Source organism: Sphaerodactylus townsendi, linkage group LG07, assembly GCF_021028975.2.
Source record: "Sphaerodactylus townsendi isolate TG3544 linkage group LG07, MPM_Stown_v2.3, whole genome shotgun sequence".
Taxonomy (NCBI): Eukaryota; Metazoa; Chordata; class Lepidosauria; order Squamata; family Sphaerodactylidae; genus Sphaerodactylus; species Sphaerodactylus townsendi.
This window is the reverse complement of record NC_059431.1, coordinates 49234168-49378346: the sequence shown is the minus strand read 5'-3', so window position 1 is coordinate 49378346 and position 144179 is coordinate 49234168. Positions and strand designations below refer to the sequence as shown.

Here is a 144179-nt window from a genome sequence, read left to right as displayed (position 1 = left end):
AATGGGTCAGGGATTTTTAAAACATATAAACTTTTATAATATTGTAGAAACATAAGGGATTGTCAGCCAAAATCTCTTCTTCAACATATATTTCTAGGATAAATTTTCCCACTAGTTTTCAGGCTATGCCAGAGTTCTGACCTATGCTAAGATTTCCATTTATTACCAGTAAGATGCCTCTTACCATTTGTTCCTGTTGCTGATGTGGGGCACCATATGCATGCAGAGTAGAGCAACAAAATTATTGGTGATGGGACGTAGGGCACCCAGTCCAAATATCTTTCTCCTAGATGTGGTTGTAAGAAGTCATAGATGGGCATATGAAATGTTGCAAGTAGCTTATAATAGTGTTGTGCTTTTGAATTAGGCCAATGTTTGCACAAGCCCCAACATAAAAAGAACACAGCAAATAGCAGCGGTACAGAAAAATGTAAATGTTCACATTGATTTACTAAGATTGTAAGTGCATCTAAAGGTCAAATAGATTGTGTGGTATGTGGAAATATAAGAAATAATGCACTACCAGCACTTCAGTGCCCTGGTACACTCAGGCTACACATTCATATATCCAAAGAAAACAGAGCAGCACTCTGTGAGTCATACATTACACTCCTTGTTTAAACAGCAGTGATTTCTGATAATTAAATCTAAAACTATTTAAGTTGTCAATGTTAGCTGGTAATGATAGTCATTAATCTGCTCAACTGAAGAAACCATTTACCTTGCATCTCTGTTTTTATAAGGCTGCGTTGTGGATAAATCCAGTCATTCACACATCTTGCTGTTGACTGTAATAAGACCAAGAAAACTCTGCTCCAGATGGAATAGGGCCACCCTTACCATTGGGACTTATATTTGCTAAAGTAATGGCTGCTTGTCAAAAAATAAGTGTTGAACAGTTACTTTTCCAAATGGTCACTGCTAGTTTAATCTTTTGGGCAGCCTCGTATTCTAAGCAAGAAGTTGCTGGCAGACCAACAAAACCCAGAAAAAAATTGCCTAATGTTTGTACATAGGGTTGTACAATTTGATCTACTGTTATGTCTTAGCTATTTGCCATTATACCATCACACCTATACAGATTTCTCCATCTTGGAGCATCTTGTGAATAAGCAGCAATGGTATTTATCAAAGGCTTTGTCAAAGTGTGCAAGGGACTGCAAAACACATAGAAGGAAGAACAGGACGAGGAAGAATCCATTCTACTTAGTAGATCTGAAAACATCTGGATTATAGAAATCTCTCTGGCAGATTCCGCACTGATGGGGGCAGCGGCGTTCCACCAGCATAGATGGTGCCGGTGGAGCCCTGGGGCTGTTCACACACTGAGGTGTGAGTGGCCCCAGAGCAGCCCCTGCAAACAGAGGTGCCTCCATTTCCTTTCCTGACACTCACCTTCTTTCGTTGCCAAGCTCCACAGGAGGGGGAGGCACACCCACGCTGCCATCCAACCCCCGGGGGTTGAAGGGCAGCGTGGGCATACCTTCCCGTCCCCGTGAAGCTCCGTGGGGAGAGAAGGTGAGCATAAGGAAAAACATTTGCATGGCGCCGGAAGGGAAACGTTGTTTTCAAAATGCCTTGCTCATTGAGCGAGGCAGGGAAACAATGATTCCGGGGAGAAAACATGGCACTGCCTCACAGCAGAGGTGGCAGTTGTGCGGATGCCCCTGAAATGATGTTTTCACCATTCGTTTTTCACTCGTGCGGAATCTGCTTCTGTGCCGAGTGATCTATTCAGAAGATTTCCAAAGTTAAGCTGACAGGGACCAGGTTCCAGTTTTCACCTAGATCTCCATGAACTAGGCAGTGTCCTACAAAACGAGGAGCAACTACAATTTTTTGTTAACCATTTAAAATAATTTAACAAATTTCAGTAATATGGGAAGCATTTATAAAACTTAGAATACTAGTTAAAGGGAATAAAGATTCAGCAGACACCCTGGAATCCTGCTTCTCTCTTGCTTGGGATTCTTTCACATTTCCCATTCTACCTTATTTTGAACTGTTGCTAGAAATAGGAGTAGGGAATGAAACCTGGTTCTCCAGATTAAAGTCCACCACTCTTAACCATTGCACCATGCTGGCTCTCTTTACATTAAACAATGAGTGATGCAATGTAAATCTTTAGTTTTATACTAGTGCAGATATTTCAGTGTTCCGCAAAATGTCTGTCTTCCCCTCTTCCCTTTGTGGCTTTGAAACTGCAAAAAAATTGAGATGTGTGTTCTGGTTAATCATTTTGATTACCTGATGATGACCTTGGGTGTTACAGGGACTCAAGAGAGTTCTTTCTGCCAACTGAGCAAGAACAAAGCAACTGTAAGGTACAAATATGCACATTGCAAATGTGGCTACTTGTTGTGGCTCTGTAGCATACAAAGCCAATCAAACTATATGCTTGCTGATGAGTTCACCAGAATATCAAGATGTGTATTGCAGTTGATTTGTTTTTAAAAAACTAACAGGAGGCAAGAAGATATCCCAATCCTAGTCTTGTTAGCATCCTGTGTAAAATGCTTAACTGGTTTTAAGATTTAAAATGATGCTGGCATTTGGTTATATCATTGACATATTGAGATCAACAAGTAAAAATATATTCCTCTAGTTGGAAACAACATCCCCCCACCCAGCAATAATTTAAATGTCTTTCTAATACCAGGCAAACTGCACAAATACACTGAAGACTGAGAGCAGAGGAATGCTGTTTGTATTTTTGTTTTGCAAAGGTTATAGCACCCCTACTTACAATAGCACCATTTGCTGCAGTGATAAGCTGACATACTGCAGTCAAAGGTCTGCTCACAATCTGAGTTTGATCCTGCTGGAAGTTGATTTTAGGTAGGCAGCTCCAGGTTGACTCAGCCTTTCATCCTTCTGAAGTTGATAAAATGAGTATTCAACTTGCTGGGCGTACAGTGTAGATGACTGAGGAAGTCAATGACAAACCATTCTGTAAAAATAGTCTGCCCAGTAAATGCTGTGATGTGATGTCACACCATTGGTCAGTAATGATCCAGTCATTACACAGGGCATTCCCATTACCTTTTAAATATGCTCTTAGAACACAAACAAAAATATTTACAAGAGAATATTCTTCCTACTTGTTTTCCACACTAAAAGTTTCACAAAAATCGACTGAACTGTTTTTGGGGTAAGAATGTGTGTGTTGCAGTGGAGGGGGGGGGGGAGGACAAAAACAGCCTACTTTACACATCAAGGCTAGTAAATGCTTTTTTAAAAGTAGAAATAAGCAATCTTTTCCCAGGTGCTTTTCTGCACAGAAAACTCAAATATGATATAAATTTAACACTTCAAACTCAGCGCATATATACAGCTGAGTTGTGCATAGTACTGATGCCCCCATTTATTGAAGTTGAAAGCTGGAGGCATGCTATCAGACGTTCAACAAGTCTTCAAAAGAAACCTTAGAAAATTGACTGGAAATTCTGTGCTTACTTGAAGAAGTTAGACTTGAAATAACAAAATTGTAGTCGTCCCCTCCACCCCACCCCACCCACCCAGTTCAATCTGCAAAAATAGCATTTGGCCAGAACAGATTTCTAACAAAGATGATCTTTCATATAATGTTTTATTAGCTGACATCCTCTTAAACTTGGTTTCATTAATAGCTTATCTGGGCTACCTCCTTCAGATGAGGACTCACATGACTATAGAGCTCTCTATAAAAATTATTTTCATTGACTGTTCTTCTTTGTATATGGCAGATGAGCCTGTAAGGAAAAGTCTACATTTGAACCTTGACATTGGTTGTGCATGTAAGGAACAATGGTGGATTCCACATGGGTCAATATAATGGGTCTAGTACATTATATAAACTGTTTTGGAGGGGAGAACTTCGCACAGGTCCTGTTCACAAAATGAGTTTGACCTGATTTATTCCCCTCGACCTAAGATTGTCGAACATTGCTAAATCCTTTTGCACAATCCTGGATTGGAGGCACTCCTACACAAACACACAGGTGGGAGATTTTTTTTTATTCCTTTCCCTTCCACCTGTTCACTTTAGGTTCTGTCTGCTGTACACTTTCAGGGAAAAAACCCCACCCACCATTCTGTGCAAGTCACCCAGCAGGTTGTAGGCAGATTCTCTGAGCGCCCAAAAGGATGTTTTTTTTTCCATGGCAGCGAGTATGACCAATCTACAGCAATATCTTCATTTCTACCCTGTTATTGCAGAGAGGTTCCTTTTCTCCCCCCCCTCCCTTTTGTGTGTTTCACACATGCAGGTGCAGCTGATCATATTGTGGAACAATCAGCATGTATGCTGATTTCTGTATGCTACACATTTGTTGCAGGTTTTTTTTTTAAAAAGAGAAGCATCTCCATGCAAAGGTGAAAAAGCAACCCAGACTGTTTCCGTGGGCTCCCATCACTGCCTCCAATCACACATGTAAATAGGAAAAAGGAAAATGGGTTGCTTTATAATGACTGCAACCCATTATACATATGCTGTATGGAATCCACCAATGTCTACTTTTCCTAGAACTTTCCTCATGCATTGCCGTAATTCCATTGAAATGTATCAGTTGAATGCTAAAACATTTAAGCTACCTATGCCACTTAAAGATCTCAAGGCAGTTTTTAATTAAACACTAAATAAACTATTTGTTTGAAAGGCATTTCTTTTCAAATTGATCAATCTTTGTCCCTGTCAGAAGGTATTCAACATAGCTCACAAAACAGGGTTAAAATATCACAGGTTGTGCAACAGGGTACCAAATGGAAGAAAACTGGTAAGGAACTATCATAGGTGGATCTCTGTATGTCCCATACTAGGGATACCATCATAAAGGAACCCGTGGAAGAATGGCATGAACCTGTGAGGTGACTCTAATAATCCCAATAGTATATTGCCTTCATCCAGCAGAGAACAGTCTCAGGCTCTTTTATCATGGCAGCCCCTCTATTGTTGAACAGACTTCCTGGGAATGTCAGAAAGACTGTAAACAGCAGAGCATTTAACGGTGGCTTAGATGAATTCCACATGGGCCAAAAACAGTGGTGTGAAAACGGTCTAACCTTTTACATCATTTTAAACCATTTTCACACCACTGTTTTTAGACCATGCGGAATCCACCTTATATTAATTTGGCCAAAGTTTTAATTTTGATGCTCCACATTTTTATATTTTTTAGAGAATACTCTTATAGCTGCTTTAAATTCTTGTAGCTAGCTACTTTGACAGTTTGTGAGATGGTTATACATATTGTAAAATAAATACATAAAAATTACATTCAGCAGTCTGGTTTTTAAATCTGCAGCATAGCTCCATCTTTTCTATTGGGGAAGTAGTAGAAGGTTGCAACACGAGGTGTTTATTTCCACCTCCAGTCTTCCCCTTTACATTATCTTTACTCAACAAAACTCTACTCCTCAGCCTCTGCTACATGAGTCTCAAACTGACTAGGAGAGAGGTGTGAGTAATTATAGCATAAATCAGAAATGCAGCACTCTCCCTTCCCCAGGCTCTAGCATAAAGCCTGAAAATTAGAGTTTCACTACATGATAGCTCACACAGTAGACTTGAAAGACGGGGGAGAACACTGTATGTTGTTTTATTTATAGTGTGTTTGAATCTGTCTTTGACATGAAGATAGCCATGTATGGCAAAAGCCCTGTGCAAGAGAACAGCTGTAGCTCACCAGACATAGTCATTCTTTAGTATATGGAGTTAAAGGAAGCTATGTATTTATTGAAGCTATGTATTTATTACTCACACATTTACATTTTTGTCAATGATTTTGTCCTCTGCTTTTGTAGATTTGTTTGTATTGTATATGCACATTGCACACCTTTTACATGGTTTATATAGTATTTATATGTTCCCCTACATAATTTATATGAATGCAACCTTGATTTCCACACAGAAAATGCAAAATTGAACAAGCCAAAACAGCAGAGATGAGAAATTCAAGATCAGTCCTGTCATTTGCTCCTCTTGATGCATTTGTGCTTCCAAGAATGTCATCTATACAGACTGATATTGGAATGATATATTTTCAATTTGATAACTATGGTCACAGAACATAATCCTAAGAAAAATGTTAGGCACACCAGAGCAACTACGGTACTTTCTTATTTTCCCTGTATGAATGGTAGGCCCATTGCCATAGTGCAAAGTGTTTTTAAATCTTCCTTGAGTTTTAGACCAGTTTGCTGATTCACCTCCTTATCCCAGGATATATTGGCTGTGGGGAAAATGCCCTAGTCTTGGCTATTTTATCTGGCAACCTTTGGAGGAGAGGAGGTTACAAACTGAACAAAAAAATTAAAAGCCATTGGGGCTGGATTACAAATGCATGGCTGTTCTCCTGTGTTCTACTTGACAGTAAAAATATAAATTTTACAATAAAGAGGCTTTTCTTGGATGTCTTGATCCTGAGAAAGAGAACATATTCTAGAATAAAGGAATTCTCGATATTGGGGGGGGGGGCGGGCTAAAGAAAAGATGCCAGTTCATTGATTCTGGCCTCTTCTTTCAGAAATCTACTTCTGCCTCTTGAAAGCCATAAGAAGGATAAAACCCTGAAGCTTTAACTGAAACCTACATGTATCATCAAGGGAATGCCATAGTACCATTTCCCAAGATTTGAAACCTTTTCTTGTAACAAAATCCTTGGTAGCAATGATAAAACAAAGTACAGAATCTAATTGTGAAAATTACATATAGCAGAGCATTTGCCTATACCATTCTAAGAACATTCTCTTATAGAAACATGAGTCTGATTCTGGTCTTTTAATAAACAACTTTCAGGTTCTGGACTAGAATTCTTTAACTCCTATTCCAAGGTTAGTTCAAATGGGATCACTGAGTTGCAGTGATGTACTGCTAATGGGGACATGGGCAGTGGTGTGATTCAGCCAGTTTGGTCCAGATTGGGTGAATCAGTTGTTAAAAGCCCCCTCACTCCCCCTCCCCTGGAAGAGGGAGTGACAGGGCTTTTAGCACCTTGGAGCCCAGGGTGGGGAGGAGAGCTGAGCCAGGCAGCACTCTGTGTGTATGTGTGTGTGCGCACGTGCGCGTGTGTGCGTGTGGAGCAGAGCGCTCCGGCTTGGATCTCCTCCCTTCCTTGGGCTCCCAGGGTAGGGAGGAGACTTGCCAAGCCAGGGAGCACTGGGGGACAGAGGGTGGAGGTGGTCTGGGCATCCTCCTGCAGGGCTGCGGTTGTGTGCCTGGGCTGGCAGGGTGCCTGCCGTAGCCCAGGAAGGCCACGAAGGCAGGCTGTGCGGCTGGTGCACAGCCCAGTCTGCAACTGGCCAGCCCCCACCTGGGCCTCTTGGCCAGTGCTGGAGAATGGACCATCCTGGGCCATGCAGCTGGCCTCCAGATGCGTAGACTACTCTGAGGCCAAAGAACCCTGGCCCCTTTGGTGGCTGGGTGGCTGGCCCATCACCCAGCAGCACACTGGCCCAGCTGCAGCCACAGCTGCTGCCTTGCCTTTCCTTCCTCTGGCCCAACATTGAAAAAGGGGCACAGCAGCCAGGTAAGTGGGCAGGGGAGCATGGCAGGTGGGCACAGCACCGGGCCATCTGGTAGCCATGTCCCCAAGCACATGCAGAGTGATGGGATTCTGTTAGTTCATTTGCCAGTTTGCCCCCCGGGCCGTGCAACCCCCACTACACACCCCTTGTTTCTGCCCACTTACCTGGCTGCTGCAGAGAAACGTGGGGGGGCATGGGGAGCTGGGCAGGGGGCAGGGAGGCAGTCATTCCCCCATGCACCATTTTGGCCTGCTACACCACTGCTGAGCTGTTCAATTAAATAGCAGCAGCCTCAACCCTCTTTGATGGCATCACCTAATACCTAACTGCAAAGCAAACAGCTTATAAATTAGAAGAGGGACCATCTTTTTTTGTTCCTAGACAACAGAGTGGTCAGTGTTCTAAATAACAACTTTTTTTCTGTTCATTTAATAACAATATTTCTTCTGCTCATTTCCCTCTCTTTCAAGTTATACCCAACAAGATGGAAATAAGTATCCGTAATCTCACCAGGAAGCAGCACCTGAATAACTTCTGGGTTTCTAGATTCCTGGTGGATTTTTCTTTACCATGGTGAGCAGCTCAGTTCTCTATGCACATCTTTCCAACCATCATTAGTTTTGCTCAATAATTAACAAAGATCTCATCGAGGGTCTACATGTTTCATAAACAATTACACATATCCACTTCTTAAAAGTTTGATAAGAAAGAAGAATAAGAAGCTTGTATCTCCAACACTTGAGCACTTCAAGTGACTGTTGCTATTTTTGAAGGCTTTCACACTCAGAATCACTGGGGTGTTGTGTGAGTGTCTGGGCAGTATGGCACAGATGCAGGTGAAACATCAGGAGAAAATACTACTAGAACACAGCCATACAGCCCAGAAAATCAAACAACACCCCACTGAATGTTGCTAACTTGCAAGTAAAAACCAGCTGGCAGAGGATTGACTACAGCCAGGGATAGTTGTTACACCTTCCACTGTTATGTTGTGGAAGAGGTAACCCTTTAATTCCCTTCCCCTATTTAAATAAGTGCTGCACAGACTAAACATTAAACTGAAAGGAAAAACTAAGTAATAACAAACATATAACATTCACTATCATAATATGATGTAAATGTGAATATAGCAATTATGCAGTACAAATTTGGAACCAATTTAAATTCAGTCTATCTTTCTTTTTATGCAACACTATTTGGAAAAGGGAAGGATCAGACATTGATTTTGAAGATTCAGATTCTTAATGTCAAAGTTCACAATGTACGCCAGCTGATTTCCTTTACAAAGGGTCTCTTCATTAAGCTATAACTCTAATATGCTCTTCCTTCAAATGAAGTATTTGTATGTGACAGACATAATTATGCTTTAAGAAACTTTTTTTAAAAAAATCCTTATAAAAGAAAGATAGATCTCCTTTGGTTTTATTTAGTAAAAGACCTACTTGAAAAGTTGAAAAGAAAGTGCTTTCCCTTCCTGGAAAATATTTTACCATTGAATAACTTCTAAAGGCTTTTTCTTTCTTTTTAAATAACTCTTTTATATGTGGCCAGTTTAAAATTTCTTAGCTTTAAGTTAACAGGATATTTGAAATGACAGTCTGTTTCACTGGGGGAGACTGAAAGTAATAGGATTAAGATTTTGATTGAAACTTATTCATTCATGGGAAATATTTGTTTTTTATTCACTTTTGTTGGAGACTTCTTGCAGCCAAAAGATAATATTCACTACCACTTACTCTGGTTGTGTATGACAGAACTCTGAACTCAGTTCCACAGGCTTAAGATCTAGAACAGGGATTTTCAGACTTTCAAAAACTGTTTCATTAATTGCACAACTTCAAGGCTCAACAATAATTCAAAGAACAGAAAGGCACAACTGCTTTGGTGATATTTTTTACTAAAGCTGACTTTGCTCCCATTGATTTTGGTTCATTTTGATTTTTTTTTTCAAAAGGGGTCATCATTTCCACCCCCCCTCTTTTCTGCAGGACACAGGGCTGTGTATGTTTAACCCTTTCTGAAATGAAAAGTGAACTTTACTAATCCAGTGTGGAGTTGAAGAGAATCCAAAGAAAGTCATAGAAGTTTTAAAAATCATAAGGATCACACTGAGCATGCCACAATCTGCCAAGGGAAATAAAAACCCTTCATTTATTATTGCCCCTTAGCAGTAAAATAATAGAACAGCAGTAACAACACTCTGGGAGAAATTAACATTTTATCAATTTCACTCTGTATGCTAATATCAGTATCAAAGCACTTGGAGTAAAAATGATCCCAATGCCACTAGTGTACACTCTGTAATTAAAAAAAAAGGAGGGTCATGAAGCATTTCAGGGCAATTGAAGTGGACCCATATGCAAAGTATGAGTTTTAAAAGCCTTAAAAGAAAGTGTTACTCTTTTTTCTAATTCTCCCCTTTTTTGATTGTGGCATTTTATAGTTTGTTTATGCTCTTTTCTCCTCATAGCCTTTTCGTTGTAACCTGTAGAAACCTTACACTGCTACTAGTAGCTACTAATGCTGGTAGTGGCACCAAACATACAAGAACTATTCAGAAGCAAATCAGATTTATTAATTTCATAGTCCACCTTTCTCACCAGTGGTGACATCATTCTTCTCTCCTCTATTTTATCCTTCATTTATTCATTGACATACATTGTTCTTTAAGTACCACACACATTTTCTCATTATGTTTCTTTAAAAAGAAAAGAAAAAATGCTATTAGATTAGATCAAACTAAAAGATAGAAAGGCGGGGGGGGGGGGAGAGTATTTAAATATCCTGCAACTGTTGATAAGCTCCTGCAAAGCTTCCTTCTCTGGGTCCTAATCCAGAAAATCAATCTAGGTTTCCCACCAGGAATTGTTAGCAAAATGACAAGAGAGAATTTATGGTTATTAAAATACAGTAGAAAAACCTTGCTAATCCACACACCTTATGATTCACCAGACAAAAGCTCTCTCTAATTCTCAGCAAATACGGTGTACAGCTACAAATCCAGTACAGTATTCTGGTGTACAATCTTCATTATGACATTTTTACAAAGCATACAGAAGTTCTAGGACTTTTTAAAGTGGGGGGGATTCTGTCCTTATGGAAATAGGTCACAAAGCTGAAAGATACAGTAAAAATCCCACAATTCCGCTCAGCTGGGATTTTATTTACACTAACACAGGACTTTGGGATATGGGTAGTTTTGGGATTCTGGGGCTTTGGACATAAGTCCACGATGGGACCATATAATTATCTCCCCCTTTTCACTGGAGTCAAGAAGGGGTGATCTTCACCCCATGGAATGTGGGCAGGAGCCAGAGGTCATCTGCCTGTCCCCAGCTAGGGCAGATCTAAGCAGCCAGAGAAGCTTGCTGTTCTCTCCATCCCCTCTGGAGAGCTAGAATAAGCAATTGGAGAAATTTGGAAATTTGGAAAAAGGTATTGATGTATATAGAGAAATTAGTGAAATTTAAAATAGAAATAAATAAAGATTTATTATTCATGGGTATAATGGATGATAGCAGAGTGGATAGAAGACAAAGGTTATTGTATAAAAATAATGATAAGAGCTGTACATGCAGTGATAGCGTTGAGTTGGAAGGATAAGAAAATATGGACAATATAGAAATGGTTAGAATATATTTGGGAACAAGTACATTTAGAAATTTTTGAAATAATGTCAAGGAACCAATTATGGCAGGACAGACAGAATGAAATCATGAAGATATTGATTTTGTATATGGATTGGATGAGAGAAGTTGGAGTTAAAGAAGAAAGATGGGAGAAGAGGCTGGAAAGAATGAACCTGCTGCTGCTTAGTTAAGAAACTATGAAGAATTCAGCTCCTGGGGGGGAGGGAAAAAGGGGGAAATTGTATGGTTTGGATAAAATGTAAACTGTTATACATGTATGTAATGGAATGGTCTGACTATACCAGGGTTCTGCAACCTGCGGCTCTCCAGATGTTCATGGACTACAATTCTGATCAGCCCCTGCCAGCATGGCCAATTGGCCATGCTGGCAGGGGCTGATGGGAATTGTAGTCCATGAACATCTGGAGAGCCGCAGGTTGCAGAACCCTGGACTATACAGATGATGATGATGATGATGATGATTATGATAATAATAATGTTGAAACACAATACACCAGATATCACCGTGATCGAGGACAAGAAAGTGACCATCATTGACATAGCAATCCCTGGTGACAGCAGGGTCATTGAAAAAGAACATGAGAAGGTCACTAGATACCGCAATTTGAAAATCGAGCTTCAGCGTCTATGGCACAAACCAGCTGAGGTCATTCCAGTGGTAATCGGCATTGGTCAAATTCAGAAGGCAGCCCTGCTGGGATCCGCACGAATACTATGCCGATACATTACAACTTCCTAGGCCTCTGGGTGAGGCTCGAATTGTAATGAAGGCCAACAACCAGCTAAAGATCTTGCAGCTGTGAAATCTACTACTACTACAACAACAACAATGAATGTGCAATTGGGACTCTCTCAGGTGCAGGGCACAGGACAGCTGTCTGTTGCCCATTGGCTAAGGCTGTCCTTAAGTATGGATGATTCACACATGCAGCCTTGTTTGTGGCTGCATGTGTGAATCATCCTGACCAATGAATTCTTTATAAACAAACAAACAAACAATACATTCTGTACCAAGAATGGAACCATATAGGCATTCCCACTTCAGCATGATGAGATACTATCATCATGGGGTGGGCAATGTTCTCTGTGGCAGAATAGTTGAGGCTATGAGGCTATGCTCCCAATTTCTATCCTTGTTGTACAAGGTAGCAATTTCATAGGACCTTTGGTATGGGCTTTCCAGGAAAATTTTAAATAAGTAATTCACATTTAAATATTTTAATAATTTATTTATTTATTTATTATATTTGTAGATTGACTCACCCCTGAAGGGGGCATAAATTAAACAATGTTAACATCAATTAAACAATGTTAACAAAAGAAGGCAAATATACTACATACAAGCCTGGACCATGTACAAATACTGGTGTTTGTGTTGCATAACTTACATTTTGTCCATCTATTATCATTAGTTTGCAGCACAACATATTTACATATGGGAAAATTGGGGAACGCTCATTTATTCATAGGGTCGCCCTGAGCTGGAAGTGATTTGACAGGACTTAACACACACACAATGCAAATGTTTAATGAATTTAGCTTTATGGGGGCCTCTTTCAGTCCAACCTTTCATGGTCTAAACACATTCAGTATGCCAAACAAAGAAAAAACAACCAGAATTGGCACTGTTAGCATTAAGGAAGTTTTTCTTCACCCAAGGTACTTAGTTCGTATCAGCACTCCTGAAGTTTTACAGGATGTTTGTGATACTACCTATGTTCTATGCTTCACCAGTTTGGTTTTCAAGCCCAGTTACTCTATTTGACAAGCTTCAGACAACTTGTTCTGTAAAATCCTCACTTCGCCTCCACGTATGGCTTCCAGAGTCATGTGACTTGAAATGAGCCCCACATCATTATAAGGGACCAAGTATGAATGAAAGATTTCTGCCTACTAAATGGGTAAAACTGCCAAACAATGGTTCAACATAAGAATCTTGGTGATGATTCTTACTGCTCACATTCTCCATTCAAGGGTTTGGTGCATATGGGATGCAAAGGGAAGTTTAACATTCATGCTGCTCTTTTTAATTGTCTTGAGATAATTTATATGCTGTTTTTCTTGACACCTGCTTGTGATAGGTCATGAGTAAAAATAACACCATACTATCATGAAAACAACATAAATATCAATATTAAAAACAAGTCAGCATAAAGGCAGCATAAACTTTCCAATGACTAGCTTAAAAATATTCATAACAGGGTATCTGACAAAGGGAGATTTGATTCTTGAAAGTTTTGTTGGTCTCTAAGGTGCTACTGGACTCAAATCTAGCTGCTCTATTGCAGGCCAACATGGCTACCCTCTGAAACTATCTGAGGTAAGTAATGAGATCAAGACAACTATTGCTTACCTTCACATGGGGAGATGGGAATATTTCTGTCTTTACCCATGAGTGTGGGGAGTGGGGGAGTAGAGGCCTGTGGCCCAAATGGTAGAAGTTGTTGATTTTGGTATCCTGTGTCTTGCAGCATTAGAGAAGAAGAAATAGAGGGGATGAGAATATTTGTATTGTCAAAACTTTTCCTGGCTGGAATCAACTGTTTGTTGAGGGTTTTTGAGGCTGTGTGGCTGTAGTCTGGCAGTTTTTGCTTTCGTCTGCATCTATGGCTGTTATTTTCAGAGGCAAGTCATGGTAATATCTGTGGCACAGTGTGGACTGATTGTGCTTGGGTGGAGGGGCTAGACACATTTGCATTTGTCCAGGTGGAGTTCATTTGAAGTTGCGTAGTCAGTTGTATTTGCAAAAAAAGGCACTACTAACTAATCTAACCTGACAAACCAGAAGTAACTGAACATGCTCTAAACCAAGCTGGACATAGGATTTTATTTGAAGATACAGAAATTCTAGACAACTCTGATAGCTATTTTGACAGCTAATACAGGGAAGCCATTGAAATCCATAAACCACCAGAATAGTTCCAATTAAAAATGAGAATCTGAAAATCAACAAAACCTGGCTACCGATACCAAAAATCACCAAAACAAAAAACCAGGCTCTTAGATACCTCCATAGCTTCTTGGCCCACCCAACAACTGCCTGTCGCTGAAGGGCTGCCCGCTGCCTCCTCCAAAGGCCCCATGCCTTTTAAGCAGCCTGCCAGCCCTGCCAGCCACCCAGTCACTGCCCAGTCTACAATGCACCTGCCGACTGCTGTCAGCCCTGCAGGGTGCCTGCCACTGCTTGTCCTGATGGGTGCTTGTCACTGCTGCTGGCGCCACTAAGCACCTGCCCACAATGGAACTCCTGTTGCCCAGTGCTGGGCCTGCCAGACCATCCCTGGGCCCACCAAACAGTTCTCCACCTTCCCCAAGTGAGACCACCTGCTGTCAGCCCCACAGGGCACCTGCCCCGTATGTGGGGGAAAGGGCACCAACTGCTCATACCATTTTGAGGAGGGGAATGCATGCTAGAGCCCATTGCATCCTCCTCCACCGGGCAATGGGCTTTTGCTGTTAGTTCAAACATAACTGTAAATTAACTCCACATGCAAATATGAGTGCAAATTTAATTGGAAGTGAACTCAGCCAAGATACATGCAAACACACCTTCCACCAGATCAGTTTCAACAACAACAAGAGAATCTGAAAATCAACCAAACCTGGCTACTGGTACTAAAAACCCCAAAACTAGAAACCAGAGACATACGGACATAACTGTAAATGAACTCCACCCAGACACATACACATGTGATTGCAAATGCGACTGCAAATAAACTCAAAAACATGCAAATGCACCTCACCCCCACTGCCCCCCCCAGGTAAGCAAAACATAAACTCACCACATAATCATTCTACACTGTGACATGGAGAGAAACACATCTTACTGTGACATACTCTGAAGATGCCAGTCATAGATGTAGGAAAAATGTTAAGAGCAAAAACGACCAGATCACAGCCACACAGCCCAGAAACCCCACAACACCCAAAGGGAATGTTTCTTTTTTAAGCCATATGTGCTTTATGGAGCACAGGCCTGTGGCTCAAATTCTGAAAATTAAGGTGACTTTAGTAAGCAGGGGTTTGCAGCTTTACTGAAAAAGAGACAGGAATATTTCTGACAAGACTTTTTTTCTGCATATCTTTATGGTGGGGGGAAAGAAAGCTGGTTTCCCAAATATGGGGCATGAGGTGATTCTGCTGTTCTAGACCTTACTTCAATCAAACAAATGCTCCCATATTTCCAGGTCAGGGTATCTGAGAAGCCTTTATTTGCATGGATTCTGAGATTCATTTGGAAATCTGTACAGAGTATCCAGTATGTGAATGATTTAGCTGTTGGTCTAAGATTGAGTATTGATCTAAGATTGAGAAGACCGGAGTTCAAATTCCCAATAAGTCACAAAGCACAATATGTGACCTTGTGCCAGTCACACACTCAGTCTAAGCTATGATGAAAAGAGGACAGGGGAGGAAATATTTATTTTCATACATGAACAAAATATTTATTCAAATTGTTTCAGTGTAAGAGCTCATGACATCTTTCCTTTCCTCTTACACAGTCCTCTTTCTTTGACTGAGATTCAGACAACTAAAAGTGGGGGGAAAATTAAACCACATGATTAACTGTTGATGGCAAGTGGTTTTGAGAAATATAATTTCATATTGAAATGATTAATATAGATTACAAAATATAGGCTAGGACCAGGATTAGCCACATGCCTGCACCCACTTCTGAGAAACCAAGAATTTAAGTCCCTGGCCCATAGTAAGGGCCATTAAAATTTATGGAAGGTTTGATGGTTTATGATGCAGCAAACTTGCTGTGCTGAGCAATTCTAGGGCTGGCCAGTACCTGGATGACAGACCTTGTGGGAACTCTAAGAACCTTAACTTTCTTGATGGAAAGACAAAAAGGGAAATGAAAATAAGATGCAACGAACAACAAAGCAAAATGGAAGAAAGCTGTGTTACAAGCCCAAATTGTAATACAATTTGGAGCAGCAGTGGTGTAGTGGTTAACAGCAGGTGTACTCTAATCTGGAGGAACCAGGTTTGATTCCCCGCTCTGCCGCTTGAGCTGTGAAGGCTTATCTGGGAAATTCAGATTAGCCTGTGCACTCCAACACATGCCAGCTCCGTGATCTTGGGGTAGTCACAGTTCTTCAGAGCTCTCTCAGCCCCACCCACCTCACAGGGTGTTTGTTGTGAGGGGGAAAGGGAAAGGAGTTTGTAAGCCCCTTTGAGTCTCCTACAGGAGAGAAAGGAGGGATATAAATCCAACTCTTCTTCTTCAAATGAATGTGCTTTTCTTTTCCTGTCTGCTTTAGTGTAACACCACAGCGAGCCTTATTAATTGGCTCAATCTAGTTTCATTTCTATAGCCATTTTCAGCTACGCGTGGCATTTCTAAAAGCAGAGCCTGACTCAGGAAGGGGAGCAATTGCTTGTAACTATTCCCATTCATTAGTGGAAACGGTTGATGGATACTCATGTTCTGCAAACTCCTCAGAAGATGGTAACATAAGAGTTAAGGCTTCAGCACAATTAAGCTAGTTCACCACGTATATTATGCTTCCCCTAAAATGCACATTTTATAGGCTAATTAGTACAATGTAATTTGAACATCTTAAATGCATGATTATTTTCTATTATTCACTTTTTCTTCTTCTAGGGCCACTTTGTGTAGCAAACTGTGTAATCTTCAATGGCTTAAAAACTGGAGTTTTCTCAGCTAGTGTCTTTATTCCCATAACCGAACTATTTTATATTCTGTCTAAGAAATTATTCATTTGGTAGGAACCACATTATTTATATTTCAACATTTGGTTTTCCTATCAAATAAATGGTGTGGTTTTGCTTACTGCTCTGCCCTCAGAACATTAAACAAAACTATGCTGGCCTACAGCCCTACCCTCTCGAACTCCTTGTTCACAAATAACAGCACCCCATTTGTCGTGGGGCATAGTTGTTAAGAGTGGTGAACTCTGATCTGGAGAAGCAGGTTTGATTCCCTCCACGTGAGTGGTGAACTCTTATCTGGTGTTCTGGATTTGTTTCCTCTCTCCTACATACGAAGCTTACTGGGTGACCTTAGGCTAGTCACAGTCCCCTCTGAACTCTCTTGGTCCCACCATCTTTACAAGATGTCTGTTGTGGGGAGAGGAAGGGAAGCAGTTTATAAGCTGCTTTGAGACTCCTTTCAGGAGAGAAAAGCAGGGTATAAATCCAAACTCCTTTTCTTCTCTCCTAATATCCCAGATATGGAATGGGTGGGGGATGCTTAAGCAGATGACTGTGCCCAACTGATTTCTCAGAGAAGCATTTTGTACTGCATTCAAACATTTTAATTACTAATATGTCGCGGGTTCAAGGTGCAGAAGGCAAAAATGCAGAGGAAAGTGAATTCAAGGGTCATTCTAGAGCAGAAGTCTGAGTTCCAGTCTTTTTATGAGTTCCATAATATTTTGTCTTAAAACAGGAGCTTGAGTTAGACAAACACTGAAGTGTTAAGGCTGTGTGATTCAAACTCCGTGAATACTGAATAGTTAGGACATTATAGAAGTCTACTTGCACGTCTACTCAAATTGAATCCATGTTTCTTCAGAAGTGAATCCTGTTGCGACCAATGAGGTTTGTACAGAAAAAAAGGAAAATGCTAGAAGGGAGAGTCTACCCCACTGCAAGGTCTTTGAAAGGAAAGTAGGGGGGAAATGTTGTAGACAAATACATTTTTTTAAGCATGCACTATCACAATCGCTACCTGGTTTCCTCCTCCCTGCTCCCCCACCTGGTTACTTATTTTCAGACAGCAAGTAGCATACAGAGCTTGGTTGCCTGAATTGCATGCTTATGGGGAATCCCAAACCTTTCTGGAAAACCCATTTGCCCCAAACCCCTTTCTTCATTTGGAGTCCCTGGATAGAATCTGGCACCACCAGAGAGGTAGGATGTGCACATGCAAGCATACCCAAATGGCTAGGTGTGTGGACCAGGGTTCATTATAGTCAAAGCAGTGGTGAGATTCAAATAATTTAACAACCGGTTTCGAACTTCCGGTGGTGGGACTCAGTGGTGGGATTACAACCAGTTCTCTGAACTAGAAAAAAATTAGCTACCGGTTCTACTGAAGTGGTGCGAATAGGCTGAATCCCATCACCTTTAAATAAAAAAAACCTTTCATTTAACTAGCACACATCCTGCAGAAGAGATCAACACAGATGAAATGAGAATGCATCAGCTCTTAAGGAGAGATGTTACAGAATCTGACAAATGAATCCAAAAGAGAATAGCTAACTGGTCTAAACTTAGTGCGATGTCACCTCAGCATTGTTTCCCACTGAAGAATGTTCAGAGGCTGAAATTTAGCAAAGGATGTTTTCTCTCCCCCAACCCCACTCCCCTTTCTCCAAAGGAACAGGAATATTTCTCCAAAGGAACTGGAACCTGTTTACATCCCAGCTGGGCAGGCCTCCGTAGAAACAATCCTTATTGGAAGTGCGGGGGAGGGGGGGGACTGTCCAACTCCTGCCAAACCTGGGTTACTCAATCTCACAAAGTTTTGTGCCACTGATCTTTAGGGCTTTAAGGTACAGATATTGAAACCTATCTGTACTATCCCTCCCAATGACAAGCCAGACATATGGTGCAAGGTTCCTCTGTTCTCACACATCAATCTCCATTTAGAACACTACTTCCTGCTTGAATGTCAGTTAACCTTTTTATGGCATTGTTCACAGAGGTGTGTTTATTTTCTTTAAGGTGCATCCAACACAATCATAATTCCTTGTCCTATCAAGCTGACTTGGAACCACCCATTAACAGATAGGGGCTTATGATGGCCAGGTTGAACTCTTTTCAATCATCGGTGCTCTCAAGGAGATTCCTTCACTTTCCATATGGTCTATGTTTATGTTCATGCGGGAAAGAAATTCCAGATTCCACTGCTCACATGCTTTTTGATTGCCATCACTATAGGGATCTGCGTGAGAAATTAATTGATCCTCCAGTCCATCTCAGTACAGCCTTAAATAACATGGATCAAAAGAAACAACTCTCATTTATTTTATCTGATAAAGAGCCAAAAATCATTAGTTTGGTAGCTAGGCTTCTCATATTAATTCTAAAAATGAAGCACACATAAACTGAAACATTTATTTTAAATTTATTCCTTGTATAAGTTATTAATCTTAACTCATATTGTAATCTTTGTGTTTATACCTTATTTTTATCTGTGTCTTCTGTGGATATGAATTTGTATAGTATGCCAATAAAGGTATTTCAAATGTTTAAAAATTCCTTTATGGCTAACAGCTTCTGACATTGTGCATAATAACACATAACATAGCTGTCCTAATTTTTTTAAAAAAATCAAAATTATTATCTTGATATCTTAACAACCCTGTGAGTTCATTTAGGATGACAGAATATGAATTGCCTTTGGCCGTTTCCGCACGGCCTGTTTATAAGCGCCCTGAGGGCCCCGGTTAAAACGCCCGTTCCCAGGGAGCCGATACGCTGACAGTGCGTTAAGCTCCCCTCCCCAGAAGCGTCAGGCGTACAAGCTAACCCTTTAAAGGGTTGTTTTTCCCGTAACAGCGTGTTCCCGGCGGCGCGGTGCGAACAGCACCGCCGGGAACACGCTGTTTCCCTGCTCCGTCCCACTCACCTTGTCCCCGTCGTCGGCCTGCTGGCCATCGAAGCCCCGCCCATGCTGTCCTCCAACCCCTGGAGTTCGGAGGGCGAAGCGTGGAATCGGGCTGATAAACAACAGGCTGACTGACATGGACAAGGTGAGTAGGACGAGGCGCTGAAAGGCGGCTCCATCGCGGGGCCGCCTGCTATCTACCGGCACTCCGGAGGCCGCTACCGCTTGCGATCAAAGGCGATGCGAACGGCCTCCGCCTCCACGCCAGCAGAATTCTTGCCGGCGTGGAGGCGCCTGGGGGGCCGTGCAGAAACGGCCCTAGATTTTCAAGTAAGTGTTGTGACTCAGCAAGGCTTTGAATCTTGCCCAAATTACTATAATACACCACTAGCAGTAGCACCTGATGGGATGGAATTTTGGCTAAGGCTCTCTTGAATGAATATATGAATACAGCCCATTATAGGGACAGTTTCAATATTGCACAACATTTCCCTTGCATTGCTAAATGTACAGCATGCACCACCATTCACACCAGTAACAACTTGTACCACTGTCCTCCCCCTTTTCCAGCTGGAAGCAATACTAGCTTCAGGGATTAGATTTCCCAAATCAAACTAAACAAGGGGCAAAATGTTACTCTAGCTTTTCTGCCCTCACACTTCTTCTCATTCAGTCCAAATCCCAGTGTGGTACACCAGTCAGACTAAGATTTTGTATACCCAGGTCTGAATGTTTACTCTGCCATGAAACTTACTTGGTGATCTTGGGCCAGTCTTGGACCTGCCCTCTTCTAACCCGCTTCATAGGGGTGTTGTAGGTCTAACACTTCATAGGGGTGTTGTGAAGACAAAATGGAGGAAGGAAGCTTTGTTAGAAGCTGCTTTGGATCTCCAACAAATAATCTTGACCCTAAATCCCAAAGCTATCATTTACTGGTGGCTGCCAGTGAGTGTGCATGGGTACTGGCAACTTCTCTCAAATAATTAAGTGGCATGTGTGTTGCATTTTATTCTTAGTGTGTAATGCAGGAAAAAACCATGGTACACTGTGGACTTCAATAGTCACCTATCTCTGACCATTAACTATTTCAGATTTTTCATAGTTGCCAAACATCAGAATATGAATGCAAATCAAGGATTTTTTAATTGATTCAGTCTTTGACAGCTTTGTTTGTTTCAGTACAAATGAAGAATACTCAAGGCACACAGCATTGTTGATAATTTACAGGTCTGTATTTTCTCTCATCTGCTGAGGTGCTTATTTCTGTTTCAATACCAATTTAAAGTTAGGCTGACCTAAGGAGGTTTTTTAGAAGCTCAGGATAATAGATAGTTCTGCTTCAGATAAGCACAAGTGACACAGTATAAGTTTATAGTGACACAATGTTAAGTCTTACAGGTTAACAAATGTATCATGGCATGAGCTTTTGTTGGTCAGAGTCTACAAAAACATATTCTTCACAAATATTGCTAGTCTCTAAAGAATGTTGTTGATACCCATATGACTGACTTACCACCATTTCCTCCATCCTCCAGTTTCCCTCACCCACATGTATGTCAGAAGAAGCATCATATGAAATGTGAAATGGGGTTGGTCTATAAAATATCATCAAAAATGTGATAAACGGACCATCTATTATTTGAATTACTCAATGCTCCTTTTTAAAAATTGTGTCAAGTATTTCATGCTGCATAAGATACCATGGGGTAGATGGCAACTTATACTAACCTTTGTTGAATGCTGCTTTTTGCCCTTTTGGCCTGAAGGATCAAGGCAGACTTTTAAAAAGTAAAAGGGCAAGCACTGGTTCATTATTGACCCATTGGGTGACATCACATCACATTTACTATGCAGAGGGACATCATGAATGTAAGGCTAATCTGTGGCTCTTCACTGCCACAGATTGAGCTTGTAGTGGGGTCGCTTTGTGTTTCTCTGTTTACACACGAGGAGGCAGCCCACAGTCTGCAGCACAGTTTGTCTATTGAGCTCTGCTGGCTCTCAGTTCCTGGATCTCTTACCACCACCCATCAAAAAAGCCTTAAAGACACAGATCTCTTCTCCTCACCTCCCCACACTCATTCACATTCTCTCTCTCTCTTCCTGCTGATGGCACAGCATGAAAGAGAAAGGCTTGTTTTAAAAGAAAGGCTGGTTTGGAATAAAGTTTTTAAAAGCTATCTTTATCATTGGGAGAGTGGTAGTAGAGCAAGGGAAGTGGGGGGGAGCCAAAAAGAGACCCTGCTTCTACTATTCCTTGGAAAAGCCCTCTCTGTTATTATATTGAAATACCTATATCTTGATATAAGCATTTAGAGAAGCAGAAAGGAGCCAGCAACATTAAACGGGAGGTGAGGAGGAAAGCATGGATGGCAGGGTGAAGCTAGGTAGGCTGGCTATGGGCCAAGGGAAGATGTCCAGGGTAAAGCTGTGTTCCCTGGCAAACCTGTCCAGCTCTAGCAAAGCAAATTAAAGTCCTGCTAGAAGTGGTCTCACTTGCTGTGGAGAGAATGGAAAGTGAAAGCAGGGCTCCAGAAAATATGTCTGTAGAAGAAATCTTGCTGAGATGGACATTCGCCCCCATCATGCAGCAGACACGTTGTGAATAATTGGCCAGACTATATTTACTAATTTTACAGATCTCAGAAGAATGGAAGAGATAGGCCATCTTGAAGGAACTAGCTGAAATCAATTTCTGTTGCACTCAAACTCAGATCACTAGCAGAGCTTTGACTGAAATACTGAAGCTTACCATTCTGCACCACAAAGGTATCTTTGAAGTGTCAAAGACTCAATATGAAAATCCATATCAAAAATAAAAAGGGGAAATGATGTGTTGCTGTAATTGGCAGCCACAGTGGAGTTCATTCATTTTCTTCAATCCTTGAAATGGCACCCAGTCGCGATGCCACTGGAGAAAATCTCTGTGGGAAAGAATCAGAAAATGACAGGAGATAATGGAGAATCAAACTGAAGTGGCAGAAAATGGTGGTCAAAAGCATCATTTTCCACAGAAACTATTTTTCCATGCTACGTGGACAAATAAAACCAAAATGATTCTTTTGTTTAAACTCTCAAGAGTTTTAAATGGTCTGTGTGGAAAGGGTCACTGTTAGAGAACAACTATCTCTTCAGTAGAGAAAAAGCACCAAGTTGCTTCCAAGTGTAACCCATAATACACAAGTATTTTCACATGTTTATAAAATAACCCCCTGCACTCTTCAAAGCTCTCCAACTCCTTGCTAATCCCAGACAGATCACCTTCTCCAGGAGGACGGATTAGGTACCACTGAGCACGCTTACATCCCTCTTATACCACAGGAAGGTGTGCAGTTCCAGAATCTGAACCCACCAGGCTGCCTTCTGGAGCACCAGTTTCGATTTTGAGACCGTGTCCTCACCCCAAAAAAGAAAAAGGTAAAACCAACAGTAGCTCCTCTGATCACTTCTTTCAAACAGCCCAGTCCTCGAGTTGGGGAATATGCACCACTTGTTTTAATGCGGGAACAGCAAGGCCGGGATTCTGTACACGTGCGCTGGGGAAGACGCGAAAGCCCTCGCTAAGGAAGCCATGCCTCGGATTGGATTGCAGCCTCTTCACCGGTGCTGCTTCCCAAGCGGCGTCGACACCCGCAGCTCGACGGTGATCTCAGGAAGGTTTTTAAAGTTAGGGCCGCCGCGGTCTCCGCCTCCTCCAGCCGCCGATTGGCCGGGCTGGGCTCATCATTTCCCCGCCAGGGAAAGGGCGGGGCTAAATGACGCCCCGGAGACTGGCGGCTGCCGCCTCTGCTGTTACCCAAACTGGAAGGCAACGTGAAGGGAAAGCAGGCGGCGCTGGGATCGGAGCGCGTGGACTTGGGGGCAATGCCTGGGAAGAGGAGTCCGCCCTGGGCAAAGAGCGGCGGCAGCAGCAACCGCCTCTGATCCTTGCGCAGCAAGGCAGCGATCCTTTTTCTTGCTTTCTTTTTGGCTGAAACGGTTCTGTCACGCCCCCCCCCCCAATTCACTCGCCTTTTCTTCTCCTCCCCTCTCCCCACCCCCCCACCCCCCACAAACCTATCCTGCCAAACAAAGGAAACGGTCGGCATTCCTCTTCGCAGGAGCCATGCGTGCCATCAGGAAGCGGTGGACTATCTGCACGATCAGTCTCCTCCTGATCTTTTACAAGACAAAAGAGATCGCCAGGACCGAGGAGCGCCCGGAGACCCAAGCCGGCGGGTAAATGCAGCGCGCCAGGTCGCACGGGCACTGGACAAAGGGGAGGCGAGCGGGTTGCGCGCAAGCCTGGGGGAGGCTGCCGCCGGGCGCCGACTGTCCTTCTTGGCCGCCCACCTCACCGGCTTGCATTGATCAGATTCGCCCGCTCCGCATAGCATCCTCCCGTCAGGGCTCAGCGGGTGTCTTGCGAAGGCAGGCAGAGCTGCAGAGGCTCCGGCCGGCGAAACGTCTCCTCCTCCTCCTCCCCTCTCTCGCCTTCGCCTGGTGTTGCGGGGAATGAATGGACGTCCAGTCTCTGGCCTTTGCGGGGGTGGCGGCGGCACTTGACGGAGCGGACGAAGCCGGGGCGCGCGTGAGAAAGCCGCGATTGGTTCGAAGTAGCAGTACCGAAAGCGGTGTCACGTCGGTTCCTCTGACGGGGGAGTGGCACCTCGCCGAAGTTTAGGCGCCACGGAGCGCTTCGGCCGGCGCGGGCGTGTTTACTCGGGTGCAAAGAGGGGTTAATGACACTCCTCCTCTCCACCCCCCGTGGAAATAACAAGGTCCCGGCGTAGTAAAGGCAGAATGCGTCTCTCGTGCCTAACAGGTGCTTTCTATGCTATGGGCGGCCAGAAATAGTATCTCTGGCGCCGTCCATGTGGAACACGGTTCTAGGGACTGCCTGCCTAGGACAGATGTTAGTTGTGTCATCACGCTTTAATCTCCTGGAAGTTTCTTGGCCAGGCTCCTCTTACTTTGCTGGTGTATTTGATGGGCCGTGGGAAGGCTGAGCTCCCTCTGTGTCTCTGTAGGAGTATGCGGCTCCTCTTGGGAATCCTCGTGTCCTGCAAAGACCTCCAGCCTATTTTCCTTTCCCCTCACCCCCCCCCCCGTTGTTTTCTGCTAGGGGTGTTGATGTCACCCTTCCTGTCAAACGACAGTGATGTGTGTGTCCTGTGAAAAGTTGTTAGGTCTCCAAACGAATCCTCTTATGGACGAAGAGGTTTTGATTTACCAAATGTCAGGCTTTTCATTCCTGCACGGGTCGCGCCCGATTCTCACTGCCTTGCCCACAAAAGAAAGTCGTAGTTTGATCTCTTTTGGCGGTGGGGGGAATTCCTCTATTTCATCGACAAAGAGGAGAACAGTGGAGAGGGGCGTGAATGTACCCAGTTGTTACAATTCACAGACGCTCGCAACCTTTGCCAGTTTAACCACAGCTTTGCTGAACCACGGGCATCTGAGGCAGCGTCGCCTGTGGGGGCGTGTGCGTTTATGGCGGGGGGGGGGCATGATGCGGTTTGGAAATCCAGAGTGATTGTCGTCCCAGAAGAAAAATTGCAAAGCTCTGCTCCCTACCCCGCTGGTGGAAGCAAAGCTGCCCGGTCCCCAGCCCTGCTGCTTGAGCGGGGTTTTGTGCCCGCGGTGGGGATTGCACCTCGCCCCGCGCACCTCGGGAAAGCCTTGGCACTTCGCTGGGGGGAGGGGGAGAGTCGCACCGGAGCTCGGAGGCGCTCCGATGGCATCCGGAGCGGAGAGGCGAGCGCGCATCGCTCTGCGGGGCTGCTGACCGACCCTGTCCTCTCTGAGCTTGTTTGGAAGCAAGTCTGTGGGGCTGCCTTCCGATGCAAAGTGCCTAAGATTGCCGCCAGACTGCCAAGAGGATCCCGCTTCCCCCAAAAACCTGCAGCTTCGGATCTGCTGAGCGAAGCAATGGCCTCCTTAGGTGGGAAGGACCGCCCCGCAGCTCTGTCAATTCTGGTTCTTCCTTTCGCTGTTCTTGCGGGCAGCCGCGCTAAAGGAGGTGCCGGAGCGGGACGCCTGGAGCTTCGCGTCTGCCTCCCGGTCTGCCTCGCTTCTCTCTGGGCTGCACCAGGTAGATGCCCCGCGTCGACGGGGGACGCGCGTGGGATCCTGTCGTTGCGCCCGTGAAAAAACTGCCGGGCCGTTTGGCGAGGCTTGCCAGGAGCAGAGACAGACTCTTTGCGGAGGGGGCTGAGGAGCGCGGAGGCGCCCAGGGTGCCAGAGACAAAAGGCGAGAGGCTTTGTTCCTGCAGGCAGGTTCCTTCCGCGCCCCCCCCCCCCCCCCCGCCCCAATACAACAGAAAGGGCTCCAACCCCAGAGAGTTGGGCTCCTTCTCCTTCATTAACTCAGGTTATTACAAGTCTGGAGGGGGAAACGTCTTTCCATTTCCTAGGCGATAAAGAGAACCCTTCTTTCATTCTCTGCCCATCTCCTCCCACCCTTATATGAAAAGCCTGCTTCCCGCAGTTACATTTATGGGCTTCTATTGCTGTCTTTCATTTCTTCACAACATCCTATTAAAGGCTTAGGTAAGGTTGGATGCATAATAGTTTGTAGTGAAGCAATATTTTTTAATTGATCCCTATCCCTAAATATTTAAATTGGAATCACTTGACTTACCATCAAAGGTCTGAAAGGGGGTGCTTTTTGTGCTCTTGAAAGAGAGACAAAGGGAAAATGAAGTCAAGCCCAGTGAGTGCAGAGCCAATGGTTGATAACTGTTCTCTTTACTTAGGAGAGCAAAATAGCATGTGATGCTAGCTGACAGGATGACAAGATCTCCCCAAATACAGGTGGTGATGGAGCTGGGAGCTCCATGCAGGTGCAAAGTCTCTGTTTCTTGCTCTTACTAATGTCACAATACTTGTAAAATGCACATGCGCTCAGCCTCTGGAGTTTTTGCTCCCCTCTTTCCATGTGTTGCTTAGCGGTCCTAAACCCCTTCCTTCTAAGCCCATAAACTCTGTTTAGGATTGCCCAGGCAAACCTTGGAAATCCTTTTGCCCCTTTTGTCTGTCTCCAGGGATGTTACAGTCTCTTGCAGGCATTTGTCACTTAGGAAAAGAAGGAATCTTTGCTGTGTTCTGTTTAGCTTCATTCAGTCAGTTGATTTGGTGATCTAGCACTGTGATTTTCAATGCTTGATGAAGTTCCATTCACTTCAGGGAGACAATCTTTCAGATCACTTCTTCAGGGATTATTGACAAGATTTAGTGTGAGAGTGCGTGAAAGCTTAGCAAATTATGTATGCTTCCATAACTTATGCTTGTGCAACTCCATAAAACACTTTTAACCTTATTTGCATGTATATAGCTGGCATATGCTACTTAATTTTATAATTGCCTGATTAGCATCTGGTTAAAATATGTTGCATTTTTGGCGGAATTTATGGCAGAGATATTTTTTGTAAGACAAAATAAAGTTAAAAGCATTAAAATGAAAGACATCCAATCTGTAGGTATTTTCTGTCTCTTTTGAAGGCAGATTACTAATAGAAGGACAAATTGTGTCATTTTCTCCCAAACTTGCCAACTTCTGGTGTACTGTACAGACATCTAGTGCTAGTTGTTGTATGATAGTGCAATCCTAAACAGAGTTAAGCCCTTTGAAGACCATTAACTTTGATGCACTTAGAAGGGTGTAATCCTGATGAAGTTTGCACAGTGATTTTTAGAAAATGATGTTTCATTTTTAAGCATGTCAATGCTTTGTACAAGCTCAGAGTCTATGAGATCTAAAAGTAAAATCCAGTTATTTGTAATGCATAAAAAGAAGAAGAAAATAGAGGACCCTGCTACTTTATAAATACTTTTATGATATATATAGAATTTACCAGTTATGTATTGTGCTGAAAATGTTCAGTTTGAGTTTTCTGAAAAATCTTTACTGAACATTCATTGCAATCAGTTTTAACAGTGTGTGCTTATTTAACCCTTCAAGACACAGCACTTTTAAAAGTTGCTGTGAGGCTTAAAAGAAAGTTGGCCAATATATTCTTAGCATCTGTCCTTTTACCTCAGTCCTTTACAGCTGAATAAGAGGCAAAAGGATTTCCAAGATTTGCTAGGGCAATCTGCTATTCCCCCCATACTTAAGCTGGAATGAAGTTCACTTTGGTTTAGTGGTATTTTCTTAGTGTCTTGATAGTCAAAAATTTTAGGATGAACAGGCTCTAAAGTTTACTGTTTGGCCACGTTCTGAACCTGGAAAGTATTTTAAATTCATTCTGTTTATTTACATGGAAAGACCTTGCCATGTCTGTCATGTTCTTTAAGTAATGCTAAGAAGATGAATAATGGCTGTTTTGTCTTACTGAAGTGTGTGTGTGTGTGTGTGTGCATAGTACCAGATTAAGCTTTTACCTTGCTTTTTCACAGCACATCACTTCTCAGTTTCTATCAAAACAGGAGAGACTGTTCTAAACTTTGGATATTCTGACACTTGTGGGTCACAATCAGCATTATAGAACTAGTAGAGATTCTGCATGAAAGCATCAGAGAGAGAAAAGGATGTTTATGAATTATGAATGGCCAGAAATAAAGACCAGAGGCATAATACAGAGGAAATTCAGCAGTTTGAAGTTTAACTGACATTTAAAAACACTTTCCTAGATCAGGGGAGGGATGTTACTGAGATCCTAAGCACCATTTTGTAACTGCCCTAGTTGAAAAGTATTTTAGACAGTCAAGAGAAACTTGCAGAAAACACCAAACATATCAAATAATGTGTTCTGAGACTTGGAGAAATACTGTAATGTGGAACATTTGTGACCTGCACCCCTGCACAATGATTTAGGGTTGCTTTAATGTGCTATGACAGATGTCTTTTTCACCGTAGACATTCAGTACATTGTGTACTCTCAGGTCTGCTGTATTTCAAGCGCTTTTAGGGATAAAATCATTGTGAAAATCTCACCTTTGTCTTCTATCCTTTTCTCTCTCTGATGTCTTCATGAATGTTCCTAATGGGCTGCTCTTAGTTTAGCATCACTAAGAATCCTCTCCAGTGTAATTTTGTTTGATGCGTTCTGTTAATTTTTATTTCTGTGTTCTCTGTAGTTCATCAGGGGGAAATCTAGAAAGTGGCAATAATCACCCCCCCCCCCCCCCCCGAGAAGGTTTATTGGATATGGAATTAGAAGAACATGTAGATCTTTCCCAGTGGATGTGTGTACATATTTTTCAGTGAACAGCATTCTTTATAGCATGAAAGTTTAAAGATCAAGACCGCTAATATGAAAAATCAACCCAGCTGAACAAAAATAATAGGGTATAAAATGTGGTGCAAAAATTGTTCGGTTTTTAATTTGATGGCACTCTTAGCTGTAAATCAGGAATCTCTATTGGATAAAGTCTACATTCTATATGTAATCATTGAGCCTGAAGGTATACTGAGATTTATTCAGATTGTTGAATTCGTGCATAATGGAAATACATTCAAGAAAACTGTAGGTTCACAGTGTTTTTAAACCAAATGGTCCACTGTTCCTCTCTTTAGGCTAAGTCTGATTGGCCATGTTTTGTCTGGAATCCAGACATGCCACCTGGTATCCACTTGGCCCATTTGCTTTCTCATATTCCCAGCTTTCATTTAAAGGAAAATCTCTAGGCTTTCTTGATGTGAAAAGAGACATCAAAATGTAAAGACTATTTTCTACTAATTTCACACAATGAGAATTCTTCCTTATTTTTATTCTAGCCAGTGAGGAAAGTCATGACCATGATTACCATGTATGGGAAGCCAAAGGAAACACTTTGCCATGAGGGTATACAAAGCAATTGGTAGCCCTCTCTCCCTCCCTCCCTCCCTCCCTCCCTCCCTCCCTCCCTCCCTCCCTCCCTTCCTTCCTTCCTTCCTTCCTTCCTTCCTTCCTTCCTTCCTTCCTTCCTTCCTTCCTTCCTTCCTTCCTTCCTTCCTTCCTTCCTTCCTTCCTTCCTTCCTTCCTTCCTTCCTTCCTTCCTTCCTTCCTTCCTTCCTTCCTTCCAAAAGTAAGTCATTTTAAAGGAAGAATATTTAATTCTATTTTATTGATTCCTAAATTATTTCAAAACCAACAGTTAAGGTTGTCACCCTGTTTGGAGAAAAAATGACCTGTGCGGAAATGAACAGCTGAAGTTTTTCATGGCATGGATGTAAGTGACATTGTCATCTGGTAAATAACATCCCATTAAGCCTCTATTAAAAGGACAGGACTTTTTCTCCAGGCACTTGAGAAATGGCAATGTAATAAGAACTGCCTTCTTCTCTCTTTAAAAATACAAAAGGAGAGAGTTCTGTCCTCAGCTCTATGTGTAAGGTTGGGAGTAGCAAATAAACAGTTATGTTTCCAAACTTGAAAATAATTTTAAACCATGCTGTAGAAAGTCAGGTATAATTATATTGGGTGATTAACCAATGAGCATATGACAGATGTAGAAATTAGAGAGAGTTTGTGTTTTCCAAGTAAATGTGACTTTCTGTATGTATCTTCTCACAGTTCAATTGAAAACTGTCCCGGGGTTGGGCTGCCAGGCAGAGATATTGAGTTACAGCAGAGGTCTGAGTCTAGTCAGAGAGTTCCTCAAGCAATTTCAGCATCAGACTGTACAGTCTAGGTGTCAGAATACACAGAGTCAACAAGTCAGAGGAAACGCTGCAGCAGTCACATGCTTCTTTGCATCCAGGCCGGTATTCTCTGTGAACCTGCTTAATTCAGGATCTTTCAGCACATTAGTCTTCATCCTGTGAAGTCTTTGCTTCCACCTGCTGCAGAAGGTGCTTTCTTTGATCTAGCAGCTGTGTGCTTCTCCATTTAACTTTCAAAAGTTCTTGCATCACTGCCTCTATGCAGTGGGCTCAGGTGCATGAGTCTCTTCAGCTGGAGCAAGGCAGAAGCATGGCCTGCTTCTGGAGCCACTTCTGGTTCTGAATCGAGAGCTGCCTGTTGTTCACCCTGTAGAGCCTGCAGGGGCTCCAAGCCCAGCCCTTATTGGTTCCCAACCTGATCTGGGCTTACTGAGCTCTGCTCATCCCTTGAGGATTCATCACTCTCCAGGGGTTGGCTCATAACAAAAACTTTCAGATTTGCAGGAAAGAAGCAGGATTGTGCAACACTGATCCCTCACAAAAATGTTGAGATCCAGACTAACTTTCTTCACTCTCTTTCTTCTAGTTGAAGAAAGAGGTCAATTTCTGTTGCTTGATAATCTTCCAGTACTGATTGGGTATGCCAATAAATGCATGAAAATGTGTTAGTCAACATCGGTCCCTTATCAGACTAGCCAGCTTAATGCTGGCAAGGTCAGATATGGTACAAAATGTCCAAAACTATAGAAATTTCCAGGAACATCTCTGAGTCAGTATAAATAATTTGTATGCGTGACTTAGTGTGAGGATAAACCATGGGTATTGTAAATAGAAATTAAATACCTGACTGGTGTAAAAGTTATGCAAGTTCCTGATGTCAGTTTGCCTTATACGTTTATGCTTTTGTTTGTAAAGATGTCAGCATCTTGAACTTTCTTAGGAATAGATGATTTCCTTAATCATGATCAATCAATAAAGAAAAGAGTTTCTTCTCCAGTTGTTAGTAGTGGTTGGACCCCTTCTCTGAACCCAGCTGAAATTATTTTTTCTCCAACAGTATTTAGGTTTTGCAGACTTTGGTAGATGTTTGCATGTGGAGCAGCAGTGTGCTGTTTTCTTGGCATCTATGATAACATTTTCTTTGGGTTCAGTGAAACGAATGAGGTGATGGACTTGTAAATATTGATTTTGAGTTTTGGGCTCAGTTTCTTCGTGGTATATGGAGAAACTCAAACTCACTGTTGCTGCATGTGTTTGTAAGACTGCAGTATGTTTAAGACTGCAGCACTCTACACAACAAAGTTCATCCCATTTCAATTGATAGGTTTTTAAAAAAACTTTTGAGTAAATTAGGAGTGCTTTGACCTAAATGGCTGATCTCATCAGATTTCAGAAGCAAGGTTGGTCCTATTTAGTACTGGGTGAAGGATTACTTAGGAAGTCCAGGTTTGCTATACAGAGGCAGGCAATGGCAAACCACCTCTGTTTATCTCTTGCATTGAAAACTTTATAGGATTGCCAAAAGTCAGCTGTGTCGTGATGTCAGTTTCTACCCCCAGGTTAGGAGTAACATTACAATTGATTATAATCATGCTTCACTTCACAGTACAGTCCTAAGAAAAGTTACCCCAGTGTAAGACTATTTATTTCAGTGGCTTTAGACTGGAGTAAGTCTGCATAGGTTTGTGCTTAGTTTAATGGAAGCCAGTGAAACCTCACTGAAATTAATTGAAGATAAATGTCCAAATCTTATTTCAGCTAAATGAGAAGATTGTTCACTTTTATGATGACTAAATACTTCAAGTTAAAGAGTGTGTACACACACACACACACACACACACACACACACACACACACACACACACACACACTAGCGGGGCCCGGCCACACGTTGCTGTAGCAATTGTCGTTCTCATCACAGTCCACAACCCACACAGATGTCCATGCACGTCCAATGATCCGCAGCATAGCCTTTTGGGGTGGCCAAATGGAATCCCTCTTTCCCTTTTCAATTCACATTGTTATATGGTGGTGTCTGGGTTTTTTTAGTATAATGTAACCCTTTCCATTCCACAACAGAACTGTCCAGAGTGCGAATCCCGCTGTCCATGAGGCTGGTTGACATGCACAGTCCTGGCTTGGGTAAGGCAGAACTGGGGCAAGCAGGCTATCCCAGTCAGGCAGCAGAGGCAGGGTGGTGAGGCGCTCAGATCGAGGCCAGCTCTCTGGGTTCTTAAAGGGCCATGTGCAAAAGAAGCGGAGCCAGTAGTGTTGGTTTGCCCCCACCCAGTGGATTTTCTTAGAAGAAAAAGGCAAACTCCAGCTCGCTTTTAGTAAAAGAGAGCTGCGGCGAATATGGATGAGGAAGTTGGTAAGTGGTGGTTGGATGTGAGGGAGGGCAGAGTGAAGTGTGTGAGGATGAGCTGGATGTGTATTGTGTGGTAGCAGTGGGTGAGGCACAGAGAGTGAAAGTTACCTTCATGTGAGGGGGGGGACCCCACCTGATGTCTCACACGGCAAAGTGTGTATGTGTTTCACTTCTACTCGTATTACCTAACAGTATTACCTATTTACTGTTTTCACTGCTCATCTCTGCCCATCTGCACGAACATTCTAAGCCCTCATACCAAGCCCTCAAGCCACAGACAGACAGGCTGCACGAACATTCTAAGGGTGAAAGTTAAACACAGCCAGCTTCATGGCCTGGTGCGCCAGGAAAAAGACGTTTTACCTGGCTCAGGTATGGACTTTCGGCAATTTGAAGGTCTGATTACCTGCCCGCAACAGGGAGGGACGTCTTGTGAAAATTTGGGGGCGATCAGTCCAGCAGCTGAGGGAGACCATCAGGGACAAACACACTGTTAGATTTTTATATATATAGAAGATATATATATAGAGAGAGCAGGGCTTTATATACAGATATAGAGCACCATCCTACTTCATTTTAGAGCGAAGGGCCTTGCTCCATCTTTCTTTCAGGTCTGTAGACAAGTTTTGCTTATGACTTAGAAGAGAACCTAAACACATCGTGGTTTGAGCAAAGGTTCAGGTAAAGATATGTTTTCCTGTCGTTTTTGTGGCAGTTGATAGGAGGAGATGAAAAACAGCTGGCAGGTAAAAACAATGTTCTTGATTTGCATTAGCAGACAGTTTGCATTGTATGCATCTATTTATTTAGAAAATGTTTCTGCCAACTCTGTGGCAACTTGCCCAAGGCAACTTACAAAACAAATACAATGAAAACAAAACTTTAAAAGGTAGCAATAGAAATCCCACATTAAAAACCCAGCCCGGCATAATTTTTTTTAAAAAAAACCATAGACCATAAAAGTAGCACTGACAACTTAAAATAATAGGTTCCAGACTAAAATGGTGTTTAAAAAATCAGCCCCTTAATTAAAAGCCTTGGTGAACAGAAATTTCTTGGCCTGGGTACCTGAGAGAATCAGTGTAGGTGCCAGGTGAGCTTCAAGGTGAAATGTATTACATAAGTGAGGTTCCACCTGCCTGGCCTATGAAAGGAAGGGCACAGAGAGAAGGGCTTATGAGGCAGATCTTCTGGTAGGCTGGACAATATGGGAGGAAGCAATCCTTCAGGTGTCCAGCCCCAAGCCATTTAGGACTTCAAAGGTAACAACCAGCACTTTGAATAGTCCCTGGAAACAAGTAGACCCCAGTGCAGTTCCTTCAACATTGAGGGAAGCCCTATATCCCTGGCAGCTACGTTTTCAACAAGCTGAAGTTTCCAGGCTGTTCTCAAAAGTAGTAGATTACAGTAACTTAGACCAGCAGTACCTCCATGTCTCTTCATGAGAATCCCCTCCAGGACAGCTCAACTCCTCAGTCCTCAAGCAGTTTTGTCATTGACCAGCAGCTCCTCAATCATGTGTGAGTTCAGTTTTGTATTCACCCTTATCCATCCTATTATTGTGTCCAGGCACTTGTTCAAGACTTCTACACATCCAGAAGTAGCCTGATTCAGCTGATGAGAAGGAGATCTGGGAGACCTGACCTGGATAGTTCCATTTAGCCTTGAAAAGGAGAGAAGTGCAGGAGGAAGCCATACTTTCCTCCTTCCCCCCATGGTGTTTTTTTCCTTCCAGGACTAGGTTACAGTCCTGTCATCACAAGTTCCCTGTGGTAAACTTAAAGAACTTCCTGCCTGGGAACACAAACCAACCTCTATGCAGCTGAGCCAGAATAGCCCTTTTCAAAGTTAGGAAAGCCTATCTCTTTGTGTGGGAAGAGTGGGGAAACAGAGAAAAGAGAGCCCATTTACAAAGTTAGGGGAGCCTGTTTGTGTGTTTGGGAATCTGAGAAAGAAGACCCTGTTTGCAAAGTTAGGGGATCCTCTGTGTGGGTGTGTGCGTTTGGGCATCTGAGACAGGAGAACCCAATTGCAAAGTTTGGGGAGGCTGTGTGCATATGTGTGTATCTTAGAAAGCAGAACCCATTTGCAAAGTTAGGGAAGTTTGTCAGCTCATCTCAGAGTGGGGGTGAATCCCCCTGAGCTGGTGGAGGGGCAACTTACCTAGGCGACCAGTTGCCATGTGACTTTATGGCATCTGACCTGAAAGTGTCCTCCATTGCCCAGACCCGCTGATGCAAAGTGCTGCACCGGCATGGCTGGGGGCCTTCTGGGGCACACCAAAGGTGGGGTGGGAATGACCTTAGCCAGTCTCTAGTGCCCAGTCATTGAATAATTAAACTAGGATTTTGTTAACTATGGTAAATTGCGGGGCCAAGCATGGTGAAAAGGCGGGAGTGGGTTGGCCACCTTGGTAGGCACTCTTAACCCACCAAGAGTTTTCTGGAGCCTGTTGTATTTGTTTGTACGATGGGCTTTACTGCTAGTGTTGACAATAAGCCATGTAGTCTTAAAGAGCTTTATAATCTAGTGAGAGATTCCATGTTTGTGTGAAGCACTTTTTCCATGGTTGCATGAAGCATTTTTTTTAAATGGTTGGATTTTCTCAATAGGTTAACAGAAATATTATTCGGATACAGTTGATAACAGAGAGAAAATTGGAGGGGAAGAGGGTGAAAGACGCAAGCAGTAAGCCCTGTCCGTTTAATAATATTAATTTTTGTAGTTATTAAAATCTTGAGTTAAAAACTACATTTGTTGAAATTCCTCATATCTCACTGTCTTTTTCCAGTGGTTAATACAGGAAAATGAATGAACAAATGACACTTATTTTAAGCCAAGTAAAAAAGAAACTTGTTCTGTAGCTCACTGTAGGGAACAAGCCAAGCAGTACCTCCCTACACACGATGCATGACACAAGCCAGTGATGTTACAGTGACACATTTGAACAGTGTAATAATAATAATACCCACAAAGTGCTTCACATCATTACCTCAGTAATCCTTACAACATGGATCCCCAGCATGGATTCTTTCTTCCACAAACAGCAAAACATTGCCACTTCAGTAAATCTCTGTGTGTGAAATTGTAACTGTTATAAACAAAGTCCTGCTTTCCCTTGCTGTTATAACCAATAACTTGTTGCATTCTTTATTTTATCCACCAAACCAGACTTAAGTCATATGGTACTTTAGATAGACCGTACTTTGAAAAAAAGAGATTATATCAATAGAGACAATTTCACTATCTTCTAGAAATTTTCCAGGGTTTGTGAGGGAAACTCATTTTCCCCTGCCCCATTCCTTTTTCTTTCCCTTCCATGAAAACCCCCATAGCCTCTCACCTTTTCTCTCCTTCCTATCAGTCTTTATTTGTAACTCTGTCTTGTTTCCCTTCCTCCTCCTCTATGACAGCCTTTCCATTGGAAAACTTTGAGTACTTCTGTTGTCAGGTTGGGCCAGGTCTAATTGTTCGATGGCAAATCCACAAGGATTTATACGGGGGAAGGGGGGAAAACTTAATTTCCCCAGTATTCTTCTACCCACACTGTTTCCTCTTTGCCTTCTCCTAACAGCCCCCATATCTCTCCCCTTTCCTGCTTCCTTTTCCTTCCCACCCACCAGCTAACCTGCCTTTTATCTGTTCCCCACCTTTACCTATACTTGTTATTTATTTTCTTCGTTTACACACTGTCTTTCTCCACAGTAGGGACCCAAGCAGCTTATGTCATTCTCCTCCATTTTATCGTCAATACGTTAAGCTGTGAATGTGTGACTGGCCCAAAATCACCTTGTGAGCTTCCATGGCAGAGTGAGGATTTAAACCTGGGTCTTCCAGATTTTGAAACTCTGATCACTGCATCACACTGGCTTTGATAGGATAATTGGTGTTGAACAGTAGCATGCAACCAGGCCTTTGTGGAAGTTGTGCAGTGACAAGTAGCCAGGTGGTTGCTTGGCCTTGAATAACCCTGGAAAGGGCCAAGAAACCAAGGCTTGAACACTGTCAATATTGTTTGGGTTGCCTAGCAGTGGCTACAGAGGGAGGCTCTGATGTTGACTCTCAGGCAATTGAGGCAGCAGCTTGCATGTGTTTTTGCATTCTTCTTCCCCACCCCCACCTTCAGTGCTGTTACATTGCAAGGCTGGGACTTAGCAAAGTTTGGATGCTGATCCCCATCTGATAGGGGGTTCCCACATCATCTGGGAGTTGATTACTGAACAATTTGTTCGGTAACTGTTTTTATTGTTTTGCTTAAGCTAAATAAATCTGTGTTCAGCTCACCATCTGACTGTGAACATTAAACACAATATGTTTGGCGGCTGAACAGATTTACTGCAGCACTCTAACTAAAAATAACAGAATGGGATGGATAGTTTTTTTCTTCCAGAAATGCCTTTGACATAGTTCCCCCTTCCCTCACACATAAACAATACTGCAGGAACCAGACCCCTTTCATGTGACAGGGCTTGGTGATTTTAGGGGAAAAGAGAGAAACTGTGGACAAAATATTTGTGTGGTTTTATTTTTAGTGTTCCTAGAGCTTTTCTGGACTTTGGGGGCAAGACCAGATTTTTCCAGGTGTCCACTTGGCAGGGCCACAGACAGCCTTGTGTTCCATGTCTAAAGGAGCAACAACATCTTGGTGAATAGCTCATGAAATGGAAAGGCAAAAGTTTCAGAGAGTTGCTGCAGAATTTAAAATTGTTTTTTTGAAAACAAAAGAGGAAATGTGGAAGATCTTGTCTGGGTAGAATGGAAATTTAATCATAGATCAGATTGATAGCTTTCATTGTTCTAAATAAATAAAAGATCACTGGTAATTGTTATGTAGTGTAGACAAAACTTCCAGGTAGTACCAAGTCAATTTTAACTCTTTTTGTTTGTTTTGCATTGTTTTTCAGAGATGGTGACTTAAGTTTAAGTAGATCAATGGTCAACAGCTCTGATAAAATAAATCAAAAGAGTGGGACTTCAATATTCCAGCATTCCGTAGAAAGATGGAAAATCAATTCTTCCTTGGTCCTTGAAATCAGGTGAGTATCTCAAACTGCTCATCTGATTTACCTGTGGGAGCTTGCAAGCAGGGAGTGGGAGTCTAGCAAACTCTTATTTTACAACTGTAATAATTTACGGACAGAAGTTTGAATTGATAGCCTTGGGCCAAAAGTTGTCTCTCAATATAGTCCACCTTTCAGGGATGTTAGGATACAAAGGAGGGTTGAGAGAGCTCTTTGTATACTGCCTTGAACAAATTGGAAAAGGGGCAGGGTAAAAGAAGTCATAGATAAATAAGTAAAATATAAATATGGACATCCAAGTCAAAGGAAAACATATGCATGTAATATGACAAAATGATTCTTCACAAAATAATCAATAAAGGATCTGTGGATTTACAATGATAATTTTAACAGTGCTTCACACAAACACAAACTACCTTATACTGAATTAGAATATCTGTCCATCAAAGGCAGTATTTCCGCTCAGATTGACAGGAGCTCTCCAAATTCTCAGGCAGATGTGTCTTTATGACCCTAGTGCAACCTGATTTTCCAAATTCTGAAGACAAATAGGGGACAGCTATTCCTTGTAACCCTCCTAGTAGCATCTTGTGGCCATAGTTGAAGTCAAAAGTTGGACCGAATAAGTTTTGACCAGATCTTGATGATAAGCATGGGAACTGGCTAAAAATCCAGAGGCACATGCACGACATATAATGCAATCCCTTCAAAATCACGGTAAAGATATACCTTTAGCACATGCAGTTTTCGATCTAGAAGGAAGTAAAGTGGGTGGGACAATTGCTGCTGTTATTTTTTAATTGTTTTAATTTTAAGCTTTTTTAAATATGCAGAATATACAAAAAGCATACCACACTGTAACGATCATAAAACCTTACCATTAGTATGATCCCTACTTTGATAAACAGTAATAAATAATTCTTACAACAATTCATATTTAATGTGCCTATTAAATATAAAAGAATACCATAGAACAGCTCCAGAGCTAACAAAATTGTAATATCTAATTAAATACTTTGTTCTAAACTGAGTATGCTACACTGTGTGAGACAGTGTAGCAAAGCATTCCTCCTGAACAGTTTACAATACAGGAGAGATCCAAGAGCTCAGTTGCCCCAAAACTTCATCAACCTCATAGTAAGGGTGTCATTTCTTCAATTTTAGGGAGACAATATTATTTTAAAACGTTTCTTTCAATTTTCTATGTCTAAAGCATCAGTGCAGTATGCATTCATCTATATCATGTCATTCAGTTGGACTGGTCCCAACATTTTATTGTCTTGTATAATAAACCACCAAAAATGTATTAACTGCATAGGAGTAAATAAGATGTGCAAAGCTGCATTAAGAGGAAACCAGCAGATCTCTAGTCTTTCTTGGAAGGCTTAGCTTCTGAAAAGTCCTGTGCTTTATCACCAGAAGAGCAGATAGCCAACTGTGGTTCAGAGGACTTTCATTTCTGTGCACTTGATTGATTTTTTGAAAAAAATAACATTTTTTGTATATGCAGTTAAGAAAATGGCCATGAAATTGCTTTTGTTAAGAACTGTTGTAATTCAAAGTTGGCTTCCTGAGTTATAATTTACTTTCTGTTACACTGCCAGTAGAAAACCACAAAGATGATAAGATTTAGCTCTTAAGCCCAGGGGATTTCCATTTTCTTCTTTGAGAAGATGTTATGGCTTGACTTTGAAGATGAGTTGCTTTTCAGTTTATGTTTGGCCCCAGTGTTCTACTCTCTGCCCTGAACATCCGTAGAGTTTGCTGAAAATGCTAGTAATGTAACACATGCTCCGAGGTGGTGATTTCTCTCCTGGAAGTAAATCACTCACTCCTTATTGACCTCAGTTGGTAGAACAAAGAGCAGCAGTGGAGCAATTATGGCTGCAAAGAGGTAGGCAGTAAAAGAGCAAGGTAGATTTGAGAAAGGATTCTGAAGCACTTGATGCTCTCCTCTACCTTGAGAGCCAAAGTAGCGTAGTGGTTAAGAGCAAGAGACTCTAATCTGGTGGACTCTACTCAGGTGTGTTTCTTCACTCCTACAAATGAAACCTGCTGGGTGATCTCAGGCAACTCACAGTTGTCTCAGAACTCTCTCAGCCCCACATAACTCACAAGATGACTGTTGTGAGGAGAGGAAGGGAAGGAGTTTGTAAGCCGCTTCAACATTTCTTACAGTTGAGAAAAGTGAAGTATAAATCCAAACTCCTCCTTCTCTTCTTCTTCTCCTTCTCTTCCTCCTCTTCTTAAATAAAGCCAATCTTTCCCTATTACTATCCCTTGGGAAGGTTCTATGACTCAGGATAAGAACTTCTGCTTTGCATGCAGAAGGTCCCAAGTTCAGTCCCCAGCAACCCCAGGTAGAAAACAACCAGTCAGGTGATGTGAAAGACCTCTGCCTGAGATCCTGAGCAGCTGCTGCCAGTCTGAGTAGACAATACTGACATTGATGGACTGTTGGTCTGATTCAGTATGAGGCAATTTTTTGTGTGTTCCAAGCACACATGAGATCCAAAATTCTCTTGGTTACCACAAGGTCTTAATTTTTTGTGAAAACGCGCCCCAGGACTTACCATGGAGGTGCCGATGCGGCGGTGGGGGGGGGGGGAGAGCGGAATCCCCTCCTCCCTGTCAGCAATAGTACCTGTCACATGACAGGAGTCAGGCAAGGCTGGGCCTGGCTGGTAGACGGCCTCTTTCAAGGCCAGGGACCCTCCCACCCTCCCTTTGTTGAATGCTTTTCTTGCGGGGTTATGCTTACATATTTGTATAATGTTTTGTCACAGTTCTGTGGCAGTTGGGGGATAAGAGCGCATGCTTTTCAGGAAGGCAGAGCTTGCATGTCGGACCGTCCCGCATTGGGGCCCTCCATATGAGGTCTGAGGTAGTGGGGAGCTTGATAGTGCAAGCCTTGGGGCCATGCAGAGAGCTCGCTACCCAGCAGAAAGGGGTGTCACAAAATGGGCATGTGCCCAAGTGGCACCTAGTAACTTTCTGTTCCAGTTCCCTTGGGGGATGTGCTGGACAGTTGTTGCTATCCGAAGGGCCTGAGGGGTCAGCTAGGGCTGCCCTGATAACCAGGTTCAGCGTTTGCTGCCTGGGGGCCCAGATGTGCTCTGATATGCTCGCCCAGCTTCGAGTTCGTTACACTGTTAAAATAAATTGGGCTGTAGCCGATTTAATTTCCAACAAACAGATGTTGTCTGCACTTAATGAAGCGAATTTCCGCACCTCCGCACGCAACTGTTTCTTAGGTTGTAAGTTCTTTGGTTTGCAAACCTCTCTTTTTTTCTGCATTAGGCAAAATACCATGTAAACTAATAGGTTACCATGTAAACCATGTAAACAAATAAATAATACTAATAAAAACAAGTAATCCTATCAGCATCATGGGTTGCTTCATCAACTCACTTTCCTTTTGTTATTCTCAAAAATACAGCATTGTAATGTTTCCATTATCCATCTCCATCGATCTGTCATGAGACTGATTCCCTCTCTGTTTTTTCGATTGTCACAAAAAAAGGAGTATGGTACAAGATTCCCAGTTGCAAGCAAAGCACAGAAGAGGCCTGAAGAGCAGAGCACAACAACAACCATAGTAATAGCAGAACCCCATTAAATAATCAACATATAACAACAACCAGTCAGACAGCCTAGACTAGAGCAATAGGACTAGGGTAACAGATTTTTAAAAAGCAATGTAAACAAAAAAAATATCTAACGCATGGCATATCATAAGCAATGAAGAAAGTGAATAGCAATGGTAGAAGATGGTACAGTAGATACAAGCTGATACCTGCAATAAACTTTGCAATAGACTAGGATGTTTCTGTTTTTATTGTTGCACACATTTCCAAAACACACAGATTCATGGGATATAGTCAATTAAATTAAGATTGATAAAACACTATTTTAAAATGCAATGCAGAAGTACACTGTGTACACCAGTGACCTAGGGGATGTGTGTCGTGGGCTCCCCAGCAGCCAGCCAGGATCCCTCAGATGAGGAATACTGGCATGATGACCCGGCTCCATCAGAGTCTCAGCTGACTGAATCTCCAGAGCCACAGTTGGTTGAGTTCTGTGAGCAGCCAGCAGTCACGCAAGTGGAGGTCAGTGCTGGCCCAAGCCAAGAGCAAGAGGACAGGGCACACAGTTCCCCCAGCTCACCTGGTTCTGTGAGGCACCTCAGACAGCAGGGCCATCAGGCTGTGAATGCTAAAAGACACAGCACTGCTTTGGAGGCTCAGAGATGCCAAAGAGACATGTGTAAGTCAGCTCAGGATTCAGACTGAGCAGGAATGCAGGCTTATAAGAGACAGCTGCAAACAGCAAGCATTGAAGGAGCAACTTTGTTGAAACAGCTTGATCGTTTCTGCAGACCTCCTTTTGGACTGAACATTTGGTATCGTGAACCTGGCCCAGATTGACCAACCTGTCTTTACTCTGTGTACAACTGGCTCTGGACTGTTTTTCCCAGAACTGAAAGTAAGCTTACTCTGCATTGCCTGTTCCCATTAAACAACTGTAACCTGATACTCCTGAGTACAGGTCAAGTGTGACAATGTGGAGATACAGATGAAATTAATATCTTAAAGCTATGGCAACTTGCACGTGCATAATTCTCTGAGTAACACTCAGATTTAAAAAAAGAAGGAAAGAATGGAGAACAGAAGAAGAACCAGGCTCGATCAAGCCAGCAGTCCTTCCAGTCCATCTATCTGTTTCCCAGTATGATCCTGGAAGTTCCACAGCAAGGGCACAGAGGGCAAAGCTTTCCTACTTGTGCCTCCTCCAGCAACTCCTATTTGTGCCTCCTCCAGGATTCAGAGATATACTGCCTCTGAACATGGAGGTTCTGAACACATGTGAACAGCTTGCTGAATTATTGGCTCCCTGTTTGCAACTTCTGAGCAGGACATGAGTTGAATCAGCAGCTGCTTGAACATCTCTAGTGCTAATGCAGTTTCTCATGTCAGTTTGTGTTTCAGGGTTAACATTCTTGAGTCAGTTCCATGAACAGGCTTGAACATGGATAAAAGATTGGGGTCCTTAAGAACTTTTATTTTGTGTGGTTTTCCAAACAAAAAAAGAAGACATGTACTGAGTTGAAAGTGTTGGGTTCAAATGGAAGAAGGGTTATGTGTTTATTGTTTGTGATTTATTCTGTTCTGAGGAAGTGATGTGACTTGTTAGAAAAAAGATCAATGAAGTATTTAAAAAGGGAAAGCTTTGTTTACAAAGATGCCCCACAGGATAAATAAAATAGCATGGAGTTAGTTATAATAGTAGCCATTTGTCTTTTGGCAATCAATAAAACCTAGGAGAATCTAAACATTAATCTTCCATTTTCATTCCTCACAATAAATTAACTGCAGCTACAGAATATGGGAGTTTACCTAAAAGCGTAGATTGCCAAGTGGTTGTTGGGGCCATTTGTCTTCCTGCCAGTGTTTAGAGATCTCCACTTAATTACTGATCTACATAGCAAATAATAAAAATGGTCGATCAGATTCCACTTTGTGCCATTCATTTAATCAGAATCATAACTCAGAAGACACGTTTGTGTTCAGTATGGATACCAAGAACAAGAATGAAATGAGAATGCAACTTTTCCAGGGGTATTCACAGCACATTTTGTTCAGAGATAGTCAAAATGCACCCTTGTGTTCTTATTATGCTCAGTGGGGGTGTATGAGTGTGTGTGCATGTTTCAGAGCTGTGTAGAAAATAAGTTTAAGTTTAAACATTTGTCCAGGCTCAGGAGACAAACATTTATTATGCTGCCCTCTGTACAGCTGACCCCATCAAAATCAGTGGGAACTGAAGGGTGTGACTCTTGCTTAGGATTCTTTTGCTAACTGAGGACAAATTTGTTTTAATTAAGTATAATGTACACAAGCTGGTTGATCTGTGTCATGATCAGGTTGGTTTAAGCTGTTAATGTAAGTCTGATGCATGCTTTGGTTCTGTATATGTGGAGGTTGCACAACAGTGTAATTTTCTCTTGTTGAAAAGCAACACATTCTTAGTCTGGAATGTTACCTTTGTCCTGCCTTGCATACCATCTGCAGTATGATTTGGGGCTTCACTGACTTTCAGGCTTCTAAACCAGGTGACTCAATTAACATTTGACAGACCTTTAAATTCTTTCTTTTGGCAGAAATCTGTGAAGCTCCTTTTGATTTCTGGGTGCAGCAGGATAAATATATTCCTGTCAGAACCTTAGCCAGCCCTGCTGAATTTTATTTAGTGTCTCATGCCATCATTTTAGCACAGTGGCTCTCAAAACGGTAGAGGAGTGCAGCCTGCAGGTTACACTATACATTTGATTTGATTGGTGCAAGATGGGCCTCCTTCAAACAGATGCCCTCTGTCTCTGGAAGATGTGATTTCCTCTCTGGCACTTTTCATTGTGTGTCTTGTTTAGGCTGCAAAGCACAATGGCAGTCCTCTGCCTCTCAGTCAGTGCAACAGAGGAGACTGCATGTAACCTTCATTCATTGGTTCGGGTTGATGATCATTGCTGAGGTCAACAGGGCAACCATTTATTTTTCACCAGTTCTTTACTTCATAAGCTCGTTCTTAGGATGCTTCCTGCCAGGGATTTTGGATCATACTGTGAGTCTGTCATAATAAGAAGGCTGCTTAGTTGTACTGTACTGATTCTTTTCATCTTTCATTTATTCCTTTCTATGAAGACACTTTCATACTGGTGACATACTTTTGAGTGCACAGAAATTGATTTTGTATCCACCTAACAGGACCAATAGTTCCCAGCATATCTCTTGTCACTTTGAAGTCGCTGCAGTGATAGTTAATGGTCCAACTTTTAGCTAATTGGTTGATGTACCTCAGTTGTACAGTTGTTTAAGTTGCTGAGAACGTAAATCACAACCCACTGTGGTTTAAGAATTAAACTGATAAGAACATATACACGCGATCTTAGCCAAAAAACTGAGAAGCCTTTTGCGAGACTGCCATGATCGTAGCCTGCATATTTAAATCAGATCAAATAATGATAGCATTAAAAAGCAGGAATAAGCTGAGGGTCAATGGGTATAGCAGTTAGAAGTTCAACTCTGCCATGGGAAGCTTGCCCAGTGGACCTTAAACCTGACTCTCGCTTTCAGCCTCACCTACACCCCAGGGTTGCTGTGAGGATGAAAATGGGGAAAGGAAAGCTATGTATGACTTGCAAAGCTTCTTGGAGGAAAAAATCTCTCTAGCTAGTTAGACAGATAATCAAGTAGAGGAAGATGTGAAAGAATCAAAATGTGTCAGTATCTGGGTCCACTATTCTGTGGGCTGAAGGCTGATCTGACCCTGAAAAGCAGGGCTTTCTAGCTTAGCAGCGATCTTGGCTGGTAGCCAGTTACAGTGTAAGTCCAGCTGTAAGGGAGCACAAGATTGGATTGGATTTATTACAGCTATAGATATTCAGAGCCTTTTGTATTTAAAGTACCTCTTATTGATCTTTTTAAAGTCATCCTCAAAACATTTCTTTACAATTCGCTATTATCATTTCTGTACATATTTATCTGTCTGTTTTTGCATTAGTAGTCACTTTTCAATTTACAAAATGAAAGCAGGTATTATTCCTAACAATACTACCCAGCAATATCTAATTGATTAACTGGACTGTTACGTAGTCCCAGAAAGATCTTGCCCTATTGATGTTTATGGAAGATGCCAAATCCAAAAGAGCCATCTGTGGTCCTTTCTGTTACTTCAGAAGGTATGACGGAGAGAGGCCCTGTCCTACTGACTCCTCAACATATTACAGCTGATGTGCTGCAGGCAGGTGTCTGCTGTAACTTTCCAGACAGTTTGAGGTCAGAGCAGGCACCAGGCACAGCTGTGGTCAGGCAGTCTGAAGTCAAGGTGGGCACAGGCGTTGTCAGGCAGCCCAGCTTCAAGGCAGGCACAGGTGTAGTTAAGCATTTCAAGGTCAGATAGTCCAGGAGTTTAAGCACATAGGCTAGGAACAGAGGTTCAACACATGGAGCAGGAAACCAGTTGTGTGGATCTTCCCAGAGAAACACGTTAGTTGCACCCAAGCAGAGCCAAGTGCAAGGCAGGATTTATATAGGACACCCTTGCTAAAGGATGCTGCAAAGACTCAGTTCTCCTCTAATATTGCTGCTTTTAGCTTGCAGAGTCTTTTGCCATATTGAGCTGCAATGCAGACATTCCTTTTATCACTGAGCAGCTGTCTCTTCCTTTGCCATCTTTGTGCAGCTGGCTCATCACAACTCATCTGGGCTGATGAAGGCTCTTCCAGTTGCACTGCATCTGGCTCATTCTTGGCTGGCAGGAGGGCTTGGCTCTGTTACTTATATCTCCTCTTGAGGAAACAGCTCCTGGTCTATGGTGTTGTACAGCTCTGCATCTAATTCCTCATCTCCTGGGGGCTGGCTCATGACAGCTTGCAGTCAGAACCCTACAGTGTATTGCTTAATATCAGTAGCAAGGTTGTAGCTCAGGCCCTTTCCTGTTTACAGCTCTCAAGAATACAGCTCTTAAAAAACTAGTGGCTTTTGTGAGTTTCTTGGGTAGTGGCACTGTGTTAGCTTTGCTTGTAGATCAAACCAGTCTTTTGCCTTATGAAATGCAGATAGTGGAGACAGGGTTTCCGGCAAAAGTTATTTTTGATTTTATGAAATGTCACAATGTGTAGCATTTCCTCTATCAGAAAGCCACAAACTCTGCACTCAAAAATGGTTTTTTTTTACTCTTAAAAGGAGGCCTTTGGTCAATAAGGGTGCAAGTACAGAGGTTTTGGGGGGTCCCTGTGTAGTGATCTCATTCAAAACCATTGAATAGTAAGATCAGGATTTTACTGCTCATGAGTGTATTTTCCCCAATATTCTTACAATTTGCCTTAGAATATTTGAAAGCTGTTCAAGTCTAAAGTAGGGATCACAATAGTATTTACATGTTAGAGAAGAAAGAAAATCTTGTTCTTAACTTGTATCATGTACTGGAAGCTTTCAGCTCTTCAGGTTTTCATAGTTTCCTTTCTGCTGTAGTTTTTGGTCTCATGCATGATGAATCATCTGATGTTCTTTCCTGTAAGTTTGTTTCACATCTCTATAAAAGTTCTAAATCCAGACAGAAGAGCTTTCCCCCTCCTCCATCTGAATCTGGTTTAAGATACAAAATACAGTCCTTAGAAAATGTTCCACAAATCAATCTGGCCACATTTCACTTCCCTTTGGACTTTAAAAACAACCAAAAAGTGTGTGTTGTGGGGGGGGGGGGGATTCCAACTCAAAGCAGACTAACTATCCAAAAAAGTTGAAAAAAATGGAGGTGTGGGGATCTTTATGTAAAGTTATCACTGTCAATTACAAAAGAGCTACAATTATAATCAAAAAGTTTAAATCAAATTATAAATATTAATGCACAGTTTTAAAATATTTGTAATTTGATTCAAGTGTTTAGGTTATGAATTTTTTTTGTGTGTAATTGATTTGAAAAACAATGTGAGTTTTAAAGCTGGTTGCTTGAAGCGCAAAGCTAGCATTGTTAACGTTTCAGACTAGGGTTTCAAGTCTCTCCTAGCCACCAGTGGGAAAAGGCAGTGTAGGATTGCCAGATCCAGGATAGTAGTTTTGGGGATGAAGCCTGGGGATGACAGGGACCTCAGTGGGGTAAAATGCCATACATTCCACCCTCCAAAGCATCCCTTTTCTCCAGGGAGGCTGATCTCTATAGTCTCTGGAGATTAATTGTAATTCCAGAGGATCTCCAGTTTCCACCTGGAGGCTGGCATCCTTATGTCAGACTAAGACTTGGGAGGCTAGTTTCAAATCCCCAGTTTGCTACAGAAGCTTGCTGAGCAATTTAGGACCATTGATTCTGTCTCTGTTCTGTGTGTGTGTTCTTTTTTTCTTTCTGCGGAAATTGGGCTGTTATATGACACTTGTTTATCGATAGTTCTACTGAACATTGTGACACATGCTTCTGAATAAATATTTCTTGAATTGGACTTTTATTCTTTCCCTCTTTGCTGGACAAAGTTTGTAAACAACTGGGATAGATGCATTTAATATAGATTCCAATTAAGCATTGATTTCCACCCTAGTATTTCAAATGCTAAACCTTTCTGGTATTCGCTATTAAAATTCTTGTTTATTTTTCTTAAGGTGGAAGAATCTTAGCATATTGGCTGTAATACTTTCTCATTGAGTTTGTTTATAACTTGATCTCTTCTGTCTGATGGAATTCATTTCTTTGTACCTTTGCAGCGTCTACGAACTACCTTGATGAATTTTTATCTTTCTGGCTTCTATATGCTTTATTTTAAGAATGCTGTTTTAAAATTCATTCTCCCAACCTTTCTTTGGTGTTATGGTACCTTATTGTTACATAGCCAGATGCAACTAACTGTTACAGGTATCTGTTTTAGAGAAAATTTACTAGATATTTTAAAAAATATGTATATGGCAGAAAAAGTAGACATGCAGAACTTTTTTCTCTGTCTCCCATAGTAACAGAATATGGGTGGTGCCTGTGACAATTACCAACAGCCTTATTTTCCTTGAGGACTGCAGCCCACAAGGAGTTGTCAGGACTGCTTGTGATTGATTGGCTGCAAAGGTTGAATTCTAAAGGCTGTGTGAGGAGTTTTTGAGGGGAGTTCTGATAGAGAGCCAAAGTGAACAGATGTGTGCCTAGCGGGCCCTGATTTAAGTTGGTCAAACCACTCTGAGGGACTGGAGGGTCAGATTAAAAGGAGAATCCGTACTATGTCCCTGGTGTTAACAAAAACATTGCCCAAAATGAACACATGTTTTTATCTATGAGGAAAATCCACTCAGATACTAAGCAGGGAAGCTTATGAGAGTGGAGGTAGAGATAAAGGCCCTTTCCGCACGGGCCTAATACAGCGCCCTGGGGATGGCAAAAACGCCATCCCCAGGAATCCGTTCGCATGGGGGGCGCAACTGCTTCGCAGCCGCGCCACCCTCGCTCCTCCCAAGCTGCGCGAAGCCGCCATTTTCCCACCTCACTTCCTGAGCAAGGTTTACGGAAAATGGCGGCTTCCAGCCGCTGCCGTGTGAACGGCAGCGGCTGGAAGGCGCCTTCCCTCCCCCCTGTGCCCGGTCGACCTACCTGCTCTGCGACCGTCTGGCGCGTCACTGAGGCCTGGGGACACGCTCCCTGCCCTGCGACGCCAGAGTGGTCGCACAGGGCAGGGGGGCATGTCCCCTGACCTCAGCAACGTGCCGGACGGTCGCAGAGCAGGTAGGTTGATTGGACAACAGCGCTCTGTGGCGCCGTCTTCCCCACCGCAACCGGGACCGTTTGTGCGAACGGTCCCGGGGGGGTTGGGTTGGCATCATGTACGCCGACCCAACCCCCATCGTGGCCGTGCGAAAACGGCCAAAGAGAGGAATTGGCTTCTGGGGGGGGGGGGCGGTTTGCTGGAATTCGTATTCTCTTAAGCAGTGTATGTGTGTGTGGCGGGGGCTAGACATATCTACTGCAAAGGATTGTCTAGAATATAGTCTTATAAGAGGCTGGTTTTTTTAAAAAAATACTTACCTGAAGGTAAAAGGAAGGTTTTTGCAAATGAATAGAAATACCAACTGAATATAGTGTCACCCATACTAATATGTTTGTATATGATTAAGTGCAATTGAATGTAACATCTTGAAGACAGTTAATCTAGTGACCTGAGCTAAGCTTGTAGCACTTACGAAGAGAGATACTGTAACATTGTGTATGTAGTAACCACTCAATATTTGCTTCTTGTTTATTAACATTTTGTTCCTTTCCCAAAATCAGTTTTCTGTGGTGTTTGTAAATAAAACCACTCATTTGAGGGAGATTTACCACTCCTTTATAAAGGATTTTCTTCCTTTGGGTTTTACTCAGTGTTAGTGTACCATAAAGGGGAAACCTAGAAAAGTATATTCTAAGGGCTGGTCTGTGATCTCCATTCTCTGGAATAGTTCTCTTTCTACTGTTCTCTTTCTACTGTTAGATAAGCATCTAGGAATGTTATAATGCTGGCAGTATTACTTTAGTCTAGAGCAGTGGTTCTCAACTTTCCTAATGCCGCGACCCTTCAATACAGTTCCTCATGTTGTGGTGACCCCCAACATTTATCCATTTTACAGATGGAGAACACTGATGTAGAGAGTCTTAGGCAACCCCTATGAAAGGGTCGTTTCACCCCCAAAGGGGTCACGACTCACAGGTTGAGAACCGCTGGTCAAGAGTAACTAACACTACCACCCAAGTGGTTTTTTTTTGGCGAAGGACAAAGTAAGACAAGAAAAGTGAAGCAAAAATTGGTGTAATCTCTAATGTGGCTCTACACTTATCAAAATTTTGCAAAGCTGACCCTAAAACTCAATTATACTCGCACTGTGGTGCTCACCTGAAACCCAGAACTGATTTGTTACCTAGCTTAACAGGGGTTGTGAACTTATTTCTAAGAAATCTCCACCAGCTGCTAAGAGTGTAACAGCACACAAGTATCTTAAAGTAGCAATGGGGAAAATACTCGGCTTGGCAATGCGAGAGGTGGCTAGGAAGGGATCTTTTAGACTATGTATACGGGGAATGGATAGCAAGGAGCGTTCCGCAGAGTAATACAAAAGTCCAAATTGAATTTTAAAATATTTATATAAATTTGGTTTCAAAAGCATACATACAGCAAGGCATAAGAGCACATACATACAAATTCCTAATATATAGAAAGGTTGGAAAAGTAGGTGGGAGGATAGAGAGGGAGTTGGGAAGCAGCAGGGTGATACATTACCTAATGATCTTAAGGAGCACATGAAGTAGTAGAAGCCAGGGATTCCACGCCAGCACAGAAACCCAGTAGAAGACGATATATCGTGTCTCACACCCACAGGACCAAGGGAGGTTCAAGTTAGCAAAGAGCAAGGTGTTGCAGGTGAACCAGGCTTTTATAAGGTAGATCGTTCTCTTGCGGGAGAAAAGGAGGGACCAATTTGCCACTCAAAGTTTCGTTTCTACCACATCTGTGCTGGGTTTTGCCGGATTAACACTGGAGCTAATTAATCAGCTCATCTATTACTCTGGGACAATAGGGCCAATTGCTTTGTTAGGCTAAATGGGGAAACGCTATAAGGCTTCATGCAGATTAACTCTGTAGAGACACTGCCCAGGTTATTCAAATTTGGTTGAGACATTGGATTAGGACAAGGTGAGTGGTTTAGGAAAGTCATAACAATAGGTGGAGGAAATGCAAAGAAGCAACCATCTGTTGCTGACATGTTTTCTAGGAGAGCCAGTGAAATGCAACATCTGATACCAAGGTGTCTTTCCATATTCTTTTGTCCTACAGTATCTTAGCAAGGTGTGGTAATCAAGATCATGCCCACAAACAAAATGAGACCTCCAAGTTATACTGGAGTAACTCATCCACTTGATTAGATTTTGTAAAGCAAACCTTTTGCCTTTGGCTTGCTGCCAAGTGGACATTCTGCTACCTACACAGAGAGGTGTGTGACAACTGGCTTTTGCCAATATGATTTTTGAAGAAAATATGTTTCAACAATATGTGGGGGGTGATCAGAGCCGTAACAGATTGTACTGATTGTACAGGGTGTTTGTTGTGAGGGGGGAAGGGCAAGGAGATTGTAAGCCCCTTTGAGTCTCCTACAGGAGAGAAAGGGGGGATATCAATCCAAACTCTTCTTCTACTTTCGATTCTTCATAGGAAGCATGTCTATTAGAAGTCTTTTGGGGGTAGAATTCTTCTTCGGGTCTCTTGGCTAATTAGGGACTTGGGACTTAAGTTTAAGGTTTCTTGAGTATATAGGGTCATGGAATGGCAAAATTAGCTTTAAAGCTACCCTTCCAAGTGGGACGCTAATGACTAAAGACCAGAAGAGCATGGAAAAATATCTGTGTCTTTAAGGCAGAGAAGTTGCTGAACTATCACCACTTAACAGGGGATTTATCAAGTGTTCAGGATGTGTTCTGCATTTAATGAGAGAACAGGGTGTGAGATAGTTCCCAAGGGTACAATAGCTGTTTCCTGAAAGGTAACTCCCCAGTCTGCTCTCAAGAAAATTTCAGAGTTAGTTTGTGCTCGGTGCAGTTTCTTTTTAAGGCTGGAACATCATTCGGACAGCAAAGTTAACTGTGAGATTATAATGTGGATGACTTTCATGCAGGGTCCTTTTAGTGTTTCTTTATGTGGAACCTCTCCAGAGACATTTTCCCCTATTTATGTGGAACCTCTCCAGATACATTTTCCCCTATTTATGTGGAACCTCTCCAGATAAATTTTCTTCTTCCTTTCTTGTATAGCATGCAGTAAAGGAATTCCAATTAAAAATGAGCTGGCTATATGTGATCTACAAATGCAGACATAAGGTGTTGTGGGTTTTCTGGGTTGTATGGCCATGTTCCAATAGCATTTTCTTCTGACGTTTTGCCTGCTGGCATCTTCAGAGGATCCTCTGAAGATGCCAGCCATAGATACAGGTGAAACATCAGGAGAATATGCTGTTGGATCACGGCCATACAACTCGGAAAACAAGAACTTCTCTAGTGATTCTGGTTGTGAAAGCCTTCGATAGTAAAATGCAGTCATTCTGGCTCTGGTGTTAGTTTCACTCCACTAATGAAAATTCTAAGCCTGTATTCAAGTCTGGGTTGAGGGTGGGCTTCCTCATGTAAATCTATGTACCTGTGTTGGTACTTCTAAAACAACTAGAATTAATTTTATATTATAGACATTATGTATATCCTGAATTAGTTTTTAATTGTGATTCCTTCATCTTGCTCTCCATTACAAGGAATCATTACAACAAAGAAGCAAGGAATGCATGCATGCGACTGTGAATCTGGGTTCACACATTTAAACTTTACTGTGGTTACATTTATCTTCTGAAAGCAACCTAGGTCTATATACATCTCTGCAATTTAGTGTATGACGTATGTAATAAAAGCTTGTTAAAATTAACAAGAACCTTGGCAATTGCTTTAACAGGGATCTTTATTCTTCTTCCTGATCAGAAATACTTAATTCAGTTTTGTTCATAGGTTACATAAAAGCTCCAGAACATGCATCTCAAAAGTACTGCACATTTTCTCCTTGAGTGTGCTTGCAAAGAATCAGAACCTGGAAAAGATGCATAGTTGTTTTGTTTGGTCCTCTGGGGGAATCCCCACGGTTTAAAAAGCTCATGATACTCATGGCAAAAGTCCTGGTTTGGGTGAGGAATCCCCACAGCTTCAGTGCCCAACTCGGCTCCATCCCGGCTCTGGTGTGCACTCTCCCCCTCAGCCCGCGTTTTTAAAAAAATGGCAGGGAAGTGCAACTTTTTGAAAAACACCGGGCGAAACTGAATCGGTGGGGAGACACAGGCCTTATTTTTCCTTATAGGCTTATTTTTCCTGCTCTAGGGAGTGACATGGAACGTTCCAGACAATCAGAGTGCAGTGGGCTGTGCGCAGAGCACGCACAGCCTTTTTTTGATTGTTGTTGTGTGCTGGTCATGGCTACAAAGGAACGTAAATACAAAGCTATATTTGTGAGCTTGATTGAATTGCTATGTGTGGCTATGTTTGAATGTAAAAACATGAATAATAACGTGAATTTAAAAAAGGGGGAGAGGTATTGTTCCCGCCCCAACACAACACGACAGCCTATCAGAACAGCTGTGCAGATGCAGTGAAAAAGGCTACCTGTGCATGTATGTACCTGTGCTTGAAATTTTTTTAAAAAGGAGAGGTGAGGGGCATTGTTCCCACCCCAACACAACACAACAGCCAATCACAACGAGGAAAAAAAGATCCGCTGAGCAGATTGCGCTTTTGTGGGAAATGTTGCGTTGCTTGAAACAGGGATTAACTTTGAGGTCCTTAATAGAGGCAGGCTGTGGTGGGGAGGGAGAAACTGTGATAAAAAGGCGCATCTTTTGGAACTGGGGTATACCCAGTTTAGTTTCCCAGTGGGGATTCCCCCTCTATGTGCTTCTTTAAGCAAGTAACACCTTCTTGAAACTTTAAAGTAATTTGACTGCTCTTCTAAGCTTTTGCCACAATAAATTCAGGGGCGTAACAAGGCAGCCCTGGGCAAACTGTAGCCCTGGGCAAAACCTGAGTTGGATGCCCCCTCCCCATGGGTGGCCACTCCACCACGACCAAATTTTATTTTGCACCAGGACATTGGTGCCTACAGGGGGTGAAGTTTTTAGACATATCAGCACCAAAATTTCAGAATATCATCAGGAGACTGTCCTTATGCTACTCCCCAAGTTAGGAGATGTGGGCTACAGTTTTGAGGGTCCATAACTTTGGCCCCCCTGAACCAAACTGCACCAAACCTGGGGGGGTATCATCAGGGCAGACTGGGGGGTATCATCACAGTCTGAGACTGTGCCTTCAGAAATGTCCCCCCCCCGCCTGCAACCCCCATGGACAGCAATACAGAAAACTCAATGCAGAACAAAGATTCTTGGGCAAATTTCTGGGATGTTCCTGCAGGGGGCACATTTTTTGATGTATCGGCACCTTATGGTACCCCCAAAGTTTGTTGCAGTTTGGTTTAGGGGGCCCAAAGTTATGGACCCTCAAAGGGGGTATCCCATCCCACATTCTTTGCTAAGGAGATGGGGGCTACAGTTTTGAGGGTCCATAACTTTGGACCCCGTGAACCAAACTGCACCAAACCTTGGGGGTGCCATTATGACAGTCTCAGATGATCTAAGAAATTTTGGTGCCAATACATCCAAAAATGCACCCCCTGCAGGAACATCCCGAAATTTGCCCAATAATCTTTGTTCTGCATTGAGTTTTCTGCATTGCTAATCCAAATGGGAGTTTGCGGAAGGGCTGGGGCTGGCACATTTTGAGAGAGCACAGTCTCAAAACTTTCAGGGTCTCATCTGGAGACTGCCCTAATGATTCGCCCCAAGTTTGGTGCAGTTTGGTTCAGGGGGGCCAAAGTTATGGACCCTCAAAACTGTAGCCCCCATCTCCTATTAGCTCCCATTGGAAACAATGGGGGAAAGGGCACCCCTTTTGCGAGTCCATAACTTTGGACTCCCTGAACCAAACCTCACCAAACCTGGGGGGTAGCATAAGAACAGTCTTGTGATGATACGCTGAAAGTTTGGTGCCGCTAGCTTAAAAACTGCACCCCCTGCAGGCCAAAAATGGAAAACCACTAAAAATACCCAAAAACGAACCCAGCATTTTGATGCCCCCCACAAGGTGATGCCCTGGGCAGCTGCCCACCTTGCCCAATGGGCATTACGCCAGTGAATAAATTCATTAGTCCTTAAGATGCCCCAAGGCTCTGTTGTTTTGTCTGCAGCAAACTAACATGACCCTCTGGAAATGGAGTCATGCAACAAAATATTTGATTGAATTGGATTGAATTATAAAAACAACGAGAAATGTATCACTGAAAATGGATCTTTTGGATTTTAAAAGCAGCTTATGGCCTGTGAATCTTAGATTTACAAATGTAGTTTTAACACAGGTTTATGGAAGCCATAAATGAATAGCATTTATACTTCATGTTTTATTTTGATGTGTGTTATATCTTACAGGAAAAGGAAAGAGATTTGGTGCACATTGAAGACTGAGTTATATCATTAGCAGAGTTAGAACATTTGCTTGACATGCAAAGGTCCCAGGTTCAATCCCCAGTATCTTCAGTTAAAAGGATCAGGTAGTTAGTGATGTCAGAGACCTCCACCTGAGACCGTAGAGAGCTGTTTGAGTGAACCATATTGACAGTGATAGACCAATGGTTTAATTCAGTATAAAGCAACTTTATATCCTTGTGTGTTTGCCAGTTGACTCCACTGGACTTAGAAGGCTGTAACTCATCTGAAGACAGCTTTGTAACAGGATCATTAAGGCCTGAGTTGTCTATAGCCCTGTCTTGATTTACCTGATGCATGAAGTGTCCTCAGAAACAGTCAGTGAAAATTCATGCTGCTGTTTAGGTGCTTCTGGCATATATCTTGCAGAAGTATCATAAAATAGTGTTTCTATTTTAAATGCAGGAAAAACATTCTTCGATTCTTGGATGCAGAAAGAGATGTCTCAGTGGTCAAAAGCAGCTTTAAGCCAGGAGATGTAATCCACTGCCTGTGTGTGCTAGACAGGCCCGTGCCCGTTACACTAGGAATGAAATTTCTCCGAGGATCCTACCACGAAGCCTTCTAACTCCTGAAGTTTCACCAATGAAGAATCGTCGGTTTAAGACATGTGCTGTTGTAGGAAATTCTGGCATCCTTCTGGACAGTTGGTGTGGAAAAGAGATTGACAGCCATGACTTTGTCATAAGGTGAGCATTTGTATTTTGCCTGTCAAGTTGTACCACTTAATGGACTTGGATTCTTTAACTAGAATACTTTAACATTTGGAATTGTTGAGCAATATCTTTCACTGTGTGATGCCTAAAGTTAAAAAAACTTTAATACAAAAAAGGCAGAGCTATCTGTATATCTTTATGTAGGCAAAAATCCCTATTTAGATAGAAAGCTGAAAAATTAAAAAAAAATCATTTTCTTATTCTTGCCAATAGTCATAGCAGAAAATAACCACCTTTCCTTATTTATTATTTCCTTATGCACTATATGGGGCAAACTTTAGATGAAATACATTGAGGATTAGTCAGCTAACTCACATTAAAAAAATTGGAAACTGTAAATTTAAACCCTTCCATGCAGCAATGAAAATGTATTTTAACTGCCTGGACAAATATATTCACTTATTTTATTTTTAATAATTAGTTTGCTTGTTCAAAACAAAAATATTATGCAATGTGAAAGGTCAGAAACAAATTAAAAGAAGTTGCAAGCCCTGTTTAATGGGATGTCACTACATAAACATATTAAGTGGGATTGTCAGCCCTATCCAAAGGGGGAGGGGAGCTTAAAGGATTCCTGGAAATGATGCAACCTTGCAGTGGTGCATTTGTCCTCTCCAGGACACTTACCCTGGCAAAGGGGGAAGATGCACTGCTGGCTATACGTCCAGCAGCCCCATTGCCACCCAGAAGTCCTGGCTGCAGTGAGGCTGCACTGACATCCTGCTTTAACATCAGTGGCATTCCCAGAGGAAACTAATGTTGGTCTGCTCCCATCTGCATCATCTTTGATTGTACTTTACATTGGCTGGATTGCACACTCAATTACTTACCACAGCTAAGTAGATTCAAGAATATGTGTTTTGAGGCACAGGATTATGTACCAACTGGTCCAACCCATATGGCAGGTCATGCTGTTGATCTGGCCAGTGGTGCTATTGAAGCACTGGTCAGCCCTTGAGCAGGAAAACTACTCAGGCAAATGGATATTTTATGGATTTTACTTGATGCTGTGATTGTTTTGTTTTGTTTGTTGTTTTCATTGTTATGTTAGGACCTTGAGCTCATGCAGTAGAACTGTTATGATTTTTAAAAGATCTGAGAAGTTGATACTATAACTCTTAGGTGGCCCTTCCCACTGACAGTACTAATTGATGTTTAGGTACTCTAAGGAGATTTGTGGGTTGAAATGGCAAAGATGATAGGTAGAAGGCTTGTAAAAAGTCCAACGAAATATGCTTAGGAATTGTATCATCATCATCATCATCATCATCATCATCATCACCATCATACTTCATTAACCGGTCAACCCCCAGAGGGCTCTGAGCAGTGTACAGGGCCCATAAACAAGGCTGATAAAACAATAAATACAAATATAAACATTAACATTAAAACTCTTAAATTTCCATAGCAGCATCTACACAAAATTGAATTGAAAATACATTGTTTATTTATATTTATGGCATCCGATCCCAAGGCTGGGAGGGGGCCAGCAGTGCCGAAGATGATGGGCTGCAGTACTGGCAATTCTGTAGATGGTACAAATACAAAGCAGGGGCGTCAAGAGGGGGCAGTATGGGTGCCAAAGGCTGATTTTTCATGGTCAAAATGCCCTGTTGTTAGCACAGAGAATACTTCTGTGCAGCTGGGAATTCTTCACAGCTTCCGGTTCTGCAGCGTCTCTGCCACCTTGTTGTTCTGGCGCCGCCCTGAAGAATTGGCTTTGCTCTGCGACTTTCAAAAACTGCCAAATTGGAGGTTCTTTTGAAATGCCCTTCTGTGACTTTGCTGGATTTCACTGTTGTGAAAAATCCCACGGCAGTAGAACCGGGCCCATTTTTCCTTCCTGGGCGCTCTGGCTCACCCCACCAATCAACAGGTGCTGGATGTTTTTGACAGAATTGTTGCCTGCTGTCCATGTTGCCCCATACCCTCTTTACATGAGTAAAATCCATGTGTGTGTGAGGGAAGCTGTGCCCTGCCATCCATGGTACCCCCCCTCCATGAGTAAAATACTTGTGTGTGTGAGGGAAGCTGTGCCCTGCCGTCTGTGGTGCCTCACACTTCCCTTCTATGAGTAAAATCCATGCGTGTGTGATGGAAGATGTGCCCTGCTGTCTGCGGCACCCCACACCCTCCTTCCATGAGTAAAATCCATGTGTGTGAGGGAAGCTGTGCCCTGCTGTCTGCGGTGCCCCGTCCCTGTTTTTCTGGCTAAAATCTGCAGTTCCTCTCTCTGCGTTTTTTCCCCACTTCACTTCATTGAAACAGGATAAGTTCTGGGTTCAGAGTCATTTAAAACTAATAAAAGTGAGTGGGGGAATCTGGAGGAGAATCAGAACGCTGGAGACAGTGGAAGAGATTGCAGAAGAGCTTGCGGTGCAATTGGAAAAGCACTGGGTTTGTGAATAAACAGCTGGGCCATAATGTGCTGGCCCTGCCTCGAATCCCAGGAAGAATTGGGGAGCTGTGGGGAGTCAGAAGCAGGGCAAAAAGCACCATGGCAGGTAAGCTCCCAGATCTACCATGGGGCACTTTGACTGTGAAAAATCAGCCAAGGAAGGCTTATTTTTCTGTCACTGATGGTGTCTTCACAGTGCCAGATGAATTTTTTTCTGAATGGTTAGTGGCTGTTGTAGATGAGAAACTGCCTCCTCCATTCGGACCCACAAAGGGATGTGGGAGGGAACCCATTAAGAGATATTTGCTAAGCGCTTAATAGATAAAATTACTCATGGTGGGTTTGGCTTAGATACCAAACTAGTTAATGACCTGATTCTGGATGACATTAAAGACTCCTTTTGTTTTGTTAGAATTTATGGTTTCAGTTTGTGCAATTTACAATCCAATCCAGATTGGGCTGCGTGTGTGTGTGTGTGTGTGTGTGTGTGTGTGTGTGTGTGTGTGAAATGACATCTGGCACATTTGTCCCCTCCACTGGCGTAAGGGAAACCTACACCAATGGAGGGGGCAAAGGCACTGGCTGCAGGGCACTCCACCACTCCACTGTGGAGGGCTTTCCAGACATCCAGGTTTTTTGTTCTTTTTGGTGCCCCTTTGGTGTCTGGAAGCCTTCAGGTGGCACAGCTGCCAGAGCCATGCACATTGGGATGTCCAGCAGATAAGTTTCTTGGATATGAGCCCCACCCTTGGATATTGAATCCTTGTCCATCTGTCATTTAGAAATCCATTTGATCTGCAATAGATGCTGTGCCTGTATTTTATGGGATTGTGCTTATTTTGAAAACCCAGGGTCAAGGACCCAAGGTTTTGCACCTGACTAGTTTCTAGATGTTTAGGTGGCCATGAACACCTTTTATTCAAAACTGTTTTGCTAGTTGTGCCTTTTCCTAAAAAATAAGGACCTAGTCTGAGTAACTCTGTTGGTAACTCTAGACTCTGCTCATGGTCATTCTACATTGAGCATTAATTATATGTAATCTCTTTAGAAAATGAAATGGCAAAAGTAGAATATAATGAAGTAAGAGCAGGATACCACATACTGTGAGCAGAGGCATAGATTACAGTCTTATTCCAGATGATGTTGCTGTTCTTGAAAACATTTGCTTTATAATTTCCATTTGGAATGTTTCTTTTTTCTTTTTTGCTTTGATTACTCCTGGACTATTATTGTTATTAGATTAGATTCAGACTAAAACAGCAGTTTCCACCAATTCCCTCTTCAAGCTGCTGATTCCCCACCACCACCATTCTTGAAGGTCCCCTGTTTTCTAGGAGCTGTATTTTTTGGTGATTGTTGGGCTGCAGTGGGAGAGAGAAACAGGGAAGTTTCACTTTGCCATTGGAAAATTTACTTTGGATCCAACTTGTTTTTACTGTTTATTATTATTGCTGTGGTGGTGGTTGTAAAAATATGCAAGCAACCTTGATGCTTCATTATAGCTATATTAATAAAACAACTAAAATGTCATAGAATATTATTGTAAATCTTACTTGCATCATGATACAAAAACAGAAGTCGCAAAATGCAAGTATATTCCTTATATAATATAATTAAGCATTACAATCTCTTCTCTTTTGTTAGTAGTAGTTTACTAATTTCTGTACCCCCTTTTTTAACTAATGGCTAAAGTTAACACAAATATTTAAAAAAAATAATCCTGATGCATATGTTGTTAGTACATAGGCTCTTCCACTTAGGTGTCATATCCTCTGAGGTCTGGGCCTTTTTAAAAAACCATCTGTTCTTGTAACTTAGGGTTAGCTCTCCATTTACTAGATTTGGCTATACCAGGGGTAGGGAACCTGCGGCTCTCCAGATGTTCAGGAACTACAATTCCCATCAGCCTCTGTCAGCATGGCCAATTGGCCATGCCGGTAGGGGCTGATGGGAATTGTAGTTCCTGAACATCTGGAGAGCCGCAGGTTCCCTACCCCTGGGCTATACAATGCCTTTTGGTTTGGTGCCTTGTTGCCTCCAGAGAATATAGTCCTATAGACATTACCTCAACAGAGACAGTTGAAAATTTGCCATCATGAGAGAATTTACATATGCACAATGAACTGTGTAGAATTGCTCTTGTATGTGCTTTTGTACTGCCCTCTCTATGAGGCAACTAGATTAAATCTTTTGCAACTGGTTCTGGCAAAAGAAAAATGTTTGTTGGACCAACAAAAATCTTATACTTATTGAATAATGTTGTCGATAATATAATCAAGACAACAGCCACATTTCTGTGTCTTTCCATTGAAATACATTTACAAATGTAGAGTAAGACTTCAATAGTACTGTAGCCAATTGTCAATATCTATTATATTATATATGGATATTCATTTTTTCTTCTTGTTTATGTTTTATTCTAGTATGTTAATAAAGGTTGACTTGAGAATAGACACCACTCAGGGCGATTCCGCACACGAGTATAATAGGTTCGACCCAGTTCCCTGAGAAGGGTACTAACCTAGGTCGAAGCCATTGTTGTTCCCCACTGCAACCAGCTTGATCCCAGCTCGGAGGGCAGAATCATCCTGTGCCTCTTCGCTGCTCCGTTCCGATTGGCTACTGTTTTATGGCCATGTTCCATCTATCCCCACACACATTATTTAAAAAAACTGCCACAGGAATGGAGGGACAAAGGTGGCGTTTTTTGATTCGCCGCTTACATTGGTATGCGGAAATTGTGCGCCGTTTGTGTGACCAGCCATCGTTTCGAACGCAAGAAAGAAGCGGGGGAAAAAATTAGGCGTGATTTTCGCTGCGGCAGTTCTCCAGCTGTACGCATGCCTGAAACACTCAGCTGTGATTGGCTGAATGGGGGACTCCTGGCACCAGAGATTCCACACTTTACTGGAATCGAGCTGAGTTCGAGCATGGTTCCCTGAAAAAGTAGTAGTTACCAACTGGAGTCGGAAATTTGACGGTTAAACGGGACAAAGCTGATACAAAACCACGTCAATCCCAGTGGTTGTGCGGAGCACTTAGGTCAAATGCAGCTCGAAGTTAGGTCGATAACGCAAGTGCGGAATTGATCTCAGATTCCAGGATTCCACTTGTGTATGTAATTTATTCTATATTTGCTCAAGAGCCAGAGTGGTGTAGTCCTTAAGAGCAGCAGACTGTAATCTGGAGAACCAGATTAGATTCCCCACTCCTCTACATGCAGCCCTCTAGGGTTGGATCCCCACTTGAAATTTGCACGCAGATCCAAACCTGTTCATTGTGAAACTGTGTCCTCTTCATCAGAGTTTCTCCCTCCCCACCGCAGTGAGCACACAGCAGACACACCCGGTTGCAGAACTCTTAGCAATCCCCACTACCAGGCTAGTTCGCTTTGCCTGTCTCCCCTGATTGGCTGGCATGCCTTGATGGGGTGGGACCTTTTCCCACTGTGGAAATGTACATTGTAGGGGTGTGATAAAAAAACCAGCATGTAAAAGTTTAACGTTTAACTGTTTAACTATTGCAAACAGTTAATCATTACCTATAATAATAAACCATGAATGATTCAAAGTTACGTGTTTGACTGTTTAATGTTTGCATCCCCTTCTGCTGGCCAATTGCAAAAGCGGAAATGAAACCAAAGAAAGCCTGTGTGTGCATCGCAGTGCTGATTGGTTGCCCAAATTCTGCATCACACTCCAGGGCGGGAAACTAGTCAGGATTTCAACCCTCATCCCTCCCCTCGGATCAGCTCTGAACTGTGTTAATGGGGTCTATGCCACTTGCAACCAGGGCCTGCCGGAACGCAGATTAATGGGGAGAACGAGCACCAGAAACGGAATCTGCCACACAAGCAATGGGGAGGTCGTCCCTCAAACCTGGTTAGTTTGTGTTCTGAAACCTGGCTAAGATGGTAGTGGGGATTCTACCTAGGTAACCTTGGGCCAATCACAGTTCTCTCAGAATGCTCTCAGTTCCATCTCCCTCACAAGGTTCCTGTTGTGGGGAATGGAAGTAGTTTTGAGACTTCCTAAGGTACAGAAAAGCAAGGTATAAAAATGTACTCTTCTACTTCTTATATGTGTGCAAGGGATGGGAGCAGCTCACAGGAATCTGCAAAATGCAACACAAAATGCTACCTTTGGAAGTCAGTTTTTGAAAATAGTGTTGCTTTTAATCAGATTGGAGTTAGCTAATGTTGGCATGTCAGAATATATGGAGGTGTAAGAAGACCTGTCCATCAATCTCATTTTTAATCTTTCTATGAAGTCCAAGGAGTTTATGGCAGCATTCTTGGCTTGTTGTTTCTCCCATTTATTCTTTCAACAATCCTGTCATAGATATTAAGGTGAGAGAATGACATTGGCTTAAGGACTTCCATCAGATTCCAAGACAAATTTCTCTAACTACTACTCAACCACTACTACTGTTGGCTCTCATAGTCAATTATATGTTCTTGACATCAGTAATGCAGTTCCAATCACACTAGAGATGAATCTGCCAGAGCACAATTAATGTGATAGGACACTTCAGAATATAAAACTGTAAGTGTTTAAAATCAACGCCGTATGCATCCATTGCATATTACTTAGTGAATCTAGATTTTGATTCAGGTGTGAAAGACTTTATTTTCACCTCATTTTTTAAAAGTTGGAAACTGGAATGGCTTCTTGGAATGTGTGTTGCATAAACAAATTAAAGAAGTACAGATGTACATTCATAAATTTCTGCCTGCGTCTAAGATCCTGCAGGCTAGACCCATAAAATACTTTGAAGTATCTGAGTCATAAAAAGTAAAAGAACTTCCCCAAACAAAGATATTCTGTATATCATTTCTGGGTATCACACAAGAACAAACATTTGGAGCTTGATGGCAACAGTATTTTGTCCCAGTGTTAGCATCTAAAGTTGCAGTTCTAAGAAAACTTTCTTGGGAATAAACCCCATTGAATAAAATGGGGCTTCTTCTTATACTTACTCAGGATTGCTCCTTTTATGTCTGACTGGGTCATTCTTGGTAGCTGAACTTACCTTTTAATCCCCCCCCCCCAATGTAGTGTGCAGGTATTTGTTTATTTTTATTTATTTTAGTCAATTCCTATCCTTCTCTTCAAGTACATCCCAAGGTGCATCAAGTACATCCCTAATCAAAAATTTTCGCAAAGTATTTCTGTTAGCTTTTTGGGAATGAAGCTTCCCATACTCATCCCAGAAGCTTTGTTGTGGCTGTTCATGTGCCTCTCTGTGGTGTTCCAAGAATGTTAGGCCTGATGGAATGGCAAGACAAAGAGCTTCCTTGCAAGACTTTGTGCAGGTTTCAAGTTTCATTGAAACTGTGCTGCAGTCTGTGCAGAGTACCTACCTGCAGTGTACCAGTGATCCATAGCCCTTCCATGCATTGAACTGGCATCCTAACTTAACTAACTTGATTGGCTTTTCCTATTTTTCAGCATAATTTAAATGACACTCTTATGCTGGAGGATTTCTTTTATCTTTCCCCAATCACAATCAATTGACCTTGGACTAGAAGAGAGAGAGAGAGACAAGAGAAGAGAGCAATTCATGGCAGGAGATTTCGAAGCCCCCCAGTGTTTAACATTCAGAAACTTCAAGGGCATGTCCCCGCAGAAGGTGCCAGCTCAAAAACAAGTACATTTCTGTGAGCCTCTCCAGTCTGAGACCCCAGTGGTGACACCTGAAGCAATTATGTAGAGGTGTGTTATGGGGTGGCCTCTCGTGAAAACTCTGTTATTCATTTCTGGGTTGGACCCGAGTTTAATTTGCTTGGCCAGCTGAAGTCATGGCATAGGTCAAAACGTCTACGTGATACTGAATTGCATGTAGCTTCCTGTTTTCTGTTTTTTGTTTCTGTTTTTTAAAAATAAAATGGGATTACAGTATGTCTTAAACATGGAGGGGGAAGATGAGGTTTATACCGTATATACTCACATATAAGTCAAATTTTTCAGCACATTTTTTGTGCTGAAAAAGCCCCCCTCGACTTATACGCAAGTGAGGTGCATTTTTAAAAATATTTTAGAGTTTTTACTTTGTCAGCCGCTAGGGGGCTCAGTTTTTCAGCTAGTGGCACCAAATTTCAAGGTATCATCAGGTGACACTACTGATGATACCAGTCCAGAGGATCCAGAGTTATGGATTACCAAAGAGGTAGATTCTCCTCATCCCGTTGTTTCCAATGGAGGAAGCTAATAGTAGATGGGGCTACCCTTTTGGGAGTCCATAACTTTGGCCCCCCTAGACCCAACTTGCAGAGCCTGGAGTGATATCATCAGATGGAATCTCCTGAAGATATACTCCTGAGGGAAATGTTAGTACAGCTAACATAAACATTCCTTCCTTGACCGGCACCCTCAAATTTTCCCCAGATTCTTCCTTTAAATCACACCCCCCCCCTTCTGAGTGGATTTAAAGGGAGAATCAGGGCTTATAGAGCTAGTTTACTGTTTTTCTTTGAAATAAATATTCAAAAGGCAATTTAGCCTTACTGAGTGCCTCAATGTAAAGTAATTTTGTAGGTATCTATTTTTGTACAGAAATTTGCAATTATTTCCCACCCTCGACTTATACATGAGTCGGCCGGTTTTCCCAGTTTTTTTGGCTTGTGAGTGGAATTAGAGCCTCGACTTATATCTTGAATTGGAAGCTTATACCTGCCGAGATATACAGTAAGCACTTTCTGTTTTTTTTTCTCCCCCCAAACCAAATTCTAGCTATTGTTTCCCATGTGGAGAGAAAAAAACAGGAATTTGTATAATTTCCCACAGTAGAAAAGTCACCTGAGCACGGGCCACTGCAGTAGAAAAGGGTTTAAAGTCTTTTAAGTTAGATTGCCACCTCTTTGACTGCAATTCTGCATTCTGTATTTAAAACTTGCGCCAAAAAATATCTTAGAAGAAAATATCCTGTAACTTAATGATCTCTGCGGTTTTATCCTTAGATGTAATCTCACTCTATGAGTGTAGAGTGCAATCCCTGAGAATTTAGTACTAATTGGGTGGAAAATTACTGCACTATATCTGGAAATGTGTTTTAAATTTAATTGCCAATAACACGGGGAACCTTTGGCCTAATTTTCTGAAATTTGGCAGTAAGGATCCATTTTGTGAGTCCTTGAAAATTCATCAAAATTGGATGAGAAACAAAGTTACAGAAATGTTTCCTGTGGAAACTGATGAAAAGAAAAAAAGTGGGATTATTCAAAGGTATAGAGTTTTTTAAATTGATATAGAGGGGATTCTGCCTAGATTTCCACAGGTGCAAGCAAGGAAGGACAATTTTCACTGATTTTCAATAGACAAAATGATCCCTGAAATGCTGCTTCTAAGGACCTGGCAATTGGCAGTCTTCCACAGGAGGGGAAATTATCAAAATCAACCCTTCTTTGCACTCACAGGCAGAATCCAAGCCTTTCATTATTTGGTGATGAATGCACATCTCTTAACAAACTGTTTTCAAAGATTATTTGGGTTCCAACCCTTAAAGTGCCTTAACACAGGTCAAGAGAGTCTGTAACTTTGACCTGATGTGTACATTTCCTAGTACATGCAAACCTCAAGAAACCAGGATGCTACACAGCCTAATGGCTGGGCATTGGTCACTACACAAGGGCTCCGGGTTAGAAGGTCTGCCGCACTATGCTGGACAAGAGGGTAAAGTTTGCTCAGTTGAGTAGAATTCTGACTCCTAGTTGAATTTGGAATTTTCTGGGACTCTGCAGAAAATAAAAGTAGTGAATTGAAGCCAGATTAATTATTTTGTGTAGGTATGCACTTTCTTTATTTCCATAATATCCTTCAGATTCTGAGGGTAAGAATCATTCTGTCCACAGAAATGCTCTATCCACAGAAAAATTGGGGTGAGGGAATAAAAAAAAAGTTGGGCATGATAGTAGTCATCCTGATGAGGGATCTTTGCAAATCAGTATTTTAGAATATTACATAAAGCTTTGATATCATAGATGCGCTATCATTGTGTTAATTTACCTAGCTGCAGCATGGTGTAGTGCAGGGGTCCCCAAACTTTTTAAACAGGGGGCCAGTTCACTGTCCCTCAGACTGTTGGAGGGCCGGACTAAAAAAAACTATGAACAAATTCCTATGCACAAATGATTGTAAAATGTTTGATTTCACCTTTCAGCCTTTCTGTCATGGTCTATTTTTAGAACAGTGACCAAAGTATGTCAAGTACAGGGTGGGCTCCAAATATTGTTGGGGAGGCTGTGGAATACCTTCCCCTGTAAAAAAAAAAGCAGAACTTTCCCAATGAGACATTCCATCTAACCCAGGATCAGGTATCTTCCTGGGTTCTTTCCTCCCTAGCAGCCAGCGAGCGATTCACCAGCCTGGCTGATGCCAATGGGAGTGAGGCGGAACAGAAAGCCTGAGAGCAACACATGGAGTAGCCGAGAGGGAAGGGCGGAGCAGGAGTTGCCACATGTAAGGTTTCCAACTCTGGGTCAGAAAATTCATGGAGATTTGGGGGTGCCATCATGTAATTGCAATCAACAGCCGTTGGGGCCGGTTCCTCCTCTCCCTCGAGCCCCCACTGCACATGAATGGAGCTATCGCTGCCATGCCTGGCGGGCCGGATAAATGCCTTCAGGGGGCCACATTTGGCCCCCGGGCCGTAGTTTGGGGACCCCTGGTGTAGTGGTTAAGAGCAGTGGATTCGAACCTGGAGAACTGGATTTGATCCCCCACTCCTACACATGAATAGTGGATTCTTATTTGATGAACTGGATTTGTTTTCTCACTCCTCCACAAGAAGTCTGCTGGGTGACTTTGGGCTAGTCACATTTCTTTCAGAACTCTCTCGTCCCCAACTACCTCACAAGGTGTCTGTTGTGGGTAAAAAAAAGGAAAGGTGATTGCAAGCCATTTCACATAAGAGAAAAGTGGGTTGAAAAATCAACTCTTCTCCTTCTCTTCCTCTTCCAATGAGGAACAAAAACTCCAGGCAGGTTTTGACTTCTGCTTTGAGGTTAGGTGGCATGCCAAGTAAGGCTTTCACTCCCAGCAGGGGAAACAATGTTCTAGTGAGCTTTTCCTTCATAGCTGGAAGTAGCTACCTTGTTCTGTTTGCACTGCCCCACTTCCCCCAATTTGCATATATTCCTCTGCTTATTTTTTCATGCTCTTACCATCTGCTAGATGTGCAGCTTCTTCAAAGGAAGCAGTCTGAGATCTATGTTTAAGCGTTATTCATGCAACTTGGAATTGAGAATGTGAGTTCTGTGGTATTTTTTTTGTTTGCAAAATAATCAGTTCCAGCATTCTGAAGTGACTGCTGCTGGTTTAGCAAAACACTTGTGTCTCAGAAGCAGATGCTTTAGAAAGATAAAAGTTACTTTCCCACCCCACAGTTCTTGATGTGCAGAAGGAGCAGCATTATATACATAGTTTGTATTTCACTCTTGGAAAAGGGTAGATTCTCACCTGTTAATGAAACCTCAGAAAGTGAAAGCATTGATTTTCCTGGCTCTTGATTGATTTGGAAGCTGCTTATTGCATTAACATAAGACCCTTCCTGGGTCAGACATAGTGGGGAGGTCCCAGTTTAACACTGGCTGATTGTTTTGGGCTGATTGGTTTTGTCAGCAGGAAAAAAAATTGTTTGGTTGCCAATGGGAAAGAAATTTGTATTTTCATTCAGTTTCAAATCCAATTAGTCACATGAGATCTTTTTCAAAAGGTAAATATGTCAGTGTGTATACAAACAGCCAGGATTGGCTGAATGAGATACTTTGGTTCCTTCCATCCCCCCTTTTTGCAGCAGTTTCCTCCTACTGTAAATGATGGTTTTTTTAAATTTATGCCCACCTGCGGAGACTTATGGATCCACTTGGCTTCCTGAATGCTCAACGGGATTCTGAACCCGCCAGCACGCTCGATGAGCATGTGGAGGACTGGAACTCCCAGCTCTCCGATGCCATTGAGGCTATTGCCCCCTGGCGTCATCTACTCCCCCGTTCTTGGCGGGCTCCCTGGTATACGGAGGAGCTACGCCATATGAAATGGGTGCTTAGACATCTGGAGCGAGTGTGGAGGAAATCTCGTGATGGAGCTGCGCGAGCATCTTATAGGACGTTTATGAAGGCCTATGAGATGGCGATGAAGGAGGCGAAGAGTTTTTCTCCTCCTCTCTTGCATCTGCTAGCTCTCGCCAGCACAATTGTTTCGTATAATTCGATCTTTAACCTCCCTATCGGAAGGTTCTATAAATTTCCAATTGACTATTAGCTGTGAGGCATTAATGAGCTTTTTTGAGGATAAAGTCATGTAGCTCCGCCAGGACCTTCCCGCCACATTGTCTACAATTAGTGAGCTGGAGGCTCCCTTGCCATCTTCAGGCCCTTATTTGGCCCAGTTTTCCCTGTTCTCTGAAACCGCTGTTGACAGGGCCTTGGCTGCTGTTAGACCTACTACCTGTCCTCTGGATCTGTGCCCCTCCTGGCTTATTAAGTCCTGCCGGGCGGAGCTACGACTCCATCTGTTGAATATCATCAATGGCTCCCTTGAGCAAGGAGTCTTTCCGGATGTGGGTTGGAAGGGAGTGCAGGTGGTCCCGCCCATCTTCCTTTAAAAGACCATCGGTGATTAGATCCGGGGGGATTCCTGGCCAAATTTTACTGCCCTCGCCTCGAATCTTTCATTTTCTGGGAAGCGTAATTGAGAGAGTGAGTGTTACCGAGCAGCTTCAGGAGGTTCCCTCTCTTGGATGACACACTGGCTTTCTTCAACCCTTCCAGTCCGCTTCGCATGACGCACTCCATGGGACGGAGACTGTCTCCTCGTTGTTTCTGACACAGATACGAAAGCTTGACCGGGAGGTGGATGCGAAGGGCGCCAAGCTAGTATTGTTAGATCTTACCACAGCATTTGATGTGGTCGACCATGATCTTTTGGCCCACCGCCTGGCTGTTTCCGGGGTGTGGGGCACTGTCCTTCAGTGGATTGTCTTGTTCCTCCGGGACTGGAGTCAGCAAGTGTGGTGTGGGGATCAAGCCTCCTGGAAGTGCCCGCTGTACTGCGGTGTACCCCAGGGGGCATTATTATTCCCACTGTTATTTAACATCTATATGTGACCCCTTGCTCAGCTGGTACGGAGTTTTGGGCTGACCTGTCATCAGTATGCTGATGACACTCAGCTCATCCTGTTGATGGAGCAGGGAGCAGTCGCTGCCCCTGCGGCTCTACAGCATTGTCTGGAGGCGGTTTTTGGTTGGTTGCAGCAGAGCAGGATAAAACTGAATCCATCAAAGATGGAGATTCTTTGGCTTGGCCGCGAGGGAGGGGTTGGGAATTTCCAGCTGCCGGTGTGGGAGGGGGTCTCATTGGCGCCGACCTCCTCTGTTCGCAGCCTGGGGGTCCACCTGGATTCGTCCCTTTCAATGGAGACCCAGGTGGCCCTTACAACCCGGGCTGCTTTTTTCCATCTCCATCAGGCCCGGCGGTTGGCTTTCTTCCTCTCCCAGACGGACCTAGCCACTGTTATCCATGCAATGGTCACCTCCAGGTTAGACTATTGTAACTCGCTCTATGCGGGCCTTCCCCTGCGGTTGATTCGGAAGTTACAATTGGTCCAAAATGCGGCGGCTCGACTGCTTGCAGGTGGCGCCTTCCAAGATCACATCCAGCCTGTGTTACACCGCTTGCATTGGCTCCCAGTCGAGTTCCGAATCATTTTCAAGGTATGGGTTTTGACCTTTAAGGCCTTACGTGGCCTGGGACCCTTGTACCTTCGGGACCGTATTACCCCATATGTCCCTACTCTGCCTCTGCGTTCAGCAGAGGCAATCTGCTGGTGGTCGCCGGCCCCTCAATGATTCAGCTGGCCTCCATGCAGGCCAGGGCCTTTACAGCTCTGGCCCCTGCCTGGTGGAACACTCTCCCTCCAGCTGTCCAGGCCCTGCAGGACCTTGGTGAATTCTGCAGGGCCTGCAAGACTGAGTTGTTCCACCGGGCCTTTGGAGTAGCCAGCCGCTGGGTGGTGCCCCCTCCTGCTCCTGCTCCTGCTTTTATATCTGGGTCTCTCTTTATTGATGGGACCCGCAGTCTTCCCATTTCGGGAGGGTTTTAAATTTGGGTTTTACTGGGCGCCTTTGACATTATTTTTGTATTAATCGCTGTTTTTAAAGGGATTTAATAGTATATTGTTATTGAAATTTGCTTGTTTAGCTTTGATTTTGTTGTTTAGCTGTATTATGACTTAATTTCTGTTGTACACTGCCCAGAGCCCTTTGGGGATAGGGCGGTATAAAAAACAAAACAATAAATAAATAAACTATTTATGCCAGTCCTTACATAGAGTTTTTAAAAAAATGGTTTTGCATTGATAGAGTCATAAAATGTTAAGCAGAATTTCTGTTTGTGGCTGAGCCTTGTAAAGGGTGGATTTTCTTAGTACTACCAAAGGCATAATGAAACAGAGAAACTAGTTATTTGAATGTCAACAGGAAACCACAAAACAAAACTGAACTCCTAATTAGAGTTATTACCACTTTCTTGCTGACTGCAAATATCCTGGCAAAATTTCTGTAAAAATATCAGTTTCATCTTTTTCTCTGTTCTGACTTCTTCATAAAAGTGCATTTCATCCTACTTCTTAGATCGATTCCCCACTGTCGATTAATCACGTGATACTCATGCAAAATAACCAGGTTTCAGCAAGAACTCCCCGCTGCCTGATCGCTGAACATGGATTCATCCTGGTTCTGGTGCTCCCTCTCCTCCTTATTGCGTGTTTTTTCAGAACCTGCATGAAAGTGCACCTTCTTAAAAAACATGCGCTGATTGGAGGGGAGGATCAGGTTTTGACTCTAGATTTGTTTTTCCTGCCGTAGGAAGTGTTGTGGAGCCTTCCAGCCAAAGCACGGCGGGCTGCGTGTGAAGTGTGCGCAGCCCTTTTTTTTGTTCCGCACCAGCAAAGTCTATGTTGAAATGTAGCTGAGTGGAACATGATTTCTGTGGCAACTGTAAAGTAAAATTACACTTTTGTGCCAGCACAGCTGCATGGGTAAAGAGTACCGAAGCTGCGCATAAATGTAACTTAGCGCAAAAACAGCTACCGTCCTATCTACACATGTGTGTGGTGACTTAGCTGTGCAAAAAAAAAGTTTTAAAAATTCCCACCCCAACACAGTGCAACAGCCAATCAGGACGAGGAAGAAAGATCATGCATTCAATTGCGTGATAATGGGGATTGCTGCATTGTTTGAAAGCTTGATAGACATGGATGTCCTGATCCCACACATGCTGCAGTGGAGAGTGCGAAACCTCGATGAAAAGGGGCCGATTCTTTTGAAACCTGGTTGTATCTAGATCTCAGTGGGGAAATGGCCTTAATTTTGCTGAGTTTTCAATCCAATCAAAATCTCATTGCAATTACTATACAAATAGTATCTTTTTGGAAAAAAATCTGTATATACACATGAGACCTTGTTATTTGTGTTTTCTCAGCAGGGATTTATCCCTCCTTTCAACATTGCCCAACCTTCTAGCACAGCAGGTATGAGCACAAGACATGTTGAAAAGGGATATTTTTGTCCTGGTTGATAAATGGTTAAAAAAAGACAGCCATTAACTTAGAGAAGCATAATTTTAAACCTGGTTTACACAAACAATACTTGGATTCATGCAGTCCTTTCCATCCTTCCTTTGGACTCTCTGATTCATTTGCTTTCTTCTTGGTTTATAACAAACAATAGTTTCCCTGTAAATCATAACTGGAAGCTTTGGGAATTTGGAGATTATAATGGCAAAATAGATGCTGCCAAAAGATGGTACTTGTGGCAAGGACTCTGGCATAGACATACCCGTCACGATGTCTACAAGTCTCCTAATTCTACTGCAAGTAGGATTGCAAATCTCCTCATCCTACTTCAGATCTGCTCTTGTATACCAGTAACTACCTTGTGACAAATGCTTGTCAATCTTAGAAAAAAAGCAAAACATTGTTTGGAAGTATTGGCTGGTTCAGATGTACACTTTTAATAGGAGGTGATACGTATTCTCTTCTTCCTGGACACAGTGTGCAACAGACTTCACTCTGTGATACACTTCTGAAGATGCCAGCCACAGATGCAGGCGAAACGTTAGGAACAAGGTCTACCATACCACGGCCATACAGTCCAGAAAACCCACAACAAATTCAGCGTTCATTAGTGGTGTTCAGGATCCGGCAGGTTCGCACTCTATTTCAAGTAGAACCGGGTTGTTAAAAATGAGTGCTTGTAAAGCAACTAGTTTGTTAAATCTGTTGTTTTGAACTGACCCCACTGCCAGTATTCCCTTCTTCATCTCATGCTGTCCCATCTTTGAGAAAGTATTTGAGTAGACCACAGGGTAGAAGATTCATAGGAGCAGTAGTGGGCTAAAAACTACTTGCTGAAGTAGTGACATTCTGTATGGGCTGTAAAATTTGAAACTTCACATGCATTAGTGGTGTAGGAGGTTAAGAGCTCATGTATCTAATCTGGAGGAACCGGGTTTGATTCTCCGCTCTGCCGCCTGAGCTGTGGAGGCTTATCTGGGGAATTCAGATTAGCCTGTACACTCCCACACACGCCAGCTGGGTGACCTTGGGCTAGTCACAGCTTCTCGGAGCTCTCTCAGCCTCACCTACCTCACAGGGTGTTTGTTGTGAGGGGGGAAGGACAAGGAGATTGTAAGCCCCTTTGCGTCTCCTACAGGAGAGAAAGGGGGGGATATAAATCCAAACTCCTCCTCCTCCTCCTCCTCCTCCTCCTCCTCTTCTTCATTAATACTCCTCTGTACTCAACATCCCCTCTGCATAGAAAAGAAACATGTCAGCAAAAAACCTTGCAACTTCAGCCTTTTTCCTAAAGGTCAAATTTCCTATGGCTGCATTCCCAAAATACTTTCCCAGTGAATAGATTGGGACTTAATTCTGAGTAGACCTGCAGAGAATTGTTTCTATGTTCACAAGTCTTTTTTTCCCTATGGGAAAGCTTTTTGTTATATAGACTCATTCCAGCAGACTGAAGTGGTCCAGCCCATGGTCCACACATGGGCTGATTACCTCAATTAGTACTTGCCTGAAGGAAATACCTGCTTCTCTTCTCACCCAGGTATTTTTTTCCTTTCTTCCCATTGTAATCTGAACAAGTCACCCCACGCCGCCTCCGTTTTTTATACAGTTCTTTTGTCAACTGCTATTAAAAATAAAAACTATTAAAAATAGCAGTAGAGACAGACTCCTTGTCAATTATTTGACTGTCTGAAATGGCAGTAGCAGGAGACAACCCTTTCTCAATCTAGTGATTGTGGTGCAGAGGTTTTTAATCTTACAGTGTACATTAATTTCCAATAGTGACAAATTAAGGCTAAAATAGAATGCAAATGGTGTTTCTTTACTCAGTTCTTTTGTTGCTGCTGCTTTCTGACCCCAGCATCTGATTTCATTTCAAGCTCTTCCATAAAAACAATGTTAAAGCGTATTTTTGTGATGAAAGAATCGTTAGAATTGCAGTCTTTTACAGGATATGATGAATCACTAATATTTTTGTGGTGTTCATATTTATAGTCATGCACCTGCATCTTCAAATCAATATGCTGTCTGGAGAATGACACTCATTTCAGATATGTGCTCATATTAACAGGTTCAGTCAATGGAAAGGACCATGGTGCAGATAGTTGAAATGCTTGCAGGAGTGTTTATAAGATGAAACACTTCGTGAAATCTCAAGAGCAGTTGCTAGAGCATCACGTCTGACTGTGAGATTTGAAAAGCAAAATTGTTGGAAGGCAGCAATTTTGAGGCAGATAAAAGATTTTCCAATGTTCATCCCTCCATTATTTGAAAAGCAATAACAATCCCACCCAGGGAAGGGGGCAGCAAAAGGGCTTGAGGGGGTGGCGTGGCCTTTCACCAGTGCATTGTCCTTCCCAGGGCACTTATCCTGGTGGTGGAGGCAAATGTGCGAGCAGCCGCCTGTCCTTCAGCCCCACCCCTTGCAAAATCCAGAAGTCTGGGTCATGGAGGGGCTGTGCTGACATGCCAATCAGATGCCAGCATGAGGGGGTGAGCCATGGTGTTCTTGGGGGTGTTTAGGGGCAGAGCGTGGTGCCCCAGTCCTTGTATGGAGAGCTTTCTGGTAGCAGTAGGTTTGGCTGCAGTTTTTGCTTCCTGCACTGCTGGAAAGCCCTCTTGGAAGCAGTAGGATGGTGCCACAGTGGCACCACCCACCACTAAAAGCTTTGGATGGGAGTATGCAGGAGAAATCTAGGCTTGTTGATGTCATACATCACATGTATTTTTATGATACTTCCAGTATTTCCTGTGTATTAGATGCTTCATTCTGCACTGAAGTCTTGCCTGGCAGTCATCAGCAATCTGCACTGTTGGCTTTTCATGGTGGGCATAAGGAGCCTCAGAGAACTTCTGTATTCTTTTGTGGAATCAGTCACTAGTATGGAGGGGAAAGGGTGTTTACTTACCAAGGTACATCCTATCCATCACCACAAATGTACAGACTTGGCTTTTCAGAACCTGCAGAGTTTGTTTTCTCACTTTCTTTGAAACAGCCAGTCATGTTCATTTTGGCCGTTACATCATGTATGCCTTTTGTCTAAGTGAATGTTTCATATTTATTTTCATTTGTCCGTTAATCTCTTCCTCTTCAGGTGCAATCTAGCTCCCGTGGTGGAGTTTGCTGCAGATGTGGGAACTAAATCAGATTTTATTACCATGAACCCATCAGTTGTACAAAGAGCATTTGGAGGCTTTCGGAATGAGAGTGACAGAGAAAAATTTGTGCATAGACTATCCATGCTGAATGACAGTGTCCTTTGGATCCCAGCTTTCATGGTCAAAGGCGGAGAGAAGCATGTGGAGTGGGTTAATGCATTAATCCTTAAGAATAAATTGAAAGTGCGAACTGCCTATCCATCACTGAGACTTATTCATGCTGTCAGAGGGTAAGTGTCTGGAAAAGACTGGCCAGTCCTTGGCACAATAGAATTCACAACTAAAATTTGCACTAGATAGAAAGAATAGCTCTAAAAGGTTTATGATGAATCTATTCTAGTCATAATGAATTATGTTTTTGAAAAAGTCATACTAGTTTGGTCAGAAATGTGTCCCACTCATTTAGAGGCAAACAGTGAGAAGTATTTAATTTGGTGACCTTTCTTTCCTCTCTGTAAAAATAAAAAAGATGTAGATATCTATAAGAAATGTTTAGAAAGGCTTTCACTTGCTGTAGAACTAACCAAATATTTCTCTGATTTAAAAGTTTTGGTCCTACTTGCCAGATATGTGGGTTTTTTTAAAAAAAAAATGTCTTCACCTTAATGATGTAACAGTTCTTTAGTTCCCTTATTTCTCTCTGTACACAAACTCAGTTGGACTAGTTTGATTTTTATCTGAGTAGTCTGCCAGCCCAAAACCTAGTATCGTTGATTTCTCCCCCCTCCCCATATTTATATTTGAGTCATCACCAAGTTTTTATATTGATTTAGACAGTATGGAAATCTAAACCAAAGGATTTGTTTTGCTTTTAAAAAGGGGATATAATTGGTTGTTTCTTCAGGTGTACAAATCATGTTTAACTTTTATAATGTATTATTTATTCCGTCTTTTGTGTTTGAAGAACCACCTTAGTCATTTCTTCACTGCAGATGGATTCTTAGTCTGTGGTGATGTATTAAGTCTTTTTGGAAATACTTCTTTCCAAAATATAGTCTCTGTTGTGTTGCTACAATGCAAAGTTTCTTTCCTGGCTTATGGTGGGTTTTTTAAAAAAATAATGCTATAAAATAGCCATTGTTAAAGTTTGTCTGAGCTGACCATAAGACATCCTGAGCCTAAGTAAGACATCCTGGGGACACTAAAAAAAGGCATCCTGGGAAGGTACTCTGCACAGCTTTCTTCGCAAGATTTCCACAGAACACCTTATTTTAGCTCAAGGCATCTTTTGGGGGGAATGCTTCAAAGTGCACCTTTTTTTTCCTAAGCCGTTGGCAAGATGTCTCCTGCCTGGCTATGAGGAATGCAGAGCTCAGGAGGCATCCCTCACTATTCATTTATTAAAAATCTTCTAGAAAGCCAGTATTTTGTCTATTTAGTAAGTGCTCTTAATGTTTCCAAGTGTTTAATCGTGTCCTAGACTTAAATCCCGTTTTGCCATATTCACATTTCAGAGTAGCAAGAAGCATTGTCTTGTAAGGTGACGAAACAGGCTTGCTTTGCCTGGCAGGCCCTATTCCGCTTCCAAGACTCTCCCAGGGATTGCTAACTTTTCCTGGCGAGGGCTAGCTTTCTCTCTGGGTAAACTGTGCCACCACCTGACCATTTGAGGAACTGCCCGCTGGGGAAGATCAGGGTTCCCCAACTTCCTTTCCAACCGTGAGACCTAGCCTCAGTCTCCCTTGATTCCCCCTCTCTGGGTTCCACAGGGCAGATTGGAGGTCCCAGAGGAAAAGTTGCTTGGCAGCTGCCAGCCTTCCTCCCCCTTCCTATTTAGATCATGCATCCAAGATGGTGGGGCATTCGTGGTGCAGAAAACTGTTCTGCACATCTAAGGTTTGAACATATTTATTAAAAATAAAATGGCTACAAGTATATTTTTAGCACTGCACCAGATTGAGCAAGAGTTTCCAAAACAAAGGAGATATAAACACAAATCCTCTGTCCCTCTCCCTAAACATGCCCTAGGAATTGTTGAAAATAGGGTAAGCCCTTAAAGCTTAGAAGGTTGCAATTCTCAAAGAGTTCTCATTACCTGGCAGGCTGAGTGAGCTCCCTGGATGAGCACATGGTTAAAAAATGGCTGCTCCCTTCACTACCCCAGCAAGAGGTCACAGCTCCCTTCAGTGACCCAGCAGAAAAGCAATAGAAAAGACCTCACCCCTCTCTTCCCAGAGTTGTATCAGTTCCCAGACCCCACTCTCTTTTGACCTGGTCAGGCTGGGTCACGATATCTTTTTTTCCCTAGGTCAGGTAGCTCCTCCTGATGTTTCTCTGGAATTTCTAAGTCCTCCAAATCTATGATACCTGATTGGAGAAGGGGAGGAGAAAAAGAAAGGGGGGGGAGGAGCCATTTCTCCACATAAGGCAATAAACATTATTCATTGTCTGTAGTATCCTCAAATTGGTCAGCAACTGCTTGCTTATATGTTCTTTGCTGGTTGCTCAATAAAATGGAAGTGTCTGGAATTGATGTCTGGTCCAGCCTTCCACCAGCCATGGTAGGGCCTTCCCTGATTATCAGACCAGCAGACACTAACCTTAGGCTGGGAGAAGTGCTGCTAGTTCAGCTGCTGAAAGGAGAGCTATGCCAGGTGGGGCCACTGCCTGCCAAGGGCAGGAATCAGCCTATGTTCATCCAGCCAGGGCCTATGATGCCATCATCTAGCAACAACCTGGTGACACCCATGGCCAATAGGAGCCAGCCTCAGCAGCCCCCAAGACTGTTAGGAAATGGGGCCTCACCCCCCCCCCCCGAAGGTCAATTTTCTGCCAACTGACCCAGGAGCAGGCCTGCCAGGAAGCCAGGGACAGAGTTGGAACAGAACTAGCTGGGGATGAAGACAAGCCTTCAGCCATAGGAAGAAAGAGAAAACCAGGGGTTGGAGGAGGTATGAGAAAGCAAGTGGTGGCCAGAATGGGGAGGGAGAATGTCCCATCCATGGATCCAGATTGCCCTGAACAAGTGCCAAAACCTCACAAACAGGCCTGGGTTTAGCCCTTTCCAGAAGGAGGTGGAGAATGCATCATTCATAAACAAAGCTCTAGAGACAGACCAGGCAGGAAAGGTGTGGACAGGGCTTCTTGCTAGAAGGGAGATGTACCTGTTCAAGGAAGGAAAGAGGGTGAAGATCCTGCAACTTCTCATCTCTTCTATTCTGAGACCTGGAGAAGCTTCACCAGCATGGTTCAACACAGTAGTCACAGTATGGCACTACTAGCAGGTATTTTAAAAAGTTAAGTTTCAAAGAAGATAATGTATGGAGCATTATGTGGTGGAGAAATTGTGCAGGATTTAATTTTTTTGAAAGCATTTGCATTTACATTAATAAAAAAAATCCTCTTCTCCCAAAATAGCAGTCTTCTCTAAAATGTTGAATAAAATTGTAATCTCCATAGCTGATCTGCATAACAACTGGAGCAATCTTCAGTAATAGCTTAAAGTACAAAATCTTCAGATAATAATCCTGAGTGATGGTAGCTTTAAAGAATATTAATAGCCTTGCTTTGTTTCATGTAGGACCTGACAAAATGTTGCAGTCTGGGGAGAATGCATATCACCTCCTGTCTGTGGATGATGGGCAGTGGGAATGGGGAAATAAAGGAATGTCTATTTACAGGTGGTGTCACTCTGTCCACCCAGTCTGCCCCCAGGAAGAAAGGGAGTGAAGTTACATGGCCAGAGAATTAACATTTCATTACTTGTTCCCTTGCTGGGAGGTCATAGGATTTTCACTCTGGTCAACTGGCCATTCAGATATTTTCAGTTTTGTCAACTGGATAATGATTCACAATCTTTTTATGTGGCCTGATATTCTCTGAAGCCAGTTATGACACCGCGAAGGTGGACAGCTTATCTTTTCCTGTTGTTATGGTGTCATTTGTTAGCAAAGGCAGATGGAGGGTTGTGTTGTGTTGTTTCGAGCAGCTGCTAACTGTAACTAAAGATATCCTAACCAGGCCTGCTGACTACTGGGCCATTCATACTGACATTTCTATTCATATTTGATGTTGATTTCTTTTTTTATCTTTTAAAATTTGAAATTATAGGCTGGCTATCAGGTAGTCCAGGGAAAAAGCAAGCAAACAAAATTCCCCAAATTATGAAGTGATTTTTGTTCAAACTGTCCCAGTGTTTGTGGACTTCAGTGGCTTTCCTGTGTAGTCTGACATAATAGTTGTCACCATTGTCAAGAATTTCTGTGTCTTCAAATAAGATCCTAAATCTGGCTTTGTGTCGTAGAGCATATTCAGTTACTGCTGATTTTTCAGGTTGTATTAGTGAAAAGTATCTTTCATGTCTTTTAATTCTTGCCAGAATGTGGCATTTTGTAGTACTTATGTATACTTGTCCACATCTGTATAGTATGCAATAGATTCCCGCAGAAGGAAAGGGATCTCCCTTGTCCTTTGATGACTGTAGCATTTGTTTTATGTTTCTGGTGCATCTGAAAACTGAAGATTATTTTTTCTACCAGTTGATCAGAGGTTTCCTTGATGGATGGTAGGAATATCTTCCCTGTGAGCAATGGTGGGGTTCAAATAATTTAACAACCGGTTCTGGTGGTGGGATTCAAATAATTTAACAACAGGTTGTTTACAAGCACCATTTTAACAAGCAGTTCTGCTGAAGTGGTACAAACCTGCTGAATCCCATCACTGCCTATGAGGGATTGTTTTTCCTCAGTCCTGTGATTTTCTCTCAGTTCTATGCCACTTCTAATTTCTATTGTGGAGTAGACATGTGCTTGCAGAGTCCAGTCTAGGGATTCAGTTCATCAGTGACAAAGTGAGGGTCACAGATCCATTTTGCACAGTCTACCAGACCATTAGTTCTTCCATGCCATGGCTCTAAATTGTAAAAGTATCATACACAAATCAGAATTATACCATGGATTTTGGTGGTGCCATTTCTAGGGTTTGATTTTCAGTGTTCCAGAAGTTTGGCCAATTCTGGTCAAAATGTGTTAGGTCTTTGAATTATGAGCTAGGCATAAATTATTTATGTGATCTATATAATCGTTTTTTAAATTGAGTTTTTAATTATAGAGTTTTTAAATTTAAAGATTGTGTGAACTGTGCAATAAATGTTGATTATATATTTTATTTTATACATGGTTCCTAACCTTTTTGGTTGGTAGCTTGATTGTCAGGTTAGGTTCCCCCCCTTCATATGTTTTTATATAATGTTATCTAAAAACAGTCACACGCAAAATAAAACTGTTCCTGCCGGCTGCCCTCAGGGTTTGGAGGATCCCCAGGAACAGTGTAGTCCTCAGTGTGGGGGTTTGCATGAAGAACTGGAAGAATCACCTCCTCCAGTGACAGAAGTGGCCTGTTGATAATAGCTGGCATCTGTATAGCACTTATCCATGTTGTCCTCACTTTCTTATTATAAAGATTACAATATTCCTGTAAAGTAGATTTGATAAACTATTGTAAGGATTGCAATATAAGTAAAGTTCTGTGAAAACTTGGAAGTGATATACATATTATTATGGATTTATTTTTTATTTACATTGTTTGTAATCTGCCTTTTTCATTGAAACCCCCTGCAGATTACACAGTGTGTGCCAATTTAAATATATAGGAAATGGGACATGGAATAAACAATACACTACCGCCCAGAGCCCCTTGGTACCGCCCAGAGCCCCTTGGGGATTGGGCGGTTTATAAATTTTAAAAATAAATAAATAAATAAATAAATAAAGAAAGAAAGAAAGAAAGAAAGAAAGAAAGAAAGAAAGAAAGAAAGAAAGAAAGAAAGAAAGAAAGGAAGGTTTGGATTACAGAATTTTTAAAAGAGCCAAAGTTTGATAACAGAGCTGAAACTAAACAGAAAGTATAAGCATTAATGTGATACATTAAACTGTGCAGGAACCTCATAATTATAGTTATAGTAACAGACAACGTGTAATGGGCACCATAGTACACACTGTGGTCCCTATACCTTTACCAATACATCATTCTGAAACACACACACTCAAATTTAATTACTACATAGTTCTATTACACTTGTAAAAAAATGCCCTTCTAAATAATTCAGTTTACATCATTGGTGGAAAGTCAGGAGAGTGGAAGTCTTTCTGACCTTATCAGACAGGTTATTCTGTAAAACAAAGGCCACAGTAGTGAATGCATTTGTACAGACAGCTGTTGGTTTTACTTATTTGAAGAGTGGCACCTGTAGAAGAGTCCACTCAGAAGAGTGAAACTGTCCTTGTGGAGTGTAAAGGAAAAGGCAGCCATGCAGATGTGAGGAACCCAGGCCATGAAAGGCTTTGCATGTGATGGCCAATACCATAAATTGAGCCTAGTAGCTGCTACTATCCAAGCTCCAGTCTTTGACCTTGTAGAGTTTGTTATAGTAATCAAATCTCTATTTTTCTGTGGGGTGGATCAAGGTGACCTGAGATAAGGACTATCTTCTGAGCTAGACTAAATTAGATGGAAGTTCTTTTGGCAACTGCATTAACTTGCTTCTCCAACAGCAGTGCTGGATCCAGTATAACAGAATTGGCAAGGATCAACTGAACCCAACTGAAAAAGGGAAGTGCAGTGTCCTTCAAGATCTCCACCTTCCCAACCATCATCACTTCCATCTTGTCTGGTTTCAGTTTCAATTTGTTTACTTTTAACTATTTGACCACAGCTACAGGCTGTGGCTCAGGGCCTTAACTGCATCATCAAGGGATTTGCATAGAGAGATAAAGTGCTGGGTGTCATAAGCATATTGATATTGAATTGTAAAGCTACAAATGATTTATCACAGAGGCCTTACACAAAGTTTGAATAACATCTATATAGCTAATTTCAAAGTGTGGTCCCCATTTGCGGATTGGGGCCACACTTATCCCAAATGGATCTTTCTGAGGACTGGGGGAATACCCTAGGTCTGCAGAAAATTCTGAAAACTAAATAAATACATTAATTAAAAGGGGATTTAAATGTCTTCATTTTTTTTAAAAAAAACCTTCATATCTTCAGACAACTCACACTGTCTGTGAAGCTAGAGAAGGTCTCAATAGTGGCTGGCAATGGCAGCTGTCACTGGAAGCTATTCTGGGCCCATACACAGCCATAGTGGAGCCTGGAAGAGGAAATAGTGTGGAGAAGGGAGTACAAGGCAACATGAGGTGCCACCCTACAATCCCTTGAGGGTTCCTTACCAAACAAGTTGCCCTGACCTAGTGGCCAGCACCACACAACTAGGCTACAGTTTTCCAAGGTAGAGGTTGCTGGGAAGGAGGAGAGAGAAAACTTAAGACAAAGAGGCAGATAATGGTAGGTTGGCTGTTGAGTGGGAAGGAGATAGAATTGCCAACTGTATGTTAGGAAATTCCTAAATATTTGGAGAGAGTGGTGTGTGAAGAGGTGAGGGCCTCAGAGGGGTATTATGCCCTAGACTTCACCCTACAAAGCAACTATTTCCACCAGGGTAACTAGAGTTGTCACCACCAGGTAGAGGCTGGAGATCATCCAGAATTACAAGTGTTCCCTAGAGAAAATGGCTGCTTTGAAAGGTAAACTCTATGGCATTATAATCTGCTGAGGTTGCTTTCCTCCCCAAATGTCACCTTCCAAAGACTCTATCCCCAGGTTTCCAGGGAGGTACGAACCTAGAGCTGGCAACTGTAAGGAGGAACTTATCTCTGTAGTTAGGAGATTTACTGTGATTCCAGGCAATCTTCATGCCCACTGCAATGTCAGCAACCCTAGAAGGAATTTGGAAAAAGGGGGAGTCTATGATAGATTCCAGGAAAGGGAAAGAGGAAATAGTAGGGAGCAGGGGAAAATGATAGTCTTTGTGATATCTTACTTGTAGTATATTAGATTGCACAGGGTGAAACCCCACAAAAGAGCTCTCACATTAAGGTTAGCTTTCCTCTAATAGCAACCCTTTGAGACTGATCCATGAGGAATTATTTAAAACCAGTACATCTTCTGAAACCTGCTTCTGGCTCCAAACATCTCCACAAGGTAGCATGATCTACTGTATCAAAGGCTGTAAATAGATCCAGTAAGAACAACCAAGAAGTATAATCTAGGACTTAATCTAAGTCATAATCAAGTGAACTTGAACATTTCATCATTGTAGCTCACTCTTTTAATCCCAGTTCTACCCCAGCTGTATCTTAGGAGTTCTGAGAATGGAGCTCCCAACTTTCTGGTCTCTAAAAGTCAGATGTAGTGACCTGAAAAGGAATGGGACTATGGCATTTTCTCAGTTTGAAACAGCCTGAGAGAGCTCCTGTTTCCCCCACTTGAGAAAGACATAGTACTCACATCAGAATTTAAAACAATCATACATAGACTATCAGTAGCAATGCATGTATTTAGAGTGAGGGTACGCAATGGAGGAATAATAACATCTCTGGCAGAGCATTTATAAAGTTTTAGCAGAGGTGCAACATTAGCAGTGTCTCTTAAAGTAGCAAGCTAAACTCAAAAGGATAACATCTGAGTGAGGAAAAAATTAAACAGCACAATTTGATGTTTAACAGCCTAAGTAAGCCCATTAAACAGTTTTGGAGGAAAGAAATGTTTATCTCCAATAGTTAAGTGGCCCATTGTGTCTCTCTCACAGATGGTTTTATCTGAGGAACGCAACTGCTCCTCATGTTACTCTGAACAGAGTGAAATGATTTTTCAGCCAGACTTGATGTAATGTTTTATTAGAAAGGCTCCAACTTTAAAAACTGCATGAACATACACGGTTGGAACAATTTATTATTTATAGTATTGTAATGCTCCAAGACTCCAACTGGGCATATGGCCCCATGGTTCTACTTTTTGTGGGAAATTATACTATAAAATACCAGTGGTATAAAGTCAAAGTATAAAAAATTCATTTTTGGCAAACTGGGAAGCCTTTGTCTCGAGATCATTTTGTATTTACTATTCAGGGCAGAGCTCTTGGATATGGCTGAGCCTGAATGACTACTACTTTAGAGGCCTTTGTGTTCACAAAGCCTGCATGACTTCCTAGATAGTGACATCTGTGTGTGAAGCATGAGGCAAAATAGTCTGATATTATGGTGTAGACAGTAACTGCAGATTTAATGCAGACATTGCTGTGTTCTTCTGTGATTTTTCACAGTTTGCTGGTTCTTTGTCTAAAACATGAGCCACATAAACTTTCTTAAGACACTTGAAAGTGAATTTTCATAGAAGATTTTGTGTTTTCAATATCTATGTATCATAATTCTATCTTACATCTCTATATAAATATCCCAATGTCACTTATAATAATAAATACCTACTAAATAACAATAGAGCATTCTGAGTCACTGACAACATGATGACATCACTTCTGGTGCATGCCAGAAATGACATCAATGCCAACAGAGGCCAAAGTATCAGTGTGCTGCCAGCTGAACAGCACAGCGGGAAGAAGTAACAAAGAAGGAAATCCCACATACCTGATGGGGGTCTGGGAACCCTATTTGCTATTGTTAAAAATATTTTACCTTGCCATATTCAAGGTGGCTTAAAAGAGACAATCAAAAACAATAATACAAAAACAATCAAACCCAATACTATAAAATCATAAAATACTATAAAATCAATAAAATACATCTATACAACCTAACATACTGATTGCTAAAATCTAGATGTTAAAAGTGGTTTGAAAAAAACACACACCTTCACTTGATGACAGAAGGAGAGCAAGGAAGGAGCACACTGGGCTTCCATAGAAAAAGCATTGCAAAATCTTGGGTGCCACTACCAAGAAGACTCTCCACTGTATCCCTACCAGATGTACAAATGAAATGGAGGATTAGTCTTCCTCAGAAGATCTTAGTAAACAGGCAGATTTATGTGGGAATAAACAGTCCTTCAGGTAACCTGCCCCAATGCCCTAGGAAATTCCTGTAGGCTTGAGTAGATGAGAAAGCCCTGGATTAGAATATACTGCTGGGTTTTCTGTGACCAGCTATAGGATGTGTGTGTGTTTGGATACACCCAAGTTGAAAATATACCCCAGAACTACCTTACCAGTATTTTCCAGGTATATTTAACATCCCAATTATATCCAGGTTATTTTTGGGATACATAAAAAATGGCCCTGAAAAATTCTGGGAATATTTAGGATTTACCAGGAAGATTGCTACTGGCATTTGCCGGTTCTTGGGGACTGTTATTTTTCCCCGCCTCCTTTTTGCAGGGGAGGTAGTTCTATGGGATTGCCAGGCTCTGTATGTCAATTTCAAGTGTTTGTCACTTTCTAGAGGTTTTTTTTTTCCCTTTGCCAGAGTACACTGTTTTTCTAGCTTAGTGATTTGATTTATTCTACAGTGGTTTCACTTGGTTCTGCTGGGCATACTGTACATTGCCCTTGGTTCTGCTGGATTTGCAAAAGTGTTGTCCCTCTCTGTGTGTGCTGGGCTTCTTTGGGTTGTGGTTGGTTCTAAACAAACAAAAAAAACCCTGGCAAGATTATCTAGTTTGCATTGGTTCTATTGGGCTTGCACTGATACGTTGGCCCTAGGTTCTGCTGGGCTTCTTTGTTACACATTGTTTCTTTTATTTTGTTTTTTTGGCATTCACTGGTTTGATATTAGTCTTACCAGGTTTGCCACATTGGCTTGTGGTTCTGCTGGGATTCCTGGGTTCTGTTGAGATTGTCAGACTAGTGTTAGTTCTTGAGATTGGACGCATTGACTTGTGTTTGCTGCAGGCATGCATCTTTACTTTTGTTGTTACCTCCCCACTGGAAATAATGAAGAATGAATGGGGGCACGTTCCTTTATAATTGAATTTCCAATCCACTCTTTTTGAAACATGGTGGTTCTTCTGTGGACAGGCACCAGCAGTTCTGATGCAAACTTGGTGCCTCTAGTTTGAAAAACCCCCCTAGCCCCCCAGATGACTTCCACGTGGGATGTAATAAACCAAATAAATTCTGATTCCTGAATAAACACGAATCTGAATACCATATTGGCACTGGTTTTTTTCAGCTTCAATATACCCAAATCCAAAAACAAAAAAAGATGCACAACTTTAGGTGCCACTATTTAGGTAATGGTTTTGTGAATTAGATAAAGTATTATGAATACTAGAATCCCTCTCACTTAGAATTTTGAGAAGTTTAATTTGATTTACCGGTGAGGAAGTATAAATATCTTCCAGTCTCAGTCTTCATGTTGGCAGTTGCAGACTTCAAGAATGCTTCATCATAGATTAAGGAGTTCAGGGAGAGCTGTCACCTTTTGCAAAGCTCTATCAGTTACTGCTTTCATCTTCCACTCCATTAAATGTTTATAGGACTGGAAAAGCATATGAAAGGTAAAGCAGGAGGGAAATTAACTGATAAGGGACACTAACAGTAAAGAAGTTCTACCAGGCCAAGCCTCTGTAAGACTTCTAAAAATTCCCATAAGGAACCTTGAGTTTTCTAAAGACCATTCTCTAAGAAGATAGAGACACGTGAGTTTCACCTATTGTTACCCAATATTGCTGTTCTTTCCTAAAATTATTTACTCAGGTAGGCATGGCAGAATTCAAACAGCTGTTTTGTTCAATTTGCATCATTGATCCAAATTGTGGCAATGTTTCAACAAAGCCATTTTAAAATTTTTGATGCATATACAATTATCTCATGATTTCTGAAAAAAAAATCTGTCTAATATTTGTAAAAGTAATTACTTTTTGCAAATTTCATGTTAAATTCACATTAGTGAAAGCCATTACTCAAAATCCATTGGCCAATTCAAATCTTTCAACACACATTTTATTAATCCACTGTACTATCCACATTTTGTAGCAATGTTCTATCTTTGTTTTGTATTAACTCATGTACTACTTTGGTCAGAAAGATCAATTCCAGTAACCCATTTGGCAGATGAATATGTCCAGTTCCTTGCAACTATTGCTGGTAATAAATTTCTATATTTTATGGCTTTCACATGCAGTGGAACTATTTGAGCAATTGCACAGAATTTTTTCTGCATTGTTTCTAATAGGTTTTGCTGAATTTTGTTATGTAATTATCAGTGTATTATTGACAAAATAATTGTGGGAGTCAATATACTGCAGCACTCAAGGTTAACAGTGAGAAGCAGAAAAGAGTTTGGAAGAAGTGAATACTTTTCATAGATAGATTCCTGTACTAGATAGGTTCATTGTTTAAAAAAATCAAGACGCAAACAATGCAAACTTACACTTCCATTAAACAAAAACATTTTGATTTATTTTTTATTGCTTTTCATCTGTATTAGAAAAAAATTCTGGAAGATTTAATCTTAATTTGTTTCTTTACTTCCTGCTAAGGACAGTTATAATAAAATTATTAGGACAGAAAGATACTTATAATTATTTTTTCTAAGATACATTTTTCTTAGTGACAGATCAAAAAAGAAATGTCAGAAGCCAGTGATCTCAGAGGAATTTGACCATTTTAATTGCAGGATCATATAAATTCTGAGTAACTGTCTTCTGCTTAACTCTGTGTAAACCAGTTCAAACTGCCAGGGTTGATGGTGACATATGCCAGTGGCTTAAGAAGGGAATGATATGGACAAACCTCTAATTCTCACACTTTTTGGGTCCCTAGCTTTTTCAGTCTTTGTGTATGGGTGGTGGAATTTTTGCGTGACATCCTACAGACCATCAGTCCAAGTCTGAGGATGGACAAAATCTCGAGACAATCATTGTTGAGATTAGCTATACCTGGGGTCTGCAACCTGCGGCTCTCCAGATGTTCATGGACTACAATTCCCATTAGCCCCTGGTAGGGGTTGATGGGAATTGTAGTCCATGAACATCTGGAGAGCCACAGGTTGCAGACCCCTGTCTCACCCAAAGAAAAACTCTGTCTCACCCAAAGAAAAAAAATGAAAATTGTAACTTCAGTTGCCACATGCTTGACCATTTTTTGCTTTAGAATGCTCCTTTTAGGTCCTAGTGCCTAACAGAACAAGGCAGGCACTAAGACCCAAACAGAGCATTCTAAAATGAAGACAGTCCAGGATGTGGCCAATGAAGTTACATTTTTTTTCTTTGGACAGGACAGAATTTAGGTTCTAATTACTTGATATGTTGTTTGGACTAGGCTGACATAATTGAAAGTCACAGGGTCAATTCATGACTACAGATTCCATTCATGAGGGCTGTGAAGCCCCTGAGAGTTACAGTCAATCAGAATGCTATATGGTAGACAATCAGTGTAAAAAGGGCCATTAGCCTCAATAAATCTGCCTTAAATTAGTTCACAGCTGAATTGTAAAATACAAATTTCCCTGGGCGCATGTTTTATGTGCAGGTGGTTCTCAGATTAACTGGCATCTTCATTAAAAGATGTCAAAAATATGTTTTTTGGTAAATACCATTGTTTGCCTAAGACCTTGGAAAACCATTCTCATTATGAACTAGATGAACCACTTCAGGATATACAAATCAGTACATTTCCAGTTTTTTAGTCCAGTTCTTCCTTTTTCAAGAAGTCCCAATGCTTCCTGCTTCTGTTTTAGAACTATTCTGTAAACATTAGCATAACATAGCAAAAGAATGATCAGTCAGCAGATACGAGTGCTAGAAAAAGTCCCTTTGCTCCCAATCTCCAATCAAAGCTCATCAATATTGACCTTTTCTTCATCCAAGGTTTTATATTAACAGCTGCAATTTCATTCCTTGATTTAAAAGGTCTCACTGAAACATTCAACATTCAAGTTGAACCAGCAAATGTAAAAAATTCTTTTGCATTCCCACAGTATGAGAGAGTGTTCTCTCTTTCTCTCCCCCTATACATATACCGTGTTTCCCCGAATATAAGACAGTGTCTTATATCAATTTTTGTTCCCAAAGATGTGCTATGTCTTATTTTCAGGGGATGTCTTATATTTCTGTATTCTGTTCGTCAGGCATGCTTCCAAACAAAAACTTTGCTACGTCTTACTTTTGGGGGATGCCTTATATTTCGCACTTCAACAAAACCTCTACTATGTCTTATTTTCCGGGGATGTCTTATATTCAGGGAAACAGGGTATATTTATACATGTATATATATGCACACATACGCACGCACGCGCGCACAGAGCGAGAGAGCACTCTATCCAAACTCTCATCCAGAGCATCTAAGTACAAGGAGTTGCTAGTAAGCTTCAGTGAACTCAAGTCTTCCTAAAGTTAAAATTCTAAAAAAAAACAACAATGATTTTTATTTTAAAAAGACGTAAGAAAGGAAGGAATCAGTCAAAGCAATCTGGAAGAGAAAAGGATTTCTGACTTCTTGGTTGTGGTTGTGCATTAGTATTTTGCAAAAATGGCCCTCAGTCTTAATAAGTTTCAGATGGAATGTTAGAACAAGACTGGAAAGGTGTTATCTATATTCTGATCTCTTGTTTCTAGCTTTACAAAGTAGCTATGGAAGGACACCTGATGTTGATTGGGTTTAAAAGGAGTGGGGTTTAAACCTTCCCTGCATTGTATTCCTGACAAAAATGCTTTCATACAAGCTGCTGCTGACCAGGTACCCTCTTCATTCCCAAGATGTTTGAATATAGATCTCCAATTCCTGATCTACCTGTTCTTATTCACTCATTAGAATGAACACATGTATACCTTGCATTCGTATGTACATACCAGTTTGTAAGAAAGAGACAGTTGTGCTCACTTTACTGGAAAATAGGGACTGGATAATTTGAGAGTTTAAGTGAAGTGTTCAGCTGTACAGATGTTGAATGTAACATGACAGTTATTCAGCATACGTATAAAGAAACATAAAATGTGCATTGGATGTGGATTATATGCATGTTCACTGTAAATTTTGAATAGGGCTTAACTGTGTGCTGAGACTCAAATGCTCAAACAGAGATGTCCATTGATGGACACACTTCAGCAGCTTGTATGAAAGTTTAATATTTAAATATCTAAACAAAATCAGATATGAAGGCAGGAAGCCAGCAGGGGGATGGGGGCTTTCCAGTGTTTTGCACTGAGTGTCACATGTATGACTATCTGCGACTAGGACAGAAGTTGTGGGTGTGCCCTCGCTGCAATGAGATCCTGGCACTCAATGCATTCTCTTGAAGCCAAGGTGGCAGACCTGGAGAAGCTGAAAGAGGCAGAGAGGGTGACAGACAAGGCTTTCAGGGACCTAACAGCTGGGTCCCACTCCCAAGGTGACATCTCTTCAGATGTCATGGAGAATGAAGGTCTTGGGGACAGAGGGTGCCAGTCTGAGGTGGGGGAAGATGCTCCCTTAGATGGGACCCCTTCCTTAGATGGTGATCAGCTATCCTCTCACACTGAGGATACCCCTCAGGGAGGTGGGGGGCTCCTTGTAGTGGGTGATTCGATCATTAGAAATGTAGAGAGTTGGGTTTGTGAGAGGCGTGATGACCGCATGGTGACTTGCCTGCCTGGTGCGAAGGTTGCGGATGTCACGCTTCGTCTAGATAGGCTTTTAGACAGTGCTGGGATGGAGTCAGCAGTTGTGGTCCACATTGGCACCAACAACATTGGGAAATGTAGCCGGGAGGTTCTGGAAGCAAAATTTAGGCTGCTAAGTAATAGGTTGAAGTGCAGGACCCCCAAAGTGGCATTCTCAGAAATGCTACCTGTTCCACGTGTAGGGCGAGCTAGGCAAGCGGAGATTCAGGATCTCAATGCGTGGATGAAAAGGTGGTGTAAGGCAGAGGGTTTCAGATTTGTCAGGAACTGGGGAACCTTTTGGGACAAGGCAGGCCTGTACAAAAGGGACAGGCTTCATCTTAACCAAAGAGGAACCAGACTGCTGGCGTTCAACATTAAAAAGGTGGCAGAACAGCTTTTAAACTGATCCCTGGGGGAAAGCCGACAGAAGCTGAGGTGACTTCAGTTCGGAATACAATATCTATGGGGATGCAGGCAGAGAGGGAGGTTTTTCTAAATCAACCACATACAAGCGAGGAACATAGCAATGTGCATGTGACAAGGGATAGTGTCTACAAAAGACTTGAGGGTAAAGCACATAAATCCCAGGTTAAGGACAGAGACAGGGTATATAGGTGTCTCTATGCTAATAGTAGAAGCCTTCGACCTAAAATGGGGGAGCTGGAGTACAGAGTTTTGAAGGAGGACTTTGATATAGTGGGCATTACAGAGACATGGTGGAATGAGGAGAACCAGTGGGATGCTGTTATACCAGGCTACAGGCTCTACAGGAAGGATAGGACAGGGCGCATTGGGGGTGGAGTTGCCCTTTACATAAAAGGGAGCATAGTGTCACATAAAATAGACAATGAAAGGGGAGCTGGTTCCCCTACAGAATCATTGTGGATATCAATACCAGGTGTGAACGACAGTTTAATATTAGGGATATATTATCGTCCCCCTGACCAAAGTGCACAAGAGGATTCTGAGATGGAAAAAGAAATTAGAGAGGCCAACAAAAACAAAAATGTAGTGGTAATGGGTGATTTTAACTATCCCCATATAAACTGGAAAAATGCATGTTCAGGTCATAGTAAGGAGAGCGCATTCCTGGATATGCTAAATGACTGGCTTAGAGCAGGTGGTTGTGGAACCAACCAGGGGAGAGGTGACCCTAGATCTAATTCTATGTGGGACCCAGGACCTGGTGCACGAAGTCAGTGTTGTTGAACCGATAGGGAACAACGACCACAATGCTGTCAGATTCAGTATCTCAGCATGCGAACAAGTGACAACTACTAATGTAGTTACATTCGCCTTCAGAAAAGGAAATTTCTCAAAGATGAGAGGGATAGTGCGCAGGAAGCTGAAAGGGAAAATCAAGAGAGTCAAAACTGTCCAAGATGCTTGGAGGTTATTTAAAAACACAGTAATAAAAGCTCAGCTGGAATGTGTTCCACAGGTTAGAAAAGGCAGCACCCAGTCCAAAAGAAAGCCACCACGGTTAACAAGAGAAGTTGAGGAAATTATCAGAAAAAAGAAAATGTCTTTTAGAAAATGGTAGTCCAGTTTGACTGATGAAGAATATGAGAGGGAACACAAATGGTGGCAAAAGAGAAGCAAGTTAGCTGTAAGGGAGGCAAAAAAGGATTATGAGGAACGCATGGCTGCGAACATCAAGACCAGCAACAAACAGTTCTTCAAGTATATCAAAAGTAGGAAGCCAGCTAGGGAAGCGGTAGGCCCGTTAGATGACAAAGGAACAAAGGGTGTGCTAAAAGATGACAGGGAGATTGCAGAGAAGCTGAATGAATTCTTTGCATCTGTCTTCACCCAAGAGGAGGTGAGGAAAATTCCTGCACCTGAACTATGCTTGTTAGGAGGCGAATCCAAGGAACTAGCAAAGATAGTGGTAGACAAGGAAGAAGTTCTGGCAGCCATTGATAAACTAAATGCTACCAAATCCCTTGGCCCAGATTGCATTCACCCAAGAGTTCTTAAAGAGCTCAAGCATGAAATTGCTGATCTTTTCACTTTAATATGCAACTTATCCCTCAAATCAGGCTCCATCCCTGAAGACTGGAAGATGGCCAATGTCACACCAATCTTTAAGAAAAGATCTAGGGGGGACCCAGGAAATTACAGGCCAGTCAGTTTGACATCTGTTCCTGGTAAATTAGTAGAATCTATCATTAAAGATATAAAACATGTAGAAAAGCAAGACCTGCTGAGAAAGAGTCAGCATGGCTTTTGCAGAGGCAAATCCTGTCTTACAAACTTACTAGAGTTCTTTGAGGGTGTAAACAGGCATGTGGATAAGGGGGAACCAGTGGACATTGTCTACTTGGATTTCCAAAAGGCTTTTGACAAAGTTCCTCACCAGAAACTATTGAGAAAACTCAGCAATGAAGGAATAAAAGGGGAAGTCCTCCTATGGATTGAAAACTGGTTGAGAAACAGGAAGCAAAGAGTGGGTGTAAATGGGAAGTTCTCACAATGGAGAGATGTCGGGAGTGGTGTCCCCCAAGGATCCGTTTTGGGACCAGTGCTCTTTAACCTATTCATAAAAGACCTGGAAGTAGGGGTGGGTAGCGTGGTGGCCAAGTTTGCAGATGATACCAAAATATGTAGGGTGGTGAGAATCGCAAAGGATTGCGAAGTGTTCCAAGCGGACCTTGCTAAATTAGGTGAATGGGCTAAGGAATGGCAAATGCAGTTCAATGTAGCAAAATGTAAAGTGATGCACTTAGGGGCAAAAAATCCAAACTTCACATACACGCTACAGGGGTCAGTGCTATCAGTCGCAGACCAGGAAAGGGATTTGGGCGTCTTAGTTGATAGTTCCATGGGAATGTCAACTCAATACATGGCAGCTGTGAAAAAGGCAAACTCTATGCTGGGGATCATTAGGAAAGGAATTGAGAATAAAACTGCAAAGATTGTCATGCCCTTATATAAAGCAGTGGTGCAACCGCACTTGGAGTACTGTGTTCAGTTCTGGACACCACATCTCAAAAAGGATATCGAAGAGATAGAAAAAGTGCAGAGAAGGGCAACAAGGATGATTGAGGGACTGGAGCACCTTCCCTATGAGGAGAGGCTGCAGCGTTTGGGACTCTTTAGTTTGGAGAGGAGGCGGCTGAGGGGGGATATGATTGAAGTCTACAAAATTATGCATGGGGTAGAAAATGTTGACAGAGAGACATTTTTCTCTCTTTCTCACAATACTAGAACCAGGGGGCATACATTGAAAATGCTGGGGGGAAGAATTAGGACTAATAAAATGAAGCACTTCTTCACGCAACGTGTGATTGGTGTTTGGAATATGCTGCCACAGGAGGTGGTGATGGCCACTAACCTGGATAGCTTTAAAAAGGGCTTGGACAGATTTATGGAGGAGAAGTCGATCTATGGCTACCAATCTTGATCCTCTTTGATCTGAGATTGCAAATGCCTTAGCAGACCAGATGTTTGGGAGCAGCAGTAGCAGAAGGCCATTGCTTTCACATCCTGCATGTGAGCTCCCAAAGGCACCTGGTGGGTCACTGCGAGTAGCAGAGAGCTGGACTAGATGGACTCTGGTCTGATCCAGCTGGCTTGTTCTTATGTTCTTATGTTCCTTGGATGGCTGATCACTGATGCACAAATCCTGTCCCATAGAGTGAAGTACATATTTTTCAAGGCAACATTACCGAAAAGCCCCAAGTTTGTGGTCATTAATCCAATCAACTATGCAAGCTGTAACTCTGTTTCATATAAACTAACTAGCCAATGGAAAACAAATAGATTTTTGAAAGTATGTCTTTAATTCCTGAAAGTAGATGAAAAAAGGAAAGCACATTGACACTGCATATCTAGAAGAGCCAGGATTTTTAATTATTGGTGCTTATAAGGCACTTTGTTCATTGCTTAGTTGTAGGAATGGAAAGGATCAGTATTCCTGCTGATTCCTGGGAAGTGATCACATCAGCCTTTTTCAGAACAGCTGGAAGTACTGTTTAATAGGTAGCTAATGTATCTGTATCATGGAAAAGTGGTTTCTCCATCACAACAGCTATTTGAAAAATAATCGTGTCTTATTAATACTGTGGGGGACACCGTGAAAAGAACATACCGTATATACTTGTGTATAAGTCGACCTGCTTATAAGTCGAGGCACCTAATTTTACCACAGAAAACTGGGAAAACTTATTGACTCGTGTATAAATCTAGTGTGAGAAATGCAGCAGCTACTGGTAAATTTCAAAAATAAAAATAGATACCAATAAAAATGTTTTTAAATATTTATTTCGAAGAAAAACCGTATGGTATCAACAATAACTTTAAAAGTTCTGAAGTGGAATATATAACTCTCACAGACAGTATCTCTTCAGAGTTTCATAGGGAAGATGCTTAACAAGATCCCCCTTTTAAAATGTCCCTATAGGTTCTCCTTCAACACGGATAGCTTATCATTACACAGTGAAGATGCTTGCGTGGTGATGGCAGCCGCTGCCCCAAAGCAAGTCATTTTTTCAGGTCTGCAAGCTCAGCTGGACAGAAGTCCTACCTGCTTTCCAAAAACACTGGGTGGGTGCCGAGAAAGGTGCTGGCAGTGGCTGCACCCCAGGGCACCCTGTGTGTGTGTGGGATTCCTGCCACCATGGGCTCCAATGGTGTGGATTTCCCAGTGACTATGGCTCCCTAGCATTCATGGAGCTTCCTGGCCTGAACAAAAATTCTGTAACATATAAATTTAATATTTAATATTCACACCTATTCACTGAATATCCACTGTGAATGAAGCTACTGGCCACCTGTAGTGCAGCGAAGCAACAGCCCAAGGCTTACCTGGGAGCTGCCTTTGTGTCCACATAGCAGGGACCAGGTGCAGAAAAACACCCTCAGCTCCCAGCCTTTTTTCTTTTGCCACCCGTTCCCCACACCCACTCGCCACCCATTCACTCGTGTATAAGTCGAGGGGGGCTTTTTGCAGCACAAAAAATGTGCTGAAAAAGCAGACAAAATGTGCTGAAAAAGCAGACTTATACGCAAGTATATAAGATATATATCTAGTGCTCTACGAGCTACATTGTCTTCCAGTGAAGTACCAAATCAGATGCAAGGTTTTGGTTTTAACGTTTAAAGCCCTAAGTAGTCTGTGGGCCTTCATGTCAATGTGATGGTGGTCCCTGGTCTGAGGAACGATCATCCAATGAGACCCAGGACCTGCAGGGCCTGTAAGACAGAGCTGATCCACCAGATTGTTGGTTGTGGGCAGTAACGGTATCCATCTGGCTGGCCTCTGTTCCCCTCTTCCTTTCCTCATTTTCATTATTGCTGAGGTTTTTGTTTATAATTCCATCCTTAATGTGAGATATATTTGGGGAGTTATGGTTTTTCCAACCGATTATCAGATAATTATAAACTATTTGTTGGAAATTATCTTGAGCCTGGAAAGGGAAAGACAGCCAGAAATCAATTAATCAATTGAACAAACAAATACCATTTAGACTGCTACAGGGTTTTTCCCCCCACAATGGCCTACGGAAGAAAACAATTGCTATAATCTAGCCAAAGTTAGAAACCTACCTCACTTTGGTGTGCTGTGTGGTTTCCGGGCTGTATGGCCGTGTTCTAGCAGCATTCTCTCCTGACGTTTTGCCTGCATCTGTGGCTGGCATCTTCAGAGGATCTGTTAGTAGGAAAGCAACCTACCTTACTTTCTTTCCAAAAGAAAGATTTGATTGATTGATTGAACATATTGAAAATTGAAAATGATTGAACATATTGATTGAATCCAGTATTAGAAATGGTAGCCAAGCCTCCCTGATAACGGAAGTCCATAATATACTATAGTGTACAGTTTGTGCACTCAATACACCCAGTCTGATATTGTACCAAAAAAAAGCCATCATTGTTAGGGGGGAGGGGGTGTATCCAAATCCACATGCACATTAGCGCATCCAGGTTAATACCAGTATCCTGATTCCAAATATTCCTAGAAACATTTGGGCATATCTGGGAATATACAGGGGAAGTGTTTTAAAACACCAAACTTGGTGTGTGTGTGTTTTGCTTTTGTTTTTGTGTTTTTGCAGATTTCCTGGGCAACAGGAGGGAGGGGGGAGAGGTAGCTCTTGCAAGCAAATGGGAACTCAGTTGGGGGAGCTTCTCAAGTTTCCTATGTTGGAATTCTTGTGGCTGAGCTCGGGTCTCTCTTGAAACTTAGTGATTCTTCAGTGGACAGGCAGCACCAGCTCCTCTGTTACCCAAATTAGAGGGGTCTGTCCTGGTTTAGGTTAGGGAATTAGTAGGGGACAGACCTTATGCTGTGAAAGGGCAGGTCACATGATCTCCACCAATTATACTTAGGTTTTCCCCTTTAGAAAACCACAGGAAACCAAAATTTAGAAGTCTTAATTTTATTGAAAAAGTAAAATAAAAAACTTACCCATGCAAGTTAGCAAAAACACACAAGAGAGAGAATTTCAAGAATCCTAAGATTTAGATAGAGATGAACAATAGATGGGAATAGCTGAGATCATTGTAGGGTTGAATGATATTTACCAGATACAGAAGAGGAACATCCAAGGAGGCAGAGTTCAGTGCCTGCATTGGATGCAGACAAAAAGGCCAGGCACAGTGTAACTGAATCAAAGGTAGTTCAGAAAACACCGGGCAAAGGACCTTTGTTAGGGCAGGTTAGATACAGGAAAAATTGACCCACTAGTGATGCTAAGAATGACAGTCTTCCTGGACAAAGCTGAGTTCCTCTTCTCAGTAGAGAACAATACAGGGGTTGATGGCTCAGATGAGTTAGAGCTGGGAATGGTCTAGTTTTTTATTAGATTTTAGATGGAATTGATGAATTTACAACCCTTGGGTAGTCCAATTCAGAGTAAGATCAAATGGTTCTCTGGTAGTTGGACAGGAAAAGCATAATAATCCTATCTAGGAAAGAAAAGACTCAGGAAAGCTGACTGAGTTAATGGTGGCTGGTATTTGCACATCTTTTGTGGGCTAAGAACAAGCCCAGGGCTGGGCTATTGTTACTTAGATGGCAATGGTCAAAGCTATAGGCAAGACATTTTTAGCAGTGATGCATATTGATTGGGAGTGGGTGATGTGTACAGGAAAAATCCTTCTCTTAGTATCAAAGCCCAGAATTAAGATTTGGCATCCATTTTAGTCTGAACTGCCTATGACACCAATAAAGGTGAGTAGTAGGGCATTGTCCAGAAACAGGCCCCCTTGTTTTGCCCTGGGTTTACCTGTCAATACCACTTCAAAGTATAATTTGGTCAAAAACTGCTTTTCTAGCCCCCTTCCCCAGAAAGATTCCCCACAGAGAATAATAGGTCCAGACAATTTTGGAATCTTCCCCCTCAACCCCCCCCCCCCCCAATATCTGATACTGGTATAGGATGCCCAAGTAATCTGGAATACCAATAATTGTATCTTCCATTAATTCTGGAACTGAAAATCTGATGCACATTTCTAGTACAGAACATCCGTTATCATAACGATTAAGTAGAGAAAGAATGGAGGCAGGTAATGGCTTTTCGCAACCAGTGCAGGAAAATTATATCTGGCTTCTTACATTTCCCTGTCACCTCTGAAAATCACTCATAAGACTCTAAGTTTTGGTTACTAAATAAATGCCTTTCAATATTTGCTCCCAGTCTTGAAGTGTTTTGTCATTGATTTTGTTGAGAATCAGGCTGTGAGTTTGATTAAGTAGAACAGTAGCACTTGGCATCCTGTAGTGAAGTTGGCAATTTACTATTAGATTCCCCCCCCCCCCCGAAAATATGCCTTCCAGGTGAGTTTTCTAAATAAATAAAAGATCCCTCAAAAAGTTAACAGATAGAGAAAAACTTGAAGAGTGAAGTAGAAGAGTAGCTATCTTGCCATAAAAGTGAAACTGGGAGACTCTTCAGGCATTAAATTATATGTTATGATTGAAAAAAGGTCTGTCATTTTTTGTCCCATTCTTTTTCTATGGAGCTTATTGAGTCATATTTTTATTTGCTTCCTCTGTTTTATCTTCACAGCAGTCCTAAGAGGTACATAAGGCTGAGAGAAAATGTCTAGCCCAAAATATTCAATTGAGCTTCATGGAACTGTGGAATTTTGGATCCAGTTCTCCACCTATCTTAATATAATGTACTAACCTCTACATCAGTGCTTCTCAACCTTCCTAATTCCGTGACCCTTTAATACAGTTCCTCATGTTGTGGTGACCCCCAACACTAACATTTATCCATTTTACAGATGGAGAAAACTGATGCAGAGAGTCTTAGGCAACCCCTGTGAAAGGGTGGTTTGACCCCCAAGGGTCCCGACCCCCAGGTTGAGAACCTCTGCTCTACATGATACTGGCTTTTAAGATTTAGACCCATTTTTGTAATCACATCTTTAATATGGATGCAGATGTAACATTAATAACATTTACAGAAAGAGCACGAGGTGGCCAGCTTTTTGGCAGGTGGGCCACTGAGTGAAATTCAAAGGATTCTCTAGTGTTCACTACATGAGACTTATTAGATTGTACTTACCACTGTTTACTCCAGCATTATTTCAGTCAATCAAAAACTCTCACTGAGGCTCAGTTGTCTGGTAATCACAAGTATGTTACCTGTGAACATGCTGAGATGTCATAAATGACAACCATCAATAGCTTGTTCTCCATAAGTTTGTGTTAGGTTTGTGAATGTCATCATATGTTCTACAAATGATCTGAATAAATTAATTATGCATTGGCTGTTATGGGTTTTCCAGGCTGTTTGACCATGGTCTGTTAGTTTTTGCTCCTAATATTTAACCCGTATCTCCTCTCCACACTGTGCCATGACATGCCTCTGAAGACGCAAGCCATAGCTGCAGGTGAAAGGTTAGAAGCAAAAACTACCAGACCACAGCCACACAGTTTGGAAAACCCAAAATAGTCAGTTTATTCCAGCCATAAAAGCCTTGGACAATAATTATAATTGTAAAAACTCTGCTCTTTGTCCTGAAGCAATTTTAGTGATTATTGTAACTGAGCAACTTATGTCCAAGTAACTTGCTTAAATTAATACTTCATTGCATGGGCCCTGGAAAATAAAATTTTGGCTCTCTGTTTCTGCAGCAAAAGAAATTGAGCATCTGCTGCAGAGGTCTGAGTATACAAAGCAAATAACATTTTGATAGTTAATTTCAAAATTATTTGTCAACTATAGTAAAAGTATATTAAAAACAGTCAAAGCCATTCCATTGCAATTAGTTGGCTTACCTGGAAATTGACAAATAAATCATCAGCTATTCGCATTTACTAATCATAATAGGAAATTATATTATTTAGTAATACCATTATCTGTGAGCCACAGTTCAACATAACTTGTAGTAACAAATAACCTAATTTAGCTCCACTTCGATATATAGTATGTCACTATTCGTAACTGAAATGTTGTCACTGAACCTTTTATATATTTCAGTTTTATGCTTTCTTAATAGATCATATCAATTCCCTGATAAACATCATTTTACAATATATGGGAAATCAATGTGTGACCTTTTTTTCATTTTAGGTCCTAGAAATGCATGTTCTCAATAACTGCCTTCCTTTTATGCTATATAAAATGTGGTCATTAAGTGAATGAACAGAATTTGCAGTCTCTCACGGGGATGTGGATACTTCTTTGATACATTTCAGTCAATAAATCAATTTGGATCAAACCTCAACTATGAATACTTCACTAAAGTTACCTATTTGTTGGCAAGCCATCTTCTTACATTTCTATGCAGAAATAAGGGAGGGGCAGTAGCCCTTGCCTACCCTCCCCAAGTGGGGCTTGTCCTTTTGTGATGTTTGGAGTATCTTATGTGCATTTAGGATTCATGGTTGTGATTCAGGTTCTTAAGCAACCCCACAAGCTACTGAAAGGTCAGTATAGCCCTTGATACCATCAACCATCCTTTCAGTGTGATCGTGTTCTCTCTCAGATACCATAGGAAGGGTATGAAGTCCAAGTCAACTACTCAGCCAGCTGACTGGAATGAACTGGCTATTCAAGAAGTTCTCAGTAGCCACTGCACTAATGGGTCACTGAGTAACTTAAGCCAAGATCTAGCAGTTCTGCTGCAGACTACATGTAAGTATTCCCAGGGGGGCAAATAGTGGTTGTTGGTACCATGTAAAATCAGGGAACTGGTATGGGGAAAAACTCTCTGCACCCTGTGGTCTTGCTGTAAATCAAGCCTACATTTGCCTGAGGATTCTCATCATGGAACTCCCAGTGCACATCTGCTTGAGAGTCTCCATGTTTGTTACTTGTTTGTTTGGTGCTGAATGTATTCTGTCCTATATACTGGATACCTGTACATATCTAGGAACAGTCACACACTCACTGCTACAAACAATTGCACACTATACACTTTACAGTGGCTTTTTGCTGCTTTGGAAGTTTTCTAGTAGAAGATTTCCGAAATTGGCAGAGCATTCTTAGAACTGGTCTTTCTCTTCTACGTTTCTCAGTCACACGAAGAGCTGGGAGCATAGCCTGAATATTCTGGGGTGTCAAAAGAAGAGCGGACAACAGCTCAGAGATAAGGATGCTGTTGTCAGTTTTGTAGATGTGTGGTATACATTTTTAGAAGAAAAGAAGGGGACTGCACCAATGCAAAACGAAGGCAGGAAACAAATGGTGGAGGGAAATGAATTTGTTATTAATTTTTATAACCCTAGTAGTGCAATATCTGTTTACAATAATTAGTATAAGTTGTTGTTTATTTCATTTTTTCAATATTAGTGTAATTAGATATTTTAATCTGTACATGCTCTGTGCATTTTCCTATGTATAATTTTTTTATATTTTTAAAATTACATTTTCATCATGTATTACATATGTTTATATTATACTTTTGTGTTATTTTCTCATTTATTGATTCCTTCTGACAAAATTACATGTAAAACATGTTGGACTTATAAAGATTATTAAAGAATTTGTTTCCCTCTATACCATTTGTTTCCTGCCTTCATATACATTTTAAGAATAAAAGATGATAACGATCATGATAAATTTTTCATAAACATTTAGTTGGATCCAACTGCCTTAATCTGAAACTTTTGGAATTTTGCCTTGTATCAAAATCCATTTGTTGGTTCCAATATTAATCTGAAAATCATTGTATTGTTATTTTCAGTTCTCCTGGCTGTGGCTTGTAGTGCAACATGTTTATTTATTTTAAACCTATATTAGCTGTACTTGTTCCACCTGGAGCTCAAGGCACCTTTCAATATACCAGTAAGTAAAATATTTAAAATAAAATATGTAAAATCCATTAAAAATGAAAATTTATAATCACAATTTAGGACTGTTATTTAAATTAATCAAAATGCAGTCCTAAAGAAAATCATCTTCAGCTGCCTCTAAAGATCAAAAGTGAGGGGGGGGCAGGTATATCTGCCTGGAAAGGTTGTTCCATAATTGTGAGACTGACATTTAACAAACCCACTAAACAACTTTCTTTAATTGACAGGACATTTCTATATACATTTAATCAAGTCACTAACCTGTCTTTGAGGATAGACTGCTTGCCGTGCCATCCTTCTAAGTCCATGAGCTTAGAAGCGTGTAATTGTTTTTAGGCTTTCACTGTTAATATACTTAAAAATGTGCTAACAAAGCTGAAAGCCCTGTCTTGTTTGGCCCAGGCTAGCCTGAACTCATCAGCTCTCAAAAGCTAAGCAGGGTAGCTTATTGTTAGTAACTGGATAGGACTCCCCCAAGTAATTCTAGGGTCACTGTGCAGAGGAAAGGAATAACAAACCTCCTCGGTTAGATTCTTGCCTTGAAAACCATATGGGTTCTCCATAAGTCAGCTGCAAAGTGACAGCACTTTACACATACACAACAAAGCTGAGTAACACTGTCACACCCACAATTACCTGGATACAGCTATCAGTGTACAAATGTAGTCTTCTTCTAACATAGTCTTAGCTGGAAAGGGCATTGTTCACGCAAGTACGTGCTGCCTAGCCTGAGCCAGCAGTTGTGACTTCTTGCATGAAACCTTGGAAAAGAAGTGGGAATCTGATGCTTTAGCAAAGAAAAGAAGTGAGCAGTGCATTTCCCAATGTACATTTCCTGCCTCTGGTGCACTAACTGATGAGTTTCCAACTTATTTTAGGGGGCTTTGTGCATGCAACAGCACACTGTTGTAGAAGTTCTATGAACACAAAATATTAAGAGCTTTGCTTCCAAAGGAATTGATACTTCCTTTGTTTGTTTAAGGGATTGCATTTTATTTTAATAGATCATGGCTTTTCTGGTTGGCAAAAGTGCCAGGCAGCAGTAGAATATGCAACAGTAAAATCAATAGTTTTTTAATGTATCTGATTGATCTGGTCTGTTTAAAATCTAAACATTTGTAATAGATATTTGATGTAATAGCCCTTTTAAAAAGGATGCTTTGTATTACACTGATTAAAGGAAGAGAAGTCAGGATTTAGCAGCATGATAAATGAATATAAAATATCAAGCATCTCAAGAATACAGACCATGGCTGAATCACTCTAATTGTCAGAGGAGTCTGGGTAGAAACTCAGCCGATGTTCGATTATTTCATTGCAGCTGTACTGAGAAAGAAAATATCTATATCCTCACATTGGCTGTCAACTAGACAGCCTTATATATCAACTTATATTGATGAAATATTTAAATGTTTAACCGTTTTAAGGTTCTTTATTTGTTTATGATTGTTGTATGCTGCCCTGAGCCTGAAAAAGGAGGGGCAGGATATTAAAATGAATTAATAATAATAATAATCCTTACTGGTGGAAACCCACCATCTTCCTTGCTATAACTGACAATGAAAGAAAATGACTTTTTTATACTGGACTTCAACTGCTGTTTTAGTTTTGTCTGCATCTATGACTTGGATCAGGGGACCTTAGTTTATCTTAGCTCTTGTTTCAGAAACCAGGATTCTGATTACAAAGTCTTTGCCTCAAGAAATGCCAGTTTCATTGGAATCACTGTTTCCCCCACAGAGTCTTGATTGGCTAGTGCCATGGGGGAAGCACCAGGAAACAAGCCAGGAGAATGAGAAGCTATGTCACATGAAACCATAGTTAAAAAATAGTTAAGATATCATCAGGTGCATCAAACCATGGTTTCACAACCTGACTTGATGTAACTTAACTATGTATTGTCGAAGGCTTTCACGGCCGGAATCACTGGGGTGCTGTGTGGTTTCCGGGCTGTATGGCTGTGTTCTAGCAGCATTCTCTTCTGACGTTTCAGATGCCTTCACCTAGTGACCTTGCTATCTTCATTGTTACTCATGTGCTAATGGGTGGACACCACTCAACACATGTAAATCTAGCTTGCTAATTGCACCCTTTACTTGTTAACGGACAATGGTTCTTTCCACCACCCTGGGCGCTCCAACAGGTATATATACTCCACTTGCTTTTCCTACTATCAGATCCTCTGAAGATGCCAGCCATAGATGCAGGCGAAACGTCAGGAGAGAATGCTGCTAGAACATGGCCATACAGCCTGGAAACCACACAGCACCCCAGTAACTTAACTATATTTAGTGACTGGTGCAGTTCATATTTGAATAATCACAGTAGCCATTGTAGGATTACTTAACTTGCCATTATGTTTGATGTCTGACTTAATCCTATTTATACTAATTTAGCTGGATCTTTTCAGTGTTGAGAGTTTTAAATACAAGTGGATGTTGCTATCTGTCATCCAGATCCCATCAGCATGTTTAAAACTCAATTCATGTTTAAAATGGGACTAATACATGATATGATTTAACTGTACATGATATACAGTTTATTCCTTAGGAGAGTTACTCCAATCTAAGCCCATTCATTTCTGGTCATGATAACTGGTTACTGGTCATGATAAAAAAGGGAGACTCTGAAGACCAGTGCTAGGAGGCATCAGAAAGAGACCTTGCCCCCTCTGCCCTGGTTGTCCTCCCAGGCAACTGGATTGGCGCTATGTAAAACAGGACACTGAACTCGACGGATCACTAGTCTGATCCAGCAGGATTCTTCTGGTGTTCTAAAATTATTTTTGTATAGGGAAGCATTTTGTGTGACACTCAGTGTAGTGTAAAGGAAAGTGTGTTGGATTAGGATCTGGAAGACCCAGATTCAAATCTGTATACTGCCTTGGAAGCTTACTGGGCAACCTTGGGTCAGTCACTGTTTCTCAGTCTAACCTATTTCACAAGGTTGTTGTGAGGGTGAAAGGGAGGAGAGGCAAATAATGTTTTCAGGTGATTTGGGTCCCCAGTGGAGTGGGGGGAGGGGATTCTAAATAAATGTGATTCTCCCATTAGTCATGAAGTAAACACCCCAGGAAGGAAGAGCACTTTCACAATGGCCCCTTCCACACGGAGGCGGAAGGGGTTGGGTCGGCGTAATCCACGCCGACCCGATGACGCTGGGACCGTCCGCATGGAGATATGGCCCTCTGGCACATCGCCGAGGCCTGGAGATACGCCCACCCAGGCCTGCGCGCCTGCTTGAGCGTCGGAGGGCAGGGGAACGTGTCCCCAGGCCTCGGCGACATGCCAGAGGGCCAGGGACCAGGTAAGTGATGGGTGGGAGTGGGGGGGAGGGCGCCTTGGAGCCGCTGCCGTTCGCACAGCAGCGGCTCCAAGCCGGCATTTCCAAACAACCACACTCCCCGAGCGAGGTTGGGAAATGCCGGCTTCGCGCTGGTCGGGCGACGCGAGGGCAGCGCGGCTGCGAAGCAGCTGCGCCCCCTGTGTGAATGGCTCCCTGGGGATGGCATTTTTGCCGTCCCTAGGGCGCCATTAAACACCCGTGCAGAAAGGGCCAATGTGTAAATTATACCAACACAGAATAGCATTAACAGTTGTGTAGAAATTTCCATTCTCTCTTCTGTCAGTCTGGGATTGCTCCTTTTCTCAGTGAAGGTGTCATTGTCTGTGTGTCTTAGTGTTTCTATCCCTCCAGCTAGCAAGGCCAACTAGGGTTGCCAACACCAGGGAAGAAAATTTCTGAAGATGTTGAAGAGGGACCTCAGCAGGGTATAATGCCATAGAGTCCACCCTCTAAAGCAATGTTTTCTCCAGAAGACCTGATATCTCTACTCTGGAGATCAGCTATAATTCCTCCAGGAGATCCTTGGGCCCAACTTGGAGGTTAGCAACCCAAGTGCCAACCACCATGGCTATTGCAGGGAAGAGAGGCAGAAACCAGGGATAGATGAACTCTATCCTACATTAAGCCTAATTAAACAGTCCTTCCTCCTGCTCTCAACTGCCATGAAAGAGGTATCACAGGGAGAGGAGCCAGAAACCAATTATGCTCCATCACTGCTGGATTCAGACCTTGCTCCCCAAGCTATATTTTGTCACTAGGGCTTGTAGTGAGTTTTTAGCTCAAATGCAGAGGAAACATTCAGTAAAAAATAACATTCCCTGATATAGAATGTGATGGGACAGCACTTGTGTCTGCAGTTCTTGTGAACTCACAGTGTTTTGGTTATTGATTAGTTTTTGAGAAGGACCAGTAGGTTAAAATAAATCAGGCACCTAGTATGCATGTAGTCATCACACCCAAGGTAATCTTGTAATTCATACACTTGACAGTTCTAGGATTGTGTTTGTATATTGAGTATTACAACTCTAGTCCCACCTGAATTACTAGCACTGGCACTTTGGTTCATGGTACCAGGACCCAAACGGAGCATTCTAAAACAAAGTCAGTTCAGAAAATAGCAGATGGATTCTCAAATCTGGTGTCATCTTTATCCTGAAAAAGGTATACTTAGGGATCATAATTCTGTGCCATATACAGGATCAGACTTCAGGTCAGCAGTAGCAGCAATATGAGTTGATTGAGACCACTAGAGCAAAGGTATATTTTTGTTTGATTCACAATAATGTGCTGTACTATCAGGGCACATGTGTATGAACAAGGCTTCACTAACGTTATACAGATGGCGTAGTTCTACTCAGTAGTTTTTCTTCCTCTTGAAAGACAAAGGTACCCTCACCATTTCTACCATTAACTGCAATTATCCTCGGGTATTCTACCATATTCCTAGCAACTCCAGGATAAATGATAGCTTAAAAATACTAAGTATTAGGATATCTTCACATGATTATCGGGCATATAATAGTCACTTGAAATGGTGTGTGAGCTAGCTTCTTTGTCCTCCGCAAGCTACCAAACACACTATTTAGAAACACTGGCAAGAACTTGAAACATTTTGCTTGTGATGGCATACCAAAACATGATAGGCTTGACTGTCTATGCAAATAAGGTACTGGGCTCTCCCAAAAACACTTGGGTATCTTATCACTGATCTCCCAGCCTGCCATCTGCTTAAGCCCTGAGATAGGTATACACAATTGGATGGTGAAGGGGAGGGAGGGATTTGGGATCACTGTTCTGAATACCCAATGGTTTTGCTACTTTTACTTGAGAAAAACTAACAGTGATTTGCTTTAGGGGACAGTGATTGACTTGGTCTAGATCTGATCAGTGTCCAGATAGAAAAGTCTGTGAATATCTACGTATGCTGATGTTATGATATAGAAACAGTCACATAATGACTAGCATGACTAAGATCATGGATTGTTGCCCCTTTCATGTCTATCTAGTATAATCAAGATGTGTTCCTACTGGCTTTGAGCAACCTTTTATGTTACATTCATAGATCTGTTTTATGTCTTGAGAAAATGACAAAGTTAGCAAAGGGCAATTAGAAAAAGGGCAATTTGTATTATGAAATAAAAATAGTGTTGCTTACCATAACAGTTTGTTCATCTAGTAACAATTTGTGCAAGCACATGTGGGACTGCGCTTGTGCAAGCCAGCCATGGAGCATTTTAGTTACTAGATGAGTGCACTCCTCCCCCCCGCCCCCGCTGGCTAGCTGTTCTTCCCACCCAGGATCACATGATCGGGGAAGAGGAACAGGAACACACACTGCTGCAGGGAGCCACCTCATGAGCTAGATGACATCCCACAGCAGGGAAGAAGTGAGGGACAGTTCCACATGGGAGAATGGTAAGCTTACGTGCTCTGGAAATGGGTGTGGCGTTATCAGTGAACCACAAATTGCAATGCAGCTTGACCCACATTCATCTCAGCCCTAGCATCGATGTCCACAGCATAATGCTTGATAAATATCAAAGGAGTGGACCACTTCACTGCTTTACAGACACCATAAAGGTCCACATGTGATTTAAAAGCCATTGATGTGGCTAGGACCTAGGTAGAATGCATTCTGATGGCAACTGCAAATGTCACCCAACGAGATAAGGTGGGAACAGACTACTCTTCTTCGGTCCTCTGAAGCATACAAGCAATACAGTATCATAAGAACATAAGAAAGAGCCTGCTGGATCAGACCAGAGTCCATCTAGTCCAGCACTCTGCTACTCGCAGTGGCCCACCAGGTGCCTTTGGGAGCTCACATGCAGGATGTGAAAGCAATGGCCTTCTGCTGCTGCTGTTCCCGAGCACCTGGTCTGCTAAGGCATTTGCAACCTCAGATCAAGAAGGATTAAGATTGGTAGCCAGAGATCGACTTCTCCTCCATAAATCTGTCCAAGCCCCTTTTAAAGCTATCCAGGTTAGTGGCCATCACCACCTCCTGTGGCAGCAATTCCTAAAGGATTTTGTTCTATCAGTGTAGTAAGAGAAAGCTCTGTGTGCATCCAGGGAGTGCATAGCCCTGTCTTCAGCAGACTGTGGGTCCTGAAAAATGATGGCAGAACCATATCTTGGGAGAGATGAATCGGAAAATCACTTTAGGCATATGTTCAAAACTAGGTCTCAGGACTACCTTGTCATGAAAAAAACTGTGAGTGGAAGGTCACACCATAGGGCCCACAGGTCACTGAGTCTGGTGTAGAGGTAATGGCCACCAGAAAGGCCATTTTATAAGACAAAAACCTTAATGGGCATGAAGCTATGGGTTCAAACAGTGTACTCGTGAGACTGGTTAATACTAACGTAAGGCTCTGTTGAGGCACAGGTAGAGAAAATAGTGAGTGGGATCCAATCCTGTCATGAAAAACAAATATTGCTGTCAAATGTACTTTTAGAGAAATGCTAGCCAGGCCAGTGCTTTCAGGGACAGTAGATGTGAAAAAAAACATGTCAGCAGAACAGGAGTAGAGATTCAGTGTACACTGTGGATATGTATAGAATCATAGGCCCTTTCTGCACAGGACTCCGGCGCAGAGCCCTCCACGCCCTTAAGGAATTCTGCAGTAGGGGTGGGGTGGAAGAGCAGATTAACGCAGAAGTGTCGCGGCGGCCCCAGCAGAGGCCGGCTCAGGAGAGGCAGCTCCGCATGGAGCCGCCTCTTCCCTGTCCCTCGCTTACTTGCCTTGTCCCCGTCGTCGCCCTGCTGTCTTCCTAAGCCCCGCCCATGCTGCCCTCCGACCTCCAGGGTGGGAGGGACAGCGATGTCTGAGAGCTTAATTGGAACTGACAGCATGAAGCTTTTGAGTGCAAACAAGGCCTGTAAAGTGAGAAGAAACTAAGCGTGTTCCGGCGGTTGCCCGTTCGCACCGCAGCCATGAAGGAACTGCGCGCTGTTTTCTCAAAAAACACCCCTTTAAAGGGGTGTTTTTTGAGAATGGCCAACGCCTTACGCCCTGAGGGAGAGGAAGGGAGCCAGGTCAGCGCTGCTGCATTTCAGCAGCGCCGCCTGTGCAAACGGCGGCCTGGGGGCGGCGTTTTTACCGTCCCCAGACCGCCGTTTTGGCCACGTCGCGGAAGCGGCCATAGAAGTTGGAAAGAGAGAGAGACCCGCGAGGGGTTATCAAAGTCCAGCCTGCAATGCAGGAACACACAGTCAAACACTGCTGACATATGATCATTCAACTTCTGTTTAAAAACCTCCGAAGAAGTAGACTCTACTACTCTCCAGGGCAGTGTATTCCATTGTTCAATATCCCTGACAGTCAGAAAGTTCTTTCTAATGTTTAGGTGAAATCTCTTTTCCTGCCAGAAGGATTGCAACAGAGAGCTAGGAAAGGTAAAGCTAGATTAAGTAAAGAGAATAAAGCACAGTAGGAAAATGAAGCAGAGCTCTCAGGTTTTCTTGCTGACTCACAGGAAACACAAAAAGAACTGAGTTGGAGCAGCTACAGATGGAGGAGGAGCCATGGGATTGGATGATGAGAAAGTCTCCTTGCTATCAAAATTATGCCATCAGTTACAGTTGAGCATGAGATGTGGAATAGGGAATGGATGTTAGCATATACATTTCTCCTCAAGTGGAGACCAAGCAGCTTACAACATTTGCATCTCCCCCATTTTTTCTTCACAACAACCTTGTGAAGAAAAAATGGGGGAGATGCAAATGTTGTAAGCTGCTTGGTCTCCACTTGAGGAGAAAACAGCATATTAATGGTAAATAAGTATTGTTTGGAACTGGTGGGAACAGTTTTGTTAGGAGACAATCCTAATTGCTTTTTTATTCAAGTCAAGGCAGAGTAGAGAGGATTTTATTAAGCAGAGTTGTTTTATGGAGCAAACTGGATCACTGCTGACAGTTTTTTTTAAAATACATTCAACACAAAAGTGGCATGCAGTTTGCAGTTTCATTCAGTGAGAGTAGATTGTGCTTACTGAATATCATCTTAAATTTCCATTTATATAAACAGTTTTTAAACCTTTTGTACCTATAGTGACAGGAAGGACACCCACCATTCAAAATAACTGGGTTTAGGGCAACAAATATTATTTCTGTAGTTTGAATGAAATATATCAGCTGCATGTAGGATAAGGTTTATTTGCAAGTATCTGGTTATATAAAAATAAAGATAACTTAAGAGTTTCCTAGGCTCCATGGTGCAATGTTCATTTATGCTGAAGCTCTTTGAAGATATAAGACTTTCTTGAACAGTTGTCTGAACTCATCAACCCATATCCTTTCCAGTTTATTGTCAGTGGATTTATACCAACCATGAATTTTTGCCACTGGCTGTGCTGCAAAAATTTAGAAAGTACATTCTTCTTGGCATAGATGACAAGCCATGAGGCAGGAGTGTGCTAAAGATACCTGCTTTCTGCAGATAGTCTCAAAGGAGCTGACATGCTTTTTTAAGAAATTCAAAGAATTCTTCGAAAGCAACTTATGAAATACCTGAAAAGGTCTTCTTAAGCTATTGGGCTTTTTGTTTTCACTAGTTAATCAAAATTCTTTATAAAACTAAGTTCTATCTTTTCTTTTCTTTTTTTTTACATAGTGGGATTAGATTCTTGGCAGTAGCTGACCATATTTTGGTAGAGAGTACACATCCATTGTTATAAAGAAATGTGTGTGGTGCACTGGTAAGAATGTTACCTTCATTATAATTTATGGGAATGAGAACTGCAAAGTAAAGATAAATGGATTTTTGGCTCTCATATTACCCAGAAGGCACAGAACTTTTAGCATAAGCAAAACAGAGTAGGTATGCATAATAAATCAGTGGATAGCTTTACTTTGGCATATGCTATGTATGTAATTCTTTTACATTTCCAAAATAATGACACCACAAGATACATTCTATCCTAGTTACTACACTACCTGCTACCATCAAAGTCTCTTCGCTCACCTATCAGCAAGTCCTTCTATTCTCAGAGGGACCTTCACAACACATTTCTTAAAGCTGGAAAACTTCAGAATACTGAAAATGTGAGGGCAGAAAAGAGATAATGAAGAGGGGGGGAAATCTAAACACAGAGAGCCTTCTGGTACAGCTTGAAGTACTGAGTTATGCTAGAAGTTCCAAAGTCACATCTGAAAAGCTGTATTCCACAAACAAAACTGTTCTGAGGATGTAACAAGTGCCATCTTGAACATGAATGGTATGTGACTTGCAGGAACTGAGTCACTCTTTTTTTAGAATGACTTGTCCTTAATGTCTGGAGTTGAGATTGTATGGTGAGAAACATGCATAGTATGCCCTTGTTAGGATTGCTTTGAGAGTTCATTGTGTGAGATGCAGGTCTCCACTTCCAGATGCTAATTGTATTTAAAAATACAAGAAGCACAACTTGCTCATTAACAGCTGAAGCCACTCAGTTTTGCAACAATGTTTAGAGGACTAAATACAGCTAGAGGAAAAGAATCCCAACATCTCTCAAGTTTTCATTTTTGATTTCTAACTTAAGTTCTAAATGCCGCAGAAGACCTGGCCTTGTGGTGTTATAAATACTTTCAAAAGTTCCTTCCTCTTTTCCAACCAACTGCATTTACCTGCGAGTCTACCGTGTGGACTTCGGACAGGGTAAACAGTCTCTGTCTGGCAGTATGCAAGGTATCCAGAACCCTGGGAAACACAATCCCAAAGGCAGATTCCATCATTTTGGTTCTCAATGTGTTGGATATTGCTGGAAGAGAAGAGTGAGGAGACAAAGAGGATACAGTAGATAAAGAAGGTGTCTCCACACCTGTCCACCTTCCTGCTTGTTTGTTCCACTTCCAAAACCTCAGTAGGCAAGCGTAAGTGGGACATGAAGATTCATGGGGAAAGCTCACCAATTACATGTCAGATTTGAATTGTCTGACAGCGCGTCACAATTTGCCAAGAACTTTATGATTTGAGCCTGGGGAATTTTGTTCATTACTCATTCCACCAACTTTCCACCAACCCCAGTTATTTGACTGTGTCAATAGGTATGGGAAAAGAATGATCCAACAGGCATAATGTTCTTATTTTTTTTTTCAAAGTATTCCTAATTAAATTGTGGGGGCAGGAGGAAGAAGCAATGGGATTTTTAAAATGATCTGGTAACTGATGAAAAGAGAGGAAACAACAGGGAGAAAAGAATCAATGAACAGTTTCACGAGAAAATCGGGTCTCATGAGAGATTATACCGGGACAACTTCTTTTTAACATGTTCTTCACTAGTCTGTTGACCATAGGGTAAAATGATGTGTTGCAAATGAATCTGAAATATTTAGAATAATAAAATGCAAATTAATGCCATTGCACTGACTCATTTTGTTCTCTTATTCTCTCCTTTGCATTGTAATGGTGGAGTATAATACTTATAGTTGCAGTTGTGTCTTATGCCACAGACTCACTGTTTTTAACTATTGTGCCTCCACATTTGCCCATGCCAGACCGAGGATGCATGAGCATCACAGCAATCATGAACTGTACAGTAGCAGTGGCATTTTATTTGCAGTCTCATGTCCTTTTACAAAATTTGCCCTTTTGTCAAAAACCATACCAGTTGTAAGAGCTAGGTTTTGAGGAAGATGTGTCTTCTTTGATATCATGAGGTAAATCTCTAGAAAAACCTTTTAAAAAATAATGACAGGATGCCAAACATTATCCTGTTTTGGGGTACTTTGTGGTTTCTGGGCTGTATGGGCGTGTTCTAGCAGCATTCTCTCCTGACGTTTCGCCTGCATCTGTGGCTGGCATCTTCAGATGTAGCTTGGGTGTCTGAGGCACTTGTGCCTGGCCTGGCAAGGGGTGTGGTCTTTCAGTGGGGCCATATTGTACCTCCCTATGTGACCTACAGAGCTAGCAGGTTTGTGTATAGCTGGGTGTCTGAAGCACTTGTATCTGGCCTGCCATGCTATGGATTGCCCCTGCCCCCTGGGGTGCAAAAAATAAGACATCCCCTGAAAATGAGCCCTAATTCATCTTTTAGAGCAAAAATTAATATAATACCCTGTTTTATTTTCAGGGAAACCCAGTATATATCTTTCTGACATGCTTATTGCTGCTTTTATAGCAGCCAGGACACCCTATCTGTGGCTACCAGCTATTGCATTGCAGCCCAGCCAATCAGGTTGTGCTCTGGTATCACTGTGTTGCTCTTGCTCTGGCTAAACTGCACCTTTGCAAATTAACCCTATAAGAGCCTAATCCGTCACAGTGGACAGCCCAATTCACAGGTCTCCAGTGGCTGGGAACAGCATCACTGCTGCATTGCCTCTAGAAAGCTTTCAGGTGGCGCAGGGATGCAACAAAAAAGAAAAATCTTCCAGCCACCTAGAAAGCCCCCCATAGCTTGAAACAAAGTTATGCCACCCTTTTGGACCCCACACCACAGTGTTCCTGGCTCAAAAGCCTGGGACAAAAGTTGGCTTCACCCCCAGGAATGTTTCAGTCTTTCCCACACTGTGCCACCGTCTGCTTGGATGCCAAAGTAGCTTGGCGGTGGCGCCCACTTCCAGGTTTCACCACCATGGAGCTGTGGGGTGCCCAAATGCTGGCATCTTCTCCATGAGCAGGGGGCAAAGATGCCAGCGCAGCCCTTCACCGCTCCCTGATGCTGTTCCCACCCCACATTAGTCTAAAAGCCCCCATGGTCCATTTTGAAGTAGAACCAACTGCAGCTACTACTTACAAAGAACAAGTTGAAAGCTCCAGACATGAAATTTCCAACTGTTTTAACTACTTTAACCCTGTGAGTGCACCACAAATAATTATTGGAGTTCAAGTGAAATAGCTCAGCAAAAATATCATCTCACTATGCAAAGACAGGGCAAAAGGCAAATTCAGTGTTACCCTTGTTAGCAAGAAGATTGAAAGTAAAATGTCCCATTTCATAACACCTTATATAAAAGTACAGTGTGACTGCATTGCATGGCTCATCATAAAAAGAATATCACAGAGATGTAAAAGCAAAATAATCCAAGAAACTTGAGCTTTTTCCCTATGAGAAGGATTTTGGGGGTTTTAAGGGTTTTTGAAAAGATAACTGGTTAGGGAAAGTCATGATAATATACTTATCAAATTATGTAGAGAAAATGGAGACATTGTTCTCTTACTTCTATAAATTCTGATAACTCAGTGCAGTTGATTGGCAGTAGCTTCAGGTTAGATAAAGAGAAGGATATCTTAAGAACATAAGAACATAAGAACAAGCCAGCTGGATCAGACCAAAGTCCATCTAGTCCAGCTCTCTGCTACTCGCAGTGGCCCACCAGGTGCCTTTGGGAGCTCCGCATTGTAGGATGTGAACGCAATGCCCTTCTGCGGCTGTTGCTCCCAATCACCTGGTCTGTTAAGGCATTTGCAATCTCAGATCAAGGAGGATCAAGATTGGTAGCCATAAATCGACTTCTCCTCCATAAATCTGTCCAAGCCCCTTTTAAAGCTATCCAGGTAAAGTGGCCATCACTACACCTCCTGTGGCAGCATATTCCAAACACCAAATGCCACGTTGCGTGAAGGAAGTGTTTCCTTTTATTAGTCCCTAATTCTTCCCCAGCATTTTCAATGAATGCCCCCTGGTTCTAGTATTGTGAGAAAGAGAGAAAAATTTCTCTCTGACAACATTTTCTACCCCATGCATGAATTTTGTAGACTTCAATCCTTATCCCCCTCAGCCTCAGCCTCCTCATCCAAACTAAAGGAGGTCCCAAGCGCTGCAGCCTCTCCCTCCATTAGGGGAAGGTGCTCCAGTCCCCTCAATCATCCTTGTTTGCCCTTCTCTGCACTTTTTTCCTGTCTCCCTCAATATCCTTTTTTGAGATGCGGCCGACCAGGGAACTGGACACAGTACTCAGAGTCGCGGTTAAGCACCACTGCTTTATATAAGGGCATGACAATCTTTGCAGTTTTATTCTCAATTCCTTTTCTAATGATCCCCAGCATAGAGTTTGCCTTTTTTTTTACAGCTGCCATGCATTGGAGTTTGACATTCCCAATGGAACTTCTATCAACTAAAAGGCGCCCTAAATCCCCTTTCCTGGTCTGTGACTGATAGCACTTTGATCCCTGTAAGCGTGTATGCTATTGAAGTTTTGGATTTTTTGCCCCTGTAATGTGCATCACTTTACATTTTGCTACATTGAGACTGCATTTGCCATTTCTAGAGCCCACTCACCCTGAATTTATCAAGGTCCGCTTGGACCTCTTCGCCATAATCCTTGTGTAGTTCCTCACCACCCTACATAATTGCGAGGTTTATCATCTGCAAAGCTTGGCCACCACGCTACCCACCCCTACTTCCAGGTCATTTTATGAATCACGTTAAAGAGCACTGGTCCCAAAGCGGATCCTTGGGGGACCACCACTCCAGACATCTACTCCATTGTAGAGAACTTCCCATTTACACCCACTCTTTGTTGTTTCCTGTTTCTCCAACCAGTTTTTTTTAATCCATGGGAGGGACTTCCCCTCTTATTCCTTCATTGCTGAGTTTTTCTCAAGCAGTCTCTGGTGAGGAACTTTGTCATAAAGCAACTTTGGAAATCCCAGAGTAGACAATGTCCACCAGTTCACCCCTGTCCACATGACTGTTTTACACCCCTCAAAGGGAACTCTAGTAAGTTTGTAAGACAGGGATTTTGCCTCTGCAAAAGCCAATGCTGACTCTCTTTCTCCAGCAGGTCTTGCTTTTCTACATGTTTTATAATTTTATCTTTAATGATAGATTCTACTAATTTACACCAGGGAACAGATGTCAAACTGAGCTGGCCCTGTAATTTCGGGTCCCCCCCTATAGATCCTTTCTTAAAGATTGGTTGTGACATTGGCCATCTTCCAGATCTTCAGGGGATGGAGCCTGATTTGAAGGGATAAGTTGCATATTAAAGTGAGAAGATCAGCAATTTGTTCATAGCTTGAGGCTCTTTAAAGCACTCTTGGGTGAATGCAATCTGGAGCCAGGGGATTTGGTAGCATTTAGTTTATCAATGGCTGCCATGGGAACTTCTTCCCTTGTCTACCACTATCTTACAGCTAGTTCCCTCGGTTTGCCTCCTAAGAAAAACTTGTAGTTCCAGGTTGCAGGAATGTTCCTCCACCTCCTCTTGGGTGAAGACAGATGCAAAAGAATTCATTCCAGCTTCTCTGCAATCTCCCTGCCATCTTTTAGCACACCCTTTGTTTCCTTTGTCATCCTAGCGGGCCTACAGGCTTCCCTTGCTTTGGCTTCCTGCTTTTGATGTACTTGGCGAAGAGACTGTTTGTTGCTTTGCGTAATTCTTGATGTTCGCAGCCATGTCCTCGTTCCTCATAATCCTTTTGCCTCTCCCTTACAGCTAACTTGGCTTCTCTTTTTGCCACCATTTATTGTTCCCTCTCATATTCTTCATCAGTCAAACTGGACTTCCATTTTTCCTAAAGAGACATGTTTTTCTTTTTTCTGATAATTTCCCTCAACCTCTCTTGTTAACCACTTAAACGGTGGCTTTCTTTTTTTGGACTGGGTGCTGCCTTTTCTTTAACCTGTGGGAGACACATTCCAGCTGAGCTTTTATTACTGTGTTGTTTTTTTTAATATAACCTCCAAAGCATCCTGGACAGTTTTGACTCTCTTGAATTTTTCCCTTTCAGCTTCCCTGCGCACTATCCCCCCTCATCTTTGAGAAATTTCCCTTTCTGAAAGCGAATGTAACTACATTGAAGTAGTTGCCACTTGTTTGCATGCTGAGATACTGAATCTGTGACACCCAGCATTGTGAGGGTTGCAGCTGTTCCCCTATCGGCTCCAACAACACTGACTTCGTGCACCAGGTCCCTGGGTCCCACATAGGAATTAGATCTAGGATCACCTCTCCCCTGGTTGGTTTCCACAACCATCTCTGCTCTAAACCACAGTCATTTAGCATATCCAGGAATGCTCTCTCCTTACTATGACCTGAGACATGCATTTTTTTTTTCCAGTTTATATGGGGATAGTTAAAAATCACCCATTACCACACTACATTTTGTTTTTGTTGGCCTCTCTAATTTCTTTTTTCCAATCTCAGGGAATCCTCTTGTTGCACTTTGGTCTGGGAGGGACTGATAATATATTCCCTAATATTAAACTGTCCTTCACACCTGTGAGTATTGATATCCACTGAGTGATGATTCTGTAGGGGGGAACCAGCTCCCCTTGCATTGTCTATTTTATGTGATACTATGCTCTCTTTGATGTAAAGGGCAACTCCACCCCCAATGCGCCCTGTCCTATCCATCCTATAGAGCCTGTAGCCTGGTATAACAGCATCCCACTGGTTCTCCTCATTCCACCATGTCTCTGTAATGCCCACTATATCAAAGTCCTCCTTCAAAACTCTGAACTCTAGCTCCCCCATTTTAGGTCGAATGCTTCTACTATTAGCATAGAGACACCTCTATGCTTCACACAACATGTAATTAATTGATGGCTGCATTATTTGCTTCTGAAAAAGAAAGTGACAGAGGGTAGCTCCATTAATTGCTTTTAGCCATGATAGCTTAATGACACCTACATTTGGAGGCATTATATCTCTGGCCCTTTCCGCCCGGGCACTTAGCAAGGGTGCGTCAGCATAGTTCATGCTGACGCATCCCCTGGGACCGTTCATATGGATGGTCCTGCTGGAAGCGGTGCTGACGGCACAGCCTTCACACAGGCTGTGCCGTCCCTAAACAGTTCCTCACCTTCTGCTGTCCTCCGGAGCTCTATGGAAGCCAAGGGGCATGCCCCCATGATCAGAGCGACGGCTGCAGCGACGGAGGCCAGCAGGCATGTCCCGTCGCCTCCACAGAGCGCCAGAAGACAGCAGATGGTAAGGAGCCATTTGGGGTAAATGGCAGCTTCCACCCACTGCTGTTCACATGGCAGTGGTGGAAGACGGTGCTTCTGAAAAACCTCGCTCCCTGAGCGCATCTTCGCGCTGCTTGGGGGTGGCGAGGGCAGCGCTGCTGCAATGCAGCAGTGCCAGTCATGCAAACTCCTCCCCAGGGATGCAGTTTTTATCATCCCTGGGACACTGTATTCCGCCCGTGCAGAAACAGCTTCTGACTACCCACTGCTGGAGAGTTGTTGCATTGGTACCCAGCTCCTGAGCTTTCTGGATATATCCCTCTGGCCATTGTTTGACAAAGAATGCTGGGCAATTACATGGCTGGATCCCACAGTGATTTTCTTAGATTTCCTAATAAATATTGTTAGTCTTCCCTGAGTCTAGCTGGCCTGATAACTTGTTTCTCTCCAAACATAATGAACACTAATTATAGCATTGCATTTAATGTGCTGCATATACAAAGAAAAAAACTCTGTTACTAAGATACCATAATTGCTGTTGAAATATATGATACAGTCCTATTATAGTAATATTATGTATGATTCTTTCATTTTATGTACCATATTCTCCAGATAGCCTTTAATATTTGTATGGGAGGAGAGGGGGATCAGAGTTGCTTTTTGTTAATTTGAATAATTTGAGTAGCTTTTCTTTAAATTTTTACAATACTCTTACATATATATTTGCATATTATTATACAATACAAGAGGAATGCTTGAAAAATGTTGGGGAGTTGCTGCTCTCCTTGGTAACTCACACTTCATTCCTGACCCTTTAAAGTGTGGCTTGTCTTCACCTCTTTCCACAGTCTGAGGTGTAGTTGCTAAGGGATCAGTTAAAGGTGCTGTTATTACAAAACCTATTATGGACTTCGTACAGCAGAGGAAAGCAGTAGTATTTCCCTGGAGAAAAAAAGATGTTCACAGAAGCTTTCTGCTAGGTGGAAGTATAGGTTTCCCAGCAGTCTCTTCTTTTCCCCCACAGCTTTCCAATGGGACTCTCCCTACAGGTACTGGAAAAGCAGCTCAGCAGCAAAAGAAGGCTTGGTAGTTTCTATTCTTGAACTGTTGTGAGCAGAAAGGTATTGTGCTCCATCAGAATATAAGACCTTGTGAATGTTGAGGGCAATTATGAGGTTACCATCATAAAATGAAACTTTCTGTAAATATCAGTATATATGCACATAGAAAAAAGAAATATTAACCCCGTTTTTCAGCTTTTTAGCTTCCTGTCCACATTCCTGAGTATTCAAAAATATTTTGGTACTATATCTAATATATTTATTTTAAGGTATTAACGGAGCAGTCCTAAACAGAGTTACACCCATGAAAGAGCTAGAAAAGATTAAGTGTAAGTTCTTTTAGACAACAAGATAAGATAATTCATATCATAGTATTTCCCATTACGATCTATGGATGTGAAAATTAAATGATGGAGAAAGTTCACAGGAAGAAAATTGATTAATTTGAAATGTGGTGTTGGAGGAACATTTTGCAGAAACCATGGACCAACAGAAAGACAAATAAATGGATTAGAAGCTAAAATGGTTAAACTGAGACTATTGTACTCTGGGGACATCATGAGAAATCTAGATATACTGAAAAGACAACAATGCTTAGAAAAGTTGAAGGCAGCAAGATAAGTGGAAGACCCAAAATTAAATCAACTAGGTCAGTGGTTCTCAACCTGGGGGTCGAGACCCCTTTGGGGGTCAGACGACCCTTTCACAGGGGTCGCCTAAGACTCTCTGTCAGTGTTCTCCATCTGTAAAATGGATAAATGTTCGGGTTGGGGGTCACCACAACATGAGGAACTGTATTAAAGGGTCGCGGCATTAGGAAGGTTGAGAACCACTGAACTAGGTAAAAGAATCCATGAATTTCAGTTTACAGGACCTGAGCAAGGCTGCTAATGATGGGGCATTTTGAATGGCATTAACTCATAAGGTTGCCATATGTTGAAATTGAACTGATGGTACTTGACACACAAGCCAACTGAAGTCAATGTGCTTTGTTTAGGATTGCACTGTTAAGTGGTTTATAATGTACAATAAAAACATTATAATGGCTGGAATGCAAGTGGTAAGTATCACAATTGTGGCCAAGACATTTCATTCTTAGTTACAGAAAAACTTGCCACAATGATTGCATAGTCAACAGTTTTAACCACTGTGTCTTGCTGTATTACAGTTGCTTCAGAATGTTGTGCAGTGAATATTCAGGCCTTTTTCACAGGTCTCATGGGGTAGGAGTCTAATGATATTCAAACTGTGTATAAAACAGCAGTGTGGATCTTTGAAAGTTTATTAGATATCCCTCCATGAGAAGACTAGCCAGTCTTATCCTGCACTGTGCATCACAGAGACATGCTGGATATGTTTTGGGATACGCCTTTACTTTAACAGAAAGCAGTAACAAAATGGTATGTTGTGCTAACCTTCTTGTGATGTTTTGGGGCAAAGTGAGTATATAAATAAAATAAAGGCAGATCAATGTAACTTTATTTTACACCCTAAAATATGCCCCTGAATTCTCTGCAACTTGCAAAGGGGGCTATTTATGACAGACATTGCATGGCAGATGTGAATAGGTTTCTCAGCTGACATGCTTATGTACAAAACCAGTGTTATTCAATAATCAGAGCATCAGACTGAGAGTGAGGATTCCTGGGTTCAAGCTGCCATGAAACAGACATTGTGATCTTGGGCCAGTCATTTTCATGAAGCCTAATCTGTCTCACATGAATTTTAGGATAGAAAAGAATCAGAGGAGTGCCAGGTATGTTGTCCTGAACTCCTTAGTGGAAGAGTAAGATAATACCCCAACCTGGATAGCCCCAGGCTAGCCTGATCTCATCAGATCTCAGATGCTAAGCAGAGTCAGCCCTCCTTATATTTTGGATGGATTTCCAAGAATTACCAGGGAAATATCATGTCAATGGTAAACTACCTCCAAACTTGAAAACCAGATGGGATTGCCATGTCAGTTGTACCTTGATAGCACAAATACAGATGCAGGATAAAATGGGATAAGGCCAGGATGTAGCCCAATGTCATGCCATTTCTCAACTCTTTCCTTAATTGCCATTAGATATTTCTATTTTTAGAAAGGTTACCAATATTATTTAGATAAAGCTTGGTAAAAAAATAAAGTACTGTCACAATGTTCTGAAATACCATGGAAATGCATCCTATGAAACAAGTCCTAAGATACGTACCTTTAAAAATACCTTCAGAAGCAGCCTTGAAATGCTGCCTGTCAGTTAATTTAAGTAAACTTGGAACTCGGTTATATCTCTAAAACAGAATGAAATCCACAAGTGACTGTAGAGTTCTTAGGCTATATATCCAAACAACAAATATTGACAGTTTTTGGCAGTTTAGAATTATCATCCCATACAACTGTCCTAAAACACAACATGCTTTCAGCCCAATCCTAAACATGCTGGCTTAGCAAGGGATCTGTTGATTCTGAATAGACTTCCTTCCCCCTAAGTACTTTCAAGGTGAAGCAATCTGATTACCTTTAAAGCTGCAGCAATGGAATCTTTCATCTTTGTGTGGGAGAACAGAAACATTAAAATTAAAGGTCACACTAATGGCCTTTCTTTTGATATCTGTGTTACAAACAGGAATCTTGCTGTGCCTGACAGATTTAGTAGAAACACTTAGTACCGACTGAGGTCAAGGTGAAAAGGAGGAGAAGGTTGTATTGATTCACAGAGAGGAGCTCATCATTAAAGGAAGATAGACTGTCAGACATTCCATTTCCTTTATTATAATGTGTTTTCACCTTCAATAAAGATTAAGAACACTATACAGTCAATACTTCACACATTTTTACTTGTGAAATTCAGCATCTAGTGATTATTGAAACTCTCTTGGCTGTTGCATTATCCAATCAGAAGACCCTGAACCAAAGACACAAGGAGTGAGCTGCCCCAGTACAACTGGACTGTTGATTCCCCTGCATAAAAGCCAGTCCATGGCTCTGGACCAATTTCCAATAATTGGAGAACTTGAGAAGCAGGCTTCAAGCTGTGTGAGAATCTGCTGTGTTGAAAAATGAAAAAAGCACAGATGTGTGAACTCCTGCACTATTCTAAAAGGACCAAGCCTACAAAAAGCATGGACAGTTACGTGCTCTGGGTCATTATTTGCATCTCTGGACAGACTATTGCTACTACTTACAACAAAAATCACTTTTGTATTTTTTGAAAACAGCAGGCATGACATTTTTGTGGATCATATGGATAGGTATTTTGTGTACACAGAACTGTATGACATATTGCATGGAGAGATAATAGCAAGCTTTCAAAAATAGTAATACTGAATATACCTTTGAAATTAATTAGATAGACATTTAGGCTGGAACCCAATTAGCTAATTTATAGTTCATGTATGATTCCATATAATTTAAAAAATTTCATTGAAGAGCTGATTCCAATGCCATTTGAAAGTAACCAGAGCAGGACCTTCAGTTAAGTTGTCAATATTCAGCAAGGCTCATACCAAAGCAAGCAGTCTTAAAAGTCATTTTGTGCATTAAAAGTTAGTACTAGCACCTTGAGTTTTCTGCCTGCTTCCTTTCAGCCTAATAGTGGGAATGAAACTATAATAAGGGAATCCCCTACTAGGATTCTTTTAATGTATAGGAATTCATCTCACAACTTAAAAGGCAGGAAGCTAATGGGGCTGAAAGAAAAGTATTTTATCCAATCCAAATTAAAAGGCCTACCTGAAGATATTTAAGGGGTGAAGAAGGCAAACCGCCTGAAACAGTCTGTTGAAGTCAATAGGTTAAGAAGGTTCATTTGGCTTACAACTGCACATTTTCATGCTGTCTTTTGAAAAGCTCTACATAGCTAGATGCTGCACTCCATATCTAAAGAAGTTGGTTCAATAGAAAATGGCGCTTAGCTGTACTGTTTCTCTTTAAGGCCTTGGTGAATTCTGACTTATTGCTGCAAGATTGTTCAAATAAAGAGGTACTAAGAGAGATGTTCCATATTTTTAGCTGCCATCCTAAAAACACTTTTCGAGACTAAGCCCCATTGTATGAAATGAGACATACTTCCCAGTAGAACTGCTTACAATTGCTCCCAAAGTAACTTAGATCTGTTTACATTTAGTATACATGCATTTTCCCTTGTCTCGTTTTCTCTTGCCTCATCTTACAGCATCTGTGTAGCACTTCAGATGAATCACATTCTGAAGGATTGCTCTAAACTAGTCAGAATATATATATAAAAGTAGCAGAATGAGCAATGTCTGTTTTAGTTCATCTTAACTCATCTGACATAATTGACATTTATATTAGTTATTTGGGTTTTTATGTATGAACTTTCTCCAGCTACTTATGTATGATATCTGTTAGCTGGATTCCACACAACAAATGTATAACAGATTGCAGTTGTTATAAAGGAACCTGCCTTCCTTTTTCCTGTTCACATGCGTGCCATGCAGGCAGCGATTGGAGCCCATGGAAACAGTCAGAGTTGCTTTTGCACCTTTGCATGAAGACACTTCTCTTTTAAAAAAAATTCCTGCAACAAATATGTAGTTACACAGGCATAAATACAATTGGATCTCTTGGAGAATCTGCCCACAACCTGCTGGGCAACCTGCACAGAATGGCAGGTGGGCAGATTATCCCTGATGGTGGCTGACATAGAACTTACAATGAATGGATGGAAGGAAGGGAAGGAAGGCATCTCCTGCCTGGTGTGAGGTCTGTCCCCCCCCCCCCCAAACAGTTTGTATTGCGCTCTGTATTATATTTGCCCTGATCCTTGATTACATGCTAGGCAAACTACTCACTAAATTAGCTCAACATTTCCTGGCAAAGTTGTTTATTTATTTATTTATTTATTTTAATTTTTGTTGATAGATACATTAACATAAGAGAAAAAAGAAAGCTGAATCAAATCATAGTAACAATTACTTCTAAAGACCTAATAGAAGAAACAAAATTGTACATATAATATTACCAGTATATAAAAATCAAAATGAGAGGATTGAAATTAAGAAGATGAAGAATATATCCCCACTTTACTCCACTGTAAAGTATCTTACAAACTCCTTCCCTCTCCCCCCCAAAAGGCACCTTGTGAGGTCGGTGGGGCTGAGAGTTCTAAGAGAACTGTGAGTAGCCCATGGTCCCACAGCAAACTTTATGTGTAGGACTGGGGAATCAAACCTGGTTCTCCAGATTACAGTCCACTGTTCTTGACCACTATACCATGCTGACTGTCTAAGAAAGAGACTTACAAATTGAGATCATTTGCTGATAATTCGGTGTTAATTTTGGAATATCCCATAAAGAGATGTGAACTGTTAATGATTAGAATGAGAATTTGGCAGGGATTAAAATTAATAATGAAGATGAAGGTGATAACTAAAAATAGAACTGAGTAAAACAGGATTCAAAATTGAGGAACAGGTGAAATATCTTGGTGTTGAGTTATCAAATAAGCATTGTATTCTACTTCAAAACAATTATCTTAAAACATGGAATAGAGTTGAAAAGGACTTGAGAAACTGGAGTAAATTACAATTATCACTCCTGGCAAAAATTTCAGTGGGTAAGATGAACATCTTGCCAAGAATGTTATTTTTATTTCAAACAATATCAATTCTGTTAAATGACATTTATTCAAACAATGGCAGAAGGGTAGAACAAATTTCATTTGGCAAGGGAAAAGACTCTGAAGTAAGTATAAACTACTCCAAGATGTGAAAATAAGGGGAGAGGGTCTGCCCCTTCCAGATTTGAAGTTGAATTTTGCTTCCTTTCATTTAGTTTTGATGAAAGAATTGATTACATTAAGAAATAGAAGATTACTGTACTTAAAGGAATGTGACTTGAAATTTGGCTGGCATGCCTAATTATGTATAAAGTTAGTTAACAGAGATTTTAAGAATCACTACATCAGATATGCCATATTAAGAATAAATTCAAACCTAAAATTTGCAAAAAAAATTGTAAAATTTGTTGTTGTTGTTTTTTTTAAAAAACCCAACCTCACCAGTGTGGCTTTTACCACAAGAAGCACTTTATAGACATGAAATTACTTTTGAAAAGAAATGGATTCTATATACTGATATCTTAGATTGTTCACAAGAAGTCTGTAAAATTAAAATTAGAGAGCAATTACAGGCAATAGATATTAATTGTGATTGATTCTCTTATGCAGTTACAGAAGAGATTGAAACTAGATTTTTAAAACTGCCTGGTTTTGAGGAAACTAAGATGGAATTTGAAAAGGAATTATGTACCAACAGTGCACACATTATTGCTAAAGAGTACAAACTATAGTTGAAACTGGAAAAAGAAGAGGAACAGATTAAAGAATGCTTGATAATTTGGGTTACTAATTTTGGGTATAATATTTAACTTGAACAATAGGAGAACACGTGGTTTAAAAGGCTGAAATATACATTGTTTTCATTTGAAAGAGAACTTCTACAAAATAATGTATCGATGGTATATGATACCAGAAAAGTGGCAAGGGTATATAAAAATGTTTCAAATAAGTGTTAGAAATATGGATATCAAGAGGGGACTTTTTATCACTTGTGATGGACTTAGGAAAAAGCTGAAGTATGTTAGAGGTCAATAATAGAATAATACAAAAGATTTTAAAGACTAATGTGCAAATGACACCTGAGGCTTATTTTTTGGCATTTACGGACAGATCTCTGGAAAGGAAATGTGGAACTTTGTTTTTATATGACAGCAGTAGCTGTACAGAAATGAAAAACTCCAGCTACATCAATACAACAATTGAAGAATGGTGGGTGAGATTATTAGAGCTGGCCAGGCATTACTTAATAGTGCATGGAAAATTTGAAATAGTAGTATATCTAAACAAGATAAAAGCATTCCTTGATGCTAGTGGGTTTTGAAGGTTAAAGGCTGTTAAGATCCAATAAAGAAAAGTGATTTTTTGTCAATATTGATGTTAAAGGTTTAATTTTATTTTGATGTTTGATGATCAAGTGTTGAAAGTTTAGAGTTTAAGGGTTAATATTCATTGTGGAATAAACTGGAAGTCTCTATGAAATAATTCATAATTTGGTCAACTTTTGTCTTTGTGTATGCCTTGGATTTTAATTTTAAAGTACAATTAAAATTGAATTAAAAATAAAACAATAGCTAATAATAGCTATTTCGGATATCAATTTTAATAATCCAAAGTTTTAAAAATATGATAAAATATTATTATAAATTTCTAGGATTTTTCTCACAGAAGAAAAGTTATGTTGACATATTATTGTCATTCAAGATGTAATTATTCGTTTATCTATTTCCACTTACGCCCCTTTTTGATAATTGTTCAATTGATAATTTGTATACATTATTTCACAAATATCCTTCACATTCACCATTATTGTTATTTTTAGAATAATATAAATAATACATGTTCCATTTATCTTGAAATTGTATGATTGGTCACTTATTCACAAAGTTCACTAAGTTTGTTTTGAATACAGCAACATTCTGAGCCACTTCATGCCTGTAAGTTTTTTCTTGTAGGCATGAAGGAGCAGCAGTGGTGTAGTGGTTAAGAGCAGGTGCATTCTAATCTGGAGGAACTGGGTTTGATTTCCTGATCTGCCGCTTGAGCTGTGGAGGCTTATCTGGGGAATTCAGATTAGCCTGTGCACTCCCACCCATGCCAGCTGGGTGACCTTGGGCTAGTCACAACTTTTTGGAGCTCTCTCAGCCCCACCCACCTCACAGGGTGTTTGTTGTGAGGGGGGAAGGGCAAGGAGATTGTAAGCCCCTTTGAGTCTCCTACAGGAGAGAAAGGGGGGGATAGAAATCCAAACTCTTCTTCTTCTTGTGCTGCAGAGACAGTTTACTGCAACTGCTTTTGCCAGTTCAAGAACTGAATCATTTTAGTTAGAAAAGGCATGTATCACCAATGGTTGTGTCAACCAACCACAAAATTACTTGTTCATTTCTTGTTTCTTGTAATGAGTTTGGCATGGGAGACATTCTCATACTGAAAACCCAGTGAAAGTCATCTTTACCCCTGGGAACACCTTCTGCCACACCGATGCGTGTTCCTGTAGTGGAAGAGTGCCAGCAGAGCTGCACAGCACCCTGCCACCAGTGCATTTGCCCCTTAACATCAGCATAAGGGGCACCTGCATTGGCATACTGGGGTGCCCTCATACTGCATCTATGATACTTTCTTCCCCCCTCATGGATTTCACTGTTAGTGTTGTGACATATAAGCTTCACTTTTTAGCTTGGTCCCAAACTGCCTTCTTTATTCTAATATGATAATGCTATTATCTTTGAGGTTGAAAGAGTCCACAAGGAGAATCAGTGTATTCCAAGAAACACTATTTTGAAAAGGAGATTTCTTAGTGGCCATGTGTTACCCATAGGGTAGAACTAGTGCAAGCAGCATACTAATCGCACAGTAATTTTCTTATTATGAAAGAGCCACAATACTGCTCACTAACCAACATAGTCTTGGGAAAAATCATAGAAGCCAAAGAAAAGGGTCAATTTTAGATCATTATGTACCAAGGATAGAGAGCTAGGGATTTACTGAGGTAAGATATGTTACTAGCTGATTAATTACAAACTCAGCCTCTGTAAAAGGATTTAAGTTCTAAACAGCAGGTTAAATGCCTCAAACTATTTTGTTACTTGGATGCACTTGGATTCTCTTGGAGATAGTTGGAAGCTGCAAAACTCAGCAGTGAATTTCAAGGTTTCCTAGAGTTTTAGAAATTGAGGTTTAATCTGGATTTCTAACTCAATTATAAAGTACTCAACAGCTCATTTGTAAGGCATTTGTAGCATGTGGAAAAGGCTTACTTTAATTGTTCATTTCAATATTAATGTTTGAGGACTGATTTGCATACAGTTATGCCTTTTAGTGTGTAGCAAGTACATGCAAAAAATTCTTAGTTAGGTGATGCAGTATATTGTTGTTAATGCTTGAATCCAATTTCTTAATATTGGGGTTACAGCTAGACTTATTGGAAATCAATCTAGTAGTCTATTTCCACTCTGTCACCATTTCTCTCTACTAATTCTGGATAACATTCTCAGGGGGTTCCAATTCTAACCCTGCTCTGAAGGAAAATAAAATTCCCCCTCACTGAATGGTCTCAATGAAATGTGAATTGGCCTTTTTAAAAAGCAAAAGTAAGTGTATAAGTGAGGGTGGCTAAACTCTGGTTCCTTGTTACTTAACTTCATTCTGGGGTTTTCAGCAACTTCCACACCACATCCCACAATCTGATAACCTCACCCCTTGCTCAGCAGACTATCTAACCTTGCTGGTGGTGACTGCATTCTGTTTAATATTTTTCTTTGACTCTACCCCGTAGGAAGGCAGCCACAGCAAATTGTTTTTTATGTTTCTTCTCTCTCTCCTCCACCCCACTTTGCCTTCATTTCTGCTGGTTCTCCCATACACGGAGGAATGAAAGTTAGGCCAAGACCAATGGTGCAAGTAAAAGAAAAAATCATCTTTTGTTACTCAGCTAAAAATTCTCTATGTGTTTTGCCAACAGGCCTCTTCAGGGAAATCTACAATATAATACAATACTGAGTTTTCATAATTATATAACAATGGTTAGTCAAAATTATCGTGATTATATAACCGTGGTTAGTCAAAATTATGTTTTAAAGTTTTATTTATTTATTTATTATATTTGTACCCCACCCAGTTCCCAACTGGAGCTGCTCTTACAGAAGTAGGTTAAAAGCAATATAACAGTAAAAACCACAAATATACTGCAATATAATACAAATCTAAAGCAATTATATATTACTTCTTAAAACTGAATGCAGGTGACTGCATTAATAATCCCAGTATTGCTCTCTCTCCACTTTCCTAAAAGGGAAATGTAGGAAAAGGCAGATGCACAGTGGTGGGATTCAAATAATTTAACAACCAATTCTGGTTGAGTGGGGTGGTGGTGGCAGGAGGTAGCAGCAAGCCGCAGCCCTGTCGGCTGCTGCCGCCCCCTCCCTCCACTCAAACTTCCTTTGGTGGTGGCCCTGGCCACCTCTGATGTAGGTTGAGGGGGCAGGGGGCAGCAGCCGGTGGGCCCACGGTTTGCTGCCAACTGCTGTGGGCCTCTCCGGGAGGCTCACTTCCTCCCCCCCAAGAGGCTTGGGCCCAGCTGCCTGCCAGCCTGAAGGCCTGTCGCGGTGGCACCCTTGACTGGGTCTGGGGCTTCTTCCCCCTCCCAGCTGGCCAAGGTGAGGATTCCTGTGCTGGTGGGGGCTGGGGCAGCCAGATTTGACCCCACCTCAGGAGGCTCACACCCACTGTCCCAAAGGCCAAGACCTGACATGGTGGTGTCCTTGTCTGGGTGCTTGGGCTTCCTCCCTCTGGAGGCCACCTGGCTTGCTGGGGGCTGGGAGCTGAGGCAAGGACAGTGCTGGTGGTGCCTGGGGCCTGGCTGGCTTCCCCCTGGGAGGCTTGTGCCCAGCTGCTCGCTGACCCGAAGGCCAAGGCCTGGCACGGTGGCATCCTTGGCTGGGGTTTCCTCCCCCTACTGGCTAGCTAAGGTGAGGACTCCTGTGCTGTCAGGGGCTGGGGCAGCCAGCTTCCACCACCACCACCCCAGGAGGACCACCGGCCTCAAGGCCTGGCATGGTGATTCCCTTGGGGCACCTGACCAAATCCCTGAAAGGACTGTGTTGGGCCTGGTTGGGTCCCAGCAGCAATTGGCCTGAGTGCATGAAGGCTCCACCATGTGGTTGGGGACTGAGGCTGAGGCCAGCTCCCCCTGCACACAGTGGTGGGTTGTGCAGTGCTGCCAGCCAGCAGCCCAAGGTCCCAGCCCTGCTACTCCCTTAGGCCCAGCCGCAGGGTAGGGGTTAGGGGGCAGCAACAGGAAACTCACCTGTTCTGCTGAACAAACTCCTCTTCAGTGTGCTCTGGAGGAGGGGCTAAGTCAAGGACCGGGTCAATGTCTTATAAAGGCTCCTGACCACCCCTCCTGCTGACATCATAACGCCGCACCGGCATCATGACTCTAGGGCCCATAATGGGCATGGCCGCTGCCTGCCTTCAGCCCTTCTAAGGGCAGGCGCTGCGGGGCCTCTTTGCTGTGCCCTTTGAAAGCCCTTTAAAAGCAGCAGTGGGATTAACCAGTTTGGCAAACTAGCGAAAAATTTAGCTACCGGTTCTAGCAAACTGGTCCGAACTGGCTGAATACCACCACTGCAGATGCACCAATGAAAAATATGGATGGTGCAGATTATAATAATATAACACCAGTTGTAAATATGGGTATGGGAGGCCAGATACTGCAGATCGAATACTCATTCATGGAATGGCCTCAACCAAAAGCCCAGTGGAATATCTGTCTTCTGTACCCTGAAGAACTGATTAAGGTCAGTATCATTTGACAGAGCGTTCTACCAGGCTGGAGCCAGGGCCAACTGGATATCCTTTGGGCCAGGGACCACCTGCAAATTACCATTGGACAATTGAAGTATCCTCTATGGGTGATACGGGGAGATATGGTCTCAAAAATATGAGAGTCTCATACTGCTCAAAGGTTAAAACCAACACTTTGAAGATGAACCAGAACTCTACTGGCACAGTTGACATAACATACCTCATTTTGTAATCACAGATTACAGAAGCAAGGGAAATCACTTTATATATTATCAAGGGAATCGTATATTTGGGTAAAGTGTGTGTGTGCGTGCGTGCGTGTGCATTTAATGCCTGCAGGCAAAATGAAAGTTTGATGACCCACTGACATCCTTCCTTGCCTGGAATATGCTCTGCAGAGTATGTACCAGCCAAGGCAAGGCTGCATGTCTGGCAAATTCCACTTCTTATGAAAATTAGTCTTCATCCAGAAGATCACCCATGAGAATTTGACGCCTAAGCAATAAACCTGTTCCTTTCTCAACCTGTGGGTTTTTGCCTCTTTGATTCAGCTAAAGGTATCTTCAATGTCACTCTTTTAAGTGCCAAAGATACAGGGGGGAATTTCTGCTCTGCAAAATAAACGCCAAGTTATCTGAGTTCTGAAAACTATTTTACCTTCTTTCTTCAATGCTGAGCCATTTCATATTGCAGATATTTCATACTAATCCACAGCTAAAGAGTAAAAGGGACCATCCTCAGTGGAGCTAGGATGTGTAGTTTTTTTTTCCTTTCACATGTGCCATCAAGAAAAAAATAGATCTTAAATTTGCATACAAGTTACAGTTATGTACAGTAATTTAAAAAAAACCTGAATAACTATTTTTATGGGAATTGTCTTATATACTCTTTTTTCAATAAATATATTAAACATGCAGTAGCATTTGATTAATTATTTTTATTTCTGAGGCTCCAGTAAGCTGTTATAAATGGATCTGATGAACACATACATTGTTTTGTACATGTTTTCAGGACAACCTATGAACCTCTCTTGCCTTGAAAACCCTATGGAGTCGTGATAAATCAGCTGTGATTTGACAGCCCCCCCTCCCACACACACACATTCAGGATTATCCATACACAAAGCTGGACCCCAGAGAATAGTTCCACTGGCAATGAAGGGCAGTTTTCACTAATTCCTTCCTCCCATAGAAGACCTCAGACTCTTTTCTCATGAGGCTACTACAGGGTCCCCATTCCCCAGAAGCAACCTTTTGGAGGGAATTTGTGGCTGTAGCAAGAGGGGGAAGGTAAGGATGTCATGTTCCACAGTCCAGGAAAATTACTGATGGATAGCTTTCATATTGTAGATCTAATGACATTATTTTTTAAAAGAGTTTCTTATTAAAACTTGTGAAAAAGCTGCAAGCTTGATTAACCCACCCCCCCCCCAAGAAATCAGAGTTCTGCAACACAACAGCTTTGCTCCATGTCTATTAGCAGAATATGTTTCTTTTTCAAATTACAGGAGAAAGCAGCCATTAATTATCACCTGAAAGATTTTCTGATAGGATCCCCCCCTTAACACAGTAGAAAACAACCCTAAAATTAACAAATGCTTCACATCACTTTTTTATCCATCCCCTCTCATCCCGTTCCCACCCCTGTCTGTCACTTCTGCTTCAGCATTTGCTTTTCTACCCCTCCAAAGTGTAACTTGAGTACAAACTCCATGTGCTGAATCTTTGCATTTAGTAATCAGACTCACCTGTTAATTGTAAGGTTGGACATACTCAGACAAAGTCGACTTTGAAACAAAGGAACAAACTTTATTGAATTGTGTTGCCCTAAGATACAGGGTGCTGGAACTGAGGGTTCTTGCCCTCAGTTCCAGTATATATAGGGGTTGTTGGGGGGTAGTCCCTCCCAGTGGCGGGAACAGGCATAACTGGGGAAACAGAAACTTAAGTGAGGGTCGCGACCCTGTCATTAATGCACTGCGAATGAGTGAATGTTCCCCATCTGAGGGTTTTTTTAAATATCCACACATTTTTATCACTAATTTACTTCCTTGCTTTGGAGAATTAGATTTGTTTATTCCTTTGTATTATATGGACATGTACATTGTTGACATACAGTATATCTTTATTCATGTATTTGTACATACAGTGTATGCCATTTATATGCATAATGTTTATTGATTCAAACAGATAATGTTGAAAAAATACACATTCTATGAGAGGAAAGTTGGTCACAGAGAATAGTGTGGAAAATAAAGGTTCAGTTTGGTTAAGGGAAAAGTAAAATCAAATTTGAAAACAACAGAGATGAGAAATATGCAATCACCCCTAGAATTCTGTGAGTGTAGAACTTCCCTTGATGGACAGGAAGTTGCTGTAGAGATTACATGAACAGGCAGAGATGATCCACAACATATATGGTGCCCTTGAAGCTGAGCAAATGGGTGGAGCTCTTATGACATCGCTAAGATTAAAATCTCAGCCTGCCAGACTTGCAGTGATACAAGTAAGTCACTAAAGCTTGGCTGACAAGAATACTCCTTCAAAATACTTCTGTCTTACACTACAAGATACATATACTAAAGCTCTTGGGCTTTGTAATTTCTAGATAGCACTCAAGGCAATTTAAAGGATCAGTATGATGTCATTGCTCTTAGATCTAATTTTTGAAATGATGTAACACACAGGTAGAAGGTTAGAAAAACGTGTGTGTGTGTGTGTGTGTGTGTGTGTGTGTGTGTGTGTAAAGTTTGAACAGCAAAGCAGGTTGTTCAAAAAAACCATTACAAATCCAAGTCACAAATAATAGCATTGATCAGAAGCTGGTCCCAAAAGACTCAATCGCATTTTCCATGTGCATTTTTTCATTTGCATGTTATTGTATAATTTCTGAAAGCCAGCTGCATTTGGCTGCAAAAGTATTATAAGCATCAACTAGCACGGCAACAGTTCATTAAAAATATAAGGTTGAGTTAGACAATACATCTACCTACGTACACGACCAATATGGTCTACTCTGACTGGAAGTTGCTCTTCAAGGTTTTAGGCACTCAGTTTTCCCAGTCAAGACTGTTTAAAGGTGTTCTGAGTAGTTTAATCAGTGTGTTTGGGGGGGAGGGGTGTTGTTTTTTGTTTATGCAAAATAACTGAAATGCTACCCTTTAACTGGAATTTTCAAGGATTGTACTTGAAACTGCATGCATAGTCCTTTCTGATTACAGTTACCAGCTAACAGAGGATAATGCTAACCCTTCTATGAAAAGCTGAACAAAAAAAAGGTCCTCTGTTTTTCATTTGTTTTCCAGTTACTGGCTGACCAACAAGGTTTTCATCAAGCGACCCAGCACAGGACTGTTGATGTACACACTTGCTACAAGGTTCTGCGATGAAATTCATCTCTATGGATTCTGGCCCTTCCCAAAGGATATTAATGGGAAATCAGTCAAATATCACTATTATGATGACCTTAAGTACCGATATTTTTCTAATGCCAGTCCTCACAGGATGCCACTAGAATTTAAAACTTTAAATATGTTGCATAACAGAGGAGCACTTAAATTGACAACAGGGAAATGTATACAGCAATAAAGCACAAGTGACATACAATGAGACATATAGGATATGGGCTTTGGCATATGGATTTTATGGAACAGCAGCGGACCCATACAGAGGAGATATCCCAGTGTGCTGGGCTGAACTGATGGAGAACAAGGAAGTGCATCAAACTCCATTCCCAGCTCGTGTTCCACCTGTTGAAGTTCTAAATTTTGAGTGCAATGGTTCAAGTAAGTGCCACTTTCACTAAGAACAAAACTTGAATGTATAAAATAAGTAGTGTTTACAAGATCCAACAATGCATTCATCACTTGTTACAGAAGTTGATTTACTGTTCAATTACCACCACAGAGTCAACCAAGAAAATAAAAGAAACACCCAGTAAGTGAGATCTATTCTTAAGGAAGTATAAACATTTGTCAAGAAAAATCAAAATAGAATTGGTGGTATATGTGGATAACAACAGAAAGATCCAGAAAGTTACATTCAGTCAGGCAACTGCCTGACCATGTATTATATCCTCTTTATCTCTTTCCTCCTTTCCCCGTTTTTTTTAAATTGTCATTGATTTTCTATGGATACTGGAGCCCCTTAAGTGATTTTGAAACGATAATAATATGAACATTTAAGTAATCCTCAAAAAGTGGTCTTAAAAGATCTTTCTTTTTTTAAAAAAATACCAATTGCATTAAAATATGTATTCTATCTTATTGTTTGACATAGGTTTGGTATGTACAGTATAAGTGAAACTGCCTCCAATTGATGACTTGATATTGCTGAAATATGTAAAGCCAATCGCCAGATTTTACTTCTGCATTCCCTGGAGACATTCTGTACCATCTCGAGCCACTTCAAGGAATGTGTAGCAAGGGTACAAGATGTCCAAGGGATGCAGAAATTAAGTGTGATTTTCAGCTCTGCCCCTTGTAGCAGTGTTGAGAAGAAGTCATCTTGCAGACAGTGTATTGAGTGATGCAACATACAGACAGGTCTTAGAATCTCCCAGTTGCATGTTGCTGTTCCTCAGAGAAACAGACTCTTGAAATATCTGGACATTTGAGCCATTTTTCAAGAAAGATTGTTCAGTTATATGGCAAATGAAGATGATACAGTTAACAAGCAGGTGCCCTTACCTTTGGTACCAAAGATTATGCTGATTTTGAAATCAATGTACGTTTTGTTCCCTTCATATGACAGAAATCTATAAATTTAGTATTATGTCCCAGTGCTGCTGAGGAAAATATTTCCAGTCATTTTTTGTTACTGTAACTTGGTGTTAAAGTTTTGTTTGAATGACAGATTCTTTAACTTGACTTTTCCCTTTTTTCTACGTGACTTGAATGCTCGAATAAAAAGAGAAGCTCTCGTTTTTTTAAATTGTGATACAAATATAAGGTTTGTAAATCAGGAGTACATAATGACCCAGAAATGGAAACTAGAAATACTGTTGATATTTCAGTGCCAATATAGTTGACATATTGAATGATACTGAAAATTTTAAAAATTTGCAAAAAAAAAATCTCAAATACGATTTTTTCATAGTGCTGGACAATATTCTGATGAGCAGTAGGCAGACACTTCCCTTTGTCTTTCCATTTCTTCCTGTCTTCACTTTTTAATTTTCTGAGACTTGGTCTGTTTAATTAATAATGGGAGTTATTAATAGCAAAAGTTCAGGCAAGAATCATTATCAGTACGCTCATGTTTGCATCCACAGTCTGCAGAATTCAGGAATTATTTCAGAACTGTAAGATAGAGGGATGTTGATTTCTTTATCATTGACATATGTTTCTGATATCTAAGTAAAAACAGAAGAATTATTTAGGAAAATCAAAACAAGGAGAGAACTCCCACTGGGGAGAAGGCAGATTGACAGCATTAATGTTGTGGAGCATTTTGCCCTGCTCCTCTGTTTTCAAAGAGCCACAAGGCAGGATTAGCCAGGCCTGGAGGGCTTCAAGCCAATGGGGAGAGAGGGCAGCTTGCAGATTTATAGGGAAGCTACTCCCCCTCCCTTGCAGCCTAAGTGATATAAATGATGCAAGTAAGTAAGTAGATGAGATAAAATGCTAGTGCCAGTTTCTCAGACACAATCATTTCACTTCTGAACAAAACTCTGAGGCCCAAGTTCTGATATTGGCCATACCGTAGTAGTACTGGGACTCTAGGACGTAGGTAAGGAGGGTGGTTCCCGGGTTCAACCCCCCCCCCCCCATTACATGTTCGAAGCTCCGTACCCTATTTGTGGTTTTTTTGTAATTTTTAGTGTTCTTTAGTTTTTGGCCTATAGGGGGCGCAGCCTTTAGTCCAGCACCACGAAATTTTCAGGGAGTTTTCAGGAGACTCCCCTGATGATACCACCCAGGTTTGGTGAGGTTTGGTTCAGGGGGTTCAAAGTTATGGACTCCCAAAGGGGGTGCCCCATCCCCCATTGTTTCCAATGGGAGCTAATAGATGGGGGCTACATCTTTGAGGGTCCATAACTCCTGAACCAAAGTTCACCAAACCTGGGAGGTATCATCAAGAGAGTCTCCGAAAGATACCCTGAAAGTTTGGTGCCGCGAGCTTAACAATTGCACTCCTGACAGCAGGTACCTCCCAAATTTCCCAGGATTCTCCTTTTAAATCCATCCCCTTTGGCATGGATTTAAAGGGAGATTCTGAGGTCCAACCCAGTTTAAGGAGGTCCCCAGTTTAAGGAGGATAATCCACCCCAAAACAGCATCACTTTCATTGTTGTTTTAACTGGGGACCCCAGATTCTTCCTTTAAGGTGGATTTAAAAGGAGAAATTTAAACACCATTGAAAATGATGCTGTTTGGGGGTGAATTTCAGCATCACAGCAGCCGCCCATGGTGGGGGGGGGGTGGCAGCACAAAACTCAGATTTTGCACTGGGCTCCATTTTCCTCAGCTATGCCTCTGCCTGGAGGGGAGGGCAGAAGGGACTGATGGCCCCCAGCTGGGGGGTGGGGCGGGGCGGGGGGGCAGGGGAGTCTGCCATCCCTGGCCTTGGAGAGCTGCTTTTATAAGCACTGAGGCCGGGGGTGGGACTTGGGGAGGTGTGGCTATGCCCCCACGTCCAGGTGGGGGTGTGGCCCCGAACCCGCCCCATTAAAAATCTATACCTACATCACTGCTGGAACTTCTCTTTTACATTAACTATATTGAACTTGCCTCATTTTAAGTACATTCCTATCAGTGTCCTCTCCCAAGCTCATTCAGAACCCACCTTTTCTTCATCTTTAATTTTTGTCCCTTCCTCTAAGACCCCAAGGATGACATACATGGTTCTTCCCTCACCATTTGGTCCTCATAACAATTGTGTGAAGTTGATTAGCTTGAAAGATGAGAGAGTTACTGTCCCAAATTTAGCCAGTGAATTTCCTAGCTGACTGGGGGTTTAAACACAGGTCTCCCGTCCTTGTCTGACACTGTCTCTTTATGTTCACTGCAATCTTCCAAATGTAGCATAAATTTCGACAATGCATTTAAACAATATCTCTTATATATTGTTCTCACTACCTACAATCAAATTTCTCGTAAGATCAATTTTAATTTATATTTGCAGTTTACATATAAATTTAACTATTTCAATGCAATAAGAAAATAGATGTTTCAATAAAAGCACTTAGAATTGGCTATAAGTATTTTATACATTTTAGAGAAACATTTTAAAAAGAAAGTCTGTGAGTTGTGTAATATCACTGTTACTATGCAGGCATATTTTTATTTTTAATTTACAGCACTCAGATGAATTGACAATTCCTGATGGTACAAATTCACAGACAACCTTCTTTGAAAAAAAAAATCTAAACTAGTGCCTTTTCATCATCTTGCATAACCTTAATGCTAATTTTCAGAGCTATTTACATGTCCATAACCAAGCAAGGGCTAAAAAATACTAATTATCATTGATTTTACATTTTCCATCTCAGGGAAATTTCAATATTTCACTTTAAATTGAATAGCAATTCAGAATGTAGGAATTCAGAATGTAAGAAAACATCTTGCCTTGTGTTACATAAAAGAAGGTTCCATAGTGCATAGCTAGAATCCTATGTGCAAGTACTCCAATGAATTCTGATCTGTTTACTTCTGATAAGCATGCATAGGCTCCTGCTTCAAATGAAACAGTGATGTGAAGAATCAGGATTACTGAGTCAGATTTTAATGATCAAGGTAGAGGTAGTTTCATTTGTTGTCCTTTGTTTTTCAAGGCTTCCTAGGAATCTGTTCATAAATCAAAGTGTCTCATTGTCTGTTTTCATGATCACTGACCCAGGATTATCCCCACCTTTACTGGAGCATTAAGTAGAGCCCAAAATGCACCATCCTTCTGAGAGCCAACATGGTGTAATGGTTAAGAGCAGGTGGACTCTAATCTGATGAACTAGATTTGTTTCCCCACTCCTACATTCTTGCTGAGTGACCTTGGGCTAGTCTCAGTTTATTCAGAATTCTCTCAGTCCCACCTACCTCAAAAGATATCTGTTGTGAGAAGAGGAAGGGAAAAGAGTTTTTAAGCTGCCTTGAATCTTCTTCTTTTTCTTCTTCTTCTCTGTCAGAGACCTGGTGCTCTTGCATGTTTTCAGGTAGATGAGGTAGAAATGCATGAGTTTGACCTATATGATGGCCCTTCTGCATTTTACTTGTATGAAATACGGTGCAACTGATTTCATACAGCGTATCTTATGACATGTCTAATCTTTTCCTGTGCATATATGAACCTTTATCTTTCTCTTCACTGTGAGGAAAATGTAGATGCCATTCTAAAAAAAAAAGTATATATTTTTAGCTTCTTTGAAAGCTTATATTAGGCAGAATATAAATAATTTCTTTTTTACAATCATTTGAAATTTGCATTCCTTGCTGAGAGTTGTTACCAAGGTTTGTAAGAAGAAAAGTACTCCACCAAAACCATGCAGTAATGTGAATGGGGCTTGCATACTCATCAAGTAGTAGTAAGAATTGTTATGAGATATGTACACTTTTCATTCTTTTCTACACCCCTTTTCTTGTCCCACTGCTATCATGAATTAAGTGTCACGGTAGGTTCTCAGTCATTATTGTTCAGCACTATCTCAGACATGGGCACAATTTCATCTCTGCAAAACTATCTGGACAGTCAGTTTACAATTGCAAAATAAAAAAGGGAATTTGTTTTCATTCAGATAATTTTTTGTCAATGTTTGTAATTCATAAACCAATGTTATTTTCTGTTAGGAGCTCTGGAGTTCCTGTGATTAATGAAGATGAATAGATAATATATTTGCTTTGTTGCTTTGGAAGAATTCTCCTTTTCTGTTTCTTTTTCCAAAATGTGAAGTCTGCTCAACATTTCAGGAGATGTTCAACCAGTTTATATAGCTGTCGGTCTTACAAAAAAGACATCACAAACCCACATGCAAATAATCCACTGTATTTGGTTCAGATTGAATGGATGCATCTGCCAGAAGGCTTCCAATAAGCAGATCAAGAGAAATACATAAAATTGTTATCTTGGTGTACTCTATCCATGGGAAAGACAAGAATTCGTTCCAATTAAATTGCTTTGTGGTGATTTCAGATGCCATTAATAACATTTGTTGGTTTCACTGGACATACATAATCTTCGAAGATTATGCTGTGATTCAGTGAATAACCTTCAAGTGGAAAGGCAATAGCATATAGTCACCAGGGTATTTCATTCACCACCCCTTTTAGCATCTTTCCTGCTGAATTCTTAATAGGTTTTCACAATTAAGATGAGTTTAGTAGAAGGTCTTAGGACTATTGACCTGGGAAAGCACCCCAAAACTCCTTTGTGTGTTAAAAAAAACCTGTTGCCTGAACCTGCAGAAAAAAGTACATCTTTTCTGCATCTTGGAACTTGTAGAAAATGCTTTTCCAAAATCATACATCCAGCATCCATTTGCTTAAGTATTTCCCCTCTTATGTCAAGGTGGGGGTGCATACATATCGAATGATTGTGGAATAATGCTTTGCTACTTCACATTGTTCATTCCCCCCCCCCTTTTCCTGTCTAAATGAGCGCTGTTATCCTGGACAGGCAAAAGCACAACTGATTAAGTGAAGGAGTAAGTTTACATGAACCAGCCTTCCTGAAAGTACTACTGCTATTGAGGATACCTGGGTCCCATTTGTGTGCACTGTTGAGATGTATTCTGTCAGGATCATCTTGTCTGATGCTGTTTATTATTATGTTGTGTACAGAAGTTGAATTGATTTGTTACTTGTACAACTGTAAAATAAATTAAACTTCGTTTTCACTAGTTACCTTTTTTGGGTCAATTCTGCATCTTACTGTTCCCTACTGCAGTAAGCTCTGAGTTAATTTTATTGAAAACAAGACATAACATTCTGAATTACTTTTTACCATGACTACTCAACATAGCACTTCATGCACAAAAATATTGGAATGCCTTTGCAAGCAAGATGGACCAAGCTGGCTTGTCTCTGTTTTTCTCATCAAGAACTATGGCAAGGATCTTATCCACAGCACCATTCTCCACAATTCTGATGATCTAAATAGACTTTGTCCCTTTTCCTCTCCTACTGAAACTGTGCTTTAGCAATGAGTTTTTGTTCAGTGACAGGAAACAACACAGCTCTTACTAATACTAGATCAGGACACAGAATGCTTATTCCTTGTTCGGCTGACTTCTGAGACCCATTCAAAAACACCTTAGAGTCAGACTGGACCTCTCTCCTACCAATATTTTCTAACTTGAATGCATTTATTATTAGAACAATATGCAGCTAATTGACAATCTATTTGAAATATTTTAAATGAACAATATTTCCCTTGAAGTGCCTCATATATCTGTCTAGTATATTTTAGTTCACCCTTCAAAGAGCTCAATGTGTTATATATGTTTCTCTCATACAGACTTTGTCCTTGCAATGACCAAGTTTGTAGTTTAATCTGAGAGAAAGTAGTGGTGCAGGTCACCAAATGAAGTTCAGGACAGAGTGGATCTGAGTCTCCAAACATAACATACCAATAGTCAAAGCACACTCAGTGAAAATGTTTTCCAGTTCCTTGTGCCATGTACATTATTTTTAGTTTTTGCACAAAAAGGTCAGACAATATAAAGTTTTTTTTCCCGTAACACAATATTTTTAAATCACTGCAGTATCATTTTAGACTGAATAACCACTTTTAGATTGCTATCAATGTTATTTTACACTTGGAAATATAATCGCAAAGTAAAGGTTAAATATCTGATAGAAGCCATAATTGAACAAATAGAGTGATACACTATTAAGAAAACTAGAAATGTATGTAAGGTTTTTTTGTTTTGGTAACTTTTGTTTTTGTTTGCTTGAAGTTATTCAGTGAGATAGGTGTCGCTAAGCACAGTTATGGAGCTGTGGGAATGTCAAATAAGTGTCATCTCTATAGGGCGGTGGTGTGTATATTGGGTTGAATCCAAAATTAAGCAAATCAAAGTACATGACTCTCCAAGATCCCCGGCCATCACTACAGGTTAATAGAGTGCCTCTGAGTATGGTAGGTTGAATCTAAAATGAAGCAAACTATGTTCATGGAAGAGAGTCTACCACAGTTCCCTTTAGTGTGGTGTAGTGGTTAAGAGCAGAGGACTGTAATCTGGAAAACCAGGTTTGACTCTCCATTCCCTCACTAGAGCAGCGACTCTTATCTGTTGAACTGCATTGGTTTCTCCACTCGTACACATGAAGCTTGCTAGGTGATCTTGGGCTAGTCACAGTTCTTTCAGAACTCTCTCAGCCCCACCTACCTCACAAGGTGTCTGTTGTGGGGAGAGGAAGGGTGCTTCCGCATTGTCGTGCTCGACCTGAGATCGACTAGAGTCCGACCCGAGTCCTCCGCACAGACGTAGCGTCGGACTCGTGTCTGACTCGACTCACCTCCCTCTCGCCATTGAATTTCTCGACTCTACTGGGGAGTTGAGTCGACTGGTGGACTCGGGTTGCACTTTCGAGGCGAAGAAGCCCGTCACCGGAGATCTCCGTCACTCGACTCTGCCATGTAATAATCACAGCTAAGTATTTCGCCCATGTAGAAGGGGAGACTAGTGGTATGCGAAAAGCTTTGGGCATGCGCATAAAGCAGGGGACACAACAACCAATCGGAGCGCTAGCACAGGGAAGTGGTCCCGCCCTCTGAACTCTGACTCCGGAGACACGAGTCCGGCTACTGTCTTGAGGAGAGCGGGGAGGACTCGAGTCAAGGTAAGACTCCGCCGACACGAGTCAAACCTGAGTCGACTCGTGTGTCCGGAAGGGCTCGAAGGGAAGGAGTTTATAAGCCACTTTGAGACTCCTTACAGGAGAGAAAGATAGGGTATAAATCCAAACTCCTCCTCCTCTTCTTCCTGCTGTGGCCCATTGAGTCCTCTAAAATCTGCTCCTCAGTGAGAAACCATGACAGTGTATGTCTCAGGGAAACAGAAAATCTACAGTGGGAAGGGGATTCAGCAAAAATCATCCACCTGCTTTTTTTTTTGTTTCCAAGCATCTGGCAGGCCAAAAGGCAGAGCTAATACACTGCTTGATGGATCACAAATTTTGTCAGCTTGTCTTAACCATATTTTTGCTTGCAATGACAACACAGTCCTCAGTCCTCATCAGCACAATATGCCTTGCAAATCTGAAAACAGGGCATATATCTGCTAAATGGTTGTTTTGTATTGATTATTGTGTAATCCAGAAATTAGAGACTGTTGTTGATTTAGTAATTAATTTTTTTTAAAAAAAATATAATTTTTATTAAGTTTACATAATAAAATAACAACAAATCCCGCATTTGATAATTACAACTTAGCTATACATTTCTTTGGATATATATTGGTGGCAGATTTGTAGATAGATCAGAACTAGAATTTAGACAGACTTCTCCAAGTACTTGATGAGAATATATACACCCACCCATCACCCCTCAAAGAGTTATTTCTATAATTAGTTAATTTAGAAAGTTAAGGAAAGGGGAAAAAAAAGAAGAAAAAGAAAAAAGAAAAATACATAAATAAATAGGTATAAGAAATTGTATATATAAAAAGTAAGACCCCAGTAAAAGGAACAAAAACAAAACAAAAACAAAAACATATGTAGAGTGTAAGTAGGGACCTCCCCTTAGCCTTGTTTCTGTTATGTAGTTCATTTATCCATATTTCTTGGAGTTTTATTTACATTAAACCAGTTAACAAAAATTTTGTAATCTTGTTTCCTTATACTCTTATATAATTTTAAATCAACACTGTAGACAAATAATAACATTCTTATAATCATCTCTTGATTGAAGAAATCGTATCAATGGTTGCCATATCTCTATAAATTTTTCCAGTGTTTTGTTTTTGAGTACATTAGACAATTTATCATTGAGTTTAGTATTCTATCGGCCTAGATTGGCTCTTAGTCTTCTACCGTTCCAGGTGTAGTCCTCTTCCATTTCTTAGCGAGTTGTATCCTAGCTGAGACTAGCATATATAAAATTAAAGTTTCAATATTTTTACTTATTTTTGTTTCACATATATTGAGAAGAAATAGTTCTGGTTTAAATTCTAAATTCCTACCTATAATTTTTCCCATTGCCTTATGTGTATCCTTCCAGTAATTTTGAACAAGCGGACATGACCACCAGACATGTATATATGTTCCTTTTTGTAAATGGCATTTCCAGCATTTATCTGAGCAAATTATTTGATATATTTTTTGGCCAATTTGCTAGGGTATAAATGCCATCTATGAAACATTTTCAGATAGTTCTATATTGTAGTCTAACTGCTTTAGTATATTTAATAATTTTTTTCCACGTTCTTTCCCATGTTTTTTCAAGACTAATCTCTCTCTTCAAATCTACAGCCCATTTAATCATGCAGTGCTTCACTTGCTCATCTATCATTTCAGTTTGAAGCGTGTGTTTTGTACAGTTTCTTAATTATTCCTTTAGAGGATCCTCTATATATTTTTATTAATAATAGAATCCTTCAAATCAAAACCTTTTTCTTTTGTCCTGTTCAATTTTTCCTTGAGTTGTTGGAATTGGAACCAATGGCATTCTTGTTTGTTTATTTTAATTTCTTGTCTTTGCTTGTAATGTATATTACGCCTCCTATGAATTTAACTATTTCACTATATCTTATTATATTGCCTGGTTCTTCTACTTTCATCCCTATGTATGAATTGCTTCTAGGGAGTGCTAACCACCCGGGTTGTTGCATTAATATGTTTCCTTTTTTATAGTC

At 41.6% G+C, this 144179-nt stretch overlaps 1 protein-coding gene across 1 annotated transcript; it reads left to right on the top strand.

Moving 5' to 3' along the window:
* The first annotated feature begins 23543 nt into the window (after positions 1–23543).
* ST8SIA4 (ST8 alpha-N-acetyl-neuraminide alpha-2,8-sialyltransferase 4) lies at positions 23544–136355 on the top strand. Its single transcript, XM_048504171.1, is given in 6 exon segments — positions 23544–23958; positions 37580–37711; positions 55717–55825; positions 55828–56000; positions 75090–75383; positions 133699–136355. Coding segments are annotated over 6 exon segments (1104 nt in total). The 5' UTR covers positions 23544–23845; the 3' UTR covers positions 133982–136355.
* The last annotated feature ends 7824 nt before the right edge of the window (positions 136356–144179 follow it).